This window comes from Telmatherina bonti, assembly GCF_933228915.1.
Source record: "Telmatherina bonti genome assembly, chromosome: 3".
NCBI lineage: Eukaryota > Metazoa > Chordata > Actinopteri > Atheriniformes > Telmatherinidae > Telmatherina > Telmatherina bonti.
This window is the reverse complement of record NC_136621.1, coordinates 31,119,356-31,226,985: the sequence shown is the minus strand read 5'-3', so window position 1 is coordinate 31,226,985 and position 107,630 is coordinate 31,119,356. Positions and strand designations below refer to the sequence as shown.

At 37.2% G+C, this 107,630-nt stretch overlaps 8 protein-coding genes across 8 annotated transcripts in view; 5 read left to right on the top strand and 3 right to left on the bottom strand.

Moving 5' to 3' along the window:
• Positions 1-517: 517 nt before the first annotated feature.
• On the top strand, positions 518-7,814 carry synpo2b (synaptopodin 2b; the record flags this gene model as incomplete). The annotated part of the gene is made up of 3 exons (XM_079263721.1): positions 518-1,190; positions 1,986-4,033; positions 7,266-7,814. The coding sequence occupies 3 exons, from the start codon at positions 518-520 to the stop codon at positions 7,797-7,799; spliced, it is 3,255 nt and encodes a 1,084-aa protein (XP_079119847.1). The 3' UTR covers positions 7,800-7,814.
• A 2,069-nt stretch (positions 7,815-9,883) lies between these two features.
• myoz2b (myozenin 2b) lies at positions 9,884-15,186 on the top strand. Its single transcript, XM_079265195.1, has 5 exons — positions 9,884-9,995; positions 12,065-12,234; positions 12,622-12,715; positions 13,402-13,552; positions 13,635-15,186. Exons 2-5 carry the CDS (start codon positions 12,076-12,078, stop codon positions 13,858-13,860), a joined length of 630 nt encoding a protein of 209 aa, XP_079121321.1. The 5' UTR covers positions 9,884-9,995; positions 12,065-12,075; the 3' UTR covers positions 13,861-15,186.
• A 2,548-nt stretch (positions 15,187-17,734) lies between these two features.
• usp53b (ubiquitin specific peptidase 53b) lies at positions 17,735-47,198 on the top strand. The gene is made up of 17 exons (XM_079264897.1): positions 17,735-18,034; positions 20,113-20,298; positions 20,497-20,657; positions 22,368-22,460; positions 22,580-22,714; positions 23,058-23,171; positions 24,720-24,802; positions 25,775-25,880; positions 27,920-28,066; positions 28,345-28,494; positions 28,595-28,763; positions 35,623-35,745; positions 36,113-36,839; positions 39,503-39,564; positions 41,051-41,129; positions 43,148-43,986; positions 44,138-47,198. The coding sequence occupies exons 2-17, from the start codon at positions 20,214-20,216 to the stop codon at positions 44,212-44,214; spliced, it is 3,150 nt and encodes a 1,049-aa protein (XP_079121023.1). The 5' UTR covers positions 17,735-18,034; positions 20,113-20,213; the 3' UTR covers positions 44,215-47,198.
• Positions 47,199-47,355: 157 nt separating this feature from the next.
• On the bottom strand, positions 47,356-48,764 carry fabp2 (fatty acid binding protein 2, intestinal). The gene is made up of 4 exons (XM_079238174.1): positions 48,635-48,764; positions 47,942-48,114; positions 47,675-47,782; positions 47,356-47,544 (listed from the first exon to the last, which is right to left on the bottom strand). The coding sequence occupies exons 1-4, from the start codon at positions 48,699-48,701 to the stop codon at positions 47,494-47,496; spliced, it is 399 nt and encodes a 132-aa protein (XP_079094300.1). The 5' UTR covers positions 48,702-48,764; the 3' UTR covers positions 47,356-47,493.
• Positions 48,765-57,400: 8,636 nt separating this feature from the next.
• Positions 57,401-72,706, bottom strand: gucy1b1 (guanylate cyclase 1 soluble subunit beta 1; the record flags this gene model as incomplete). Its single annotated transcript, XM_079264419.1, has 10 exons — positions 72,599-72,706; positions 69,039-69,236; positions 67,741-67,971; positions 67,503-67,619; positions 65,733-65,866; positions 61,942-62,139; positions 60,259-60,496; positions 59,386-59,526; positions 57,760-57,914; positions 57,401-57,548 (listed from the first exon to the last, which is right to left on the bottom strand). The coding sequence occupies exons 1-10, from the start codon at positions 72,689-72,691 to the stop codon at positions 57,401-57,403; spliced, it is 1,653 nt and encodes a 550-aa protein (XP_079120545.1). The 5' UTR covers positions 72,692-72,706.
• Positions 72,707-76,623: 3,917 nt separating this feature from the next.
• Positions 76,624-86,246, bottom strand: gucy1a1 (guanylate cyclase 1 soluble subunit alpha 1; the record flags this gene model as incomplete). The annotated part of the gene is made up of 8 exons (XM_079264768.1): positions 76,624-76,762; positions 77,035-77,189; positions 80,615-80,758; positions 82,180-82,665; positions 84,199-84,914; positions 85,014-85,102; positions 85,680-85,747; positions 86,007-86,246. 8 exons carry the CDS (start codon positions 86,244-86,246, stop codon positions 76,624-76,626), a joined length of 2,037 nt encoding a protein of 678 aa, XP_079120894.1.
• A 6,500-nt stretch (positions 86,247-92,746) lies between these two features.
• Positions 92,747-99,045, top strand: ufsp2 (ufm1-specific peptidase 2). The gene is made up of 12 exons (XM_079265057.1): positions 92,747-92,842; positions 93,044-93,125; positions 93,395-93,569; positions 93,781-93,847; positions 94,542-94,696; positions 94,794-94,986; positions 95,325-95,471; positions 95,575-95,739; positions 95,864-95,988; positions 96,069-96,145; positions 97,525-97,649; positions 97,735-99,045. The coding sequence occupies exons 1-12, from the start codon at positions 92,840-92,842 to the stop codon at positions 97,819-97,821; spliced, it is 1,401 nt and encodes a 466-aa protein (XP_079121183.1). The 5' UTR covers positions 92,747-92,839; the 3' UTR covers positions 97,822-99,045.
• Positions 99,046-99,615: 570 nt separating this feature from the next.
• The window catches only part of cfap97 (cilia and flagella associated protein 97), a 10,080-nt gene continuing 2,065 nt past the window's right edge, over positions 99,616-107,630 (top strand). Inside the window, exons 1-3 of the mRNA XM_079264904.1 lie at positions 99,616-99,745; positions 100,461-101,355; positions 101,769-102,049. Coding sequence (XP_079121030.1) covers positions 100,482-101,355; positions 101,769-102,049 — 1,155 coding nt within the window. The 5' untranslated portion in view covers positions 99,616-99,745; positions 100,461-100,481. The remainder of the gene's footprint in view (positions 99,746-100,460; positions 101,356-101,768; positions 102,050-107,630) is intronic.

Genomic DNA, 107,630 nt, shown 5'->3' with positions numbered 1-107,630 from the left:
GTGACAAATCGAAGCAGTGTAGGGAAAGAAACCTCACTGTGTAAACAGCAGTTCGGAAAACAGCCACCCAATTGTTTTGCTTATACTCTTGCCATGAATGCTGTTTCCCCCATGATATTACATACCATTCCATTTACAGCAATGGCAGCCCTGATGAGACTGCCAAAGCAAATCTTCAATTCCTATTGGGGATAGGAATAGTTTGGAGTATTACAAGGTTGTCGTTGCAGAGTTTACATGATGTTAAAAAAGCATAATGCTCTCTTGAGCGACACAAAAGCGAAATTAAGTCCTATTAGTTAATAATGTAACTTGAATATTTCACCAGTACCATTCTAGTGTTTAAATGTAGTTCGCACCACATGTAATTTACGATGTTATGTTTTCTTATACATACATCTAATGTAAATTACTGAAATTGTGATAAGTTTGTGGTATTTGCAAAGGTTCTTTTGAGCTTAAAATGTGTTGTTATTTTGTTCTTTATTAAGGTGTCCTTGGTGAAACAGCATAAGAGATGGAACCAGAAGTTGAAGACCTAGAGATAAGTGATAACTTGACCCCCTGTTCAGGCTCTGATGGTTCCCAAGAAATTTGTGTCTCTGAGTCTTTGACGGGGTCATATAATGAAGATGATGACAGTGAGGCTGAGAACCCCTTAGCCTTCAAGTCTGGATCCGAGTCCCTAGAGTGCCTTAAGTTGCAGGACTGGGAATCTGCAAGTAAGCAAGAATCCCATGCAGTACATAGTGAGGTGGATCCTGCAGTTTCTGAACAAGGAGAGGATGAAATCATTTGTGAATCAAGAGAATCCATTACAGATTCTCCTCACACCCAAACCCCACCAACATCACTTTCCACGTACCCTGAACCCCCAGATTCCATGTCTCACACTGACCACATATTGTGGCAGCATTCCCAGTCTTCCTCCTCCTCTTTTGGCTGTTCTGCAGATCTGACCCAGGCCTTGACCCTGACCACAAAACAGCCCCAGGGAACCAGTTATAGGCAGGGCCCAAGGACTGGGAACAGGAGGGTCGAATCTTCAGAGGAAGGAGGGAGTGGTGAAGCACCTCCTGCTTCTGTCTTCTTTGGAATTTCAGACGAGGGTGCTGAGCAGGCAGAGAAGTGGAACTCAGGGTCTGACACAGATCTGTACAGACCAGACAGGCACAGGACAAGGTACACACGTAAGTATTTAATCTTCTTTTTTCCTTTGATATTTGAGGGAAACAAGTGCAGACTGCACAGCATAAAGTGAGAGTTTTTATTCCAAGCTGGATGGAGCATGTATGATTTAGATGAGATGTGATTTAATGTCAGCTTTAAATGCAGCCATTGAGACACAGCTGACTCCAGATTAAAACCTTAAATATTATTTTCTGTCTCTACATATTGTAGGTGTTAAGTAAAGCAAAATATTTTCTTTGGCTCATGAAAAACATGTCATGTACTATGAGTGCAGCTATTTTCATGCTCTAACATGGGGTCTGTTTGAGGTGGACTTAGAGGCAGAATTCCCATGGCTTTATTAGTCAGACCAGGATAAGAATAAAATATGACCATATGACAGAGTTGGCAGAGGCAAATTTGACAGACACCAACATGTGTCTCCATGGATTGTCACTTGATCCCTTTTCCAATCGTAAGACTGACTGCTATGGAAAGTGAGGAGCTCACTTTTCTTGCCTTATGGACCCCCCCTGGGTTAGCTGTAAGTAAATATCATGCTTTTATTAGTGTGCTTGCTTCAGCAGGGGTAACTTAAAATTTCTGCTTGTCATGATTGCTTCATGTAATAGTACTAAGAAAAAAAAATCAACCCCTGAGTTATTTCATTGTGCAGTGACCTATGAAATAATGTGTACTTATGATATCGTAAGCGATTTGAAGAATTTAAAGATGACAGAATGTTTGTTGAAATGCTTTGTACACTTTCATGTTCCACTCTCTTTTCTCCTTTTCTGTCCTATTCTTTGTCTCAGGGCTCAGGCACACTGAGAGCCAATCAGAGAAACGTGTGAAAGAGACCAAGTCTAAATGTAAACGAATTGCCCAACTGCTGACTGATGCACCCAACCCCCAAAACAAGGGAGCCTTGCTGTTTAAAAAACGCCAGCAAAGGGTCAAGAAGTACACACTTGTGAGTTACGGTACTGGCATTGACAGCGAAGACCAAATAGAGGGGGGAACTGACGAAGTTAGATCAGCTGGTTATAACACTGTGCCTACGAGCGATTCAGAGCAAGACGAGGAGTACTGTCTATATCATCAGCAGTATAACTTAAGTGTGAGTTGGGGAAGTGTTCAAAATATGGAAGTGCTACCAGAGACAAAAGGGAAAGGAGTTTTGATGTTTGCACAACGGCGCAAACGAATGGATGGCATTGTGTCAGAGCATGAAGAACTGAGGAGTAAAGGATTACCTGTGGAGGCAGAGTCTGAACCACAAAGTATAAGAGGACAGAATACCTATGACCCACAGGAAATGCATGTGCATGCTGATGAGACCAATTACTCAGATGTAAATCTCAAGAAACATTTAGAAAGTCATGATAATCTTCAGCAGATGAACCACCTCGCCAACATGCCCAAGCCTCTGGTGCCAAACAGAACTGCAAAACCTTTCCAGGGGTTTCAAGATGGCTCAACTCCTGCTGCCATGCCTTGGGGTGCCAGTCCAGTCCAAAAGACGAATGGATCAAGATTTAAAGTACCTGTGCCAGTTAATACTAACCCAAAGGTTTGGTCTCCAACTGGAGATATCATAGCCTCAAGAGATGAGCGAATATCTGTGCCAGCCATAAAGACCGGGATACTACCAGAGTCAAAACGGAAAACAGCTAATAAACAGCCATCAACGTCAACACAAGGCACAGATCCTAAAATTCAAAACAAAGGGGAAAGAAGGTCATATATTGAGTCAGAAGAAGACTGCTTTAGTCTGGGGGCTGAGGCTTGCAACTTCATGCAGCCCAGAACAATGAAACTCAAGAATCCTCCTCCGGTTGCCCCAAAACCTACCATCGACCCATCATGCCCACCTTGGATGATGACAAGTCCCTCCAGTGAGCCCTATATTCTTCCAAGAAGTCCAGTCCCACAACCCTCTCATAGTCCTGTGGGGCCTCATAGTCAGCATTTTTTACAGCAGCAAGATTGGGCTCAGCCTCAACAGATGGCCAGCCGTTGGGCATCAGATCAAACTCAGGCAACACTTCAAACACCTGCCAATGCCTGGGTTCCGGTCAGCTCCTCTTCTCAGCTTCCTCTTCAGCCACCCACAAATAGCTGGACTCAACAGCCGGCACGATCCCCTGTGAGTATGCCGGCTCACAGTCCTTCTTACAGCCCACATTCGCCCCCAAAGAACAAGTCAGACAGTGCTCCAAACTCTGTTGCATCTTGCCCACCACAGACAGGGAAGTCACACTTAAACACATCAAAAGGCTTGCAGGTTTCTCCCAAGGGTCGGGTCTCAGACAGAAGTATGAAACTGGCTGCTGATGGTTCGGCCATGGCAGGAAAAGGAGCAGCATTGTTTGCTAAAAGACAGTCCCGTATGGAGAAGTTTGTTGTTGATGCAGAAACAGTGCAAGCTAACAAAACAAGATCCCCCTCTCCAACTTTGTCTCTTCCTAACTCATGGCGATATTCATCCAATATTCGTGCCCCACCTCCACTGTCATATAATCCTCTCCTTGCTCCTTTCTACCCTCCATCAGCAGCCAAGCAGGCCCCTTCCACGAGCCCCAAAATCAAACCCAAGACCAAAGAGAAGTCTAAATCAGCCCCCAAGAACCTAAATGCCTTAGATATCATGAAGCATCAACCCTATCAGTTGGACTCATCTCTATTTACATATGATGCAGCCTCTGAGGCAAAAAGCCCCAGCCCTAAACCACCTCCTTTGTCAAAGTTTGAAATTACCAAAAGCCGTAAACAAAGATCTGCTTCTTCTCACTCTTCTTATAATATCTCTGATCTTGCTGTTCATAGCAAGACAGAGCCCCCTTCTAAGTCTCCTGGGCCGGTAAGTCCTCAGAATTCCTCTGTCCAAAGCACAAGATCAGCTGCGCCACTAGCTACTGACAAGCACTTGGATGAAAAGCTCGTTGCCACAACTGCAGCCAATCACATAAGCGGCAAGCAAGCACCAAGCCCCCGACCTCCAAGCACGTCCTCTCAGCATTCATCTATCAGTGACAGCATAGCTTCAGCTTTCTCCCCTGCATCTCTTATTGCTCGAGGCGCACGCCAAATGGCTCCTCGTCCAAAATTTTCTGCTAAGAAACCAGTGGTGACAGGAAAACAGTGGAAGCCTGTTGCTATGCTTCAGTCGATCTAAGACTGTACATGGTCATGCTTTATTGTAGTCTAAAGCCATTATTGCACCATTACATCTGTAACTTGGTGACTTTTTAAATGTCTTAACAAATGGAAATGTTTAGACTTTTGCACTTTTGGATGAATGCAGGCTTCATCCGAAGTGATTAACAGTGTGCAGCTATGATATATGTAGCTATTAAAATATTGTGACAAAAAATTTCAAACTAAAAGTTATTTTAGATAAGTTTAAAGGCTAAACAAGCAAGATAAAGAAGTTTAAAAGTGATTACAATGCCTAATCAAAGTTATTTGAATAAGTAATAAGTGAATGACTTACCACAATCTTCTTCTAAAACCTGGACATCAAGCATAGACTTGAAAAGGAAAAGTGAGAAAAAAAAAAACTAAACAAAATAATTCTCAGGAAGTGCCTGTACATGTGCAATAATGTGTGAAAAAGAGGCATATTGTGTTCTCTGCCTACAGTCAGTAGTTGTTGTTTTGTCCTCTCTTTAGGAAGAGAGATGATCCCATGTAGTAGTAATATACACTGAACCCCCGAACTACACAAATCAGTTATAATTAATGTAATTAACAACTACTTAAAATTCTGTAATCTGGTTTAACAATTTATAATATTTCCAGAATATTTTGATTATTCATTGGTAATGGGGGAAACCTATCTACACATTAATTTGTGTGCAAATATTTTTCAGTTCCTTCTATCTCATTCCAGACTTTTATTGTATCACAACAGACTGAGGCATTATTATTGTGATCTTTAATCCTAACAAAACAACCCTAACAAAATTTTCTAACTTTTAAATGTGGATGTATACATATATATATATATATATATATATATATATATATATATATATATATATATATATATTATGACCAGTCGGAAAAAGTCATAAAACATCCTGCATCTTTGTCTATAGTTGGAAAACATCCACAGCAATCAATCCACAGAGCTCTGAATGTATATCTGATTCCATTATAGCAACTCCAGATGAAACAAAGAAACAAAGAAAACAAATGTCTTGTTTGTCTCTGTCTTCATTTTCCTGACTTATCCCTGTTTACTGCACTTCTTGTATGCAGCAAAGTCTTGCCATTAAATTTCTTTTTCCTCCTACTTGTGCACTTTCTATGGGTGTTGAGTACTTATATTAGCTTTTCCTTCTGAGCAGCCCACGCTTTCTCCTTTCTCTTTCTCATCCCTTCTTAATTTCAAAAGAAGTTCACTGACTATCCGCTGTCCACAATTATAAATTTATATATTACACTTGAATTCACATGTGTGTATGTTCCTCTTTCATCTTTTCCAGCAGCACACTTTTTGCTCTCAATATGAAATGTTTGTATTTATATTATATTTAGCCTTAAAGACTTTCTACACATTCTTGTAACAAGATGTTGATTATGTAAAAGGAAAATCCACTCAAAACTGAAGTTTGCATTTTGCATGATTGTGTGCCAACTTACGTGACATTAATTCGCCACAAAATTCACAAAAAGCATTTTTGGAGCAATACATTTTATGAAAAGCAATAGTTTTCTGCTCAACAAAGTGAATATCTTCATCAGTAATTTCCTTAATTGCAACAAGATATTTTATAGTATTTATACAGTCATCAGATGAATATCAATGAGTTATCATTAAATGCTACAAGTAACTCTGAAAATAGCATAAAAATCTAAATATCTTGATACTATTCAAAAGAAAATTTTGACAAAAAAATTGAGGGATGTCATCAGTCACAAAATAAAGTACCAAATTCAGCAGTTTTATTCCATAAAATTAGTCAACATGTTTCTTCCAACAGATCTGGTTAATGTAAGTACAACTCATGCACCCCAGTGATATGTAATATAACCCAATGAAACAGCACATAAGTACACTTATCCTATGTTTACATATTTTTAGTTTTTGTTGTCATCATCACAGTAATAATATTTCTATTTCATGTCACATGTAATTATTATTGTATACTCAACATATTTGTATTTAAAATGATCCTTTCTTATACTTTCCTGCTCTGTATGATTTTGATCATGTAGGATAAATAACAAAAACCCCAAATGCTGTGAGTTGACGCCCAGTTTATTAAGAAATCAGTGTCATTACCAGGAACATTATTACACACTCTGATTTCTTACACCAAATATATTTTTTTCCCCACAACAAATAACAGTTTAATGTTACCATTTAGCTAAGTACTCCTTTTTTTTTTTTTTTTCTATTGTAGCATATTATTGTTTTTGTGTCTGTGTTTTATGGTGACATAAGAAATGTTCTTTTATTATTTCCAGCACAACTCTGATTGGCTCTAGTAGGGGCAAAATTCTAATGACAAATTGAGAACACTGTCATGATGTAGATTTTCAAATGAATCCACATGAAAAGTAATCTTCAAAATGACAACAAAATTAAACAAATGAACCCCAAATGCAAACTCCCTTTTAGGCTGGATTTTCCATGGAGAAAAAAAAAAATAGAAAAGTAGTTTTAAACTAATTTTTATAGCTATCTTTAAATGACATTCCCACTGTACATTTGAGGTCCGGCAGACGGTAAGTTATGAAATCTTTTTAATGTCACTGATATTTACCATATAAATGATGAATCTTTTTAATATTTTTAGTGGGATTCAAATGAAAACTCAGTTCATGGAAATTACTGACAGATATAGTCAGAAATCTGTTGTAGAATTGTGTAAAGGTTATTGACTTAATTATGTTGCCACTATCAAAACTTATTACTATAAAAGAAAATAGCAAAGCAGAACATAATCTGTTTAGTTCAAGTATGCTAGTTCACATTAGCTGCACAGATATTGGTTGTTAAAGGTTTTGTAAAACCAGAGGCTGGTACTAAAGCCTATAAAGCTACTTCCAAACCAGTAAACAAATGCTAACTTTTCTTTTAGGGCTTTGGCAGGAGTCGATCCCTCAGCCTGCCCCGGCGACTGAATTCAGTTTCCTCTGGTGGACTTCTGTCACCTGTAAGCACACCTGGAATCCAGCCATCATTTTTGTCCATGCAGAGACAAACCTCCATTCAAAGGCAAGTCATCAAGCCACTGACACCATGGGAAGCAGCAGCAAGAAGTCCCATCGGCTCTGTGGATGACGCCTTCACCTTTCAGAGCCTCCCCTCATCTGTTGCTTCTAATGTGAAAGCCGCAGCACACCAAAGATCTCTGCCAGAGCCCCCAGATGAATGGAAGCGTAGGGTGTCTCTTGATGCTGCCATGAAGAGTCATTATCATCATGCTGTCCCAGCTTTCCAAGCACTCCCCAAGAGCAAGACATTTTCACCTGAAAATCCAGCCTTCTATGGGCCTCCCTTTAGGCCTGCTCAGCCCCTCAGAGGTCTAGGTGCAGCCAGTACTGGATACATAACACAGGGCCCTGACCCAACAAAACTTTCTCACTTGTATACCGCAACCCAGAGAAGTTAATAACATTGAGACAAAATCTGACCTACATCAGATAAAACAGAGATGCTAAATTATATTAACACGAATGGTTTGTGCTTCAGATTGTCACAGTGAAAGTGTACTCAAAAGTTCATAAAAAAGTATATATAGTGTTTTCTTATGTTCCAGTAAAAGTTCCTTTTAGTTCAGTTTTGTGGAAATGTCTTACAGTTTAAGATAATTTGTCACATTTTGTTAACTGTTGATGGTAGAGATAGCTCTGCACATGGTATGAACAAGGCCGGATTAGCCAATGGGCATCATGGGTACGGGCCCAGAGGCCCACACCCATTGGGGGCCCATGTACGGCCCATGTAAGGCATGCACCAGCAGTTTGGACATGAAACAAAATGTTTATAAAAGCCAGCTTGTCACACCACCGTGTCTAGTGTATTGCTATTGGTACCACTGGCTGAGAGATGTTCGAAATGTCTTTTCACAGTGTATCATTCACAATTTTCACAATGTTGCGGTGGGGAAGGGGGCCCCTGGAACACTCTGGGCCCAGGGGCCTGTGCACTTTTAATCCGGCCCTGGGTATGAATAGCTGCTTGGTTGATGAACAGAGTTTACAAGATATACATGAGCTATTTTTTCCCACTTCGATAGGACATTTCATCCTATTAGAAAGATATTAGAAATAGTTGTGTCTTAATTATGTTTCAATACTTTGTAAAGCATTTTTACGTTTAAACATTTTTCACACTGATAACCATTGTAACTGTCAACCTGTGATAATCAGAGAAATAATCAGAGCCCAACTGATAAGCAAAAAAAAAAAAAAAGAAAAAAAAAAGACATTTATAAACTGGATTGCAATTGTCCAAATATCTTTTTAAACCTCACTTTTGATTTATTTTTCACTGCAAGTGGATGCTGAACATGAGAAAAGCAACAAAGTCTGAGATACTCTGCTTTGCAAGTTGTGTAACAGTGACAGACAGCTAGATGGGCTCTAGTATGACTCTGTCTTTCACTCATTATAACCATGGATACACAAAGTATGATTCATTTATGGCATTTTCTATTGACCACAAAATACTGTTTCTTCATTAATGGTTTAGTGACTTTACAGGAAAGTAAAAAGTTGCATCTTGGTGATGATTTTATTCTAAATACTGAACCGTTTGTCTGATTTCTTAAAAAAACATAGATATGGTGTATTTAAGAGGAGTGATTACTACATGCATATATTCACTATAGTATCCCTCACCGTTTGGTCTTTCACCTGCCAGGATTGTACCTTGGGGATTCTTTATATATTTATATATAATATATATTTTAGCTATGTTTTTAGCCAAAAATAATTCAAACTTGCCTTTAACCTTGCACAGATTTTTTGTGGTTTTCACTTTTCACTTTTAAACACAAACTAAATAAATCAAATATTTTAAATATGTGTTGGTGTTTTCTCACTTTATAAAATTAAATTTCTGTGTATATTGATGATAAAAAAAAGTACATTTGTGTTATTTTTCTAACATTAATATTTTAAAAAAATACATACTTGCTTCATGTTACATCATGTTAGTGTCTGTTTATCAATAATTGTTTGCAAGATATTAAATAATTTTCCATAAGATTAAAAACAAAATTAACAACCAAATTAAAGACAATCAAATCTCTTATCATTTCTAGCACAGGGACATCACCCATTTAACCCCTTTCAATGATCTGTTTATCGTTACCTAAAGTCAGTGAGGACACACAATAACAGGAGCACAACTTTGCAGAGAAGTAAAAGCAGCAGCTGTACTGAGTATTAAGGACCCCCTAACTTGGAGCCATGGCATCTTAGGTTATCTCAGCCCCAGGAGGCCTATTCATTTTGACCATTCACAAACAAGAGAAGGAAAATGTCTCAGTAGGAGGAATCCTCATCCCTCAGAACATCAGTGCACATAGAGTATGTGTATGCACTGTTCATCGTTCCCTCTCCCTGCTATCCTTGTCCCATAGTGTCTGCAAGTGGTTTTGAGTGTTTGTCAGGTTAAATTTAGCCTATTGATGCAAGCTGCATTCCATTCACAACAGACACAGGGACACACTCGCAGTTTGGCTTTAGTGTCCGGGAGTGTGAAGATCAGGAAAGATCAAACTACCTACTGTGGGTTGACCCCTGAGCCTCAGAGTCTCCTCTTCAAGGATACAAGTTGTACAGCAAGGACAACATCACAGGTATGGGCAAGCCTTGTCAAAGTGCATTTTTAATGATCAGACAATAATACTGAGGCCATGTTTGAATATTTAAGACTGCTGCTTTATATTCAGAAAATTGGCATGCAAAATATACACTTTTTTAAAACATAGAAGAACACCCATATGACTTCATCCATTTGAACTTTATTTATTTATTTAATGAACTTTGTGTTATACTGTATAGAAAAAAATGTTTTCAAGTAACTCTTTGCAGCATATGTGAGGTATCTAAATTTTAAATGAGTTCCTGCAGCTGCCGTCAAGATCTGAATTTCATAACAAAACAAATCATTTCTAATTTCACCAAATGTCTCTCTTGATGTAAATGGTTAAGGACTTTTGTTGGCACTGCAGGACAATTTTGTGCCAAGACTTAACAATGCATCCTTGACCTTTACACTGATGATTTATCTTATGACAACATTAAAGGGAGACGTTACTAAGATTAACTCACACACTCAAAAACTGGTGCAGCAGAGATGAAATTTTTACTAATGAGTCATACGATGTAAGACACTGTAACCATTAATTGTGAAGTTTGCAGATGTAATTTTAAAATGATCATTGCTGATATGGCAGATTTATTTGTGGGGATTGTCCAGAAAGATATTTAAAAGTCTAAGTACTAACAACAGAATGCTATATTACCTTACTGTATTGCTATATTATGTAATAAAACGGTACTTTAGGGTCTGAGATTGACATTTTTATTAGTCCTTATGATCTCTAAGTATTTTCCATATTACATTCTACACACATTAATGTTATATTGCCATTGTAATATTTTGTTTCCATGACTAACTTAAACTCACTAACTGGTTGCTTTAATGTTTTAAGCTATGGACCAGCCCTGCACTACTGTCATATTGTCTCACAGTATTAAAATGAAAACACCCTCTTCATGACTAACTTACGGCAGCCATATCTTCTGTTTGTTGTTGTTCCAGTCCTCAAGAGTTCTGCCAATGTCACCAACACCATAATGTCACAATTTCGTACAATGGCAGCTGGATAGAGGAAGAGATAAGCAGCAGATATTTGCAGAGAGGTGTCAGAACTGAGGTTCATTGGACAAAAACAGAAAAGTGAATATGACCAGAGTTTAAAATGTCAGGGCTGTTCTTCAGCAGTTGCTGTAAATAAAGATACAGGATGATTTACACCTAAGAATGACTAATCCTTTGTCGTCCTTTTTTTTAAAGTCTATTTCTGGGTGGGTGGGAGAGGGGAGGGAAGTTGGAGGAGGCCAACTGTAAAGACTTATGGGTAACATGAAGTCCTGTGACAGCTGGGGTACATTCTATCTGTGCACGTGAATGAGGAAACATTGCGTACCCAAACTAAATCTCAAACATAACTCATTTCTGTATTAAATTCTGTATCTAGAGGCTCATTAGATTTTATCTATGAACTCTTTCTAAATCTGTCCAGCTAACAATATTAAAATAGAAGACATTAAACAAGCCTAGATCCACCAGGGAAAGGTTTACGTACTAGATGGCAAAGAAAAAAGTTTATTATTCTTTTTAATGATAACTTAAATTTAACTATCCATCAGCTTCTAAAAGTCCGAGTTAACATCGATCCTTTGGAAAACTCCTGGTTTAAACTGAAAGTTACATTTTTACTCATGATTCCCTTGAAATAGCTAAAGAATTTAGGGTGGGGAAAAATCTCTAACAGTTTATACAGTTTAATCTGTGTTTTAAGGATGAATGTTTGCATACTAACTTTCATTTAATCAAAATATTTAGATCATCAGACTGTAAAGCTGGAGATGTTGTAAGGTTATGTTAGATACAGTTTGACAGATGTGTGTGTGTGTGTGTGTGTGTGTGTGTGTGTGTGTGTGTGTGTGTGTGTGTGTGTGTGTGTGTGTGTGTGTGTGTGTGTGTGTGTTTGAAATATTCATGCAGTTAGTAAAGTGATAAAGATGAATATCTGCAAAATTATTTACTGGTCGTTTTTTGTTTTTGTTGTTTTATTTTTTTTGTCATCTCGAAATCTCACATTGTTATCTATATTCTCTGTCTTTTACTGCCTAACAGGAGACATAATCATGGATTTGGGAAAGAAGCTCAGCACTCCAAAAGATATCATGTTGGAGGAATTGTCATTACTTTCCAACAGAGGCTCTCGGCTTTTCAAAATGCGCCAGAGGAGATCTGAGAAATACACATTTGAAAGTATTCAAAATGAAGCAAATGCTCTGCTGAATGTAAGTCAAAATTTTATGTGTTTCATTGTAATTACTTTTGTGCATGTTACTAATTGAGGCTCTGTGTAAAAGTGGCATTACTGAGCACAGTTTATTATGTAAATATAATCAGGAAATCTGCTCCTGAGGGAAAAAAATGGTTTAGAACATATGATAAGGGGGATAGGCGCCACATGCCTTTTTATCCTGTAGTCGAGATGTGTGAAAGGCTTCTTAGGCACTTTGTTGAGGAGCTGCTTCCCTCTTTATCAGTACATGTTGATGTGCTGTGGTGCTGCTACCACTATTTGTGTATTTGTAAGTAAGTGCATAGAAAAGCATGTAACATTTGGACAATCTAATCAAGCATTCAAATGCTCTTTCAGTGGAAATTATTATGTTTTCCAGAATGATGTTCTGAACCCGAATATGCACAGAGTGGAAATAAAAGTAGAACCACCAGCCCATGGAAACAATGCGTCTGCAGATAGCGTTGCTTCAGGTAATCACAATTTCACCTAGTTTATTAAATCTAATATGAAACATGACAAATTGCACTAGTAGTGAGAAATTACATAGTTAAAATCAATGTACTACAACTGATATATAACCTCTGTCTGTAGACTTTAGGCTACCACTGAGATTTCTTATGCTACATTGTTGAGGAGCTACTTATTATGCAACTATGATATAACAATATGAACTTGTATCAACATTCACACAAGCTGGTCTTATCATATGGTAACTAATTTCTCTTGATGAAGCCATGATCTGCACATAAATATGGTTTATAATTATACAACTGCACAACCTAACATCTTCTTAATCCTTCTTCTTTTATATAGTTTTACTGGGAATCCAGCTCCGTACTCATTCTAAAGTGCTTTTGTATCATGTATCACCCTGTCTCAGCACATTAGATGATGACACACTCTCCAAATGTGCTATTTTGAGTCTTAAGATCATAATGATGGACAGCTCAGTCTGACTGTGTGAAGTGTTTTCAAAGCAAAGTATCTATTCTTAATCCTATTCACTTTAAGCCTTCAAAGAAAAAAAAAAATACTAAAGGAAACAGCTCCGTTTTTACTGCAAACTCCAGCAAACCAAGCTGTCAGATATGCTGTAATATTAGAACAGTCATCCACAGTATCATCTCTTTTTGCTTCTTCACTGACACGACTAAAGAAAAGTCAAACAGCACAACTCTGCCCAAGTCCTACCACTCTCCATGGGAGGAAGCCATACTCCGTGACCCAGACCTAGCTGATACTGTCACACTCAAAATGCCAATGCCAGACCCACGACCCGAGCTTCCTGAGTATAAATGTTTTAACCGGTGAGAAAACGACCTTTACAGGTAAATGACTTAGTTCAGGAAATGACTCAAAGAGTAACATTCATATGTTGTTTTAAATTAGAGTTGCCACTCCTTTCGGGGGATTTGAAAAAGCTCCCAGAGGAATCACATTTAAACTTCCCGATGTGGACCTGAATCCACCACAATACCCAGAGCTCAATGAACCAGGGATAAAGCGACCCACCTTCAACAGGACAGCCCAGGGGTGGATATCTGATGGCACTCATCTCATCCTACCAACTGTTACTCTGGAGCCCATCAACGTCCCAGAATCTGATGACCTGTAGAGGATGTTTTTTTCTGGATCATGGTAACCTGATGCAGCTTTTTTTTTTTAGCCTGTGACAACAAAACAATAAGTAGCACAAATGTTAGTCTCTTCTGATATTTAATATGTCATCCCATGGCTTGGACAGAAGATGTTAAATGTGGATCTTCGGTTCAAAGGTTTATTTATTACAATGGAAGAAAACATAACATATCCTAGGAGAAACGTATAATTAGCTAATCAAATGTGCTCTTCATTTTCATACTGCACCAATACTAAAACCAAAGTTGTAAATTTAGCAATATTTGAACAAGATTAGAAAAAAGTAGTGTAAATAAAGAATCAAACTTATTTATTTGTAATATGAGAACAAAACTGCAACATGCATGTGATGTGAACAGTTTCAATATCTAATCAGTTTCATTTTGCATCAAATTATTTCTGAGCATTTTACTCAGAGTTTAAGAATTACATTGTTTTTGTTTCATTGGTAATTTTTTTTGTTTTTTTTGTTTGGTTGTTGGTTGGTTTATTTTGTATTTGTCAATGCGGAGTGCAATAAATATACATTGGAGAAAACTATGCATTCTTGATTAATGAATAGATACAAAATAATACAAAGCCTAATGTTTTCATATCTTCAGTGTTCTATCAGTTCCTTTTTATTTGCCATTTTCATTATTGACCATTTTATTTTCACTAAGGTTTGAAATGACAGTGGAGGCTTTGTTCCATGTTAAAGCAAACTAAGAGCACTAACATGAAGAATTTCATAGCTACTGTTTACTATGGACAATCTTTAAATTTTAAGCATCAATTTTAAGAATGTAAACCATTTGATTGCATTCGTGTTTAATGAAAAAAAGTATTTTACAGAATCTGCTTAAAGCTCCTAATTATCTAGTCACAAAAACATTGTCTCAAATGGATAAAACACTGTAGAAAGTATTAAAAGTTTTAATTCTTTGCGTCCTTAGACTTTGATTGATAACATATTATGTGTTTATGAGGAATGTTTGGTGCTGAGCCTGTTAAGAAAATTGATAAGTTGACACAATGCAAGCCTTTAGCCATGTTATTAATAATAAAGCCTCACCATGGGCTTTTTATCTCTAAAACTGACCATATTTTAATTGATATCTGAAGCTGCCATTGTATTATTGTGAGAACAGACAGGACTTGGTTCTCTTGTGTGACAATCTGTGCTGTAACAATAACAATCCTCTTGTTATTTATTATTTCAGAACTTCCAAATGTTGAGCAATATCAGTACAGTTTCATTAAACATGCTGCAGTTTGCAAGAAAAATTTGATTCATGAAAGGCTTTTGGAACTTTTAAATGCAATATATTCTTTTGTTCTCAGTTTCACATTATGCAAAATAAAGCCACATTTGAATCCCAAAAGACGGAGAAACTGTGGCTTATTCCCATGATGTTGTTTCTGGCATGAAGCTGTTGGGAACAAGATTCCAGGAGCAAAACTCTGCTTTTCTCTTTGAAATGAGTTATGGCTAGATATTAAGTATTGCCAACCGAGAGAGGGAAAGTCAGAGATAGAGAGAGAGAAACTGGATGTATTTAAACTTTATAAGAGTTAGAAAATAGAATAGAAGCAGGGTTGAAGAAAACTCCCACAGGACTGGATTCAAGGCCACTGGGAACTCACAAGGAAGCAAACAACACAATCTCAGTTCTATAAAGAATGAACAGCTATTTGTCATTGCATTTGTCATCACTAATCTTGGCATGTGTTTTTTTCTCTTTTAAATCAAGCTTAATCCTAAGTCTTTTGTAGAACGACTCAAGAAAACTTACCCGTTTTATAATAGAAAAAGAAAAAGACCAACAGAAGAACAAAACTATTGTAAAATGTCTGGTTATGGCAGCCATGCACTGATATTTGCATCTCCAGGAAGGCTTGATACTTCAAAGATAACTGGCAAAAAACAGAAAAGACACATTTTTTCTCCAAAAATAACCTGAAAACAATAATACTGAGCCTGACAGCTCATCTGAAAAATGTTCAGCTAAGTTAAATCCAGCAAAGGAGAAACATGAGACATATTTTATTGTTATTTATAAATACCAAAATCTCAGTGACTAAAATTTATTTTTAAGTTTCAGAAGCACCCACACGGAAAAGAAAAGTGTATACCACCAAGACAGAGCCAGAAGATGCTTTACTCAGTTATACTCCACAATGATATATTTTTGACGTATTATCTGTTTAATAACAGGCTGACTGATTTCTCACTTGGCCAACACTTATTAAAACCCAGCTTTACGCTTTACCTTAAAACATATCTTTCCCTCCAGCTGTTAAGATTCATGTTAAAGAGACTTGCAAGTTCTCACATGCTGTTTTAATTTAAAGCTTGAACTTAGATAAGTAAACCTAGCAGTAAATAGAAATGTTTTTCAAACTGAGTTACTGCTGAAGTGACTTTACAAAAATTTTAGTCATATAATTTTTATTTTCATTTTCCCTGTACGACTGCATTGCTTTGTCCACACATCTAAATACAGTACCCAAGTGTCTTTAAAGTTTGAAATTTATCTATTATCATTTTTTTCAATAGACTTCAAATCTTGAAAATGTCTGTATGACATTATCGATTTCTCATAGCATTGTCAATGTTGCTTCAGTTCATTAAGGCTTGCAAAAAATTTGCACCCACAATTAACTCAAAAAAGCTGTGTATCCTCAGTTTTTTTTTTTTTTTTTTTTTTTTTTTGCATTAACTTTTGTGCTCATCTGAAGTTGCATCTTGCTTTTCTTTTCTTTTCTTTTCCCAAACTTTTTGCTTTTACAGAGCCAACCTGTCTATCATCAATCACTGTGTGCTTGATAAGCTGTCTTCAGCTGCTTCAATTACTATGGAAACAGAAAGTGTGGACCTACTTTTTCACAACCTCTGCATTTTGACTTCGGTTTTTCTTTTTTTTTTTCTTTTTTGGGAATTATAGATTTGAAAAGAAAAAACATCTCCCATGTTGTAATTTCTTAATTCAAAGATTGATTATGATTTGTTAGAATATTCTGATGTGTAAACCCTTAGAATTGAAAGTGAGTGTACACTTTTTTCTGGTTATTGTCATTCGCATAATATTTCAAATTAACTGGCACACTTTATGGAGGAGGTGTTTATTGTCGACATGTTAACAAAACAAAAAATGTCCTTATTCATGTAGCTGAACAAACCCATGTAGAAAAATGTAGCAATTAGAGTCACTTTTGCTGACTCCAGCTTGCATCAGCCTCTTTTAGCCTTCCTGTCTACACTTATAACCTGCTAAGCTCCGCAGCCTTTCCCCTGCCAGGCCCTCCATCTGCCCCATTTTTTTTCCTTTTTTTTTTTTTTTTTTTTTTTAAATTTTTTTTTAGTTCCCATCTTATTTACTGCAGCAAGAGAGTTCCACAGATATAGATTTACAATTTGGCAACGCTCAAGGTAAAAAGAAAAGAAAGAAAGAGAAAATATTTTTCACTTGCAACCCTGTAAAAAGTCATAAAAGGCCAGATAAAAAACATTATGTGCTTGCTGAGCTTGAGCAAGTATAAGTAGCATATTTTCAAATTTTCCTCCAAAACTCATAAAATCATTTAAAAAATTCTGCTCTTTTATTAGGCATTTTACCGAGACCATTGTCAAAAACAGAAGCGGGTTCATTCCCCACAATGCTGCATGATTATGAAACCAGTGCAGTCATGTGATGTCTTCTCTCATCATCATCATGACAAGTTGGAAGTCTGACCTTCCGCTTGCACGCAGTTTACCATGCACGGATTGAAGATTACAATACAGCAGCAGTGCACTTGAGGCTACACTAGGGGCGGAGTTTGACCTCTTAAGGCTCAAAACATCACTAATCTTCGTCGGACATTCTGGTACAGGCCATCATCGGTCCTGCTTCTGCTAAAAAAAAAAAAAAAAAAAGAGGAGGAAATTTTGCACCGAAACAAGGCGGTCCTCCCCGGTGTGTGCGGCATCACGCTGACGCTCGGGCTGGCGCTGCTGTGCGCGTCGGAGGACTTGGGAATGCTGCACAGATAGGGCGGTGCACGCACTCGGACATATCTGCAGTCGTTTCCATCCAGTTTTATTTTCAGGATTCTGGGAGAAGTGGTTGGATTGGCGTGTTGGACAGCTGGACCGCCTGCAGGAGACATCGTTCCGCTGTCCTCTTAAGGTGAGCGCAGAGCACTCGTTTTGTCCAAGCATGGATGCAAGTTGCGGCATATTTCTAAACAGGACTGTGGATAAGCAAGAGCTGCTCACGTGTAGAAAAACATCGTGAGTCTGTTGTAACACTGGCAGCATGTCTCCAATGAGGGAGAGTGCTCGTTTTTTTAAAATGAGCTTTAAAGCAACGATACGGATGATCGGCTCATCAAATCCTGTTCAATAAGGATGCATGCCCTCTGCTTGAACCTGCTATCAAAGATGGTTGCTTACATAAGGAAATATACAGGTAATACAAGTAAATGTTGTAGATTTCAATCTGCATGTTTTATAATTTGGGAAGACAATGTGCACTGACTAAAAATTACTTAAAACTCCAATGTGAGTGTATGGACGTAATGTTACGTAATGCGGGAACCTGAAGCACAGGTGGGACATGTTTGTAAAAGTATTAACAGTCTGCAGTTATAGCTATGCTTTGACTTTGTGATGATGGATGAGTCGCGCGTTTAAATATGGTTTTGAGGCAGCTTAAACTTAAATTGATGTTATTAAATAAGTCAGGCATTTGTTTCTAATACCTGGTGTTAATTGGTGTAATGTATTGAATGGATCTATGCAAGGCTTAGAGGTGTTCTTTTAGCAAAAAAGGAAATGTATCTTGGTCCTTTCAGGTCTTAAAATTAGGTTAGTACAACTTCAGAGGTACAACATGTTGCATATAAGGCAGGGTCGTTATGTGTTTAACAAAAAATATTTTATATCGTGAGTTAACACTATGCTATGACACCAGGAATGATATTAGAAAAAACATTCTTGCTTTGCTTCTCATCAATTAGGGAAAGGTTAATAGACCTTTTCTAAACAATCTGGTGTCCACAACAAGCATATTCACAAGCAGGGATGACCTTAGTGTGGGCATCACAGCAAGCAAGTCCACCCCAATGGCAAAACTGTGCAAAGTTCAGTGACACCCCTCTAAAAAAAACAATACTGCATCTCAGAATCTACAGGACAGAGTTAGCATGTTAAACTACATGACATTAATTAAAACATCCTTCAGGTTTTGGATGTTTCCTGCAACAGCACTCCTAATCAGCAGCACTTGACAACAAGCTGTTGGTGAGAATTGTTTATTTTGCTGAAAACTGTACAGAGCATATCAGTTCAAACACCTCATGCAAACTGAGCACAGTGTTGGAGGTGTTATGCTTGTTTTACAGCTACAGGATGTGGACGTATTGCCTCATTTTACCAAAATATTTTAGAGTCGAATGTGTGGCCATCTCTATGACAGCTAAAGGTTGGCTGAAACTGGGTCATCGAACAGGACAGGATCCTGAGCATACCAGTAACTTTAGAACAGAAAGGCTGAAATAGCTCTGGTCAAAGTTCGTACTTGGAACTTATTAAAATACCGTGCGATTAAATAGATTCTGCAAACCTCAATCAGCTGAAGGAACATTGTAAAGAAGAGAGGGCAAACATTTACATCTATCTGACAAACTGATAATGTAATTCAGGAGAGGATTCTTTCAAGTGTTTACTGCTAAATGTAGTTCTACAAGCTGTTAAATTTGGAAGTGTTTTTTTCACACACTGCTTCTGTATTGTGGCTTAGTTTTTGTTGAATAGATAATGAGATTGTATTATACTGTATTGCAATATGATGCATTGTAGTTTATTCAAGTTTTTATTTACATAATACCATACTTTTTAGGTATTTTTACTCAGATGTTCTAATGAAAGCCAACTCAGAGATGGCAGGTTGTACACTTTTCACATGTCTCTATGATAATATAAAAAGGAATTACACAAAAAAATAAATCACAATTATATAATTAGTCATATCCATGATTATTTAGCCATTTTGTATAAATAGAAACATATATAATAGTTTCATAACATGTTTATTGTTGATTTTAGGCAGGAAAACTTTATCTTCGTATTTTAAAAAGCTATCTATTTTCCTAAAAAATTAAGATGCTGTTAACTTTTTAAAAATTGGGCTTGAAACACAAAGAAAGCTCAAATGTAGCCACTCTGATTTGCTGATCCTCTTCTTGCTTTCACACTTTTTTCTAGCTGCCATTCAATGTACAGTAGCACATGTCTGAAGCTGCCCTGTGGCTGATCCTGACAATGCTTTCCACAAATCGCTGCGGAAGTGCGTGGGGTTGAAATGGATGCAGCCCTTGGCCAGACCAACACACCAGCTCCCATGTTCCAGGATGTCCAGCAGCAGCAAGTCTCCCTCTAACTCTGGAGAAGGTGGATGGCAGGATTCATCTGGCATCTGAACAAATCAGTCATTTGGATTAGTGACATAATGAGCAGCATTGAGGATTAACAGAATTATCATCCAGGGACTCTATTCTGTCATGAAAGACTTTCTTTTATGAAATTATGCTTTAAATGTGACTGTATTTTATCACACTAAGTGCACATGTCCAAAATGGTTTTCATTAGCTGCAGGCTCTAACTCCATATCATGGGTGAAAATGTTCAAGAAACCTGGAGGAGGCCTGAAGAAGTCCTACCAGCCTGGGAGCATGCTGTCTCTGGCACTTACGAAAGGTCTGCTGAACGAGCCTGGGCAGAATAGCTGCTTCCTCAACAGCGCTGTTCAGGTGAGAAGAGCTTACATTTCTGATACAATTCAGATTGCTGTTAATTAGTTTTGTCACTAACTGCAAAACATTTTCTATACACAACACATAATCTCTACCTTCACTATTTTAGCATGTATGTCTTCTAAATGCAGGTTTAATCACTGTTCAAAAGATGTTGTCAGCCAAGCTTGACAGGTAGATTTTTACTTTCTACACTAGTGGTTTGTTATTGTTTTGTGAAAGCAACCCGTTCTTGTGTATGTGTGAGGTAGTGCTAGTTAGATAAACTTCTCACGCAACCGCAGTAACTAGCTGATAGATGGTAGTGACTTAGTAAGCTGCAGCTTCACGTGTGTGTGTTGAAATTCGGTGAGTTTGGCAGTACTTGCACTCTTTTCACATCACATAAAAGCTGAGAGGGACCGACTGATTGCCCAGTGGCTAGAATCAGCCAATCTTTGCTTGACCAGCCATGACTGCTGACCACTCTGTGAGCTCTGGGTTTATACTTATTCTGTCAAATTCACACACCTGAACAGCAGTTTAGAGGAAACAAATCTTGCAGATTTTAATTTATGTAATAGATAGAGTCAAACATTAAAACACTAGCACCCTGCTCATCAATTTAAAGAGATGAGAAAAGAAGTAGAACTGAAGAAAAATGGTGTGTAATGCTCATGAGTTGTGTATTTAAAGAATCATTGAGTATCCTGATGGAGTAAACTCATTTTCACCATCTAAAACATCATGAACATTAAAAATGTCACAGGGATTTGTGACATTTTAAACCAATTATCACTTCTTACCTGCCAGGACGTTTTAGTTGCAACTCGCTTCTTGGCTTGTGTAAGAAAATTTTTTTCGTCTGTTTTCCTGTTTATTTGTAAATTTACACACACACTGCTGGATGGATTTGTAATGTTTTTTTTCTAATAATGGATTAAATTGGGATAGTGATCTGGATCACAATTTGGATTCAGGAATTTCTTAGAAGGATTCTTTATAATTGCAAGATAAGGCAATTTTCATTATATATTCACATAATCCCACAATGAAGTATCAAGGTCGTTGCCAAGAAATACAGAAGTTCCCAACAGGTTTTACTAGATATCATAGATCTGGATCCTGGTAAAAATCTAAATACTATGATCCAGAACAGGATAAAAATAAGAGATTTAAAAAATTTTTTATCAATGCAAATTGCTAATTAAGATTTAAACATGTAACAAACACTACAATATAGTCAAGGCACTGTGGTTTCATTAGCAATTAAGCTATAAATCTAATAGTATGTACATATAAAATAAACGCAGAAGGTGTAGAAATCACAATATAAGTGGAATTGAACTGCTTGGTGGACGTGTCCATTCCTCGAGTGCTTTTATAGTTTTAGATGCTGAAATTCTTTCTTTGTTGGTGGATATATTCTAAGTTGCTGTTAGTTTAGCAACACTATGTCTCTCCAAAGTGAGTAGCCTGACTGCCATCTACTGCAGTTAAGACATTGACTGGTAAGTATTACACACAACCCTATGTGAAGGGAATATCCTTTTAAGCTCCAAATTAAATGTGAATTTAATCAATTTTATAACTCTGATTTTAGTTGCTTTCAAATAGGACATGACCTCTCATTTGTATGTCACACAACCCTACAAAAAAAAAAAGGAGGAAAAACAGAAAAATGTTTGTTTTAGTTCAACATGGTGTTCATTTTTCGACCATTCACAGGTGCTATGGCAGCTGGACATTTTCCGAAGAAGTCTAAGACAGCTCTCTGGTCACTTTTGTCTGGGTGATGCCTGCATTTTCTGTGCTTTGAAGGTACATTATCCACAATATTTCTTTAAAACAAAAAATAAATGAATAAAAAATTACAGTGAATTATTAAAAAGTATCATGCTGTTACATTGTCGTCTTTTTTGTCATTCCCCTTTTTTTAGAGCATTTTCAGCCAGTTTCAGCAGAGCAGAGAGCGCGTCCTTCCATCCGACAGCCTGCGGAACGCCCTCGCTGAAACTTTTAAGGACGAACAGCGTTTCCAACTCGGACTGATGGATGATGCTGCTGAGTGCTTTGTATGATGTAGCTTTGACTTTCAATCAAAAATAATACTCAGTGGACTTTCTCCATTCTAACTGGACATTATATAATGCATTTCTTCTGCATGTCCTCCACTTTTTACAGTATAAAACAATAAAAAAAGAAACAGTAACTGATATTATAAAGATTAACGACTGCATGAAAGTGCATTCAGCCATTTCAGTCTTTCTTATATTGGACTTGGTATTTTTATAGTTTTGAGATTTGCAATGACTTTAGGTCATATCAGCTTTTCAGTCTTTGTGTTTGTGTAGCTGTATTGTGATCTGTCTTTGTCTGCATGTATTAAATGTTGACATTTATATTTCCTTCAAACAGGAGAACATCCTGGAGCGAATCCATTTGCATATTGTCTCAGACAAGCCAACTGATGCTTGCTCATCCAAATCCTGCATAACCCATCAGAAGTTCGCAATGATGCTTTATGAGCAGGTAAGTGTCAGTTTTAAAGCTCCTAAAGTAGATTTGGGACTAATCAGATTTAAGATCAGTATTGGGGTCCTATATTGACGTGATTTATGGATCCTTTATTGTTCTGAATTCCCCCATATACCTCACATATCCATGAAGGGAGCGTTTGTGTTCCAGTGTTTACAATGTAGACATTTTATGCAGGTTTTTATGTTTTAATACAGAATCAGTTCATGTAATATTTTATTTAAAACTCATATATATAATTAATTACATATGATTAAGCTTTTTACTCGGAGTTTCTGGTTTAGATGCTGTATTACTGTGCACATGCTCAGAAGTCTGATCTTTGTCACTAATTTAGATATATTGTAGTTTGGAAACATGAAATAAGGCAAGATGGCAACTTAAAATTTGTGTATAGCCAAGGTTTTCAGGCTTCCTGGGAAAAACATTGTTTGTTTAACGTAAACAAAAATGTTCTGCAGAGTCGACTGATGCTTTCTAGTGGAGTGGTAAATTTCCAGCAAACAATGTGAAAACTGGAATGATAAATCTATAGAAAAGTTGCTCCAACTCATCATTCTGTCAAGTAAAATTCTGATAGTCTGGAAGCTAAAATGTTGCAATCCTGCTCTGCAACTCATGAAGAAGCTGGAGGAAGATGTCAGAATCTATTGCTTGGGTTGTGTAGCTCACAGCTGCAGCTTGATGGCTTTTAGACAGCAGTGCTGTCAGACTGTAGCGTCCCCAAATTATTTATACGCATCCTGCTGCTCTTTCAACATATCCTATTGGAACTTTAATGTAAATTTTTTTTTAAAAAAAATCAGTTTTTACTGTTAAATTATAACCTATTAAGATAATAAAGCAGCTACAAACATTGTCCTTGATTTACTTTGATTTACTAAAAAAAATTCTTCCGGGGTTATACAGTTTGTCAGTTCTTTTATTAACAAATGATGAGTTGTTTACTACATCCTAATAATAACAGGAATAATCGGCATTAAAATTCACATAAACAGATTTGTTATCAGTAGATATTATTCTGCTTATCTGCCTATGTCCAAATTTCAGATATCAGGATTGAATGAGAACCTCAAAAAGTGGATTGTCGCATCACTATCCTAAATTATACTGAGTTGCATAAAATAAATAGGCAAAAAGCAAAATAGTTTGCTGTTGTTCACTGCCTGTAGACCAAAACAAAGTCCCACTTTGAAAATACATGGTGGGAGGGAGGGCCAAGGGCTCTGAGAGGAGGAAGGAGGCGGTGATTCACATGAATGTATATGATCGCACATAAACACACACAAACGATACCGGGAGGTAAACACAGAGCTAGAGATCAATCTGAGAGATAGTGTGTGACCTCATGTTAAATTCCAGATTAGATTACACCTCTAGTTCATCACAAAGCGATTTTACTTATTGCCCCTTTTAACATTAAAAATTCAACACAGATTGTTAGTAAAAATGAGTCACATATCTGTTGTTGCAGGTGTCTTGAGTTTTGTGCATCACTTTAGATCTAGAGTGTGCGATGTAAGACAATGCTTTGTTTTGCAGTTTGTGTGTCGCTGCTGTGGTGCTTCTTCAGACCCACACCCATTCACAGAGTTTGTACATTATGTCTCCACCACTGCTTTATGGTAAGTGCCCAACATCTCACAATCCCTTTGAAAATGGCACGCAAAAATCAGGCAAAAGAATGAAATAAATGAATCAATACGATGCCTATAAAATAATTTGAGTATCTCAAAATGTTTTGCCAACCTTGATGTTGTACAGCATGCAGTATATATATTCATTATAATAAAATCAGCATAGAAAGTTTTTTTTATAGCTCTTATAAACTCTTTTTACTAAACATGGTTGACCATTTGCTACCTCTAGATTTTATGATAATGTCTTATTTCAGCAAGACCTCCTTTTGCTTTTAGCTGCACCCAGATGCTAACATGCTGACTTTTTTGTTTTTCGCCAAAACAGAGTTTCAACTACTCACTTACAAAGTACAGCTGAATTTGCACTTAAGTTGAAAGAAGTTGGGAGCATTGCATCAATCTACTGTAGCAGCATGATGTACAAACTTCAGATATAATTTACCCAGTAAAACTGAAATCTTTAATCCTGGAAAACCCCAAACAAAGTGACAAGTTTATGCTTTTATTTTATTTATTTTGAAGCAGGTAATGACAGACATCCAATATGCACCAAAGCACAGAAACATCTCTTTTATTGTTTAATAATATGAAGACAAATAAATAAATTAAAAATGTTGTATTTGTTATATGTAGTTAAATTTTAAAATTGCATATCTACACAGGTGACTGTGTAAATCGAAAGCAGTCCAGCAAATTTGTTCAGCCATAACTTCTGCCTCACTAACCATTAGTTCCATTTTTATGAATACTGACACTGACGTGATATTAAATTTAAGTTTGTCCAGAAGTTTTTTTCAAAAGTTACTTCTGATCTTCTTCAGAGATTTATTGTTCAGTCAGCAAATATTAAAATTTGGGAATAACTGTGTGATTGTCGAGTGTCAATTTAAGTGTTCTATTAAATATCTTTTGGATTTAAAAAAGAAAAAATCAATGGACTTCCTGTGTCCTGCACAGCCAACAGGTGGATCGTATGTTTGGGAAGAACGAACGACTCAGGTCTGATATGTTCGGAGAACTTCTGCAGGCTGCAAACAGCACTGGAGATCTGCGAAGCTGCCCGGTATGGTTACACATTTGATAGCTACTGGTAGCTTTTTCCATTCTAATTTTTCACAACATTGTTTCTTTTTTTTTTTCTTTTTAAGAACAGTAGTTCAGTAACTTTCTTCGTTATGATTTTTAGTTCAATATTCGGCTGATTTCAAGAATTAGTGAAGCATATTTTTTACAATTATTAATAAATAATTCATACAATTTTTTGTTAGCAAGTTACTTCAGGATGGGCATAAAAACAGCTCCTAACTGTGCAGAGTGCATGCTCTCTGTGCTCTCTGGTGTGATGCTGCATTGGAAGCCGCCGGAAGGAAATCATGCCAAACTAGTATTGGGATATAAATAGCAGTCAGGGCTTAGCCGTTGTTTTCCCTCTCATCTGTATTTGCTACCTCTGTGTCAGTTTTCAAAGTGCATCAGTTTAGTTGAGCTGAGCGCCATGTTCCCTTAAGCCAATGCTTCTTCCTGAAACGCTTCCAGCTGCAGTATTAACTTGGTGATGCAGAACTGCTGGCTCTTTCATTCTATTGCAGCATTCCTGATGGAAATATGCTGAGTGATAGGTTAGGTGCTTTGACTTTTAAAGAAATGAAAAACAGAATAAGATTTTCTCTGTTTTTGTCCAAGTTTCCAACCCATAGCATTCTAATTAAAAACTAATTTATTTTATAACAAATTATGAACTCAAAATCTGATTTGTTGGTGCAGCTATTAGATTTAGGGTCTTGTAAGAGCATTAATCTTTCCCTTACTTATCCTACCCCCATTTTCATGTTTTTTTCCTATGTTTTACATGCATTACAACCTGTAGTTTAAATGGATTTAGCTTTTTTTTTTTATTTTATATAGTGAACCTACACAAACTAGTCCAAATCGGCAGAGGGAAATCATAAAAATAGTGTTTAAAAAAAAAAAAAAACCCAAAAAAGTTATTTGAATAAATGTATTCCTAACCCCATATAAAATCTCAAAAGTCACATATTTGGTTAAATAAGTTCCCCGTGTGTCCAGTCTAAGTGCCACGTGGTTTTTATATATTTGAACTTGTTCTGAAAAGCCCAAAAGTGTGCAATACTGCCAAGCTAGCAACATCACAAAAACAAAGGGTTCTCCGGGGACATCTTTGGAAACATTGTCATTTTGAAGGCAGGTTAAAAATGATATTGTGTTTCTCAGTATTAACACATGAAAGTGTAACTGAGCTGCATCTCTTCATCAGTAGTCCATCGCAAACGGCCCTGAATTCTCCCCTAAAATGATTTCAAACACTGACTCATCTGACAACAGTGAACCTGAATGAATGAATGAATGAATGAATGAATGAATGAATGTTACCTTTGAGTGTGTCTATCACAAGGCTTTTTTTTTTTCCACAGTAAAGGTTTATGTTACATAACTGAGCATAAGTCTTTATTATAGTGCTGACAAACATTTCCCTTAGCAATCACCCATGTGGCCACAGTTGATGAATGATGGCTCTTGATTCAGTGCTGTCTGAGGAAGGACAGGTATTCAGCTTTGGCTTGTGCCCATTTCCATTTATGAAATTGGTTGAGTGGCTTAATGATATTTTGCACTGTTGGTTGAAAAATATGTGAATACCTTCCAGTTTTTTCCAGTTCATTACCTGATTAAATTAACTTGATTTTCCCTATCACATTACTGTACTGTTTTTTGCCCCAGTCTGAAATTTAAACCTAAAAGGCTAAATCTGATGGCTATCACTATCTTAAATTAAGCTGAAAAAACAAAATATGGACTGAGTTTATAATGTGTACAATGAAACTAAAATCTACATGAATGTAATAATATTTAGCTTTTTTTTTTTTTTTTTACTGTCTATAGCCTTCAATCGTTATCTGGTTTGATGTTATACACATATTTTTATAAATACACACAAATTTTATTTAAAGCAAATGGTGAATTATGCATCACTGAACAGTTTCGTTTTCTCTAAAACATGTATACATTCATGAAAAAAATTCCTCGTCTATACAGCAATAAAATGACGGACATTGAGCTGCTCTTCCCTTTGTGTTTTTGAAGAGTGACTGTGGGCAGAGTATCAAGATCCGTCGAGTTCTCATGAACTGTCCTGAGATTGTGACCATTGGATTTGTATGGGATGCTGAGCAGTCTGATCTCACGGAGGACATCATCAGGTCTCTTGGCCCACGTTTGAACCTGTGTGGGGTATGAAATGAGCAGGCTGGATGGCAATATTTACTGTCTGCAAGCACTAAATGCTAATGGGAAAGTATGATGTTATCTTATAGTATATATGGTTTGCTGAAAGATTTGTTATAAAATGAGTTTCCAGTGATGTTATTCTTTCTTATATGAGAGATGGAGGCATCATGCTGTAACTGGTTATAAAAACCCTGTTTGTGTAATTTTTTTCTCATAGGATTTGGCATCTGGCAGAGAGTATTATGTGGCAATCAGATGTGATCAAATATACTCTCTTTCAGCTTTTCAACCGAGTGACTGATGAAAATGCTAAACAGAGTGACCTACATCTGGTGGGAATGATCTGTTTTTCAAGTAAACATTACTCAGCTTTTGCCTATCACACCAAATCCTCAAAGTGGATGTTTTTTGATGATGCTACTGTAAAAGAGGTTAGAACAATTGCTTTGAAATCACTTTATCCCATTTTATAAGTCTTCCACTTATCACTCTGGTTTGCCTGCGCTCATATTACACTTTTCTTTTTACCAGATTGGATCCAAATGGAAGGACGTTGCTTCAAAATGTATTAGGGGACATTTCCAACCACTTCTATTATTTTATACCAATCCTGAAGGGAGTCCGATATCTAATGAAGATGCCCCAAGACAAACCACCATGTGTCCCCGCTACAAAGCCCAGGTCAACGGCGACATATCCAGTAAGACAATCCCTGATTTATAACAGTGACTGACCTAAGAGAATTTGTGATAGTTAATGTTTTATTTCCTTTAAAACTGCATTAGAAAGAGTATTGAAATTGTTCATGGAATATTATGCACATGATTGTAAAGTGATTTAGCTGAGTTTCTGTTGATATATGACTTAAATTATATATTCTTTGTTGAAAGTGCAGTTTATAAAATGTGATTGCAATGTTTTTGAATGCTAAAGTATAATTTGTTTTTCAAGGCAAAAACAAATAATACTTTCTGGAACCAAAAAAAGAAAAAAAAAAAAAAAACAGTCTGAAATGTTCTTGAATGGATGCCATTCCAAGAAAAAGTTGACCAGCAGAGAAACTCCACTGATAAAAACCAGGTATTGAACTGTGAAAACCAAAAAGCATGTATACCGTGATCAGTGATTGGCACATTGTTGAGATATGTGATGACCAACAAGAGACAGGAGGTGAAATAGTTATCTAAAGAGCGAATAAAGATAAATGAGTATTTTGGGTGGCCCTGTGATGGACTGGCAATCTGTCCAAATGCACTCTGCCTCTTGCCCTACGGTTGCTGGGATAGACTCCAACTTCCACACTACCCTTCTTTGGGACTAGCAGTTAAGAGAATGGATGGATGGATGAATAGATGGATGGATGGATGGATGGAGTTTCTCGGGGCAGTGGCAGGTTACAAGGAAAAACTAACTCAGGTGTACTAGGACATGCAGGCGTCACAAACCAAAGAACAAGACAGAATAATATGAAAAACACTAAAAGCACAAAGTTTTAAAATAAAAAATCCCTGAAGACCAGACAGTCAAAAAAAAAAAAAAAAAAAACCCAGAGCACCTCAATGCAGAGTAGCAATAACTCAGCCCAGACCACCTTCTAAATGGTTTCACTCCTCACCTTATTCCCTCAAAGTGAGGGTAATGGTGAAAAACAGGTGTTTCGGTGCTTGTCTTTATAACCATAGGTGAGCATTGGGTCCTGCATTGACTGGTAAATTGATAACTTAGTCCTTTGGTCCTGCTTTGTGTCTTCACTTTAATAGACTTGTGCAAAATTTACCCACCCATGCACCTCCATGAGGCAGCGACCCACTCATAACCCACCAAAGGTAATCCACACTTTCTTAAATGAGGATGACAGCCTCTTACCTGGAGGTGCTGATTCTTATCTTTGCTGGATATCAGTTATATATAAAAAAAAAAAAACTACTTATATTACCAGAACATTTCCCCAGTTAAGGTCAGTAGTGCTCCATCACTACTATGAACAGTGTTGGCAAAGCACTGTTTCCCACACCTAAGGAGTCTAATTTGCTTGAGTGTATCTTTGCGGCTGACCCAAAATCGTATAACATAGTCTTACCAGACTCGTACCACACCCAGTTTTTATGCTCCTGATTCACCTTGGTTTCCTGGGCCTGCAGAGTTTAGGCTTTCACACTCAAATGTCCCCAGTCTCTCTTGTAATGTCAGAGAAGCTCAGACAAAGAGGAGAATTTAGAAAAACCTGTCCTGTTCCTTTGCCAGATGTTCCCAACACACCCTCAGAAGTTTAGATGCATCAAGTTTATTCATGTTGCAAAGAAAGTTGGACCCAAAGAAAAAGTTATCAACTAGAGATGGGACATTTGACTTGAGACAAAGCCTGTTTCACTCTGTTGAAGCAGACTGGTTTTACAAAGGTAAAACCAGGTTTTACAAAGGTAGGTGTTATATATGGTTTTGTTTATTATCTTCCTGTTGTGAGGATTAAATGCTTGCTGAAAATGAATAAATGGTGTAATATATAATATAATGGATATAATATACTTTATAATGTTTAGGTAGTTTCTGAAAAGTATGGCTGTTTAGTCCGCACATTTTTAAGATCATAACCAATAATCTTAAGGTCATACCTCCAAGAACCGATATTAAAATGCCGGTCTGAATTCACAGCACAAACCTGTCACATAAATATAAATCATGTTTCAAGTAATTATAAATAGTGACATGACAACACATTAACACATTTTATTGGCAAATTTACATATATACTTAACATTAATGACATTTTCATAATTGAAAAATAACTTTCAGAATGAAGACATAACTTATTGTATGGCTTTGTGTTGTAATTAGAATAAACTTAAATTTAGGAATCATTTGGAAGTTTTTGGCTACTATAATTGCATCTAACCACTAGATGCCACTGGTGTGGCCTGTTTCTGAGGATTTGAAGCTTCAAATCCTTTTTTCGAAACAATTTGGAATAACTTTTAAAAGCTTCATTAGGGTTCATCTGCCCATCTCAGTTATCCACCAAAGCAGGTTTAACAGATTTATTTTGTAATAGTTGGAATTGAGCTGAAGATCAACAGAGGGTCAGGGATCAAGGCGGTGTGGTGACTGGACTGACAGGTTCCAGGGTAGGTAGTGGCAGAAAGTTGCTTTAGTTATATACACTACAAATAAGACTCCGCAATGCCTAGCAGCCAGTGTACCACATTGCTGTAGCTGCAATCCAGTGTTGAATGATGGTCCACTGGGGTTTTATAAGCAGGCATGGTAAAATAAGCCTGATTTCTTTTCAGTTGTGCCATTTTATTTCAAGACACCTGCTGCACACACACACACACCAGAGGAAGACTGCACAATCCACAAGAGACAGGGGAAGGAGGAACACCAGGGGAAAAGACACACCAAATCTTGGGGACCCAGAACAATTCAGAGCATTTTTTTTGCCACCTGATCCAACTAACCACCGGGTGGTGATCAACAGGCAGCTCAACTTTCTTATTCAGTGTCATAGACACACGGTAGAAAATTTGATAATACAAATACAAAGTCATTTATCAAACCGGAACCTATGGTGTCACTGTGCCTACACCCTTGCGCACACTCTAATGTAGTATGATTATGGTGTTTGCAGTGGCAATGTTTGCAAAGATTGACTACCACACAAAACCTCAAACAAATTAACATTTGCAAAACTTCAGCAAAACAAAAATAGACCCAGAGGATGGTTGTTGAAACTGAAATAAAACCTATCCCACTGCTTAACCATAATTGTAATAATAAAGATGTTTTGATCAATTAAATAGTCAAATGCTATTACAAGTGTGTGTTTATATTCAGCTATGCTTTAGTGAGTCTGGTCAGGTTTTTTTTTCCATTAAAATGATTTACATGAATGTGCAAACATGCACAAGTTCACAAACATTCTTCTGAGTGTTCTTTGGTATACTTTCAGGTTATGTTTCATAATTAACAAAACTTTCCACACAGAAGTTTATTTAATAACAAAGGTTTTCTGCCAGTCGGGAATCACTGAGATTATCCTTTAGTGCGTCATGGGACTTGAGGTGAAATGAAACATAAAACGGCATGATGCTGATAGGGATCAAAATGTTGTTGGATTTAAATTTGCTTCACATTTTGATTTAAAAAAATCTTCATCTATTGTAGCATCTGGTCCGTCCTTAGATAGAAAAATCATCATTAAGTGAAAATGACACATTCAAGCAACACATTAGGTTATGCTCACCCGGATTGTTATGTGAAACCATTGACAGAAAGACTGTCTGGTCCTGTGTGCTGGCCTGAACTTCACATGGATGATGCTTCTGTTGCACACAGATTACCACCCACGCCTTGCTTCCTAATCCTTGCTGCTGTGGCCAAATGCACTCTTGCTCTGGCTATACAGCTCTCACTCCTCCTCTTGATGTTTCCAATGTTTGCCCCCATTAGTTTATGAGCTTGTGTGTGTGTGTGTGTGTGTGTGTGTGTGTGTGTGTGTGTGTGTGTGTCAGTGGCATCGTGCCTGTTACATGGATTGTTCTGCTTTTATCTGGTGCCAATACTTTGGCATAGGCCAGGATTCCTGTTTTTATCAAAATCAGTGTAAGTAACTAAATGCAGATCAAAATTGTGTGACTGAAAACATTATTATCATTGTCCTTTTCTTTTACTTTGTTTATGTGAAATTATATTTCATACTGCTCAGGTACAACAAAGATGCTCTGTATAGTTTTAAGAGTTTTTTGATTCTTTTAAATTATCCTCATATACAGTATTCCAACTCCTGCAAAAGAAAAAGAAAAGAGACAAATGCCCAGTGGGCATAAACTTGCATAACAAAGTCTCTGCCAGTATGTTCCATGTGTGCATTTGTTAATTAGTTGGCAGATGTGTACGTTTTACAAAGGTGTGTCCAAATGTGAAACCTTTTTTTGAGGGGAGCTACTTAAATCTCATCATTAGACTACATAAGCACAACTGATACAGACAACTCCCTGCCTGCTGTCACATTTCCAAGAAATAAACCCGCACACAGCATTTGTTCTTTTCAATGTCCTGATTGTGGAAGAATAGTTCTTTGATCTGTCGATTATTTTACTGTTATATAATGCTTTCGCTGGGTCTTAAAAACATAAAGCAGCTTTTTCAGGTACAATGCTGACTAACTAAAAATAGATACAAAGAGGAACAGTGCTGCTGAAGGTGGTCTCACTAAAAGAGGACATGAGGTATGCAAGTGAAAGACAGCAGCTGTTAGGTGAACTTGCTCATCTGAAGGCAGATGCTTGCAGTGCACATCGTCACGGTTTCTCACGGTGAACTGCTTGCTAAGTGAAGAAACACACTGCAGGGTTGGCAGAAGAGGCAGCAGTGGTGTGTTTTATCAAAGTTAATGATGCAGCATCTGTTCTTTTGTATGATTTTGTTTAGTTTCCTGTCTCCTTTGCTGTGAGATGGAGGAAGAGAAATGTTCACAAAGCGGAGGAAAAAAATGTTGTCATGCTGCATCAAAATTTATTATGAATGACTGAGGAAAAGTTCAAATTGGCATGTAAGACTTGGATGTGAATCATTCTTGTGATAAAGGCAGTTCTACTTCTACTAATTTATACACATAAATTTGACTTAACCTTGTAAATATGATCATTTTTTGTGACTTTTCCAGGGCTATTTAAGTTGGTTCCTACAGCCCTGCAGGTTTTAGTCTGTTCCTGTTTCAACACACCTGACCCAAATTAAATGTGTACAACTGGCTATGAAGTTCTGCACAATGACTCATTAATTTGATTCAGGTGTGCTGGTGCAGGGATACACTGAATACCTGCAGGGCTGCAGCCTTCATGAAACTGAGTTAAATAGCCCTGATTTTACAAAAAGAATTTGGTATAGATGTAAAGAATTAGACATAAATATTGTATATGATCATTACTTATTACAAAGATCCAGTATTATATATTTGTAGTTGGCAAAACCATGTGAACCTTTAAAATTGACTTGTTCTCTTTAAGGGCAGTAAGTTGGATGCAAGCCACTTCTAAAATTAAAGAAAACAAAGTGGATTTCACTCCATGTTGCATTTTGGATTCTTTGGGGGTCATTGTGTTATTGCACTCCATGTTTTGAATTGCCTTGGGCTGTCTTTTGTATGCAGGGAGTTTACACACAGTAAAACTACAAATAAATCCCTTTAATCTTACAAGGTCCAGGATTAAAGTCAGTCTTTTAAATATGACCACTCACGAAGTCCATTCCATACACTTTAATAATAAAATGACCAAATAATTCTGGAAGTTATACAATTAATTTACTGTGAGAAGTAAGCCACAAAAGGGAAGGGTCACATTCTGTAGAAGACAACATTTTCTTGTTAATTAGCAGCCTTGTTACACCCAACCACTGTAAAGCAGTCAGTGAGACTCATTGAATGTGTAATTTTTAAAGGAATCACCTGTGTCCAAAAAATAAATTTGTAGAGTCCAGAAACCTTTTTGAAAGGCATGAGGGCCAGCACTCCAGTCCAGAATCTAATTTTGTTACTTGGTACTGCAATTCAGGATATCTTGATGAAGTCTTTTTTTTGTGTCCCTCTAAATCAAATTTAACTATTTTGACCATTTTTGAGTCAAGGAAATCGGAAGGTTACCAAGCAGAAACAGTGACAGGTGCATTTGAAAAGAAGGTACTTTTTAATCTCTAATCCTAATATTGAAAAGACAGATAATACCGCAATCTGGAATGTGATACAATTTCCCAATAACAATGACATTTGCTTTTTTTTTTGTTGTTTGTTTGTTTGTTTTTTGTTTTGTTTTTGGGGGGTGGGGGATTTTCTAGTGTATTAACATTAGATTTGACATGACTTTTTCTTCAAATTTTGAAGTTTGTGGTAGTGACAGAAGACAGCAATTAAATGATGAAAACATCCTCTTTTGTGACATTGTGGTCTTTCAAGTATAGAGCTGATGAGACTGACCTTGAGGGTATCATTTAGTATCATAAAGTAACTAAAATAATAATCTGTGTAGGTTCTCAGTCATCTAGGCCAAATGGCTTCAAAAGCCTCTCATATGCCACAAGGAATTTTGAATGGAACCTGCAAGTGCTAAACCTTAGGATATGCCAGAGCATGTCTGCTTGTGAACTAAATATGTAAAGAAAGTGGGTCATGCAGATAAACAGTAAGCCCAGGTTGTTCTACCAAAGGATGTTAAAAGAAGAATTGAGTCACAGTTTTCGAATGACCAAATTTAAAGTCCTGATTTTAATCCATTAGAAATGTGAAAAAAGCATCAAAATCTATGCTGGAGCTGTTCTGTTTAGAGCAATAAGCTGATATAAATCCTCCCAGCTGATGTACACAAGCGATCAACAGTAACATTTAGCTGCACAAAGAGGTCACATCATTTGTTCTATTTGTCATGCTCAAGTCAGGTAGTCAAATGTTAGCATTTCTAAGAAGCTATATCTTAATGTACAGAACATTATAAGTTAGAAAAAAATAAATACAGTGCAACCACTCATCTACCATTTGTTTTACTTGTTTTCCCTTTTTTTGCCCTCAGTGAAACATCCCTTTGGCAGTCCTAGCAAATTTCAAGAACCTTACATGGAGAATTTGCAAAGGCCAAGTGAAACATCCAAAAAGGACAGAGGACATCGGAGAATTGAGCCAGCACAACACAAAGGTAAAGTGTGGTTGTTTCACTCTGCACATCAGCTAGAAGTGGAACACTGACTGAGGGGTGCCCAGCTCCGGTCTTCAAGGGCCACAATCCTGCAGGTTTTCCATGCATCTCTGCTTGAACACACCTGATTCAAATGAATCAGTCACCATGAAAAACTTTATAGGCGGCTTGAACCATTCAATGTAAACCAGGTGTGTGGGAACAAGGAGACATCAAAAACCTACAAGACAGCAGCCCTCAAGGACTGACTTTGGACACCCCTGCTGTAAATGAACAAAACAGTGTGCCCAAATGAAACAAGAATAGATATATACTGAACATAAAATCAGTTTTTATGCCTATAGATAATCTCTTTTGCTCTTCTTAGACACGCTACATGTACAATCTTCATCTCCACCAGAGAATGGGCCAAAGCTTCCTGTGGAAAGAGCAAAAACTTATCCACGTACTGAGAAGTCATCAAACCATCAAAACAGAGGACCTCAGGAGCCACATGGACAGTCCTGCAGCACTCAAAGTGGCGGACAAAGCCGGAGGGGAAACATTTCCCCAGGCCGCTTTGATCAGGAAAGCTGTCATGAACAATGGGAAAAAATTGGAAGTGGAGGAAACCGAAATAAGTCAAAGTCTACTTGGAGACCCATTCGGGAGGTGTTGAATGTGGACACTGTACTGAACGAACTGGAGCAGCGCCGTCAACAACAACAAGACAGCCCCCGATGCAGCAAGTCCTCATCCCAGGAAAGAGTGCGTATTGAACAAGTGAGAGACCGGGAGCGAGAATATGCACGGGTCAGAGAAGATCGAAAGCAAAAGTGTTTAATGACAATTTATGAGGATGAGCAGCGACATGAGACAGAGAGTCACAGTTCTGTAGAGTCAGAGAGCAGGGCAAGCCACCAGAAGAGCAGCAGACTCAAAAGTGGCCCCAAGACTCTGCTGCGTAGTGAGACGTGGACGATTCAAAGAACAGAGTCTGGCTATGAGAGCAGTGATAGGCTCAGTAGTGGATCCACCAATCCAGATTCACCTGGGGTTGATGGGTTTGTTGTAAGACCAGACCAGAGATCAACACCTGAGGTCCATTTGCAAAGGTAAGAAAAACTGTGCAAACTGTGCTTTTAATTTCTCTAAACTGATAAATTAATACAGTTAATCTGAGTACCTTTAAGCACTTACTGTGTCAAAGTGAACACTTTCAACACAATTAAGTTACAATATCTTTCATGAATATATTAGAAATCAATACATTCAGAAACTGGAAATATTCCCATATCCATCTATCATCCATCCATCCATCCATCCATCCATCTTCTGCCGCTTATCTGGGATCGAGTCGCGGGGACAGCAGCTTAAGCAGGGAAGCCCAGACTTTCCTCTCCACAGCCATATTTGCAAACTCTGTGGAGGGGATCCCAGGCCAGCCGAGAGATATAATCCCTCCAGCTTGTCCTGGGTCTCCCCCGGGGTCTCCTCCCAGAGGGACGTGCCTGAAACACCTCACCAGGGAGGCGTCCAGGAGGCATCCTGACCAGATGCCCAAGCCACCTCAACTGGCTCTTCTCGATACAGAAGAGCAGCAGCTCTACTCTGACCCCTCCTGGATGACCGAGCTCCTCACCCTATTTCCAGGGGAGAGCCCGTCCACCCTGCGGAGGAAACTCATTTCAACCCCTGCATACGGGATCTCGTTCTTTCAGTCACGACCCACAGCTCAGGACCATAGGTGGGGGTAGGAACGTAGATCGACTGGTAAATTGAGAGCTTCGTCTTCTGGCTCCGCTCCTTTTTTACCACAAAAGACCAGTGGAGAGTCCACATTACTGCAGACGCCACATCGATCCGTCTGTAAATCTCACGCTCCATCCTTCCCTCATTTGTGAACAAGACCCCGAGATATTTAAACTCCTCCACATGAGGCAGGACCTCACTTCCGACCCGGAGAGAGCAATCCACCCTATTCTGGCTGAGGACCATGGTCTCAGTTTTGGAGGTTCCCCAGAGGGATCACCCTCCAACACTCCCTCCAAAAACTCCAGAAAGGTTGAGTACTCTGAACTGCTGTTTGGTGGACAAGCACAGACAACAGTCAGGACTTGTCCCCCCCACCCAAGGGTGGAGGGAAACTACCCTTTCATCCACCGGGGTATACCCCAATATACAGACACCAAGCCGGGGGATGATGAGAATGCCAACACCTGCTCGGCACCTCTCATTGTGAGCAACTCCAGAGTGGAAGAAGGTCCAGACCCTCTCAAGGGAACTGGTTCCAGAGCCCAAGCCAGGCGTTGAGGTGAGTCTATCTAGCTGGAACCACTCAACCTCACGCACAAGCTCAGGCTCCTTCCCCACCAGAGAGTTGACATTCCATGTCCCTAGAGCCAGTTGTTGCAGCTGAGGATCAGACACCCAGGGTCCCCGCCCCTTGCTGCCGCCCAGCTCACATCCTCCCACAGATGGTGAGCCCATGGGAGGTGGGGCCCATGGAACCCTTTTGGGCTGAGCCCAACCGGGCCCCACGAGTGAAGGCCCGGCCACCAGACGCTTGCTCTGATGCCCCAGGCCTGGCTCCAGAGGGGGGCCCGGGTGACCCGCATCCGGGCAAGAGTACATTTCCGCCCATGGTCGTTGTCATCATAGGGGTCTTTGAGCCGCACTTAGTCTGGTCCCTCCCCTAGACACCTGTTTGCCATGGGTGACCCTACCAGAGGCATAAAGCTCCCGACAACATAGCTACTATCCTCAGGACACACAAACCCCTCCAATACAATAAGGTGGTGGCCCAGAATGTACAAATTAACATGGTTCCCCATCAGTTGATGAACAATGTCTGCATTACCACTCATCACCTTGTCTTTCTTAAACTGGAATTATAAACACATATTATGTCTATATCAGCACAGATATGGCTTAGACTGGTGCTGAGATATGGTGAACATGGTCTTAAACAGCCAAAGTTGATATTAAGGTTTTAGTTTTTAACATGTACAATTATTACATTTCTGTTAAATCACATGTAATACAATGCTGAGTGTCAGCAGATGCTCATTCTTTAATTGGAACCCATTAAATTAGCCCCTGGGTAGACAATTTGCTAATGCTTTTCACAGTGATGGTGAAAAACCTGGACTAAAAGTAAGGTATTTCACAAGCAGGTTAGGAACAGTGTCTTCTGTCAGTGAGAATATCCTCCTTTTGTCTTATACCTTTATTGCTGACCTTTCTGTAACTCCAGACTTTTTATATTAACAAAAAAACATTATAACTTAAAGAAAGACATTACTTCAATACTTTATTTATCCATTTTGAGTACAGGTTTTTTTTGTCTATATATATCTAAACTGAAATGAAAACTAGGCCAACTTATTGCATGTTATGCTAAATGGCTAGTCTGTAGACAGGTCAAAGCAGTCATGATTCAGTCTGAAATAATACAGCAATCGGGGTGCCAGAGACTCAGGTAATGTCAGGATTTTTAACCCTTGTAGTGTCATGTCTTGACATGAAAAATACATATGATGTCTAACTAGATTTCTCCAGTATCATCAGTTAGGCTGTAAAGACAATAATTTAAACTATTTTTATTTCATTAAAAGATTTCATACTACCAAGTCTCCAGTAAACTAATCTAACCATTACTAAAAGCAATGCCAGTATTTTTTTAAGGTGTTTGTTCAGTGATCTAAAAGACCTAAAGAATTTCTAAAGTACTTTATTTAGTTTGCAGACCTGCTGAATTGTGTTTTCTTATTTTCAGCCAGCTGCATCAAAAAGGAGGCAATGCAAAATCAAATATAATGACCTCACCTTCACACAATGGTAAGTTTAAAATGTTAAATAGCTATCCCCAGGTTTAAGTGTCTCTTCTGGTAACAGACGCAGGTTGTGGATTATCAGGATTAAAGGTCCAGATGTGATGTAACTTGCAGCTAGTAATGATAAGTATTGAGGTCTTTGACTTTAACAAGTCCATAACCACATAGTTTTCACCATATAACAGTGTGAACAGGAGAAAAAAAAATAAAATAAAATATATATATATATATATATATACATATATATATATATATACATATATATATATATATACATATATATATATATATATATATATATATATATATATATATATATATATATATATATATATATATATATATATATATATATATATAAAATGTAAGATCTGCCTTGGCAAACAATCATAAGAAAATAGTGTAAGAATGACACATGACGAAAGCGGGATTAGTAGCATAGTTCTACATGTACATGTCAATGTGAACAGTTGTTTATATTTTTAATTTGCAATTCATCTGCTTCCTGGTTCAGATTTGCAAGAAATCTTACCTTCAAATTGTCATTTATGTGAAATATATTTCCCCTAGGGTGTTTGAAAACCTTTCTTTTAATGTATTCATTCACATTTTGCAATTATCAAGTAACACAAGAGCATACATGTCCACATTTTCTGTCTATTTTCTGCCTTTCTTTCATCTGAAAACATGTGTTATCTTCATGTAATGCTGACAATGTGAATGACTGACTGATTTATGTCTTATTTTGATTCCTGAGCTTGTACTTGCTTATCTAACTCCTTCACCCAGGCGGCCCTGCATGGGCATTAATCTGATGATAATCCCACAAAAACTAATTCAGATTGCACAGCTGGGCATGGCTGCTGGCTTTGTTTGTCATGAATATTATTCTGCTGCATGCTCTACTTTGAGTGTGCTACACTTACTATGCCAAGGCTTCCAAACAACAACTAAAGCTTCTATCCTTGCATGGAGCTCTCCGGGGCAACAGTAAAGTTAAAAAATAACACATCTATTTTTACAAGGAAGGAATTCAGAGGCATGCTGTCTCTTAACTGTGCTGGTGCTTGTAGCAAGTTTGGTGACTGATCCATCCAGGCAGTCTTGTGAGATTACCTTTTAATTACTGCCCTCTTGTGTCGACAGAGGACTATAGCATCAAGTTCAGACGTCCAGTCATGGAGTGAATGATTAGATCATCCTTGTTTTCCAAACAAATGTACCATTATATGTACCAGGAATAAAAAAAAACAAAAAACATGAAATTTTTGGTAAACCAAGGGTGGTACAATAATTTTGTCTGTTTATTTATTTAATCTGTGTTAATCTTATGGCTGATTACTTTGAATAAACTCTGCATTCATGTGTTGTTTTGTATATTCTCAATATTTGTTTTATTCTCTAACATTCAGAACATTTGCAGCAGAATGAACCACTACATGCATACATATTTCATATTTTTCTAATTGCCTTCCCATTGTTCTTCAAAGGTAAGCATCAGGCGAAACCTCAGGGAAAAAACCATGACCAAGTTTCACTTTCACATCTAAAGTGCAGCCCAGGTTCAAGGTATTGTTTCCTTTTTTCATATTACAGTGCTTAACCATAAATGGTAATTCTAGTTAATTTCTTTGACAGATGACATGCATGTCTATATTCATGTTCACCCATTACTTTGAGGTGCAGGCCTCAGTTTAACTGTAGTAATTAAATTTATTAGTGAAACTCCTGTGCCATTATACATTTGAAAAGTAAATCATATGTGTTCAAACCAGTTCATAATGCATACTGGAACATTTCATGTGGTGTAAATAAGTGTAACAGGAAAAGACTCAGACATTTCCAGCAGCTTGGGAGAAGTGTGCTCTGTGAGAGAGAAAACTCCTTAGTTTGAAATTAGGGCTCCGAAATATTGCTGCAATTTTTACATATACTCTAAATCACATTCAGAGGTAAGGAAAAACACAAAGTATCAGATGACCTGTGTAAGAGGACAATGAAAGCAAACAGGCAGCAAGCCAATTCTGAAAGGCAACATATGTTTGGAAACTGGGTGTGTTTGTGTTCTCCACAGGAGAACCTTTTGCCCCATCGAGAACATAGTACTGTAATAAATGATTTTCTTCTCCATAAAGTCAAAATAAAACAAATTAATATCAAACAAACTTAACAGAAAAAGATTGGATTATTTATTTCTTTTGAAAAAGCTTTTTCCTACTTAATCCTATAGTCTACTATTTGAAAGCGTGTTTATTCTCTTTTTACGTGGTGCTACATTTTGTATGGAAAGGGCATTTATGATATGTGCTTGAGAGTTAACAATGTTGGTGACAAGCATTAAAAACTTGCAGAATTTTCTCTGCCAACAACAAGAAGCTTGTTATTCTATTAACACTTGTTTTTAGTTAGGGGTAACACAGGAACTGACAATCAGATTCCTGACTGGCTTCTGATGAACAAGAGTGAGCCGAGAACATCCTCCTGCATATTTAGCAAGTTTTTTGTGGGTGGAAGGTGCGAATGACAGAAGAAACAACATTGAATTCAACAAAACAATTATATAAAAAAAAAATGTTTCAAATGTTAACCTTATGCTTCTGCTGCTTCCAAAGGTGCACCAGACAAATATCGGAAGCAAGCCGTCTGCAATTGTTGGAGGTGCAGAGGTTTCCTAATGCAACCCACATACTCAACTGTGCTACTCATTTCTCAAAAGCATTTCTTTACAAATGTGGCACTGTTAAAAAAGGGAAGTTTGCAGGCTTTCCAGCACTTATTGCCAAGGAGCATTATCATAACCAAAAGATAACTCACCAAACCCAAATTGCCTTACTTTTATGTTCAAAGTTCATGCTTGTTAAATCAAATGCTCAATTATCCATATATCAAGATTATAACATCAACCTACATGAACCCTAAACTAAAATGGTAGTTGCAGCTGAAATTTATTATCTGTACATTTTTCAAAAATGAAAAAAAGAAATTACTATGTTGCAATCACAAAACCAATATTGCCAGACTCCAAGCTATTGATTAGTGGCGGATACTCAAAGTTAGCACAGATCAAGGCTTTACAATCGCAGCTTCGAGGGATTTATGTGTGAGTACAATCAACAGTGGTAGCATACATTGACCAACTGGTTCTGTTTGATTATATTTAGTGTGACATTGATAAATATGCTTCATCCAACATCAAATTTCTGAAAGGGCCTACCAGAACGAAGAAGAACAAACATTCCCAAATCCCTGGTTTGACACGGAAGTATGATTGGGAGTTGAGACACAGCAGATGGTTAACTCTGACTGAGTGTGTAAACAGGACTCAAACTTTGTGACTGAAAATTGTTCAGCCCATCAGAGTTTGTACTAAATGTAAGCCTCTTTCTACCATGAACACTGTTTTGCATGAGTCCTTGTTTATTACAAGTCTTCCAGCGAGCTACGATGTGAATAACAAATGTTAACGCAACACATTATACTCCAGTAATTTTGAAAGATGCACTCAAATAAATTGCAGTTCTCCTTTAAAGAGATGCTTATTTATATCTTTAAAATGTTGACGTTTTCATCATTCTCTTTTCTTTTAGACGAAAGTCAAAGTACACATCTAACACTTCAAGAAAAGCAGTGTCTTCAGAGAGGAATTCTGCTGGTTCAGCGAACAGTCAAAGTGAGCAGCAGGAGCTGGTGAACTGCAGAGTGCACAGTGGTGAAAGTAGCACCCTGAGACACATTACAAAAACCAGTAGCTCAGAATGGAACAGCTCTGATGATCTCGCTCTCTCGGAGCCTGAGGACAGAGAAAGCACTTATCTTTCCAGTAACAGTGAGGCTACTGCCTCTGATTCCCAGAGCTCTCACATGTCCCTGCCATACCACCCTCCCAGTAATGTGACTGAAGAACCTCTCCAACTGAACAACCAACGTCCGCTTGGTACAACAGGGTCACCTCACCTTCGACCCAACCAACGGATGTTTCCTCAACAGGGTGACGATAGCCAAGCTGTGTTCCGTCCCCGGATGCTTCAAGAACCCTTTCCATGTAGTCCTCGCCTTTCATCCACATCCTACATTAGTCCTCATAAGAAGCCTGACATGTCGGGCCTTCGAACTTTCTCAGATGCAAGCTCAAAGTCAGGTTCTGACCCAGAAAGGGGTATCCAGTTGTCATGTGAGAGTGAAGAAAGACTGCCTGGGTGCAGAGTGGAACAGGCAGCGCCACCTCAAGAGGTTTCACTAACAACATACTTTAATGTGGATAACTGTATGACGGAAACATACCGACTCAAGTACCACAACCAGAGACCTCTTGTCCTCTCTGCCACGGTGCCACGGTCAGCGGCTGTGAGTGAACGCAGAGATAACAGCCACGCACTCCCTAGCGACACAAATTCACAAGATGTGCCAAAAGCCAGACCTGAAACAAGTAAGTCTCCATGGAAAATAACTACAAAAGTGGAGAAAATTGTTCGAATGAATTTTTGATAGTTATTTTCTTTCTTTATGTGCCAATGTGGGTAATGCTGTAATAAAATATATTTAAACATGGCCTTTTTCTTCTTTCTTTTTCTTCATAGGCCATAATAGCAATAAACCCACTGCAAAATGGAACCCAGTGACAGCCAAAGGACTGGATGAACGTGGTTTTTTATGATTGTTAACTTGGTAAGTTTTGTTTGCACGGATAGACAGTATAACTGAATGCCAAAGAGTTTACAGAATGGAAATATGCCCCGAAGCCCTGACATCTCCAAACTGGGTGGAACTTATTTATGCAAGCTTGTCACATCGGAGAAACATATTTTGAAATGCTGTTATGCATTGTTTGATGGATTATCAACGATCACATATATCTTCCAATGTCCCAAATGGTTGCTGTGAACAAGTTTCAGTTTGCACAAAGGGGTTTTAGTTTTGTCTTTAAATCACCTCATGTCGAGTTTAGAATGTTTATTTTCTTACCGAATGCAGAATTTCTGCAGAAGTGAAGTAGAAATGAAGATAAAGAAAGCATGAAGAGATTATGGTGATCCATGGATGGAACAGTATTTATACAAGGAGGGGGGTAACATGGCATTTGAATTAAAAAGAAATGTATTGGATAACTATGTCTAAAGAGGCTCTACATGATGCAATAAAATCATGGATTGCCTTCTCAACAGCAGGTTGAAGGTAGTTCACTTGATTGTGGATGAGATTAGAAATCCGTTTTGGTAACTAACTGGGCAGCTTTCTAACTTTATGCACTCTGGGGACATTATGTCACCAGATGATTGATAATGCAACGGTTACAGTTGTTTAGTTACTGATTTATTTGTGCTGTGATTATTTATCAACTCTTTTACAACATATATGTGTTAATGAATGACTGTGGGTTGCTCCAAGTCAATCACCTTCTCTTTCCTAATGCACATATCTTGATAAAGGTTGTGACTTGGTTAATATCCTGAAAACTTAAAGACAAACTTAAGCAAAACTATGTAACATGGTTGATAAGAATGTGTTTGGCTGTATTTAGTTTGTCCCACTCTAGAAAATGCTATGTTTTTAGAGCATATTTAAATACATGGAGCATCCTGCAGGTTATTCAGCAGATAAAAGTTACACAACCAAGTACTATACTTTCAACTTCACCAGTTTTTGCAATCTTTTTTTTTTCTTTTGTAAATTACAGTGATGTCAAAATGTACTTTTCCAGTCTTCCTCTTTAAGTAGACAGATTTCCAAAAGGTCTATATTTGCAGGTATTTTCATAATGATGCCAGTGTAATTGAGACATCTGACATCATTGCTAACCATACAAAGTAACAGACTGGTATTATTGTTCATATCAGTAATGTTCTAAAACGTGCATGTGGCCTTTACAGAATCATATTAGCTGTATGTACAGCATAAGCATGAGCATGAAAATGCTGGACTGTGAGTCCAGTTAACATTATATGGGATTCTATTTAATATAATAAAATTAATGTATTAAATAGCCATTTGTAATCATGATTGATTTGGCAACTTGAATGAATTTTGTCTTACTAACATTAAGAATACAGACTATGATTTATGCATCTTAAATCTTAAGTGTATAATGTAAAGAATATGCTGGAAAACATCTTAGTGTTTGAGATATACTATGCATTCACGAAAAAATTACTTTAAAAATAACTTTAGATAAACATTAAGCTGTTTTTAGGCTTAGTATTGTGTACATTCAATATTTCCAAGGACGTATTAGAATCATTATTGCTCTGTATTCAGATATACATATGAAAATATCTTTTCTACGCACTAGATTGCCAAGTCTTTTCCCATACACTGCTATTTCTCCCCTTTTCACTTTGCAGGTTTATGTTTTACTGTAACCTTCGTCCAGCGTTTCTCAAGTCCATTCCTAAGATTAACTCAGTTAATCTGTAAAGGTGTTGTCTTTGTGTTATCAGGCACCAAATGATAACATTTAGAGATTTAGGAGTGTATAATCACACCTTTTACTAGTAATAGAAATATCTCCTTGCACTGTTTAAATTGAAGAGAAACAAATATAACAGAGTGAATAAGATTTAACAGACCTGCAGCTGTCTGTAACACAGAAACATGACACTGAGACAATTATTCTGTAAGAATATGTCAATAAAGTCACTGCCTACAGAAATTATAAATGTACTGGATGAGATTAAGCCAAATGAAAGTATTCTGAAAAGATTGCATTAATGTTGTCTCACCTGTGAAGTGTCTCTTGTGACAAATTTACTTTTGGTATTTATTTTATTTATCTGTTAAAACATCAACAGAAAAACAAAATTCATTTTACAGTCTGACAGCTGTCTTCAGCTCTATCAACTGTGCCTTGAAGTCTTCAGTGCAATATGTATGTTTTTTTCCCCTGAATGTGGAATGAAGTTGGTGAACAAAAGAGTACACAGCACGAATGGTAAATATAAATATACAATGCTTACACTGACACTTAAAATGCGTAGGCTTGTATGTTCTTCTTTGGAAGTGTGTTGAAAGTCATTTCATGCTCTTTGAGACCACAGTCACAGCTGCAAACAGTAAATTCAGCAGTGCAGCAAAGTTTGACATGTTCAAATGTCACCAGAGGAAAATAAACCTGTGCTTGTGGCACCCACCTACTGGGCAGCGAAGCTCGGTGCTGAGTTTTTATATATATTAACTCCAAGATTTTGTTTTTTACAGCACTGGATTAGACTTATTGTATATGTATGAATACATGTCTTGCACACATGGTCTGTTGTCTTCAATATATTCTCCACAGGCTTGTTTGACAAGAGGTCAAACTATGTCACACTTGGCAGTGCATAATAAACTTTTGTCTTGGGCTAAACATACAGAGGTAAAGCCTAACTTTACTGTATTTCATCAACACCCAAGAACAAACAACAACAAAAAAAAAAACTTTCCACATTATGTCACTGATATTATCTGATAAGTAGCAGGCTCATGTGGCCTGATATATAGAGCCTCATTGAAGCTTAAAGTCCTGCCCACTGTGTGGTCTGATCTGGAGCTGGCCTGCTGTTATTGTCAAATTCAGCTGTTGACAGTTCCCTGAATACTTCATGACATGTTTAATTACAAATCAGCTTCAAGACACATGTATAATTCTGTCCACACTTTCTATTTTTGGAGATATTTATTTTTGTTTATTGTTGAATAAAGTCTCAATTACCATATCACTCTTAAATCAGTCAAATCACTGTGTATGTGTAACTTACTTGAAGATCCCAAATGGGAATGATTGTTTTCACAAATGAAAGACAGACAACATGTGAAAATAGGCAGTCTTGGCTTTAATAAGGCAAGTATAAAAACGGGTTACATTTTGGGCACTTTTGCTACTTCAAGAAGTTGATCATTCAACACAGCTGTGTAATCCTGAAATCAAGTATCTCACTTTAGTTTTGTAGATCTGTTTGGTCTAACCCCTCTTGAAAATCCTCTTTGCGTCCACACCTTCATAGTTGTAGCTCTGTTGGATGTAAAGTACAGTTAATGTTTTGCTTTTTGCATGTGAATTTCCCCATTCCAAACTCAAATCCACGATCCCAATTAATCATTATTTCCTCAATAAAAAGCTCCTAAATTAAAATGAGCCTTACTTGAATGAGTTCTTCTCCTTGGACGACTCTTGTTGTAATCAGTTTTTTGCCATTGTCTTTTCTGGTGAAGTCCCCTTTTAACAAGTCACCCTCCATGGCCCATGAACCCTGTGGAATATATATATATAAAAAAAGCATATTTACAGCAATTTTTGCAAGGAGAAAATCTACAGAAGTTTTGGGAGAGGTGGTGCTCATTAACTTTTCATTATTTGTGAAAATGCAGTGAAATCAGCTGACTGTCCCACAAGGTGCACTTATGCTTACGTGTAGTTCAGTTCCATCTGCAAGGCTGTAGTCAAAGGCGACCCCCAGGGTGAAGTCGATCTCAATGGTCCGGAAATTGCTGCTCTCCTTGACATGAAACTTGTCTCCAGTCTGTTCGATGGTTATCTTGAGGTTGTCGTGAGCAGCCAGCTTCCTTTTCACCATGTTAATTCCTATCAAGAGACACACTGAGTGTGTTCAATAGGCTCTGAACAATGGAAGGAAGTTTGTCAGGATGAAACCTCTTCATGCAGAAGTGGTTCCTTCGTTTGTGTCTTTGTAGATGGTAAGTACGTACAAAAGTCAAATCACAAACATGTTCGGTAAATGATCATACAACTGCTTTTAATTGAACTCAGATATTTTGGTTCAGTGAAATGCATTTAAAGCTTGCTGAAGACATTTCTTTATCATTTTATTATTTATTCCAAATGTGCAAATACATGAAATGTTGCAGATATTGTTAGAAATTTCTATGCATGTTTTGTATATGTTTAGAAATTTACCTAAATACTAGTAAACCCATCAGTACTTTTCCACAACCACATCTGGATTTAGGTGTAATTTTATGACATAAACAGCATATGTAGTGATAAGACACCGTCGACAACCATGCACAAATTGCAATAACAAGCAATAATGATAGATAAAACAGTGAAACAGTCTGCAAAATACATATTGACTGTGACTTACCCATTTTTTCCATGAATTTCTCGTAGTTTTCATTGCGATCAACTTTCCAGGTGCCGTTGAAGGTCATGGTGATGGTTTGGGTGAGCTGTACTACTCTGCAGAAAGGAGCACTTTCCTCAACGTCTGCGGCTCCTTTTAAACCACACGCCTTCTTATCTCGTCATCAATCAGATTGATGATGTGGCTGTTTAAAGCTCATGTTTTCTCAAGGCAATATCCACACTAGCTGCTTTTTTAAATGGTGAACTTCCTGTTTAACCTGTATCCTTGTTGACATAGGGTGGTGCTGATATCACAGTTCACATTATTACCATCACAGCCAGATTTCGATGAAGGTCTGCAGCAATTTTTCATACAATATTTGACACCTTTTGTGTCTATTTTTGTCCCTGATGCTTGAGCGAAGCAGACATCTATTTTTTGTGCTTTTTAATGCTCTTTTACTAAACATCTCATTATTTTGCCAAGCTTTACTTGTTCTTCTCAAATACAAAGATGATTCATTTAGTAGGTGGTCCATTTCTTGGTATCTCTTTGACCTTCATCCAGCCCCTTCATAAAGAAGACCTTTGATATTTGAAGTTAATTTTGCACAACACTAGTTTTCACTGTCAAAAAACCAGTCAACTAATCATCAATTATACTTAGCAGAAAGTATATGTATACGGGTGTGTGTGTGGGGGGGGGGGGGAGGAGGGGGGAGGGGGGGCGTGCTGTCTGTGTGTGTGTGTGGGGGGGGGGGGCAGGGGTGTATGTATGGGGGAGTGGGTGGTGCATGTGTGTGGTAGGTTGGTGGATAAGTGTAGATATGATGGATGGGAGTGGGGGAGATTTGGATGTGACGTGGGGGTCAGGAGGATGGTTTTAAGGGTGGGCTGAACGGGTGGCTGGGTGGACCTGAATGTGTCCGGAAGTGTGTGTGTGTGTGGCTGTAGGTGTGTGCTGAGACAGTGTGAAGTGCCGATGTGTGGACAAGGGGGGACTTCATGTCCCCAGGTGGGGGTGTCCTCTGTGAGTGAGGGGGCGGTGGACAATCGGTCTGGGATTCCCCTTCTGCCGCCCCGCCTCCTCTTTGTCCTCGTGCCCCCCTTCTGCATGTGGTGAGTTGGTCCCCTCTTGGGTCGGTGATGACTCTCTGGTTAGAGTCGCCGAAGGCTCTGGTTACGGGGATGGCTGTCCCCGGCTTGTCCTGGTCCTTGGGGGGCCCTGGGAGTAGGGGGCATGCCCAGTGCCGCGGGCGGCTCACCTTCTGGAGGAAAGCTCACATTCCTCCAGACTTAAATCCCTCAACCCCTCTTCCTCCCCGCTCCCCATCACACACAGGCAGGGTATTGGGAGGTGTGCACGTGGCGCTGGGTGGTGAGAAAGGCCATCAAGGTGGTCTTGATCGCTGCACCCAGCCTCGGCTCACCTCCCAGTTTTAATTACACTTAGACACCAAACACCAAAACACTGACGACTCACATGATTAGGGGGAAGAGCATGCGGTGTATGGTGGGCGGGGCTGCTTAGGTGGTCCCTCTCCCAACATCGCGTGGCACTTCCCTCAGTTTTAATTGCAACTAATACATACTTCACAATCAGTCATAAGCGGGGGGGAGGCAGGGACGATAGGGTCTTCTCATGCCCCTGCTCTCGGGGCTTTACTGGGGGGGGGTACGGGTGGGGGAAGAGTGCCGTCCATTAGGCCTAAGTCTGGGCTGGCCTGGCTGTAGGAGGGTTGTCGCCGGCCCTGGGGGGGTGCTGGGTCGGCTGCATCTGTGGGGTGGTGTGGGGGACGCTGGGAGTGGTGGGCGATAATTATGGGGGCCCTGATCGGGGCCATCCTGTCCTCTGCCCCCTCTGAGGTATCTCACATGGGACATGATGGAGGGGTGAGGTGAGGATGTGTGGGAGTGGGTGTATGGGGTTACAGATGGATGGTGGGATGGCTGGGGGGGGATTAGGGTTGGGGATATAGGTGGGTAGGGGATAGGGATGTGTGAGGATGAGTAGATGTGTGTGTGGAGGGGTATGTTGGCGCGTGGGTTGTATTGGGGTGTGCCTGTGTTGGAGGAGTGAGGGTATGTGTGTGTGTGTGTGTGTGTGTGTGTAGGGGGGGGTGTATATGCGGAATGGGATGTGTGAGTGAGGGTGAAGTTTGGAGGGGGGCTATGGGTGGTGGAGGGGTGTTTGGTGGGGCATGTGTGGTTGGGTAGAAGTAGAGGGATGGGGTGGCGGGGTGTGAGCGTGTGTGGGGGGGGGGTGAGCGTGTGTGGGGGCGGGGGCGATTGGGGTTCGTGTGACTTGGTATGGGTGAGTGAGTAGAGGTGGGGTGGGGTTGTATATGTGATGGATGATGTGCATGGATTGCAGAGGGTTGTGTGGATGGGGGTTGAGAGGGGAGTGCGTGTTTGGGGGGGGGGGGGGGGGGTATGCATGTATATGTGTGAGGGGAGTGCGTGTTGGGGGGGGGGGGGGGGGGGGGGGGGGGGTATGCATGTATATGTGTGTGTGGTTTGGTGGTGGGGGGGTGGTGTCCTGTACCCGGGGGCGCAGCTGGGGCGCAGCTGGTGCGCTGGGGTGCGACCTGGCTGCCGCTGGGTGGCGGTCTGGGGATCCTGGTCCTCCGTCGGTGTGGGCTGTGCCCTCTGCCTGCGGGGGCGGGGGGCTGCTCACGGGCTCTTGGGGCCCTGGGGCCTGCGCTCTGTCTGCCCTAGGTGGCCGGTGCCCGGCGGGATCGGCCCTTGCCGGCCTGGGCCTGCTGGGGCCTGTTCCCCCTGACTGCGGGGGACTCTGGTTGGGCACCTCCTTCGCCACCTCCTGGGCAGATGCATGGCTGGCTCTGGAGTGGGGGGGTTGGGATCTGTACCTGGGGGTGACTGTCGGTTACCCGGGTCTCTGGGTTCTCCTGGCCTTCCTCTAGCTGTAGGCGGGCGGGGTCACATTGGCATGATCACTCTTCTCTAAACACGTTCCACTCTGAATGTTCTGCATGAATGTTCTGCATGTGTCACAGTCACTGAGTCATCCAGCAAGTTTATTCACTAACAGCAGGTAGCTCTCTTTCTGTCTTTTTGACTTAACTTGCTAGTTTCTGGTCCTCATGATTGTCAACGGTTTTGTTCTCCACGAATCTAGAGTTGGCTTGTGTGGGTGTATATATTTATGTGTGTGGGTGGGTATGTGTGTGTACTTATGTGTATGTGTATGTGTATGTATGTATGTGTATGGATATGTATATATGTATGCATATGTGTGAGTGTATGTGTATGTATGTGTATGTGTGTGTATGTGTATGTGTATATGTATGTGTATGTATGTGAGTATGTATATGTGTATATATGTATATATATATATATATATATATATGTGTGTGTATGTATGTGTATATGTATGTATGTATATCTATCTTTATGTATGCATGTATGTGTACATGTGTGTGTATGCATGTGTATGTATGTGTATATGTATGTATGTATGTATATATGTATATATATAATGTATGTGCGAGTGTATATACATATATATGTAGGTGGGTATGTATGTGCATATACATGTATGCATTGATCTCTTTCTTTTGGTTTTTTTTTGTTTTTTTTTATGTTCTCTTTTCTGTTCTCTTTCTGCCCCTTTCCTGTCCTTTCCGGTCGGGTCCAGCAGCATAAACTCTGTAATACAAGCTATTATCCAAAACAAATTGAAAAATAAAATAAGAATCAAGAAATACAAGGGGATCATTACATCTACAAAAGTTCCCCTTGGCAAAATAAATTTGCTCAGGAGAACACAGCATCCAGAACATCAGTCTGCTTGCTTAAATGCTGGACAAGACAAAAAAAAAAAAAAAAAACTTAGCAGAAAGTAAAGCAGAGTAGTAACTATAAGTAAACAGAGGCTAAATGAAAATAATTTCATAGATAGATAGATAGATAGATAGATAGATAGATAGATAGATAGATAGATAATGTAAAAAGGTGATAAACATTATTTTATATTTTTTGTTGAGTAGACAACAATCAGCCCTGTGATGGACTGGCGACATCTCCAGGGTGAACCCTGCCTCTCGCCCAAAGACTGCTGGGAAAGGCTCCAGCTTCCTCACGACCATTAATCAGACTAAGCTGTTTGGATAATGAATGAATGAATGCATGAATAGATAAAAATTAAATGAAATAAAAAAAAGTTAAATATTAATAAGCAATAAAAAGCATCACTAAATATGCTAGCAGAAGTATTGAATGTAATAAACATGTAGCACAATTTTTTGTAATAATAATTTAAAAAAACACAACATTGTGAAACATTTAAGTTTTGAGAAGAGCTGAGAGAAGAGTAGCGTAAAAAGGAATTAATAAAAAACATAGTGGTATAACAAGGGGCCAGAACCTATGAAGACTTTGCGTGATGGTTTGCAGGAATGTTTATGGATGTTAAAGTAACACAGACATCTTAACCATGACAGGGGATTTCCCAGCAGAAGACTACTTTGAAACAAGATGATATATTAGTCACCTCACCAGTTATTGATTCTGTCTTGTCACCAATATGTTCAGAGAGTAATAAAATAACCATGTCAGTCGTCTTTCTTATCTAAGTACCCTCTCATAATGATGTGCCATGAAGAACCTTTGCTTGATACGGCAATGTCCAAACCTCTTATCAGACAAAAGGTCTTTCTTCCATGACAGTTAAGCTTGACACATACTTGTTTAGATCCCATAGATGCTAATCTTTAACATGTTTACACTCCATGTAGTTTATCTGAGATGTAGTATCAGCTACTCTGGCACATGAAAAATGATAACATGTAGTAGGTGATAAACGAAGAGGCATACGTCATCTAGGTCTTTGATCATTCATGCCAAAATTATACTTATGAGCAAGTCGTCATCTTTCTCATAAAACAAGAAGGAAAATGTTGACATTTTGTGAACTCTTTCATTTCTGTATCTCTGAACAAAAAGATCTGAATCGTGAAAATATACAAACATCTTGAAAGTAAATTAAAATATTTTAAATAAATGCAATGACTATGCTATACTTAGTCATCTATTTACATAGAAAACTATGCAAAATGTTATATTTCTCAGTAAAAAAGAATGAGACCTTATTTGACCTTGTGTTGTAGCAATGACTGCTAATAAACTCCTACATGCTCCAGATAAGCTTCAAGGAATCTTAGCTCATTCTTCGGTAATTAACAGTTTATTTCTCAGGACAGCTGGTGTATTTATTTCCATGCAGCATGACCTGCTTTGTAAAGAAATTCAACACACACAGACAGATGTTGTGTTATTTTCCTTCAAAGTTTGCCAAGTCAGCCGAACCTAAATAGCCTCAAACCGTGTTACTACCACTAGTGTGTTTTACAACTGTTACTTTTACTGGAATGTAATGCATCTTCCTTTCTTTATATTTAAGAGTCTCATCTGAAAATGCTACAATGAGGGTTATGGAGTGAGGAGAGATTATATTTCTCCACTTTTGCTTCTTCTTAAAACTCAGAATATAAGTTAAAATTTCTTCTACTCCTATAAAACTCCTGATAATCAAGCTTATCATAGTTTGAAGGCCTCATATTCCACATTTTTCCCTGCAATCATCTTTGGGCTCTGACTACAGACTTATCAGGGGCTCCCGGGGTTTCTAACAGTAAGGTTTCTGAGTCATTAGCCAACTGTGCCTTTAAAGAATCATCTCTCAATTTTGGTTTGGAAGATTGATATGTTTTTCATCTCTGGGGTCAGATTTTTCTTTTCCATCATGTTTATGATGACTATGATGATTAAGGCCATCTCAGGTGACATTTCAAGAAGTTTTTTTTAGATTGTTAACCTTTAAAGTAGCCTCAGTATTTACTGGTTTTAGCTGCATTGCTGCAGGTGGATGTGTGTTCATGGATTGGTTGATAATTTGATTGGAACGGATGAGTAAAGAAATGAAAGTCATTTTTTTCACAGTTCCAAAAGGACACAGATGGAACTCTCCAGTGAAATTATCACACCGTGATACAGAGGTCCTGAATTGGGAAAAATTAATTAATATATACTTCTTACTACTCTTGGAATTAGCTGTACTGTCTTAAATCTTTAGGAACTTGTTTCTCTAAGAGTCCATGGAAAATTATGAACAAATATGTAAATGTATTCTTTCATTCTTGCTACTGTTGTGGCCATGATGACTAAATACTCTGATGGTTTACATTTCCATAGACAATCCAGACAAGTTCTGTCTTTTTTTTTCCCCCTTTATTTTAACCCTTTATCAAGCAAGTGACTATTTTTGATCACTTTGTTTTCTTTCATTTTCAGCATAAAACAAATTTTAAAACAATGTAACAAAAGAATGGAGGTCTTGGTACATACCAGAAGGACAATTTTGGGTTAAAATTTCTAAATTCAAGGTGTTTCATTGAGTGCCCTATACAGGGTTAAGGGCATAGCTGTTAAAATTTAGTGTTGCTATAAATGAGTTTTGAAGTGTCGCTGCCTGTTTTTGCAAGAACATCCTGCTGAGACATTTCAAACATCAAAAGTTTACATTTCCAGGTTAATTAAAGGTTAAATGACTATAATAATATGGCTACAAGCAGTAACAATAAAACACTTTTTATGGTACCATAAACTGGTGTAGTGAGATAAATGGTCCCACCTGCACAACTGTTAGCAAGAAGGTTTGGTTCAAACCTCAGTGGGAGCCTTTGTGTTTGGAGTTTAAATATTCTCCTGGAGAACATATAGTTTCTCTTCGGCTTCCTCCCACAGTCCAAAAAATAAGATTAGTAGGTTTGGAGTGTGAGTGGTTGTTTTCCGCTTGGTGTTTGCCCTGCGATGGACTGGCAACCTGTTCAGCATGTGATCTGCATCTTACCTAATAGCTGTTAGGATAGACACCAACCCCCATGTGACCCTTTGTTGAGATAAGCAGGTATAAACAATGAGTGGATAAATAAAAATTCCACTCAACTAGTCAGCCCAGAAATTCTTTACAATATTTTACACACATCTTAAAAGTCTTTTATTTAGATACACATTATTGTTTCACTCTATAGACATTTTTAATTCAGATTTTTTGTGGCATATGTAATGTTTCAAAGTCATAACTTATGCTATAACAGAGAAACAAAATTACTTATAAACAAGCTTGGGTCATGTTTGTGATAGCTTTAAATCATTCTTTAAAAAACAAACAAACAAACAGGTCTGTTGGCTTCCTGGAGAGGTCACCATCCACAGATTGCAATGATCTAATGACCCACTAGAGGGACAACTTCACAAACCAATCAATTATGGAGGTGAACTATTTTATGAGTGCTAATGCTTTTACCTTCCCAAAGAAAACTAGTTTTAATCAAACACCATGATTAACATTTTGTCATTAATATCCAAGGTTTAGTTTGAGAAGTGCTTGACTGGTGGCAGAGTACAAAGAAAATATCAAGTAAGACATACTTTCCCAGACATTTTTATTTGTCATAGCCCCCCACCTCCAAAAAGGAACAAGTCAGAAAAAAGCACAAAAATGCACTTATACAGTACAAGAGACATCTGCTGTTGGCATTTTATGAAGAATAGCTTTCATAAATCTGGAAACAATGAGGCAAAATTAAATACAGTTAAACTTATCCTATATATAAAGCACATGATGTTTTTCTGTGGTTATAAATATGATGGAGGCACATCAGTAATTTCCTCTTATTTAAATTTACTAAATTTGTAATTTTTCAGATAATTAAAACAGATTTCAAACTATTTAGACTTTAAACCCTGAAGAAAAGAATAAATACAAAGAAACATGAAACACAAAAGGAAAATAAGATACTTTTGGTTTTCTCTACAGCCAAAAGTAGACCTAAAACAGTACAGTATTTTTTTTCATAGCAGCAGACATAAACTGGTTGAGCAATGAGAGGCAAGCTGCAGGTAATATATAAAACTGCACTGCGTTTTTATTTATGGGTCTATTAAAATAGGTCGATGACAGAATTATAATTAATAAAAATGTTCTCATTTCCCTAAATTTGAATTATTCATGACTTTTAAAATACTTTCCGCTTCTTTTTTTTTATTATTTTAATTTATTTTAGCATAGCAGTTTTGTTTCAAAGAGCGAATTAACATCTTTCTATAAAAATATACAAAAAGTATCTCTAATATCTATATTTTAACAAAGGTGGATCTCATAAAGCCCATGAATATTTTTCTTATTCATCTGGTAATTTTCTCTTACAGCTATTAGTTGTATTTAGTTGTTTTTTTTTTGTTTTTTTTTAACTCCTGTTAAACTTAAATATGATAATGTTTTGTTTCTAAAATATTTTTTTGTAATAAAAAATTGAAATTAGTTTTTTGCCTTTTACTTTCAGTGTCTAATGATTTCTGATTACATAAACATAGTACAACAAACGATGCACCTAAAACTTGTGTAACTGACTCAAAACGCTTTGCTTACCGAAAGCTTCAATATCTGTTGTATATAATACAATACTTTGTTTAAAAAAAAAAATCAAACCTTATTGTACTAACTTCTACTATTCATGAAACACTACACAATTATCAAAATATAGTGAGCTTATGTTTTATCTTATTTAGATAAGCAGAAAGACAAATCATTGGTACTGGTTCACACAGACACGGAAAAACTTTCTTAATTAAAATATCTGTGTGTTCTGGATAGATGACCTTGTATTTCACTTTATCTACTTCATCCCCCACATCAAAATGTCACAATACAGTTGCAGGCTGAAGCACTGATTAAACGATTCTTGAGAGTGAAAGTGTTGAATTAAGCTCTAACTGCGGTGGGCTCTGTGTCATTGGTCTTTCTTGAGAGAAACCACACCTTCATCGGCTCCTTCTTTCCTTTCATGGTGACGGGGCCACGATACTCCAAATGAAACTGAGGGTCAGCGTTTTCAGATGACTGCAAGCACCTAAAGTACAATGTCAGTAACACCATTAATGACATTTCATACAGTCTCACTGATGCCTCAAATAAGCATTTCCTTCCCTTACTGGACTGATTCATGTTTAAATTGTTGTTCAGTGTGTCCCTCATATCTACCCTATGCCATTTATGTTGTAAAGATCCAGCAAATGTCCTTTTCTCCACAGCTAAGAATGAAATCTATATATGTTGCTCACCTGTAAGTATATTCAGAGACATTAATTTTTCCCTTTTCACCAGTCGTTTCAGTGCGACTTGTGAGGTTGACCGTATTTCCAAAAAGGCAATATCTGGGCATTCTTTGGCCAATCACCCCCGTCACCACCTCCCCTGTGTGGATTCCAATCGTGATCTTTGAAGGCAAGAAAAAAGGGAAATAAAAAGGTGACTACACTCGATCAATTAAATAAAGCAAAAAGCAGGGAATGATGCCAGAAATAGCGCTGCTCCTACCAGGTCTGTAGCACGGATCATTAGTTGTTAGCTGAATATTTATTGCCTAAAGCAACTACTTCAAAACCACACTAATAAAGCCTGGGGCAGTTTGCATGACGGTTGCAGCATTTAAATAAACTTGTGTAAATCTTAAATCATGGACTTGGTAAATCTTTTGTGTACTATGGACAGAGATGTTTTTGTTGTTTTTAAAAGATCTTCTAAACCATTTCTTTAATTTTTATCCCATAACTTGTTCAATATTTGTGTATGGATATAAGGTTAACTTTACCAGGTTTCCCTCCATGTTAGTATTCAGGCTTTAAAATTGCAAAACATTTCCCATAGACTAATGTTTACACGGATGAGTAATTCGGTGCTTGTTGTCTTCGGAGCATGGATATGTCGTGAGTCTCTGGTACACATGAGAATCTATTTTTAGTTTCAGGATCATGAGATGATTTGAGCGTGTTTCTGCTACAAAACCGGACCTCTCTTTGCCAGTGTCATGTCCCAAAATAAACAACCTTTTGTTAGGCAGACATGATTTTCCAGACTTAATTCTCAACAGTCATTCCAACAATAACAATCTACAAAGGTCAGTTAAACAAAGATTTGCTGGTTTATATCCAGTTTTGTCTTATTATTACTTCATTACTGAAAAATGATGTGATGCTAAGATGAATTCATTCTATAATCATCAGGAAAAAAAAAAGATGGGGGAAAAAAAAGCCTACAGCGCTCTAGTGAGTCTAAATTATCTATGCCAGAGTAACAGATGCGCTGCTAAAAAGCTGCAAAAATAATTAAATATGTGGAGAAAAACAGTCTGAAAATCACGACTTTATGTGCCAAACACAAACAAACTGCGTCACCCAAGAGACAATATCCAATACAGAAATAGCAGATATTTAAACGATACATGGGGTTGAAAAAATGTCTTAATCTACTTTATCATTGGAAAAATACTTTAATTAGTTAAGGATGCTGTCCTGATTTGTTAAAAAGTTATTTAAATAGATGTTTAATTATCAATTGTATCTATCTTTTTTTTATCACATCAAGTGTTACAATCTTTCTCCTGACATTTAAGTTTTACACCGTTTTCCAAATTCCCAATGTACTGCACTCTGTGGTCAGACTGGGCTTTAGCTGCCGCTGATGTTTCCATTCAATCAGACCGGAGTCAAGCGTCAGTAACTGTACAAAGCTGAAAATATTTTAATTTAATTCTTTTCACATTTATTTCTTCACTTCTATATTCTTAAAAGAATGAAACACAAGGAGACCGAGCCGTACAATTAGATAGTATTGCTACCTTAAAATAAAAAGTAAATATATTGCATCTATGCATACAAACACACTGTACCGTAAACTTCACATCATACCTGTACTGGTTCATCATCCACTTTAACCTGTCCAGCGATTTCCATCATATCGAGAGCAAGGTGGCAGATCGACTTAGCGTGATGCGTGCACGGCTCTGGCAAGCCGCTCACTGTCATGTACTTATCACCGACAGTTTCCACCTGTATAACAACAAATAATTAAGTTTTGGGGGTTTATTTGTTTTTTTTTAAAAAGGTGATACCATGACCTGAACAACTTCCTTCAGGTTAATCTGTTCCCACACTACAACAAAGAGAGTTTTGGGTTTGTTTTTTTTTAATGTGTTGTGAAGCCAGAAATAAACTGAAACACTGTGTGATAAATAGTTAAACACTTTACATCAGCTTTAAGATATTCAGGGCCCCTCTGAGTCTTGCTAAAACCTTAGGACCACCAAGCCATTCAGCCTGTTGAGTAAATATTACTTCTTTTGGTGACCCAGTGCCTGAGGCAGATTCCCCGAGAGTGCCGAGGTCTGTTTGACTTCTCAAAGTGCATTCTTGTCTGAAAGCCTGGACAGTAAATCTGCTGTGTGAGGCCTATAAAAAGCTACAGTCCCTCTGTAAAACTACACTGTGTTTACAAGTTAGTACCACTCTCATGAAAAACTCAAGTCAACTGATATAAATATTCTCCTACTGAATTATGTGTGCCTAATTGCATAACTTTATTTGCCATACTAGTGCATTTAAGCTGGAGAAGCAGCCGAGGGGAAAGCCTTTAAAAGCAACCTGTTCCTTTGTGCTCTTTTTAACATTTCGATCATTATCAGTTTGAAGAAGAACCCACCCCCCCCCTTTTTCTTTTCCTTTACTGAGAGGCGATTACACAAATTCATGATAAACTGTGGTGGTAAAGTTCTTGCTCCAAACCTTGTATACATAAGGGTTCTTCCGAGAGTCTGTCAAGATGTCAAAACGTGTGTAAACATCATTGAGCAGGTTGACTATCTTGATGGCTCCCTCCGCTGAGGCGTGCTTGCTGCAGAAAGTATTGAATCCTACAATACCACTAAACAGGATGGTAACGTTGTCGTAGCGCTTCGCTGGGACCGGTCGTTTGTGCCTAAGCTCATTGGCAACAGATGGAGGTAGAACAGAATAGAGCAATCTGAAAGAAAGAAGAGAAACAAGGATTTAGAAGAAAGACATTGCAATATTTTATCTGTGCTCTTGAGCAGCGGCGTAGTGGGCTGCGGCTGCCAGACTGAAGTCCGTCATCTGGATCAGCATTTTATTTGTTCTCCCACCACCTTTTGGTCATTTTGCTATGCAAGCTGCTCTCAAATGGGAGGGTGGTGTTTCTATGGTAACAGTCAGTTCGTGGCTGCCTTGTTAACAGTAAAAAATCTTCTTCAGTGCATCATAAAACCAGGACACATTATAAATACAAATGAAGAAAACACATTTAAACAATATTTTCACTCATCCTCATAAAATAAAAATCTATTTTTTATTATATTAAAATGCCTATAAGGTTTCTTTTTTTTAATGTTTTATTAGATATAAGAGCAAAATTAGCTATTAATTTAATGGTTTGTAATTTGTAATATTGAGCCAGGTGATGTCAAAGATTGTATGTATCTTGCAAAGAGCCTTAGCGAAACCAGTGTTTTGATGTAGATGTTAGGTGGAAAAAAATAATTAAAGAGCAAAAACCACACGGCCAGATTTGCACTTATTATAAAGGTGGCAGATAGCATGTTCTGTTTCTAGCTTGAAAAACAGTATCAGATGAACTGCATTAGTTTATTGGGACGCTTTGTAGCATTCCATTACAACACCAGAGGGGTCACAGGTCTGCAGTTTTCATTTTTTAAATCAGCTGCTTTCCTAATTTGACAGCAAAACAGCTGAGTTTTGCTAAATAACCACAATACTTTCCAGTTAGTTATTAATTCCTGTCTTAAGTGGTCCTTCTAAATACTGCAGCTGCGTACAAAGAAACCTGAGACATGGAGAACTCTGTAAGGATCCAACAGGTGAGTAACAGTCTTTTCCAGTGTGCAGACTGGTTTGCTACAGCTGTTTAATAAAGACCATGCTACCCCTCTATGATCATCTGCAGTGCCACTTTCTACGACAGATATAAGCCTAAACTATTTATCAAAAGAGGGACTGAAGAATAACTTAGATGAATATCAATAAAGTCCAACTCCAAGTGATCCTCTCATCATGTAATGTTATTATAACTGTTTTGGACTGTGCCTTGCATCCAGCTGTTTCTTTAGTTTTTTCTCATGTAGAGCTCAACCTTAAAAGGAAATGTCCACCAGTCTTCTTTTTTACCTTCCTGAAGGATAGATAGATAAACAATCTCTGCCATTTGTTTTCACAGCAGTGATGGAGGATAATGACTTTGAGGTTGGCTCACAACATAGAGATAATGAAAGGGCTGCTGTATGTAATTATGTATAATTTTATACAGTTTTGTTTTGTTTTTTTAAATAATACACAACAGTGAAAAGTGTTTACACATTGCTAGTTTGGAGTACTTTAGCTCTTGAGAAGTTAAAGTTACATGAACAACTAATTTTTAAATAAAAACAGTCAAACCTATCTGTCTTCTTCTTCTCATCCTCCAAGGCTCGGAGCGTATGCTGGAGACGATCTGTCAAAATTTCCAGCTCTTGGGTCAGCTTGTACTCCTCACGAAACTGCTCACCCAGCAGCACCAAGTCCCGCGTGGCATCGTGTAGTGGGATGTCACTTAGGTATAGCCCCCTCCGAGTTAGATCATCCAAGTTCATAACACTAACCACAAAACCCAAAAGCAGAATGACAGAGAAGAAAACAGTAAAATGTGCTTCTTCAATTTTCAGACTGTTTCACAGACATTGCTTTACAAGAAGAAAAGCTGTGAAATGGCCTGTTGTTCCTGTATTTATTATTATTTATTATGATTAGAAACAGGGAAAAATTAAGCATTAGCAGTAAGGTCATTATCCTGGATGAGCCTTCTGCCTCCAAATAAGTGATCGTTTTGCAGGTTGAGGTCAGATAATGCTCTGATTGGCTCTTCTTTGCAAAGGTGAATGAGTTTCTGTTATAATCCATATTCAGTTAATTCTTACTAGGCAGCAGCTTTTTGCATAACTACTTCGAACATGTTCAATCTGAGAGGACGAGATCTCTACAACCTTACTCTCTTGTATCAGTACTTTTGTTCATGCTGTTTTAAGGGTCGCAGAGGCCTATAGAGACTGCAACAAAATTTTAAAAGGTAGTAACAGCCTCATTGGTTTCTGTGTGCCGTTTTCCTCTCTTGACTTGTTCCAAAGGTGCTTTTTGTTTTTTCCTTTGTCTATGAAGCCAAAGAGGAAAAAACACATTTAATCTTTTGAATAAATCACTTAATTACAACTGCAATTGGACATCATGATCAAAACTGAGGATTCATATGAAAATAATTAAACATTTGGGTCCAGTCTGTAAGATATATTAACTCATCACATTGATAATTGTGTTCTAGTCAGTGTTTTTGCTGTCTGGATAATAATTTTTCTCCAAAAACTCAAATTTAGTCATTTGAATTATTATTTTTTTTACCGTTAGTGTCAAGAAAAAAAAGCCAAAACATTTTAGTGTAGATTTCATGTGAGTCACTGCTCAAGTCCTTGTGCTGTGTTCCACCAATGGACTCTCTTCAGTAAATGCAGGTTTCATTAGAACAGTCTCTCTCTCCTCTCTCTCCCACCAAGCATTTGCATTAGCAGCTACTTGTTGTCCTCACTCCGTTTAGAGTGTGTCATTTACTCATCTATTTACTACAGTCCTGTTTCCTGTTTGGGTTTAACAATGATAAAAAATTGAAAGCTACTTGCACATGTGACAGAACATTGGTTGTAGGTTGAGGTTGTAGATGGTTTATTAATCCTCTAATGTTGTCTGTTTACATCCTTTCCTTGTTTTGCAGATATCATTCAGTTATTACAATTATTTAATAAAACACTTAAAAATAATCAATATCATCAGCACTACTATTTAAAACATACTGATCCAAAAGTACTGGAGAATGATAAAGACAATGCATAAGGCTTCAAGAAAGATGCTTGGTGTTGGTTACAACTTAAAATATGTGCATTATGCTTATGGACCCAAATTTTGGTCTTACTGATAATGGCAGACGGATGAGAAGAGAAAATAATGCAGACATATTTAAAGAATCATAGATTGTAAAAGGAGTTCATAAGGACTGGCTTAGACGTACATAGGAGAATTACATAAAAGAAGGCTTATTTTGTAAAACTCACATCTAATCCAAGCTCTATTTTAATATAAAGAGGTGATTAAAACCGAAAACAAATCTCATAATTTCAAACTATATTTAGCTAATTTACATTTATCAGTACTTTAGTCCAATTAAATGGTCAATTTCTGAGTATATGGAATTGAATAAAATAAAATAAAACATGAAATATACTTTGTCTCAAAAATTGAAATTCTAAGTATAAGCAGCAAATAAACAATCATTAACACCGACAACTCATTTCCGTATAAATGAAATGAGATTTCAGTAATAATTATGTATTAAAATATGAGATAATACATAAATAGTCTTCTACATCTCTGGTGTATGAAAGTTTGGTTATGGTCAGAGAGGCTGCTGGCACCGATTGGCTGCTATGTTACCGTTCATCAGGACCTGTACATATAACTCACCATCATCACATAGTAAATGAATAATGGGTTCAATGTAAAGTGCTTTCAGTATCATCAGCAAAATCTGCATCACAAAATAAATCTCATCCATGAATCCATGAACAGATGAACCAACAATGATCAACAATTTGCGTACGCGCAGCCATTGTTGTACATTCTCCAAAAAATACAAACTGGATTAGGATCACCGATATCCAACCTTGTCATCTGCTCAAACCCAAGATACCCCTGTACGTCCAGCATGTTTCTGCAACACCTCAAGCATTAGTGCCTTCAAAAAATGAGCCGAATGTATCTTCAGACACAGTAAAAGATGAAAAAAACTGTTTTAAAGTGAACCCCCAGACATTTTGTAAACTGCCAATTACTCTGTTATTACAATGATAATGATGTTTATTATTTCAAGTCATTTGTCAACAATTTGACATTTTGTGAAACAAAGCTGGCTCAAATCAAGTCAAATCATGATCTTAACAAAACATACAGAATAACCACATACATGAGAAACTTGAGGTGAACATATTTTGTGCTTTTGAAATGCTTTCCACTTTAATTAACATTTACATTTGATACAATTTGTAAATGTTGGGCTCAGCACCCCACCTATGCATATCCGCAAAACAGGAAAACAGGGATGTCCATCAGACTCCTTACAAATGACTGAATTCTTTTGTCGTGGAAATGACAAAATTTTTTGAAGGTAAGATAATACATGTAAATGCACCAGGCAATAAGATGGTAGTCAGTCTTGCTGTAGATAGAATAACTGCAGGTCTGAATCATGATGTTATGTCAGGAACTGTCCCTGTCCAGAAATATTGGATGCTATGTTAACATCTCAAAGTAACATAATCAAGCAGGACATGGGCCACTAATTTAAGGTGAGGGTTTATATTTAGTAGTTTATAGGTTGTCTAGTAAAAATAGTTTCAAAATGCATGCACAGACAGGGACATCATGTATGGGCCATGAATTTAATGGGTCAGGTCCCCTGGCGTGTGTCTGGTTAGCCTACAAAACGGGCTGAACTGTAAAGATAACCATCCGTCTGACTGGAGCGCTCATCATTATTATAATTAATTGTAAATCTGTTATTGTTGTCACTGAATGTTAATCCACATTACTGTGCCACTGAATAAATGTCCTTTTTTTGCTGCTTCTCCACATTGAAATTTGGAGAAGCTTCTGTTCATTTGTGTCCTTTAATAGCGAACACCGTCAGATAACTTTCCAAACAGAGACACAGTAACATTTTACCTGAGGAATATTTTGGCTTCTCTAAAGATATTCAGAGCAGGGGAAGAAAATTTCACAATCAAAGATTATTGTGTAATTTCTTTTCAAAGAGTGGCATGCTAATTTATTTTTTATATGCTGACCAAACATGCAAAATACCTGTCATTATTGTTCTTTGTAAATGTGCATTTTTAGTTTAATGTTTTTTTTTTCATTTTAATATATATTTTTGTGAAATTGACAACAAACTATTTGCTTCAATGTTCAATGTTCAACAAAAATACATGCACATACATTGCAAAGCAAACTTTAGCCCTTATAAACATCCAAAGCATCTTCTTTGCTTAAAATTGGTTGGTATTTTGTGCCATGTGTAAAAGGAAAAGCGTTGTTTGGGTGTGCACGCTCAGCCAGCTCTTACATAAAAACACACTGCGCGTTGCGCTTACCTGGGTGAGCAAAGAAAAAGGATGTTCTCTGCCTCTGGCAAATAAATCATCTGCCCTTTCAGTCTGAGACAGCTGATCTCCACCCCCGTCAGCTCATCCTCATTCTCTACAGTCTCCACGTTAAGCAGTCCCTCCTGTCAGGATTACATCACACCTTTGAATATTTCATTACGCTGTGTGTTCTTTTCTACATCTGCTTCACAACTGGCAACCAATTCACCTCAGTGTGCATTTTTCAAAGCTGCTATTTAATTTTTAAAAAAAATTCATTTAAATGTTAAATGACCGCCCCACCTTTTAAAAAAAACATCATAGTTTTTGTGGAAAGAAAAAAAAGAAAAACTACTCTGTTCTTTGTCATAACTGACACAGAGGTAATGCTTTTGAGGATTACACTCTTCATAATGATTAAAATCTGCTTCTCTGTGGTTGCAAGGCTGTGTAGCCATTTTAACAATTAATATAATTACATGTACAGCCCCATGAGACACAAATTAAATTAAATATCTATTTTTGTTTTGTCTTTCCTTCCTAGATTTTCATTTAAAGCCTGATGCCATGACAAAAAAAAATCACCATTACCTTTCTCTTCCTTGTTTGTGTTTTCAATTAAAAAAATGTTTTTAATTTGACGAAGTTGAACTCTCTTCTTGGTGCATTAACTTCCTTATAAATCTTCCATATTTTAATCTTTTCCTTAGGTGCAAGCTGTTCTGTAAATGTCAACGAAGCATTAGCAGTGTCAATGAATCCCACAGTCAATTTTCATGTAGCTTCTAAAAATATCTGTCAGCTCATCAATATTTAAGGGGACCTATTATGCTCATCTATAATTTTAATCTGGGACTCTGCTGGACTAGCTTTGCATTATTTATAGTTCAAAAAAGTCTTCCGTCTTATTCTGGCCATTTACGTTGCTCCTTAGTTGATTCATCATCGGAAATGATCCGTTATAGTTAGTGTCCCTTTAAGGGCCTCTTCCTTCCAGTTAGCGGGTTTTTCAGCAGTCTCTCCTAATGTTGCTCACATGGAAGTTATAATAGCAAAGGGTAAATCTGCTCTAATAACTTCTATATCTTTACTGGAAATGGTAACATCTTAAATCTATCTGTACATGCCTGACCCTGAATCTGCTGTTAAGAAATACAAAGGTTTGGCAACAGCCGAATGGCTGTTCTTCATTAAGAGGCTGTAAAACGAAAGTATTTTACAGTATTTTACAAGGTAACACATATACATCTCCCAAGAAACCTTGGTTTGACTGTTAGCTATAACATATGACTGCATGAATGATACACAACAAACTAACATTAGCTCTTAAAATAAATAGAAAAAAAGAGGAATCCTGTTTTCACAACAGCCAACTAAAAAGAAACTTTTAAAAGGGATTATGTCTAAACACATAAAATATTGACAACTGATATAGATCGCATTGGAGCTTTGAAAAGGGTGAACTTCAACGCCGTTTGGTTATTGAAGATTGACAAGATATTGCCTCTTATCAAAGAGGCGTCTTTTATTCAATTTCTGCTGCTGTTTAAGCTCTTGACAAACAATTCAGATAAATAAGATGTGTTCCATAAAATATACACCAGGCCACCTTTTTGTACGTAGTATGGTAAACAAAAGAACAATCCAGTAAACTTTTAATTATTCGAGATTACTTTTTTGGTTTCCATTTTAACAAACTATGTTAAGGCTAAAAATAAAAGTGTTTAAGTGTTTCCCTAATATCACTGAAACAACAACAAAGCCATATGTTGTAGGTACCTTGCTCCGTAGAACAAAGACGGTGTTGATGTGGGAAAGGATGCCGTGATAGCTGAAGTCAATGTGAGGACGGACCAAAGAGAAAACTGAAGGGAGGATACATGTGCCAGGCTGGAGCTGGAAAACAAAACAAAATCATGCCGATATTCATTCATACAGGAATTATTTGCTGTTGTACCAGAAACTTGGGTTTGCCATTGCAAAAAAGACTTTGGCATTATTAGATGTAAATGCACACCTGTGGCAGGACTCTGTAAATGGCATTCCCACACTGCGTGAGCATCAGGTCCTTGTCGAACATGAGGTGAAACGGAAAGGCCTTGCAGAATGTGTAGGGGCTAATCCGAGTCTCCTGAGTGCCGTTCTCCTCAAAACCATCCAGGTCTTCGTAGAACGCCTCCTCCTCAGAGTCCTTCTCCTCAATCAGGAACTTGATGTGGTCACACTCCTCACTTTTTGGTTGGATCACCTGCACCAGGTGAAGTTAAATAATCAATAGAAAAAGCATGCATACATTTAAATCAACTAACATGAAGTGAAAATAATTGCGCTGAAGCACATAATTACAACTACTGGACGACCTTAATGAAGTATTTTAACCTTCCGTCAATAACGGCATTAATACCTCGATTGTAACGTAATTACTCTCCTCTCCTCGATATAGAATTAGGAGGATAATAGATGACATTCAGTGGTTTTATGGGCATAAGGCATGCTGACGTCAGGCTACTGTCTGTGCTCCCTGTTGCCACAGCAACAGTGGCTAATATTTCCAGAAAATTGGGCGTCACATTTGGAGGGTCTGCCATTTTCTGTTCTTTCACTCTACAGACAACTGTTAAAAAATATTATCCTGTCTGTGCAACACAATTAGGTATGCTAGTCACTGACACTGAAATGTCACTGATGAAATGAAGGGAACGTCCGTCTGAACATAGGAGATGCTTGAGGAGAACAACATGTGGTAGATATTTATGTGGATTACAGGCTGAAATTTGTAGCCTGAACTTTAAATTAGACTCATTTTACAGACATTAGCTCAGAAAATAACTTATTCTGCGTGTGTCAATTAGCCTGTTTGGGTTAATCCTACTGTAAACAAGCTGTCCACAGCTAATTCAAATTCACCCATAATTAGACAAAGTTGAACTAACAGACAGGTGCAAAAATAAAATCCCTTGAAACGTCTGCCAGCTTCTAGCTAGAGACTCTATAACTTGGATCTAAAAATATCCTCTGACTCACAGACATTAACCAAAACCTGAACTGCAGTTATTGCAGCATTTCTGTATTTTCTGTTGTTTTATCTGCACATTATAACCTCTTCAGTTTTATTCTGAGACGTTAACTGTCACATTGTAATCCAAAGCATTACAGATACTTTAATAATTGACTGAAAGATGTACGATAAATGAACGAGGTGCCAAGGAAACTTTATCTTTATTCATCATTATCATCATCATCACAAGATAAGTAAACCATTAGCACTGTGAGTTTCCCTGTGCACAAAAAGCCAACAAAAACAAACAAGCTGACCTTCATCTCTATCTCTGTTCCATGGATTTGCTGAGCGACAGTCTTAATGATGCCAATCACAATATCTTGCAAGCCTTCTCTCTCTGAGTAGTAGTGAAGAATCAGATTGTTTCCTTTCTCTGCATCAGTGCAGCGAAACGAGGGAGCCCTCATTCCGGGATAAATGGTACCCAGGTGATCATGCAGAGCATCCAGGTTCTGCAAAGTCAGAAAAAAGATGGAATATGCAGCGATAAATCATAAGACAGTTAAAAAATCTGGCAGAAGCCCCACTGTTTATTTGAGAACAAACAAGATATGCTAAAGGTGGAAAACAAGTGGATTGAAAAATGTGAAAAGCAGAAGAGAATCAAATTACTTTTAAATGGTTCTTTTTATGCTTTTCCCACATGAAAACTTGAATGAAGCTTGTTTGAATGAACAATGTTTGACAGGGGTAATTCTTACATTAAAGGGTTCATGACGTGATCACCAGTTAATAAAGAAACTTACAGAAAAATGCAGACAGTTCTTCCATTTTCCATTTGTTTCTGGAAGGCAGATCTTTCTCTTCTATTCTAGAGTCATTTAGCAGATGCTTTTCCCTAAAGCATCCTCCACGTGACTCTAATGACAGTTTCCAACAGTTTGCTTACATCCAAATCATAAAAACAAGTAAGCATAAAATTTTTGCTTAAACATTTTCGAATTATCCCTTATGGAATTTTTCTGCAAATGATCTAAACAGCTTATATCAACTTTAACTAACAACTATGATTTTTCAATTAGCTTCATGTTAAAGAGCATTAACAGAAGTTTGGTCAGAAATAGCCAATGACAAAAAGAAAAAATACATTTTTGGAAGACTATTCCTTTAGTTGCAGAGAAGACAAAGCCACACACATAATGTCCTGCTGATGAAGTAAGAAACAAAGCCAAACAAGTAAGAAAGGAGTGTGTCACGACTGCAGTGAATAAGGTGGGGCAGAAACACAAAGCTGTGGCTGACATTTGAAAAAAGTCATAAGAAAAAAATAAGTACTATGTGCTCACTTTGTGCTTTATAATTAAGTCCTGATGCAATGAAGCAGTTATTCCACTTATATAGATCATAAAGTTGAATTAAGCTAAATAAGATAGAAAAAATTTCTAGGCTTTGCTTGAAGATAAAATCCTTTACATGTAAAAATGAAGTTCTTAAAAAAAACAAATGTGAGGTTTTTTTTTTTTGGTTTTTTTTTTACCTTAAGTCATGACCAAGCATGGAATGGCAATCTGGCATACTGGGCATTTTCTGAGATGTTTTTTGGGTTGACGCGATTTATTTATTGATCTGACTGGTCCATAAAAGTCAGTAAAAAATAGAGCCATGACGATATACTTTTGTACCGATTAGATTCAATTCCGATTTTTTGCGTGCCGATTCAATTTAAATTGCGATTCTCACAATTCTTCAATATTGCTGATAGCTGTAGATTAAAAACTAAAAAAGAATGCATAAAACTTTTTTTGCGCACCATTTTTCTTGATTTCAATTAGGAAAAAAAACAACACCGTAGCCAGACCATCATTCTGCTGCTACAATGCCCATTGAAGACAAGTAAACAGATCAATAAAAACAAAAAAAAAGACAAACATCTTTTCAATAATTATTTTTATTTGAAAAAAAAAAATCAATTTTAAAATTGTGAAGCAAAAAAATCCAGATTTTTGATTTTTCGATTTGATTTTTCCACCCCAAGTAAATAAGCAGCCAAACCAATTACCACTGGCCCAAGCAATTTAAATGTTTAAACGCCATCCCCCAGCAGTTGTCCCTGCCTGACCACCAGTTCATAAAACATGTTAACATGCAGCTCATTGGTGCTATACTTACAGACACCAGACTGAACCAATCACACACTTTAAACCCAGGGGTGGCCAAGTGCAGTCCTAGAGATCTACCATCCTGCAACTTTTAGATATAACCCTTTGTCCAACACCCCTATATCAAATAAATGACTCATTACACTGTTTCTGCAGAGATGGAAGACAAACAGAAGAAGGAATTCAGCTATTTAGGTGTGGTGTAAAAGGGATGCATCTAAACGTTGCAGGATGGTAAAGTTCAAGGACCAGACTTGGGCTTTAAACCCGGCTTTAAACGGCTTTAAACCCGGTTTGGCTGTGTGGATGCAGCCAAACAGGTGGATGCAGCTACCCATCAGAATCAAGGTGGAGCAACAGAGGAAGTGCAGAGAAAATTAATGATTAAACTTCAAAAAAAAAAAAAAAAAAAAAGACGCCAAAAAGTCACCAAAAATGATTGACAGTTCGACTGCAGCAGGACCTTCATCAGCTTCTGTGGAGAATGATGATGAAAGCTGTACTAAGTTATACTGTTTTCATGTCACAGTGCATCCGATTTGAGTCTAGTGATACAAAACCAGTTAGCAGTCAACACACTAGCTGTTTACGTTGTTATGAAAACACACCAATAATCCAGTTATTTTATTACCTGGTGAACTGGTTATGTTCACAGGTTAAAACAGCAGAGCTTTTAATTTAACACTTGTGATTTCTTTCTGAACTAAATCATCTTCTTGAAAGTGAAATATTATTTATAACCATCATTCACCAGTATTAACAGTGAGTCAACAAATTTCTGTTTTTCTATATCTGCGTATCTGTTATAGTTTTGATATAGTTCTGATATTCAGATATTTTGGGTCAAAATGTGGTGGAGGAAGATTCTGTGTAAATATGGACAATATACAAAAATAAAACACCTTTAAGATTGTTCATCCTATCAGCGTACACTTAAGTCCATACATTAATACTGATGCAACTGTTTGCCTCTTTTTCTTTTTCTTTCTTTTCAGTCTTTTTAAGCATATTTAGCTTTTTTTTTTTTTTTAAACAGTTAAATATGTACATTACCAGTAAAAAATTGGGCACATGTTAAAAATTAAATGCAATGGGGAAGTGAGTCCAAACTTTTGACTGGTACTGTAAAATCTCTGCCTATGTACCAAACATTTCTGCCACTCATAGCAGTGTGCATGACTCTCCAATTTACCTCCAGTATCAATTTTATTGATAGATTCAGGGACTTTTTCAATCTTGTAACTTTCTTTTTTTATATAGAGAAAAAAAAATCAGCTGTTAAATCTAAGTCTTTTGTGCACACATATCTGACATGACAACAATGTGGAAGAAAGCTGTAATAGCCCCACAGCAGGCATATGTCTATCAGCCTGTGTGTGACCCATGGCAGACAGCAGTAAGCAGCACATTTGTGAGTGAGCGGTTTGCACTTGAGCCGTGTTTTCCTTGTAGTTACTTAGACAGAGGCTGTTTTGTATATAAGAGAGAAAAGTAGTAAATATTTTAAGTCAGACTGAGCAATAATCTAAATATAAATAAAGCCAAAACTACCCCACCCACCCCCAGAGGGCGCTACATTTCCCTCCCAAAGAAACTACAATTTAAGTTGACTTTACTAAAGTAATGACAATAATTTCTGTCATGAGTAAAAAGACTTACCATTGTTACTTTCAAATTTATTCAGAATTATCTCTTAAATAATAAAAAAGGCCTACCTGCAAAAATTCCCGAACATTTGAGCCCAGGACACGCAGTATGGTATCATATCCTGACTCCTGGCAAAATTCAAAAAACATCTTCCCAAACATCTGCAAGATGTCTCCTGCATCAATCTCTGAAACACAGAAAAAACAACCTTATTTATAAAGATAAATATGATGTAAACAGCAATACTCATCAATAACAACTCTAAGTTGTTTTTTTTCTTTACGGTGATAAAAAAAATCTGTATCACTTACTGAGAACTTTACTTGCAGCCGCGACCAGGTCGTATGTTTTTGCATCTTCATATATGATTCTAACGAGGAACTGACCCTCAATATCGAGCTGCGCCTCCCTCCTGGCAACAAAGGAAATATGTTCTTCATAACAGTAAATGTGACGGCAGCAGTAAACAAGCCCTGCAGGTGACTCCTTTGGTTAGAAGACAACATTGACTTCAAATTGGTTATGTTCAACTAAAAAACAGAAATGATTTAGAGGCCTGACAAGCATCCACAATTTTTTCACAATGTTCCACAGCTGCAAAAACATACCAACGCTTGAAAATTTTGCAGAGAAAATAAGAAATCACTCTTGCTTTACTTGGTTCAGAGACCACAACAAGTAAATGAATTGTTATATAACAGCAAGCTTTTTCCGTTTTGATTTTTCTTTCTTGTTTATTCGAGTTTTCTTTCTTTTTTTTTATTTGTTTGTTTTTGGTTGCTGGAAAATGGCCACTGAAAACATTTACACAAGGCAGCTGCTGCTGTGCAATAATTTCCTTTCTTTTTTTTTTATGCTGGGTCGAGTCCAGGGCACTAAGCACTACAAATGAAAAATAAACCTAGTTTAAGCCAAAAATTTCAAGATGTTGAAAAACATTAATGTTATCAGTAAGAGTGGAATCTTTAAGAATAAACATGCAGACTGCTTGATAAAATACCACTCTCTCTTCTTGTGCTGAAACTTAGCTGGTTTCTGAAATGCCAGATACACACACTTTAGTACATTTGAAAATCCACTACACCTTATTTGGACTGTGAGAATGTGACTGAGGTCACTTCATCTATACTCTGTAGACTGAGATTACAGTGGTACAGCATTTCAACTGCACCACTAGTTTTAGTTCAAAAAATGAAAATAAATAAAGGATTTCATTATTTGTTTCATAGCTTGCTAAAAAAAAAACAAAAAAACAAGTATTTTGCAAACACACAATCAGCCTAATAAGACCAATAATCATCTGAATTGCTGATCAAATGGCCTTTCAGTCAAATAAATTAAGATGAAGGCAATGTAGATGTTTAAACGCAAAGATATAAATAAGTAGGCATTATTATAATAAGTTGAAAGTCTGTTTTAAAAAATTCACAGGTCCATTTGTGAATGTATGGATATTTGGCAGATTTTTTAACATAAAATATTTTTAATTGCCCTTTTCTTTTTAGTTAATATCTTTGACAGAGATGGTGCACAATCATCAACATGGATTACACCAGTCTGTAATACACCTTATTATTGAATTTATATTGACTAAGTTTAACCGCTGATTAACTATTCTTTTTTGTTTTTACCTTAACATTTTACCAAGAGAATCAAAAGTTGGGTAGAGAGGGCAAACTTAAGGTTTATTATAAGAGATACGTCAAATGCCCATCCCTGCTGCTGGCAACACACTCACGGTGTGTGCTGCTGGTTTGTACAGTAGGCCTGGTTTGTGTCCTAGTTGATGTCAAGTGGCCACACTGGAACCCGTGAAAGCAACACGGCTGAACAGTTAACAAGGTCAGAAACTCACTTGATGTCTTCCCACACTTCCGGGCCGTAATTCCTTAAAACAAGGAGCTCCAGGGCGTGATTCACAAAACCATACTGTAAATGTACGGGAAAAGGATTAACACTCATATTGCTTCATGCAATAAACATGCACAACATGCAGGTCGGTGTTTCTGTATCCTATTTTCTTCTGTTAATATTCGCATATGTTACATGCATTGTACACCCGTTAAACTAATATTACATGGTTATTCGAGGAAAATATTTTATCATCTCTGTAGTGGTCTTACAACAGGAAATGTCAAATACATACAGTATATTCAACGACGCACGCGAAACTGTATGAGCGCATCATTCAAAGTCAATAAAAATATGAGCAAAATAAATATACGTACCATTATGACCACAACGTATCTTCTTCTTAATTTCTTCACTAAAATTTGTTTAATCACGCCAAACCTTCATCGTTTGCTGCAGATGCTGAGTGTCTCGGTGTCCATCCCCACTCGTTTCACCCATTCGTCAACGACAGCAGATCTATCCAATAGCAGGTCTGGAATTGTGTTACGTAAGCAAGCCTAGACCAATCAGAACGAACCCACTGCTATCCGAGTGAGGCTGTTCAACCTGATATACGCAGATGTAGTTGTTTTTTTTTATGTATAAAACCAATGCTCTTCTTTTAACCAGCTACCCCAGAGAAATACATCATAGCGTAAACCCAGGCAGCGTCATCAATAGTTAGTATCAACAAATCTCTGTGGATTCCTCTTGGAATTATTACTGATGCACTCATCTCAACAGGATTTAATTAAACTGTTAAAACAATTTATTTTAGCATTTTAGATTATTAAAATCTCAACCCACAGTCATGCAATAATTGATCATGTTTTTTTTAAGTATTTAGTGGCATTTAACTAACAATAGTGGAGTTAAAGTCCTTATATTTACCACTTGAATATATTAATATAACATAAAGAGGAGTACATTGGATTAAAAAGGTTTAGAAAACCTCACAATACCACAAAATGTGATTTAAGAGCAGTAATGAAAACAGACACTAAAACTGCAAAGTCAGTGACTTATGTCTGTTATGACAATATTTATTTAACACTGATTATATACAATAATGATAATAGCACATCATTATGAGTGATAGTAAAACATTCATTGTATTCTTGCTGTGTTTTATTTTGTCTTTATAAGGAGTGCTGTGCTGTGAGACTTAATAAATACAGTCTACATGTGTTGGGTTAAAGAAAAAATAAATACAGAAATAATATTAGGAAATTAACATCAAAGGATACCTCATGTCAAAAAAAACTCACAAACAAATGCTTCTGTGCTTCTGCTTGTGAGATAAATCTTTGCCTCATATGATTACAATCTGTATTAAACTCAAGACTGCTTTATATCACTGATTTAACAATGGAAAAAAAAATACAACCATTAAAAAAAAACAACTACAGATCTTTACTCTTTGTTGTCATATCTAAGACCTGCTTGTATAGTTCCCCCAAGGCACCTGGATGTCATTTGCTCAGCATTGTTTCATTCAATTAACAGTTGAATCCCACTTCAGAAAATCACCTTCCCTGCCACTGCTCTTTTTTTTTCTTCTGCCTATAACTAAATTTCCCTCCTTGAAACACGGCACCAGCTGAGTTTTAACATCATTTCTTTAAATCTAACATTAAGTTGCTTTAGCAGGTGCCTAATCTGAGCAGCTATAAAAGGACAAGTCAGATATGTTTAGAACATTATCAGTTCAGCTACATGATTTCTAAAAAAGTATTTTGTAACTTATCTCGCTGTGCAAGATTAAACATTTTATTTGTTTAAAAAAATGCATGTTTGTTTTGCCATCTTGACTGTATATTTTTTGTATTTTGCACACCTACTTGTTAAAAATAACAAACAGTCTCAAAGTCCTTCTCAACAGTTTACATATCTGATGACAGCGAGAAGTGAAAGCTGTTCTTGTTTTTTCTAAATAAGATATCAGATTGCAGAGATGACTCATTCTGAAAGAACGATGAAAAGAGTTACTCTCTGACTACAACTGTACAAATGGATAATTGTACAGAGACAATAGATTTGACAGAAAACTGACATCTTGTTATGAAGCAGCTGCTGCTAGAGTTTGACTGGATAACATCAAAAATGGAACAACCCAAACCAAAATATACAAGGCAGTTGTACTTGATCACTTGAAAAGTTCCTCCATATCTAATGATTCGGGTCTTGCTGCAGTTTGGCTTCATTTCTTGTTGAGTTTTGAGGGTCTGAAGGCTGCCTCCAAAAAGTAACAAACACCAGGGATGTCTTCTGGGAAGTTGACAGGAAGCTCCTGTCTGCTCCTGGGAACAAAGACAAACTCTGGGCGACCCTTCAGCAATCTGGGAGAAAGAGCATGCAAATAAAACAATGTAGCAAATTATTTGACACAAGAGGAAACACAGTTCTCTAAAAGTTAAGTCTCCTGTCAAGAGCACTTTGGACCTTTTATTTTCCTCAACAGCTTCTTGTTAAAAACAATGACATCATACACAGATATATACTAGGCAGAAATTCAATTGTTTTGTGATTTTTTTTTTTTTTTTTTGGCTAAATCTATTGGGAATATATTGAGGAGTTACGGTGCTAATGGTTGCTTGTAGAATATTGTCACCTGTGGGTTGTAGGACTGATGTTGATTTTCCTTGGTTGGCTGCACGATTCAAACTTGTTTGCCAAGGTAACATTGTTCCCAAAAAGGCAGTAGCGTGGCATCTTTACCCCAACAACTCCAGCTAGCACTGAGCCACTATGAAGGCCAATACGCATCTGAGGTTAAAGAAAAGAAAACAAAAGAGAAATGGTAATATTTTACTTAAAGGCCTTATATTGTATATTTATATAAGGACCCATGTATATCCCCATACTTCAAACCACAGTTATACACTTGTATTTTTATGCTTTAATGCTAACCAGTCTTTTTCAGAACATCTAAAAGACAGGACAGTATAACAAGCAAATAGAAATGAATGAAGACAAATGATAAAACTAACACAACATTTCAAATAGTTTTTAAAATTAGCTAAATAAATATTGTATGGGCAAGAAAAACATGATATTTATTAGATATCAAGAAGGAAAATAGTATATTTAAATCAGCAACTCTAATGTTAAAGCGCTATTTGAATCCAACAGCTTGTGCTGCTAGTATCTTCATGAACATTGTGTACCAGACAATGTTCATATCAGGGCTTGAGGGAGCCATGTTGAAGATTGGGGTGAATGTTTGGGGTCATTTTCAAGTATGACGCTGGAATCAGACAGATACATTGTATTTCATGGCAAATAAGAATAGTCCTGCATGCTTTTTTGCATTTTCTGTGATTCCATCGGCTTTAGTTACCATCATTTGAGGACTTGATCATTTTTAAGACTTTTAAGCAGAGCCACAGCATACACTGAAGCAACGTCCTTAATGGCAATTGGAAGTGTTTAGGCTAAATATATACCCTGGGAATCAGGGGAAATGAGAGCTCATGTTTAATTTTTTTCTTGCAGAATCTATCAGTCTGTAAATCAAACAAATTTCAAAAGGGTCTTTCCTGTCCCACGCCAACAACTATCATTCATCTGATAATGGGGTAGTTTCAAACACTGCACAGTGACCACCACTAAGGCCCATTGCTTACATATTTTGTTGCTGTGATTGGTTGTTCTAAGGTACCATTTGTACCCTTGATAATGCCCTTTTGAAATCAAACATGAATAGAGAAGTAGACTGTTACTTATTTATGTGGCCATATTTGGCTAAAGCACTGAACCAAGCGGAACCATATTAGGCTACTGAATATCTTTCAACATGACTGTTTTCAGGGGTAAATCCCACATATAACTATTACTATTAAGACCAACCACCACACCATGAGTCATGCAATCATAAATAGTGTGTATTTGTGGTCAAAGAACAACTACATGTTAAAAAAAACAGTGGTGTTGTGCAAATTATCTATTTGAGATCAAATTGTGGTCATTTGACCGTAAAGCCCAGTTTTATTAGTTTAACTCAACTAGGAAGAATCAAAGTTTTAATATCAATTATCGTTATGCTCATGCGTAACCAAGGTACCCAGCAATTTGGCATCCACAGAGGTTAAATAATTCTTTTCAAACCCTCATAAAAGTGAAAATAAATCCAACCAAGAAGTGACAAAAGGGTTTTGGTAAAATGTGCAAAAGTTATAAAACATTCTAAAAGGTATGGTCTAATTACCTGTGAGGTCATTTCATAAGGGATGTTTTTGGATAATTATGATTGATGCATTAAAGATTTATCCATCCATCAATTCTCTAAAACTACTTTCTCCCATCCATGGACATGAAAGGACTAAAATTTATCTGATACTGAGATACTGAGCTGATACTGAGAAAGAGGCAGGGAACCATCCATATTACTGAACAAACTCACAGGTACCAATAATCATGTACACACACACACACACACACACACACACACATGCACACACACACACACACACACACACACACAGATTATGAGGATACCAACTTAGGTAACACTTTACAATAATGGTACAAATCATATACTTATGTGTAACTCATGATGAACTAATGCATGTATTAATAAATACTTTATTATGAAAGCCTGTTTCTCATCATGAACTAATGATGACCTCAATGTCATTTCATGTGATTAATTGGCCCTGATTGATTGTCAATTGATGAACATTAATTCGCTGTTATTAATCAATATGTTGACATATTTGCCAGTTTAGATAGAAACATATATTTAATGCTCAGCTGCTGTTTTTTTTAATGCAAGACACACTCAAAGAAGTTCACTTGGGTGAACATTGATATGAAAAAGCCCTTTGAGCGACTATTATTAAACATTGAATGTAGGGGTTTTTTTTTGTTGTTGTTGTTTCTAAAGCAGCTATGCATTTGATATAAAACATGTCCATATATACCAGTGTCATATCCTCTTAAATGGACTGCATTAATACAGTTATTTTAAAGCCTTAATAGTCACTACAAGTGCGTTTACATATCCATGTTCACCTAAATTAACTTCTTTGAGTGTACCTTGCATTAAAGGTACACTCAAAAAAAGACACACAAAAAAAAAAAAAAGTAGCAATTTTGTCGACATTGATGAATTAACATAAAACTAATGTTCATCCATTGAGAATCAGTTAGGGGTGCAGTAATTACATGAATCAACATTGAGATCATCATGCATTGATGGAGAGCAACAGGAATTCATGATAAAGTCTTCATTAATTAAGGCATTAGTTACGCATTACTTAAGCATATGACTTGTACCATGATTGTAAAGTGTTACCCAAACTTATATATTTCTAATATCAGTATTAATTGATATTCAGCTTGCATGACAAGCAATCAGGCTAACATTCAATTGGATAATAACTACTGATGGCTGTGTCTAACAATAATCTGGTACATATTGTACTACAACATATTATTTCTCAAGTCAAATAAAAATGAGCGACAAAAACAGTGTCAATCAGCGGACAAGTATCAGCTCAGCAGATTACAATCAATATATCCCTGCTTTTTAATGAAAGATGCATGTCTGGACGGTATGAAATGTGCACCATCCAGAGAAATCTGTGAAGGCACATGAGAACAGTAAAGTTCAAGACACCCAAGGGGTCTGAACGAAAAAAAACCTCTTGCTGTGAGGTGATGGTACTGTTGTCTTTAGTCAAACATGCACACCTATGACAGCATACTTTTTATTATAGCACACTTGCGATTAGTTCACGTAACATTGATCTGTAGCTTGACAGTTGCGTTAATACATTTTTTCTGCTGCGTACTAAAACTCTTTCAAGTATTAATAATTAATTACTGTATTTATATAGTTCATCTGGTTGAGTTGCATAATTTAAATGTTAAATAAAATGCATATTGCTTGACTGGAGTGTGATTATTAAAACTAGGCTGTCTTTATATGGATATGATGCTTAAAAATATTATAATTTTAATTTTAATTACCTATTACTTCACACTGAATAACTAGACAATGCCATTCCGCAAAGATTTTACCATTTACAATTTTATCATGTAATGTACTTAAACTCAGAGCCTGCAACAGAGGAAAAATGATGAGTTTGTAAACCACAGACATTTCAGGTTATGAAAACTTTCATAGTTCAAAGTTCCATAATCAGAATGAAGAAGGACTATTACCGTGATTAGTACTTGACCCTCACCTGTATTGGTTCTCCAGTTGGAGTCATAACTTCGTCTGAAAGCTCCATCATCTTTAAAGCCATGAGTGCTATTTGGACAGCATGTGTCTCACTCTCCTTGTGCAAGCCACCAGCTACACAATAAGCATCACCAATAGTCTCCACCTGAATAGAGTGGAAGATCATTAAAATTATTTCTGAGCTGACAATCAAGATGGAATAAAAGCTCTTTGCAGCTTTTTGTGGCTTCTCCCTGAAGTCAAGGGCCTCCTGTCAGTAACCAGTCACATAATATGTTCAGAGCTTTCAGCACCTGAAAGTCCTAAGTTAACTTTCGGAAATTACTGTGACATGATAAGACAATGATGTTTAAACAAAATGATAAATGTCAAATGGAGATAAATCAACATCTAACAGTTTGACCTGCAATTGGAGACATGAGGTCAGAAACTGCTGAATAATAAAACTTTTCACACTGACAGATTTTGATTCTCCATCTTTGTGTGAATCTGGACTGGAGAGCACTCAGCTATGCGGCTAAGACACAGTGAAACTATTTTTAGTCTACATGTGGAGTGGAAACAGGGTCCTCAAGGAACCTCTGACTTCCTAGCGTTTTACGAGATCTTTGTCAAACATGCTTCTCTTTCTGTTATGCTTCTGTAACACTTTGATTACATTATCCAGCCTCCCTGCAATTTAGCAGCCTTTGGCAGACAATAGGAAAGCTGTTTGAGTTACCATCATAGTGTCTTCCGAACGCAAAATAGAATTATCTTGACAGTAAAACTTAAATTTGAAAAAACACAATGTATTTCAGCATGATATGGTCAACTATTTTCACTAATGAAAAACTATATTTCAACATTTTGTAATGGTTGTGAGAATTTTTTAATCTTACTGTTGAAATTTCATCTGTTGATAATTAACCTAATAAGATGTAATGTGTTTCTCCAGCTGTTTCTATTAGGACCACATACTTTTTGAAGTCTTTTGCAACCCCTGCCCTCTTTGGGATATGTCACTGCAGTCCAATTAAAGAAGAGCTAATTCAGGATTTTTGATGAAAACATTAAATATCTCAATTTCAGAGTGTAGTATATTACCCACTCTGCACTTGAAATAAAATAAATGAAATACTAACTTATGAAATTTGCAAAGTGTTGCATTCTGTTTATATTTACACATATCCTAACTTCTTTTGAAATCAGGGTTGTAAAGTAGACATAGCTGAAATGTATTTAACTCAACATGCCCAACAGTAGAGAGAGAACTGAAATATTCTTGTTTGGTGTAAATGAGTAAAAAAGAAATTCTGATCATTGTTTTTGTTTCAAAATTCTAACTCTGAAAGGTTTTATATTATGTATAACTTATTGTTGATACATTTGTTGAACCAATAGACTGAAAATTAATATTTCTTTAGGGAAATTGCAAAATCAAATTTCTTAAAAATACATTTAAAGAGAAAATGAATTTGTAATCTCTTAATATTTTAGCATATTTAAAAGATACAAACCAAAACAGTGTCAGCCACAAATCTCCAACTAAAACAAATCAATTAAACTTTGAAGCTATAAGCCTACCTTATAAACATCAAGCTCTCCACACTGGTGGTCAAACCTGGTGTACAAGTCATTGAGCATTGTGATCACTTGCATCGGAGTACAGAGGGAGCAAACAGCTGTGAAGCCCACAATGTCAGAAAAAAGCATCGTGACCTGATCAAACTTTTTAGCCTGGACAGTTTCACCCTGCCACAGCTGCTGTGCTACAGTGCCTGGGAAAATGGAGAAGAGAAGGTCCACTGTCTTCTTTTTCTCTTCCTCCAGAGCTTGGTGTGCATGCTCCAAGGCTGCCTTGGCTTTACCCAGCCGCTTCTTCAAACCGTCCTGGGCTTTGGCCTGTTCACCAACCAGGACCACATCCCGCAGTGCATTATGAATAGGGATGTCAGACAGGTAGAGACCGCGGCCTGTTAGCTCCTCCAGTTTGTCCACACATGGTGAGCCCAAGAACAAGATAGCGTTGGACTCAGACACATAAATCATCTGACCTTTAAGGTCCATGAGCTGAAAGGAAAAAAGGCAAAATTGTGATAACGGTTTATTTTAGTCAAAACCTACATGATTTAGTCAACTATATATATATGTTTGCTACATTCAAATTACCAAATAAATTGCATTTAGATGTAAAATGTAGAATATATAAATCTTTTTTTTCACTGGCATCTCTGGTACTTATGCAAAATATGCAATGTGCACATTCACAGATTCTCTCAAGATCCCTCTTTCGCTTATGTTTACATTTGTGTAAACAGACAAAGATGAAAATAAACTTGTCAAATTTGGTATTTCTGAGTTAGCGGTTGTATGCAGCTTTCCACAACAGTAAGCAAACCTAAAAAGACCTAATTATACAGCAGAGAAGCAGGGGTTCAAAAAGTTGCATCTAAATCAAAGTTTTTATTTGCAACATTGCAGAGGGGCTGACAGGATGTTTTCTCATTATATGCAGACAACATTCTTATCGATAAAATTCTTCTTATGTGATTTTTTTCTTGCATTTCACCATCAGGCCTGAATATTTATTAACCCAGCATTTCTGTTTGTGACCGTAACGCTGGACAGATCAAGGGCCTTTTCATCAGCCTCCACAGCATGTTGTTTCTGATCTGTAACTTACTAATGCCAAGTATTATGTGAGAATGTCAAGTATCATAAAATAAAATAAAATAAAATAAAATAAAATAAAATAAAATAAAATAAAATAAAATAAAATAAAATAAAATAAAATAGGAAAATGAAAAATATGGGTGCTGTTACAACAGAATTAATGGCAGTGAGGCTTTTAAGAGAAACTATTCTGAAGTTTTAAGACAAAGGTCAGGTTTCAAGGCCTGTGAGTTTTATGAGACCTGTTTGAGATTTAATGCACCTAAGCGGTAAAAGAAAAATCCTGTGCCATTATTAGAAAAATGCATGTGCAATACTTTATCCTGATACCATCTTCTCATCAGTTCTTCTCTTCACTTTTATCTAAAAAAAATATCTTTTTTTTTATCCAACAGTTTTTTATTCCTGTTGTTTTATAGTCTTTTATGTGGCTACAGACTCTCAGTCTGTTGTTGGACTGATTTAAAACTATCCCTTTATTCTAATCATGTCACTTCCACTGGCATTGTAGCCATGTCTGTGCTCAGCGGACTGAAAGTAACACATCATCAACCCCAGATGGAGGACACTGTGATGTTTGTTTACTCACCCTCTCACTGATTCCTACCTGTTTTACACCACTGTCACGTTTACTCAATGATACTTTTTTTTTTTTTTCTTGTCATGGCGACCGATTGTTGCACTCTTACAGAAATAGCATGAGCATGGCTGTGCCTTTGATGGATGAAATGGTTTGACATTTGCTTCTGATCTCCACTGGGGGTTTAACGTTGATCTCTACCTCAGGCCAAGTGCGCTCAAGTATACCACTAATAGGCTCGACTGCTTGTAAACAGCTCAATCCCCCCCCCCCCTTCTGAAAGAACCTTTTCCACCTCATTGCTCAAAAATGTCACTTTTGAAGTTTTTCTCTCAGTTATGTCCACATACCTTCCCAGTGTTATCTGTGGTGGAGACTCCGTGTTTGATCCGTATGATAAACTGTGCATTCAGCATGGTCAGGATACCCTGAAAGGTACATTTAATTTGAGGGGATACAATAGAGAAGTGTTCTTGAAAAGTGGAAGACCATCTCAGTCCTTCTTTTCTGGTAAGCCTCTTCCTGAGCCCGTGTCCTATTTGTATGAGAACCAGGTCCTGGTCCAGAATCATGTGGAAAGGGAAGATAGTGGAAAAGAGAGAGGTAGGAAGGGTCCCTGCTGAAGTGGCCCGCAATGGACTGGGGCTAAGAGTTTTAGCATCTTTAACTACAACTGTGTACAGAAGACTAGGCTGTGGGTTGGACTGGAGGATGCTGTCTTTAGCATTTAGGGGGTCTTTCAACACATCCACAGTGGTGTGGTACAGCAGGCGGGCAGCAGCTTTGATAACTCCAGGAAAAAAAAGCTCAGTGGTGGGGCACGGGTTGAAAAAATAGACAATAAGCAGACCTGGGTCCTTGTCTAAACACAGCACTGATGGTTCATTTACACAATCCTCTCTGTCCAGGTTGGGCAGCATGCTGCTTTGTTTCAGCAACACATTGAAACTGTTGAGAAAGTCGTGCAAAGCTCCCCCCACCACTCTCAAAATGTGCCCGTCCTCCTCATAACACATGTTGAAGACCTCCTCGCCAAAAGAAACTTTCAAAGCCTCCATTGGGATTGCTGTTTGATGCAAATGGAGAAAACAGAAAATTTGATGCATGACCCAGCGCTCTGAAAAGCCAGTTACATGTTGTGCATAATGAACATGAAAATTGTTACCTGTTTTGGCTGAGTAACTTTTCATCATCTCTACTAAATGCTCTGGTTCCTCACTGCAACTCTGGTAGTGAGTACAGCAAATCGCAGGACTGGAAAGTCAAAAATATCAAACTGTGCTCAGTGGTGCATATGTTTTTTTGCTGTTCAGACAATGTGTCAGACTTGGAATGTAATAATAATCAAGATTATTTTTCATTGTGCAAAATACAACAATTTCCTAGAAATTTCACTCTCCTATGGATGATGAGAGGGTAACACCCAAAATGTTCTGTCTGTCGTCATGACTGAAAAGCAGATTCTACCATCGGAGTTGCTCTTGGAAAATACACAGGAGCACCAATACATATCATTCATAGACAAATAATTGGTAATGGGACAAAGTATTTTAGCTCAATGTGTCAAATCATAATGAGAAAATACAGACTGTGTCTGCAACCATGTTTCTCAGTGGTTTTGTGAGCCATTTCTCTATTTCTCCTGGTATCCATAGCAGCCTGAGTCTGTATCCCTCCTCATTGTTGTTGTCCTCATTAGTATGAGTCTGGTCGTGAGAGTGACAGCAGAACTAAACTGTGCAATCATTTTTGGACTATAAGAACACATGCTGTGGTGGAAGTGGTGCGAAAACATGGCCAATAAATAAAAGGAAGATGGAAAACAAGTTACCTCTCAGAGTCCCTGTTGTGATCTCCTAGTGCCATCATTCGTTGAAGGGCAGTGTGCAGTCTTTGAAACTGTATTACAAAGTGTCCAGCAAGTTAATGGTCATCATCCAGTAAGACTTAATATTACTTACAGACGCGCTTATTTGCTATTCATTAAGTGTGAAATTGTCCTTTAATTATCTCAGGTGAAAAAGAAGGCATTGTGTTTGTGCGTTAAGACAGAAAATGCGACAAAGCAAACTGCTGGAGATGACAGGTCTTCACATTTCTACAAAGCCAGTTGCAGTATTGTCGCGTGAGGTGCAAAATAAATGCTTTTATAACTCACCTCTGGACATGCCAATTTTCGAATGCTCTCCCCAAGAGTATGCAGGTTAACTTTGGCTCTGCTTGTCTTCTGTCGAGGTACATCCTCACTAATTTTTCCGTGCACGTCCTTAGATATAGGCAATAAATCCGCAGCGTCACTTGAGCGTTCCTCAAAGTCTCCGAGCTCATTATTTTTGGCGCTGCTGGAGAATGGACACTCTCCGGATATTTTCAGTTCTTTCAGCTTGGCGCAGAACATCTTCCCTGCCGAGCAGTCTCCTGTCTCTTCTCTCTTATCTAGTTTCAGAGGGAGACAGATGTGGTCGCGCAGCAGCAGACTGGAGAAATCCCATCATCTCTTGTGTTCAACCAGGGTACCTTCGTCCTTGCAACGCGCTGATGGAAATGATCAGTACAAAAGCACCAAAGCCAGAGACTACATACAATATTAATTGCAAACTGCATGGGCAAACGATGGCAGGGGCACTTTCACTGCCAAAAGCCAATGAGAAACTGGGGGGGGGGGGGGGGGGGGGGGGGGGGGGGGTGTAGTAGGGCAATCCATGAGCAAATGGGGCTGGTGTATCTGAAGAACCTATCAGCAAAGAGAAATTATTTCCAGCAGACTGCTCGCATGCAAGAATTTTTTTCTTGTTTTTTTTCTCCTTTTTATTTTTATTTTTAACCCAAGGCTTGCAAGTTCAAGGAAATGTTGCACAGAATAAAGACTTGCAAACCCAAATGACATTCATTTATTAATCAATTAATTCATTCATTCGTTCATTCATTGCAGTGAAGTTTCTGCATATTCACTATAATTTCCGTTTGATTGCATGGTATCACCTTTAAAGCCTCTCTGCTATTTGTGATCTACACTTTTATTATCATTATTATTAATAATAATATTAGTAGTAGTAGTAGTAGCAGTAGTAATAGTAGTAGTAGTAGTAGTAGTAGTAGTAGTAGTAGTAGTAGTAATAGTATAGTAGTATTGACAAAGGTTTTTGAAAAGCATGAGTTATGCCAACATGTAAACATGCATTTCTTAATATTCCTACACAACTGTGCCACATCCTTGTAAATTGTAATGCATGAGGTCAAAAAGGGAAAAGTTTATATTGGATTAATGTTAGTTGGTTGTTAAAATGCTCAAACTTTGTTTTTTCATGACAGGCCATGTCCACACCCTTCCAACCCTTTTTCATAGTAATCAGTGAATAATTTCAACTATATAAACATTAAATAAATATGATTTATTTTAGTCAACTAATAATGTAGACAGTTTAGTTGTTTTCTGATGAATATTAACTATGTAATAATTAGCGTAACATTTTTCCATTGTATTTTTAGCAACACTGGACACTTGTTTGTTTTTGTTTGTTTTTTTACTGTGTTTTTCAAGCTGGAGTTCATAAGGCTTTGCACAGTTAAAGTTATAGTTTGATTGAACCTATTTAACCTATTTTTGCATATCTATCACAATTATGCTTTACCAAAAAATAGATATAAAACTTATGTTATTGACCTTTTGGTGGCCTTGTATCAGTCTATTACTTAATTAGAAAGAAAGAATAATCCTTTAGGACAGTTGACAAATTACTGCGAGCTACTGGCAAATACTCTGAAACAGAAATGTGATGTATCCTCAGATAAATTACCTCAAGTTATTTAATTTCAATTTCATTTACATTATGAAGAGAAAAGCAATCCTATCATCAAGTGAGTCAGATTAGTGCAATTACAGACAATTCAGAAATTATTAATGAGCAAACATGTTTAGTGGTCAGAAATAGACCAGACTTTGATGAAACAGCAGTTCTGTTCATTGGGCTTTTTTTTTTTTTTTTTTTTTTTTTTTTGGCCTGGAAAAGGCAAAGCCACTTTCCATTTTATTCATATTCCCACAAGATTAAAAAACAAACAAACAAACAAACAAAAAAAAACAACAAAAAAAAAACACCCCCATTTCTGTATTAAATGGCTACATAACAATAAAGTCAACTTGGTCTTCATATATCAATGCTACTCAGGATTTTTTCCATTTCCTATCAGGTAACTTGTATAAACCACATGTTGGATGCTTGCATCACAAGGCCAAGGATGTAACTATAACATCCAACATTTTTTTTAAAAAAAAAGGCCAGAAATTAAAGGTTAAGCCTTTTTATTTTCTTCTAATAACTGCAGCAAAGTAAATAATCAAACTGATGCATATGTAAGCTTAAATTAGCCCATATGTGTAGGTCATTTTGTCTTTTATACTTTTACAGATGGGGAGGAAAAGGTGAATTAAACAGTGGGCCTGCAAAAATATTATTACTAATGATAACTGTCCTCTTGACAAGGTTTACATGTGTAATCAATTATTTGTGCATAAGTTTCATAAATAATTAAATCCATTTTATAAGTTCATCCCTTGGCTTTATGAAAATGGCCATGTGGCAAATGCTTACCTTAATTTCCTACGGCAACAACTAATTTTGATTTATTACAACTATGTAGTTGTAATAAATTGAGCCATAGTTAATCATTATGACTATGATGACTTTTAATTTTTATTCAGGACACGACTGAACATCTGTTAGCTCAAATTTGTTAGGAAGAAAACAGTGTCTGTTTGAGAATGAATGAACTAAATAAAATAAATCAGATTTAAATGTTCTAATTTTTCTATATTAAATGAGAACATTTAGATTAAATGCTGGAAGTAATTGTAATTCAGCCTTGACAAATGACCAGTCACTTCATGACCTTGTTTAAAAGGTCTAACCTCCAGCTTTTGTATCTAAATGCAATTTTAATAGCATATATTGAGTTACCAAAACAAATAGTTTTAAACTTGTAAAAATCACAATTCTCCAACGTTCTCAAAAGGAAGAATTTAATCGCCAGCATTAATCATAGATGTATCTGATCAGCCAAAGAGAGTAAGTAGGAACGAAGGGTCTTGATCAGACAAGTTATAAAGAATCCAGTGGTTAGAATTAATGAGATGCAGGGATTCTTTGTGGAAGTAAGAAACCTTACACAAGGACAACCTTTAGTGCAGAAATCCATTAATTCTAGCATGACACTCAGAGCATTTAAATGAAACACCTCCAGTCTGACAAAATGAACATTGAAGTACCTTGTCATAGCTCCAGACAGACTGTGAAAATACCTCATTAATACCATTCATTCAGTAAAACATGCTGATAACAGCGTTATTCTGTGGACATGCTTTACTGAGGCACAGGCTGAAAAGATAGTACGGACAGAGAAAAATAAATGATGAAAAACCTCTTACAGAGTTGTCAAGGCCTTCAGTCAGAATGAAAGTTTATACTAAAGGTTCAGCGTATCATATAGGTGCAGGCTAGCTTTTGCAAAGGTAAATAAAAATTGGGACGCAGCCTCAATTTGATTCCTAAAACAATTGCATTGCACCAGTGTTCGGCCATCCTGTTTGAACTTGGATATTTCTGCAAAGAAAACGGAGAAAAATCCAAGTGAATGTTCTGCTAAACAGTTCAGCAAAATCTGTGCTAGACATTGCTACCAAATATGCTCCAAACCAAATCATGTAAAGCATGCCAACACTTTACAAAAAAAAAATTAAACATAACTCAAATAATCATACTTTTTTCATACATTTTGCATTGATTTATGAGGAAAAGACATCAAGCTGAAAGTAAATCTAGACACTATTGGCAAATCCATTTCAAACAGCTGTTGACAGAGATTAAATTAATCTCTGTTCTGCCATTTTATCTGTTAATTTATTTTTCAAGTATCTATGGACTTAAAGCAATAGGACTAATTATAATAAGCTGAAGTTGCAGTGGAAAAAATTAAAGAAAAAGTCTGTATGCTCTTCAGAATCACATTTCACTTCCTGGCATGATGGATGCTTTCAAGATTTTCCTTACCTCTGTTCTCCATCAGGCAAATTGATGCAAATGAGCTGCCCCTTTGCATTTGCCTCTTAAAGGCCTGATGGGAAATTGGAGTGGTGTCTTAAGGCACATCTTGCAGTCTATCCTCAGGACTTAGTGACCCATCTGCTACCACAGAGGTGACAGCTGCTGCTGCTGACTCTCATCAGGACCCAGAGGAGACAGCAGCCGCTGCAATGGCATGAACAAACATATTTGTCATAATTATAAGCTGATTAGACTAACAAGCAACATAGATAAAGCAGTGCATTAAGCATCAGTCTTTTACAGAACTGTATCATATTTTACAAGCACAATATAGAGACGAAATCAGGATTCTGGGGCACAATAACTGCACTTTTAAAATGTCTATAAAAAGATTTTGAGCTTTGAAAATGTTAAAAGCCATGCTAGCTGGATTAGCTGGATGGCAAAAAGATTTATTCTAGCATTTAAAAACAGTGGACAACTTTTTATTAAAATTTTTCTGCCTACTTAATGTTTTTTGTTTTGTTTTTTGACCTTTTTATGTTGTTGTTTTATTTTTGTACTTTTTGGCTATATCGGCACAAATTTGAAAATGTGACCCCCCATTTCTTTAAAATGATTAGTTTTGAACCACCTCAATTACCAAGAAAAATATCAAGCTAAGTTAACAAAATTGACCATGAAGGTGTGCATTTATGGTCAAATAAGGCTAAAGTCAGATATCTGTGAAAACAGTCTGCTTTGCTGCCACAGCTGCACAAGAAATATTTGTATATGTTACCACTGCCCCATCCTGACATATCTGTCTTTTTGTCATACAAACAAAAGAAAGATAAACTTTGCCTATGTGCAAGTGATGAATGCGCATTCCCGCAACATATGTCTTGTAGTTTGTCTCTGCTCACACTCTGCTAAAGATAATAATGTTCTGTTTATGATACGAGCATGAGATAGCTAATCTCATCACAGATCAAGCCAAGCACAGACATTCTTCAAGACTGTAGCTTTGTACATACTTAAGCTCCACTCAGTTTAACAAGAGGAAACTTTCTGCAGCTGAGGCACATAAAGATCTTCATTAGAAGCTTTTAGTAAATTAACCAAGTGCTGAATTTATGTGTTCATACTGATTTTAGGTTACTCTTCTGAGTGCAGTTTATCTTTGATCTTTTTTCACATCAAAACAAAAACCAAATGGAAACAAACAGAAGAAAAGGATTCATGTTTTCAAAAGCATTTTTTTTTAGATTACAGCCACACAACTATACCAGCTGAACAGGCTTGGTTTATTTCTTCTGTCTACTATTGCAATCAGATGAATGGTTGCACATGAATGACAATTGTAACTCTTTTGCAGTAATCTTAACAAATTGTTGATGAGTTTTTCCAGAAGATAAAATACCACTGACCCAAAAATGGTCTCATTTTAAGCTGTTCTTTCTGGCATGCACTCCAATTGACTTTGACACCATTGCTAAGAATAGCTAATATGTTTTAAAATTGAGTTGCAAAGAGACTATAATGTCAGTCATTTTAAATAGGTTACTTTATTCACAATTTTGATGTGCATGTCCCTTACTCCGTTTGCTTAAATGTGTTCTTTATTGTGCATATTTTTTAATTATGCAATGTTTTCTTATTTATCCCAAAAACCTGTTCTGCATGCATTTTTTATGTACAGAAGCAGATAAAATGTGAAAGGGCACAATAAAGGGCACACTTGTGCATGTATGATAGCTATATCTTTTGTGGCCTTGTGTAGTCTGTCCTTTGTCTTAGAATGCAAGGCTCTCGTTAATACCCAAAGGCAATAGTAAAATGCAAAAAGAAGTGAGGTTCAGCATTTTTACCCTGTAATGAGGAAGAGATATGCATTCTTGTAAAACACCTACAGTTTACATTTTATCCCTGTAAAAAGGGCAAAAAAAAGAAAGAAAAAAAGAAAAAATGAATGAATGGTGGAAAAGAAACATTTTAGTATGTTAGCAAGTGTTGCATAAGAATAATGACATGGGCACTGAAGCTGGAATAATTATATATTTTATGCCTCACTCTGCCCTTGTAAATCTAAACCAGCACAGAGACCACTTACACAACAACTGATGCTTACAGTATGCTCATTAGCTGTGAGGAGCATAACTAGAGATTTTTTAAGCTGTGTGTCACTGGTTTTATTTTATTTATTGCATTGCCCCAAATACAGACTTTGGTTGATGCCATGACATATTGTTCATTTTGTCCCTGTTATAAAAAATATCAGTAAAGTGAATTATCATAAATAATTCCTTATCATATGGTTTGTGATGCTGCAAAAACGTTTATTGGTATTTGTCCAAGGGCTTTGTATGGTGACGCTTAGATAAAAAAAACATTGCACAGAGATTCCATTTATTTTACGTACTGCTTTGTCCAATTCAGAGTTGTACAGATGTACAGAAAACCCACAAATACATGGTGAGATCATGCAAACGTCACACAGAAAGGCCCCTGAACATGCATTCTATGCAAAAATATGGAGCATGGAATATAGTTTTCTGGACAATTATTGTTTTTCATGTTCCTTGTGTGGAGGGTGGGGGTATTCACAACAAATTGTGTTTTGTCTCATAGTCTATTCATCACAAATGTTTGGTATGTATGTCTAACTAAATGTAAACTGTATGTCAAATTAACTAACCCATGAACCGTTTAATAAAGAAAAACACAACGATTTCAAAGAAAGTTGAATGAATGAATGAATCATGAATCGTGATCATACAAAAATTAAGCTTAATTTCTTCTTTACATAAATTCCGAGTTGCATTGAATGTAACGCCAGTGGGCGGAGCCAAGATGGACCAATGGGGAACAGCGTCCAAAGACACGTAGAACTACAGAAGGCATGCTAGCTCCCTGGCTATGAACACAAGTGCTCTTTAAGTGGTTTTATATTGCTTATCTTATAGCTATCATGGTAAGTTAACAGATTAATAAGGTAAAAGGAATATTATTGCCCCTATTGGCTCTGCTTTATTCTGCTTTCTGTTGCCACTGCCAGGGGCTATCAGCGATTCTTGTATGCTTGCATGAGGTTTCAGTCGCACCTCAAATACGATGGCAAACAAATGATCAGCTGGATCAATAAGGAGTTACTTTGGGTGTTGTTTAATTACAGGTAGTCAGTGACTCCGACACTGTGACCATTTTTAGACTAAAGGGACCGCTGGAGTTGAGATGTCAGCTGGACAGCACAGATGGTACGTTCAAGGACCTTTTCCCCACAATACCATTTCAAAAAGAGGTTACTTAGATTGGATAATGATTTAAGTGGTTCCCAGCAATGGACCAGCTGAAGTGTTTAGATGTAACTGTTGCTATTATGTTACATTTTAATTTGTTGCTGCTTATCTATGGGATGGTGTTATATACATGCTATTTATAGGGCTTTAGATATGCTCAGATGATAATTTATTCACCACTCACTTTCCCACACTCACTGTGTGAATTTATTTCCAATATATTACAGCACTGCTTATGCAGAAGGTAATCTCAAGGACGTTTGAGACCCTTCGTCTGCAGGTGAAGTCGGGATCCTGTGTTCTTGCAGTGTGTGACAGTCCTGTTATTATTTGGCCAAACAAAGGTATTTATGGTGACATAACCCCAAGGACACCATGTGAAGATTTACATCAGTGGATACAGTAAGTTCTGTTTTTAATTTCCCTGCTGTCTTATTTTGATTTAGCGCATTATGCATATAATTGCACGTGGGAAATGTCATACATATTAGCTGTTTAATGAGTTTTACTCTGTTCAAACTTGTTTCTGTTTTCTTTATCCAATTTAATTAATGTTAATACTAAATCTATATTTGTTATTTAAAAATGTAATCTAAGTTTTTAATCATTTCAGATCAGATGAACAAGAAAGTGGGGGGAAGCAGTCAACAAAAAAGAAAAGAAAAAAAGGTTTGTCGGTGGTATGTATATCCTCTGTTTTAAAGGATGGCTGCAGATTTTGATTGTATGAATTCAAATGTAGAAGGAAACAGAAAATAAGTCATAAAAGAAAACATATGGTTCAGTATCCACTGCTTATGAGTTATTGTCTCCATAGCTAAAAGTGTTAGTGCTACAACTTCAGCTGAGCATTAATTACCACACACAACTTTACCTCAGATGGGAATTGAAATCTTAGTCTCTGCTTTAAGGGCTCAATGCTTTAACCTATTGGTAGCTAAGGTGTATAAAGTTAAATCAGACCCACTTCTGACTTGTACCTCTTTTACAGTGAGTTGTATGCATAATTAGTATTCTTTGTGTGAACTTAAATTTGGTAGGCTTGCTGTTTGCGCTGTCTATGTGACACTGTTTATTTGGTCTAAACTGCAGTTTGGCATATACAATATTTATTTCCTGAGTTGAAGATGACATTTTTCCAAGTTAAGCTTTGTCAAAGATACTGTCTGAAAAGTTTAGCTATTTAGTCAAATGTCACAAGATAATATACAATTTTTTTTTTTAAAAATTGATAATTATATGTCCTGAAAACAAGCAAAGTACATGTTTTTGTGTGTAAAACTTAATTGATGTAATTTAGCTTAAACTATCTTAGTGTCTTTAAGGAATCTGTCTGGGTATGCATTTGACTACGAATTTGCATTTGTCATTTAGAATGTCATAAAGCTTCATCTGATGATGGAGGCGACGACACCAGGCCCTCTCTCTGCACCAGTCGCCAGCAAAACTGTCCAGAAATCCCATTTTTTGTCTGCAACTCTTCCTATGGACTGTGTTGTGCGTTCTAGCTGCAATGACTCAATCAAAGAGTATGTCTAGTTTTAAATGTATGTGATTCATTTCTGCTGATCAAGCTTTGTGCAACTGATAGTTTGACTAATTTTCTTTTCGTTTTTTCTTTTACAGCGTTTGTGAACAACTGGTGGAGGCGCTAGTTTACCAGTTGTGTGAGATGGAGAAGGTGACCCTGCAGAACATGAGGGGAACAACTCTGGTTGTACCTGAGCCTCTCCACTTTAATCTTCCTGAGCCAAAAGGACTGGTGACTGTGGTTTTTCCAGCAGGAGTCACTGACGGGGAATTAGAGAAACAGCGTAGAGTAAGACTTTCAGCTTGTGTTATTTTTGCACTTTTCACTCAAAGACTCAAATGTCTTGTCCATATGTCTGTGATGGACTGGTGACCTGTCCAGGGTATATTCTTCTTCTTGATTGATGATTGCCAGGATATGCTCCAGCTCAACCCTAAATTGATTTAAGCGATATAGAAAATGAATGAACGTCCCTATGTTGAAATTTGTTTCTGTTAGCATCTTTTCTTTTCTTTTTTGGTAAAACAAGTAATGGAATATAAGTGGAAGCTGATAGAAAGTTATACTGTAACACGTCATGATGAATTTCTTTTACTTTATTTTGCACCAACTCTTTGTTTGAGCAGGAGTTGCATCAGCAGTTTGGACTCCCAGATGACAGACCTTACTTCAGAAGAGCCAACGCTTACCACTTTCCCAATGAGCCCTATAAAGACGGTTATCTCCGAAACCCTCACATGTTTCTCACACATCCCACCTTGGATAATGGAAAGGTACATCACAAGTTTCCACCTCCTATAAAAATTGACATGCACACTGCAGGGTAGTGTAATTGTGATTTTTGTTCATTCTTTTCACCCATATGCTCTTTTTAAGGTGTACTTGGTTCAAGGAACCTACAGCTACCACCACTACATGCAGGACCGTGTAGATGACAACGGCTGGGGCTGTGCGTATCGCTCCCTGCAGACTATCTGTTCCTGGTTCCAGCAGCAAGGTTATGTCGAACAGCCTGTGCCCAGTCACAAGGAGATCCAGCAGGTAGTTCTGTAAATGAATTGGATCCATTTAGATACTAAATATGCTCACATATGCCATTTTTTTTAAATTTCTCACATCAGTTATGTCCAACATGCCCGCCTCCACTTGAATAATTTTTTTTCAGGCTTTAGTAGATGTTGGTGACAAGCAGATGTCCTTTGTGGGATCACGTCAGTGGATTGGATCCATTGAGGTCCAGGCTGTTCTGAGCCATCTGCTTGGGATCACTTCCAAGATCATTTTTGTTAGGTAGGATGACTTTCCCGATGACTATATTTAGATTAATTGTTTGGATTTAACTCCTTATAAATATGTGTATTTTTTTTTAGTCAGGGATCTGAGCTGGCATCTAAAGGCAGAGAACTGGCAAACCACTTCCTTACTGAAGGAACACCTGTCATGATTGGTGAGCAAAATTTCAGACTATAAGTAACCTTTTGTGGTATTCTGTAAAATAAACCAAAACTATGATACCCTAAATTTATAGTAAGATTTACATAATTTTAGGCAGTTAATAAAATCTGGTCTGTGCTCTCAACCTCTATTCAGAGTAATTCTGAAGATGTGCTTGTTTAACTTTTTGATCTCTTCAATACAAAGTATTATAAAATGTTCTCATTTCACCAAATCTGAGCCATAATGCAGAAGTGATGTGTTATAAGTTATGTGTGTTGAACACAATTCCAAGAAGGGAAGACATCCTCATGTCTTCCCTTCTTGGAATTGCTGTAGAGCAGCAACTGTTGCTATCCATCAATCTGGGAAGGCTTATAAGGCAATTTCCAAACAATCAATCATGTTATTTATTATACAGCAAAAAAGATTATTCACAAGTCGACAACAATGTAGATGGTTGCCGATCTTCACAGTAAGTTCACTTCATTATCAGAATGTACATTACTAAAAGAAATTGCCACAACAAAACAAGCAATATCTTGACAGGAAGCCTCTTTCAACATGTTAAATGTTAAGGTTTATGACAGCACTATTTGAAAAAGACTGAAATAATATGGCTTGTTTTGAAGAGCAGCCAACCCATAGAGGGGAATTTCTTCTGTAGTAGGATTTTTTTTTTTAAATAAAAACAGTTTTAAACAGAGAAATAAAAAATTAATTAATTAATTAATAAAAAAAAAACTGAATCATGCAACAAAAAGCGCTGAATCTACAACAAAGTGGTTTTAAAACAAAATAATCAAGGTATTGCAAGACATTACAATCAAGGTTCACATTGTAATTTGATTAAAATGCTGTGCTGGGACCTTAAGAGACCTTTGCGCAAATTGTTGTCCACAAGCCTCTTGAAGTAAAGCTATATTGTAAAGAAGAGTCGAACAAAATTCCACTACATTGATGTGAGAGACTGATAATGTTCTACGTAATTTATTATGCTAAAGTTAATTCTTCAAGCTGTTGACTCATTGGATGTGCGTTACTTCTGCATTTGGACTTTGACAGTATAATTTGCCACATGTTGTTCATCTGGGAGGACTGGTGACCTGTCCAGGGTGTACCCCGCCTCTCGCCCAAAGACTACTGGAACAGGCTCCAGCTCCCCCGTGACCCTTGATCGGATTATGCAGTTCAGATAATGAATGACTGATCTGGGGTTGGATTCTCATTTTGTTTTTAAAGTCATCTAATATGTAAAACCTTGGAGTTTAAGAGTATTTTCTTGTCTACATGAGTCTTGTCATTCTCAGTGTCACTCTGTCGTCTTTGAATGTGCTCTTATTAATATAACATAATAAAAGTCGTGTGGTTTTTTTTTGCTTTGTGCTACAGGTGGAGGAGTATTGGCTCACACCATTCTGGGCGTGGCATGGAGTGAGACCACTGGGCAGATTCGCTATCTTATCTTAGATCCGCATTACACAGGAGCAGAAGATCTACAAGTTATCAATGACAAGGTAATTATTGAGGACATGCCACCCCAGCTAATTTCTCTGTTTCTAACTGCAATGCTAACCTTAAAGTGTGTGTTGTCTTTCTCAGGGTTGGTGTGGCTGGAAAGGACCTGATTTTTGGGATCAAACTGCATATTACAATCTCTGTTTGCCTCAGAGGCCGAGGGTCATCTGAACTGTTGCAGGCTTCCAACCTTTGGAAATCTGTGGTGTATAATCACACCTTGTTAGATGGGTACTTATTTTTTGTGGCTCATGAATATAAATTCCTATTGTACAACACAGTGGTTTAACAAATAATTAAAGTATACACATTTTTCATGTCCTCAATTTTCTTTTTACATTCTGAAATATGTATTTGATATCAAATCTGAAATGGTTTACCCTCCTTTCTGTTATTACAAAAGTCTCTTTACACACCCCCAAACAGATCTGACAGAGTTGGCACAGTTCCTCTTAAGACATCCTCTGTTGTCTGAGTCTGAGATGTTGATACACCATGAGTTTTGTTATTTGGAGAGTGGGACATTTATTTTGGACTACATTACTAGTTAAATACACGTTTCATCTTGTTACCCAGTATTTGAGTACCTATAATCTTCATTTTTTCCATTTTTCTTTTTGAAATAATTTTAAAGCAATTAAAAGATAATTTTTTTAATCCCTGATAACAGACAAACAAATAACACAACTGTAACCATCTAAATGTTTTTGTTTTGTTTTTTTTTAGGAATGGACACACATTTCAAGGTTATGTTCTCATTTATTTTCTATGATCTTTATTAGAGATTGAGGGAAATGTCCATTTTAGAATTTAAAAAATTTTCTATGATGACATTCAAATAGATTACAATAATCTCCAATTCATTGTGGCAATTGTAGAAATGTTTAAATGAAGACCACTTCTTATGTATTCCTCCTCCTTCTCTATGGTCTAGTTGCAGATGCTCTAATTGGAGCCAGAATGGGACTGTTAACTGTCATTCAGAGACCTGAATTTTATGATTAACAAAAAAACATTACATAAACAAGTCATTTAGCAGCTTTAAGGCTCAGATTGTCTATTTGCGATTTCCATGGGTCAATTGCCTCAAAATAGGTCTGATACACAACACCCCCTCCCTGTCTCACCCTTTCAGTCCCCCATTTCTACCTCTCCACCATAAAAAATTTAATGACAGTGACCAGACAGGTTTATGTGGTAGAGTTCCCCAAGTACTATTGTCCCAGGACATCGGAATTTCATGAGTGTGTGTCACTTCTGGGTCTAACTATGTTATTAAGAGTAAAACCGTGACAAATTGTAATTTCAGGGGACGCGCCTCCAGATAATCCCCTTTCTTGTTAATGGAGATGCACTAGAAAGAGCAGTTGCATTGGCATAACAGATCCCTGAAGAAAATGGAATGAAATCCATTCTATTCCATGATATATTTCAGTTAAAAACCTTGTCAGATAAGGTCAAATATTCAGCTGTGCGTTTGCTTTATGGTTTTTCAAATAAAATAAACTGTGTATAAAAGGCTGAGAGTTTGATTTTGAAAAAACAAACAAATGAATACAATCCTATGATCAACTACCTGTCACTGTGACATGGAATAAAGATATATATACACACACACACACACACACACCCCTTTGGCCCATGACAGATTCGTCTGATAAATCTGCTTGATTAAATCCATCATATTAATTTCTGGCAATTGTCTTTCCTTGGTAACTTAATTACATAAGTGGCCTGTTCATTTTGAAAAGAGGAAATCTAAAATATAATACAGTACAATTTATTTAATTAGATTGATTTTTATTTATTCTCTACATTTCTGTGAGAAATTTTTTTCGTTGCAACAGTAAATGATAGTGTAATATTTTACACAATCTCAAATGTGTCTCACGTAGCAACCGTTGCTAGGAAGTGACGTAGAGTAGTTGCTACCATCGTAGAACGCTGGTTACTAGGCATGGTTCTGTGTTTTGCTAACGGCTAGTTCTGCTTTCAGCGTATTTTAAGATTAATTTAATTTCACAAGTCCACGCAATGCATAATGTCTAAAATCTTAAAAGCATTTTTAACATGAAACACGATATATTTTTGTCAGGTAAGATTTTCTGTCGTATGTATATATCTTGCTAGCAAACGCTAGACCAGGTTAGCTACACAAATGTTTAGCAGTTTTAATTTGGTGTAAACACTTTGAAACGATGCACGCGATGAAAAGTGAGTGAACTGGCACCACCGGTATGATTGTCTGCCCAGAAGTCTCGCTAAATCAGCTAGCAGCACTAAAATGACTCAGTTTTGTGGCAAATATTTAAAATGCTTTCAGTAGTTTGGAAACTAGTGTTTTTCTTTTCTGTCGTCGTTTACAGTAGAAAAACAAAACATATTCAAGGGTGAGATGACAAACATTTGCATTTTTAGTCACTTTGTTTTTTTCTTTGTTGGCTATTTGTCAGTTAAAATGGATTTACATCTGAATTTAACAAATCTGTAAGAGGATTACCGATACCAAGGGGTGGTTTGACTGTTCACATTTGTAATTTAGGGCAGAACAAGCTGCCCTAAATCACACAAATCAGTTTATAGGGGCTTGTTGCAGGGAAATATGTAAACCAATCTGTAAAAGCTTGAAAAGCTGCACATTTCACAAATGGCTTTTTAAAACAAAGCTTAGTGTCATTTTTCTTCTTATATGTGTATATATATATATATATATATATATATATATATATATATATATATATATATATGATATGATATGTACTTGAAAAAAATTCGTCTGATCATATTCACACTTGTTAATTACTCTGCAGGCTACGTTGTGAAAGGCTGCCATGTTCAACGCCAGTGAATTAGAAGGTGAAGTAGATCACTCATTTTTTGACAGCGATTGTGATAGTAACACTAGCGATGGAGGGGAAAGGAGAGAGAAAGACTTGAAAAATAAAAAACCGAGTCCTGCTTCTCATCAGAGGTTGCCAGCAAAAAATGAAGAAAGCACAGATGATGGTCTATCCCCAAGGACAGAAAGGACAGACAAACACTTTAAGCAAGTGGGGAAGAACAAGAGGAGCAAAGTATCAGTATTGCCTGTTTCCTGCTCATCAGATAAGGTCATAAGTGATAAAAGTAATAGTAAGGCTGATACTCATCTGCATTCAAAACTACCTAGTGGAACCTTTCTGTCTTTGTTGGCTGATGCACAAGAGGAAGATGACATCTACAACAAGAGTCCAAATGAGATGGAGGGAAAAGCATTAACATTCAGTGCCAACCAAAAAAGGAGAAATGAGCCACCTTCTAGAAAATTGGAGAAAAGTCGACACATCCGCAGTCTGTCTGCCTCCTCAGCAGAGGCCAGCGCAGATGCAGATTCTGAGAGCTCCTGCAGTAGTAGATTGAGCAATCTAGGTTCCCCCACCCTACCAAAACCCACAAAGACTGCTTCATATCCTGGAATTAGAAGGACCAAAATTTGCTCATCAGGATCCCGAGAAGTCCTCAACTTAAGTACTGATGAGTCAGATGACACAGTAACAGATGTAAGCCCCCTATCCTCTCCTGAATCCAGCCGTCTTCAGTCATTAGATCTGAACAACTCAGAGGTGGAAGAGGGAAACCATGAAGAGCAGCAGCAGGAAAGTGTGCCCTCCAGTGGCCTCGATAAAATGAAACAGGAGGAGGATTTATATCCGGACATGGATGAGCGTGAGTAAATTTGTGGCCCATTTATTTCTGTCAGGCTTGATATGTTCTCTTTGCTGTAATACTGATGTCATTTGTATTTTTTTTTGTTTTTTACTTATTTGCTTTGCTGAGTTCATAATTTATGATGCTGGCATGCTTACATTACAGCATACATCAGAAACAGTTTGCACTGATTGTTTAATGTTACTTTATAAATGTTTTTTAAAAGCAGTTTACAGATAAAATGTGAATGATGGATTTACAGATTAATTGACGAAGAAATATCTCAATGCAGAGAATTGTAACTTTTACTGTGTATTTAATTTTTCACGTTTTTGTAAACAATCATTCCCATAACACCTAATTCTAGAGTTTAAGACAGTTATTATCCAGGCAGATGATAATAAAAGAAATATCTTTTTCCCAACATTCAGTTTCCCTGAGTTTAGAAAGTCATCTTGGACACAAACTGGATTTCCACTGTCCTGGAAGAAGATATAGGAAGAACTACTCATTTACCAATGATGAGGTGCGGCGCATAGATAGAGAGAATCAGCGACTACTTCGTGAGCTGTCACGCCTTTGTCCAGGGTCCAGACCAGGAAGTGCAGCGGGGAAGAAAATCCACGTGGCTAGCAACACACCTCCGATTCGCCTCTCTCACAGTGCACTTAACAGGAAACGTGAACAGCAACGCATTGAGCGGGAGAATCTGGTGGGTTGTGTGTTTTTTGAATTAAGAGAAAATACTAAATTTTAAAACTCTATATATTCATATTAATACTCCATTGGGTGTAATAATCATTGGTAAGTATTTTTTACTCTTAAATTTTCTTGGCTTTTTCTATTTTAAAATCAGGTTTTTTTTATTAATAATTAAACTTAATTAAATTTAAAAAACCATCATCACTATAGGTACTTATAAATTCCACATTATATGAAACAGAAACATCGCTGACTGCATTTGCCAGTATGATAATACATTTGCTTTCATAAGTTTGAAAAAAAGTTGGATTTTGTGGGAGGTCAGATTACAGCACAGTGCTGTTCTGTTAATTAGCAGATTCACACATTTCAGTAAGTAGGTTCCTTTTTTCTTCTTTTTTCTGATCTCAAGCCAAGGACATAGAGTGGTGCACAATCTGGCATTGCAAGCCAAAACTCCCAATCCTGTGAATGCACAATCAACATAGTTAAAGTCAATATCTTCCCCCTGAAGGCTATTTAAAACTGTGTTAGTTGTTGTGCCCCAATACTGTATTTGCATGTTGACCAGAGGCCATACTAAAAAAAAAAAACCTCGGTTAACAAGTTACATGTTTTCATGTGTGCAAAGCTTGAATCCTGATATTACAGCACAGCCCCTGTCCATGCCATCCTGTATTTATTATTAAAGCTGCTGAAGAGGAGCTTCATCCTGTTGTTCTGGCCATATATGGCATTGCTGCATAGGCTCCAAAGTGGTTCCAACCCATTTCATGGGAGCCTGCAAGTCTTTTTCCCCTCAACTGTGGAGATCCTAACCAAATGTATCAGAGAGGGCAAAATATCTGTGGAAGCTTGTTGTTTTAATATGTCCAGACCTCACACTAACCTAATAGGTCTTGATCACCACAATATTGCAGACTTTGCATAGGTGGTTTGTTTAGATGTCTTCTGTATTTATTAGGCTGTAGAAATCTTTACCGAGAATTTCACCTGTTGATTGATGCAATTTCTGTAGCAGTGACCATTTTCATTATCAAACCCCAGTTTTGTTTTGAAGGTGAAGGACTTCAGATTGAGGTTGTTTTAGTAATCAAGAAAGTTCAGTGTACCTTCAATCTGTTTGTGATCTTTTTGGAGTTTTCCAATATTAGCTTCAGCACTATATGATGCCCCTATTCTGTCAGGGATCCCTAATAAGATTCTAATTATCAAACAAGCATGAAAAAACTACTTATTTTTTCCCAGAGGGAATTTGCAACGTTGTAGAATTTTTTTTTCTGTTTTTCTCTATTTTTTTTCTTTTTTTAAAAAATTTATTATATTAAGGGCAATATAATTTAATAATAAGAAGATATTTGTTCTGACAGGTGATAACTGATGGCAAGAATTTTTGGTGCTTTTCTGTCTTGCATTAGACTTGATGAATTCCCACACTCAATACTCTGTAAGATATGAAGATTTGCCTCTTGTTTTTAGCAGGTTGTGCAGCAATCTTTCCTGTACTATCTATTCCAGTGGCTCCAGAGCTAGCCACAGTACAAAACCTGCTTTCTTTATCAATTTATTCAGCTCTAATACATTTCTAACTACTGCATTTCCAGTCCAGTAAATTGTCTAGCTGAACTTCTCTGTATTTGTATTTCTCCACTACTTCCACCTCTTCTAGGATGCAAACAGTATTTTGTTTGCTTTTTATTCCTCTGAAGTAAACAGTCATCTCTTTAGTTTTGTTTGTATTCATGAAGTGATTATTTCTGCACCATTTCACAAATTTGCTAAACAGTTCTCTGGACTCACCTTCTTGTCCATCACTAATACACCCCTAGAACTGCAGAGTCATCAGTATTTTTGCAGGCGACATGACACAGAGTTGTATTGGAAGTCAGAGCTGCACATTGTAAAGAGAAATGAGGAGAGTATAGTCTTTTCTGGTGCTCTTGACCATCTCAAACATACAACCTTTCAGTCCCACAAACGGTTGTATATTTGTTTGGTTGTCGTAAATCCAGGTGGTGGTGGAGGTTTTCTCCTGGAATCTATGGAGGTTCTCATATAACAGAGCTGACTGGATTGTATTAAAAGTATTTGAGAAATTAAAGAACTTGATCCTTTAAGTACTGTATGATTTGTCTGGATGAGAGTAGACTCTCTGAAGTAGGTAGATAATGTTTATTTTTTCAATCCCAAGCCCATTACAGTTTCCCAACTGTAATGGGACCCTACTGGTGTTCATTTGTTTATTGAGGTGAACCAACAGTCACAACTGTCATTTGGTTTAGATAGTGAGGATTTTTTAGGCACTGGGACAAGGCACAATGTTTTCCACTGAATAGGAGCTCTTTTCTGACTCAGCCTGGCGTTAAAAAGACGCTGAAGAATCCAAAATAGTTTTTATGAGCAGGTTTTCAGAACCTTGGGGCAAACACCTTCTGGACCTGCAGCCTTATTCTGCTTCAGTCTCTCCAGTTACTTCTTCACCATGAAGTAATGCACGAGAGAGAAAGTTGAAGACAGAGGAGATCTTAGTATGTTCAGATGTGATGGACGATGAGGCCTTTTAAGGCCTGCAGTCTCTCACCCTGCAGCACACACCTTCCATGAGCCCACAGCTCGTGTGTGGTCTGTCTGATTTTGATGAATGATGTTCTAACTGAACCTGTGGAAAAAAACATGTTTAGCTCATTGGTTCTGTCCACATTCCCATCAGTCTGGTCCCCTTTAACTTGAAGTTGGTGATCTTTTGTATTCCTGACCACATATCGTTCTGCTGGCGTTGGCTTTCTTACTTTTTCCTGTAATCATCCTTGTATTTTTTTTTGTTTGAGGTTGTATTTGTATTTTCCTCAAACACTTTTTCAAATCAATGGTGGCAAGGTTTGTTTTCGGGGAAGTATTTCATTGTAGGAGCTATGCTGCATATACACAAAGGTTGATATGCATTAAGTCATAGCATTGAAGCAATCTCCCATGTGATTCACATTGGACTTTCCAGTCTGCGACCACAAAACACCCTCTAAGAGCATCTTCAGCTTCATTGAAACAGATGTTAATAGTCTATGTAATGAATGGCTGCTGTTTAACAATTGGTTTGTGGAGGGGAAAGGAACTAGATTGTGGTCTGATATTTCAAAAGGAGGCAGAGCAAAGGAGTTGCATTTTTGATATTTGCATAAAATATGTTCAACCTCTTATTTTCTTTGGTGCAGCAACTGACAAAGTGTTGAATGGTGGAAATGTTGCAGAGAGGGAAATGTTGAAGTCTCCAGAGATCAGAATGAGTGTGTTAGGCGACTGTGTTTGTAGCTAAGCAACGGTGGAGCTGGTGATGTCACAGCCTGCGTCCACAGTGATACCAGGGATAATATAGACTGCTACCAGAATAACATAAGTTCTCTGGATAAATGAATAGACAAAACCCCAAAGCTAACGGTTTGATATACCTTGTGCCGATATTCTCCTTTACAATGACATGTCCATAATATCGCTAACAGTGTTTAAAAAGCACTGCGATTTTATCTCCTCTTTCCTTCCCAACAACTTTACTGTTGCACTCTACTTGCCCTGTATGAAAGTAGAATACAGACACAGTAGATTCTGGGATGTGCTCATGCAGCCATGTCTGAGTGAACCAGAAAATGCTGCTTTCCCTGTATTCTTTCTCAGACTTGTTAGCATCTCAAGCTGGTCGATTTTGTTAGCTAGCGATCTCAGATTTACCCATTACAATAGTTGAAAGAACTTATTTGAATTTCCAAAATTTTTTTTCGCTGCTTTCCTCCTGCACTGCATCTTCTCCCCTTCCTCTTCAACTCCTGTGGGATTTAGTGTGTTATTTAACTGACTATCTTGGTTTTAGAGAGCCTGATCAGTGATAAACAACTCCAATAAACAACTCTTTCATTGCTATGGAAACTCATTATGGGTATTGAAACCGTTCAAAGTAGACAGAGAAATCGCTTGAGCAGCAAATGTGCATGAATTTGTTTTTTTTATATATATTAACTGGTGATTGTCTCAAACAAAGTGTATGGTATCTAAGAATAAAAATAGCATGATCTACTGCAGTTTGCTGCCACCATGCAGTGCATTCTAGTGTGAAATAAAAGCTCTACTTCTTACAGCTTATTTTTCTTGTAATAATTTTATCATTTTAAATTCACAAGGAAACATAATGGATGTCTTTTCTTTAGTCCTTAAATCTTGTATGTCATATTTGATACATTTTTGAGACCTTTTGCATACTTTACTGTAAAAACTTTCCCCAACTTCATCCTGATGAGTACAGACACTTGTCCCCTGTGTGGACACAATAATAATACAGTAATGTGACACTACAATAATTTTGGCATGTCTTATGGTAATAAATGGTAAATATCCAAAAAGTTTCTTTTTTTTTTTTTTTTTCTTAACATTTTCTTTAAGTGCCAAATAAAGAAAAAGACACTTGTCCGTCCGCCCCCCCCCCCCCCCCCCCCCCCCCCCCCTTTTTTTTTTTTTTTTTTTTAGTTTGGGCTTTAATGGATTAAAGTTATTGGAGTTTGGCATCCCATCCTGTATAGGGGGGACTATCTCAAGTAAGTAAAAAACAAATTGCAAAATCTGATGGTTTGATGTCTTTATCGGTTACATTTACCTTTTTAGCATAATCTGAGCTGCTGTTGATGAGAGCAGAGAGACAGATATGACTATGTGGTTTACATTTATATAATGTTAGAAGTGTGATAGGTACTGATCAGTGGGGTTCAACTGGTGTCAGTCTGAGAACACACCCCTGAAAACAGACACTTATGAATATGGACAGATGGCAGCAGGTGGCAGGCTTACAGCGGTACTGCTGTGACATTAACAGACAGTTTAAGATCTGCAGCTGTAGCCTTTTGCCTCATATTTTAACCTTCCTTAACTACCTAGGCACAAGAAATATTATCGAGATAAACTGTAATTTAAGTGAAGAATTAAGAAAATAGTGATCGGATGAGAAACTGGCAGCCAAGTAGTGTTATTAATTGATAAACCTCCATTGTTTTCTTTACTGTTATTTCATATTATTTGGGTTTCATAAACACTAATTGGAAAGCATAACCCTTTAAGTTGTTGTGACAAGATCTGTCTGTCATTTTCAGAACAAACTGTTCTCTCCCTCAAGTCGATCCTCTCAGTAAATGTTTTTGGTCTTCTCTATTCTTGGAGAGGAGTAATTGAATCTGCTGTGAAAACAGTGTGTCCCACCCCACTCATTACAACACGTAACACGTTGTATATGTACTGCACAAAAAACAATCTTTTTCAAGACTTTTTTCCTCAAGTGAAACTCAGTAGGTAAATGAAATATTGAAATATTTCATGTGAAGCATGCTATGCATATGTCACATCAAACATGCCGACTCCAGTCAAAAGCCCGATCTGTTTTTATATCAAATAATTTAAATTTGAGACTTTAGCTTTGTGCTGTTTGGAGATTTTGTGTAATAAGAGATTTTTGCAGAATCTGAATGTGGGAGTGTGAATGCATGTTTTGCTTCATGCTGTTTTGTGTTTTCTGCCCACTGAACTTTCTCATTTTACCTCATTTTAAATTTGAATAATGG

Coding starts and splice junctions, on each gene's coding strand:
- fabp2 (XM_079238174.1), bottom strand. CDS start 48,701: ATGACCTTCAACGGCACCTGGAAAGTTGATCGCAATGAAAACTACGAG. Junction 47,783..47,941: donor CAGATGGAACTGAACTACAC/GTAAGCATAAGT, acceptor TATATTCCACAG/GGTTCATGGGCCATGGAGGG. Junction 47,545..47,674: donor AAGGAGAAGAACTCATTCAA/GTAAGGCTCATT, acceptor TACATCCAACAG/AGCTACAACTATGAAGGTGT.
- myoz2b (XM_079265195.1), top strand. CDS start 12,076: ATGGATTTGGGAAAGAAGCTCAGCACTCCAAAAGATATCATGTTGGAG. Junction 12,235..12,621: donor AAGCAAATGCTCTGCTGAAT/GTAAGTCAAAAT, acceptor TATGTTTTCCAG/AATGATGTTCTGAACCCGAA. Junction 12,716..13,401: donor TGCAGATAGCGTTGCTTCAG/GTAATCACAATT, acceptor ACACGACTAAAG/AAAAGTCAAACAGCACAACT.
- usp53b (XM_079264897.1), top strand. CDS start 20,214: ATGCAGCCCTTGGCCAGACCAACACACCAGCTCCCATGTTCCAGGATG. Junction 28,067..28,344: donor CACGTTTGAACCTGTGTGGG/GTATGAAATGAG, acceptor ACTCTCTTTCAG/CTTTTCAACCGAGTGACTGA. Junction 36,840..39,502: donor CCTGAGGTCCATTTGCAAAG/GTAAGAAAAACT, acceptor TCTTATTTTCAG/CCAGCTGCATCAAAAAGGAG.
- ufsp2 (XM_079265057.1), top strand. Junction 93,848..94,541: donor GAAAAAAAGGTTTGTCGGTG/GTATGTATATCC, acceptor TTTGTCATTTAG/AATGTCATAAAGCTTCATCT. Junction 94,987..95,324: donor AATTAGAGAAACAGCGTAGA/GTAAGACTTTCA, acceptor TTGTTTGAGCAG/GAGTTGCATCAGCAGTTTGG.